General features: G+C 37.0%; 8 protein-coding genes and 1 non-coding gene across 12 annotated transcripts; 4 read left to right on the top strand and 5 right to left on the bottom strand.

Moving 5' to 3' along the window:
* Positions 1–4,717: 4,717 nt before the first annotated feature.
* LOC579689 (importin subunit alpha-7) lies at positions 4,718–25,858 on the bottom strand. The gene is given in 15 exon segments (XM_030995134.1): positions 4,718–7,353; positions 8,163–8,338; positions 11,423–11,550; positions 11,945–12,070; positions 12,530–12,608; positions 13,232–13,395; positions 13,707–13,729; positions 13,732–13,805; positions 14,642–14,730; positions 15,578–15,709; positions 15,962–16,053; positions 17,534–17,630; positions 19,775–19,855; positions 23,971–24,115; positions 25,737–25,858. Coding segments are annotated over 14 exon segments (1,569 nt in total). The 5' UTR covers positions 24,094–24,115; positions 25,737–25,858; the 3' UTR covers positions 4,718–7,168.
* Positions 25,859–28,750: 2,892 nt separating this feature from the next.
* Positions 28,751–39,149, top strand: LOC585627 (centrosomal protein of 57 kDa). The gene is made up of 9 exons (XM_030995133.1): positions 28,751–28,910; positions 31,481–31,712; positions 32,043–32,234; positions 33,039–33,280; positions 33,805–33,882; positions 34,578–34,745; positions 35,231–35,448; positions 37,706–37,850; positions 38,440–39,149. The coding sequence occupies exons 1-9, from the start codon at positions 28,884–28,886 to the stop codon at positions 38,695–38,697; spliced, it is 1,560 nt and encodes a 519-aa protein (XP_030850993.1). The 5' UTR covers positions 28,751–28,883; the 3' UTR covers positions 38,698–39,149.
* Positions 36,192–36,345, bottom strand: LOC115928359. Its single transcript, XR_004066033.1, has one exon. It is a non-coding gene; the product is annotated as a U12 minor spliceosomal RNA (small nuclear RNA).
* Positions 39,150–41,107: 1,958 nt separating the features above from the next.
* LOC585850 (U3 small nucleolar RNA-associated protein 14 homolog A) lies at positions 41,108–55,609 on the bottom strand. The gene is made up of 13 exons (XM_030995132.1): positions 55,323–55,609; positions 54,453–54,531; positions 53,357–53,427; positions 51,284–51,351; positions 50,281–50,423; positions 49,341–49,496; positions 47,405–47,527; positions 46,943–47,037; positions 46,093–46,216; positions 45,583–45,660; positions 43,759–44,816; positions 43,243–43,342; positions 41,108–42,343 (listed from the first exon to the last, which is right to left on the bottom strand). Exons 1-13 carry the CDS (start codon positions 55,337–55,339, stop codon positions 42,050–42,052), a joined length of 2,406 nt encoding a protein of 801 aa, XP_030850992.1. The 5' UTR covers positions 55,340–55,609; the 3' UTR covers positions 41,108–42,049.
* A 165-nt stretch (positions 55,610–55,774) lies between these two features.
* Positions 55,775–81,875, top strand: LOC100891399 (sentrin-specific protease 6). 4 transcript variants are annotated; one of them, XM_030995127.1, is made up of 22 exons: positions 55,775–55,925; positions 58,562–58,685; positions 59,349–59,460; positions 60,558–60,700; positions 61,345–61,542; positions 62,095–62,172; positions 62,666–62,973; positions 64,093–64,181; positions 64,494–65,139; positions 67,679–67,762; positions 68,406–68,473; positions 69,007–69,217; positions 70,224–70,406; positions 71,046–71,165; positions 72,296–72,548; positions 73,591–73,710; positions 74,323–74,544; positions 75,319–75,961; positions 76,616–76,833; positions 77,572–77,640; positions 78,288–78,438; positions 79,815–81,875. In XM_030995127.1, exons 1-22 carry the CDS (start codon positions 55,889–55,891, stop codon positions 79,947–79,949), a joined length of 4,212 nt encoding a protein of 1,403 aa, XP_030850987.1. In that variant the 5' UTR covers positions 55,775–55,888; the 3' UTR covers positions 79,950–81,875. The 4 variants fall into 4 exon arrangements, with proteins under 4 accessions (XP_030850987.1, XP_030850989.1, XP_030850988.1 ...); XM_030995129.1 differs by lacking the exon at positions 61,345–61,542; XM_030995128.1 differs by lacking the exon at positions 62,095–62,172.
* A 10,496-nt stretch (positions 81,876–92,371) lies between these two features.
* On the bottom strand, positions 92,372–97,909 carry LOC575877 (tubulin polyglutamylase ttll6). Its single transcript, XM_011682202.2, has 2 exons — positions 97,798–97,909; positions 92,372–95,324 (listed from the first exon to the last, which is right to left on the bottom strand). Exon 2 carries the CDS (start codon positions 95,164–95,166, stop codon positions 92,851–92,853), a length of 2,316 nt encoding a protein of 771 aa, XP_011680504.1. The 5' UTR covers positions 95,167–95,324; positions 97,798–97,909; the 3' UTR covers positions 92,372–92,850.
* A 1,768-nt stretch (positions 97,910–99,677) lies between these two features.
* Positions 99,678–101,512, top strand: LOC115927873 (5-hydroxytryptamine receptor 7-like). Its single transcript, XM_030994172.1, has 3 exons — positions 99,678–99,775; positions 100,463–100,676; positions 101,039–101,512. The coding sequence occupies exons 1-3, from the start codon at positions 99,678–99,680 to the stop codon at positions 101,510–101,512; spliced, it is 786 nt and encodes a 261-aa protein (XP_030850032.1).
* Positions 101,513–102,387: 875 nt separating this feature from the next.
* On the top strand, positions 102,388–103,424 carry LOC105445972 (5-hydroxytryptamine receptor 1B-like). Its single transcript, XM_011682203.2, has 2 exons — positions 102,388–102,572; positions 103,015–103,424. The coding sequence occupies exons 1-2, from the start codon at positions 102,401–102,403 to the stop codon at positions 103,248–103,250; spliced, it is 408 nt and encodes a 135-aa protein (XP_011680505.2). The 5' UTR covers positions 102,388–102,400; the 3' UTR covers positions 103,251–103,424.
* An 8,436-nt stretch (positions 103,425–111,860) lies between these two features.
* Positions 111,861–115,875, bottom strand: LOC100891536. Its single transcript, XM_011682204.2, has 2 exons — positions 115,576–115,875; positions 111,861–114,159 (listed from the first exon to the last, which is right to left on the bottom strand). The coding sequence occupies exon 2, from the start codon at positions 113,510–113,512 to the stop codon at positions 112,070–112,072; it is 1,443 nt and encodes a 480-aa protein (XP_011680506.2). The 5' UTR covers positions 113,513–114,159; positions 115,576–115,875; the 3' UTR covers positions 111,861–112,069.
* Between the last annotated feature and the right edge of the window lie 4,770 nt (positions 115,876–120,645).

The raw sequence follows: 120,645 nt of genomic DNA, 5'->3' as shown, positions 1-120,645 counted from the left end.
TCCTTGAAAATAAAAGATAAACATTAATTGAACTTTTAACAAAATAAAACTGGCAAAATTGATTACTTCCAAATCTGACCTCTTAGAGCAAAAGTTTTTTTTTTTTGTAGACCTACACGTACAAAGCAAAAGAGATGGATGTAAGAGGCAAGGGCTCCCTCTTGTGCTTTATTCCATTAGCAAAGTGATCCTCAGATATATTGTGATTTAATACCTTGGTCTGAAACCCTAAATATTCATTGATAGCCTCATTTATTTAAATACATACACTGATGCATTAAACACTGAACACCTAATCCCACCTTGAATTTTCAACACAGCAATCAAGAGTGAAAAGAAATGCCATTTTCATTTTCAGTTAATGTATAAAGCATAACACAATTAATACTTCTGAATTTCACTGTACTCCCTACATGAATTTGGATTTTTTTTTTTATCGCTAGATTTTGAATTAGTAAGTGAGAGAGTATCTATTAATTCAGATGAAATGTACAATTTTGAAAGGTTGAATTCAAAAGACAACAGTCAAGTGTATAACTAGAATTGTTTAAACACAATAGTAATATCATCGTTCATTATAAGTAAATATAACATAATTGTGATTATAACACCAGAACTTAATTAAGTAAAGCAAAGATCCCTAACATGATCACCTAAAATGGTGCCCTAAACAGTTGTATAGAGAGTGTAAGATACAATTGTGAAAGGCAATTAGATAAATTGGAAGCAATTTAAAATCTCTACCGTATGTGAGACATAGAAACTGATTAGCTAGATACACATATCTTCACATACTTCTACCTTCAACATTCCTGCAGTATTAGCAGTGATGATGAAATATAGAAAAGAACATTCTTTACTAACATTCTACTTCATACAAAGAATTTTTTTAAAATAGTAATTAGTATTCACGCTGATCTGTAATATCTTTGTACCACCATGTATATAAAAAAAAATGTTTTGTTTCTTTATGACTCTGTACATAATATCATGTTCTAAATTACAATCTGTAAAATGTTTTCGCATATTCTTGTTGATATCTAAATGTTGACATTGTGTATGTTTTGTTCAAATCTATATCATATTTATCCATCATTTCATCCTTGTCATAGTGCTTTCAGTGTCACCTTGATACAAGAATGAAAAGATAGCAATGTCTTGCTGATAATCAGAGCATCATTTGGTTCCTAAAAACATACAATTTCATTACCATGCAGCAGTTATGAGGAAAAAAAGAAGAAAAGAAAGTGCGTGTCTTTTCACAACCAACACCAACCATTTCTTGTAATTCATTCAAAAAGAAACAAATGCACATTAAACATCATTCTCATCTAATTGGTAGTACTACAGTAACAACATTCCACAAAGTCCTATCTACAAATGATGCTCTGATTAGCATAATTTTTTATGTTAATGTTAACAGTCCGCCTCAGTCGTCCAACGTCATCCATTCACACACAAGGAATTCATCAATTTTGCAACATGTCATCTCACTTATTCATTTTCTCATAACTCTTTACATGTATTCCACTACACATCAACCAGATATCATTATACAAAGTAAAATTATAGTCATTATAATCATTAAAGTCTAAACTGACATTCAAACTGAGTTTTTTCAACACACATACACAGGAGTAGATTATCTTGGAGATAAAATTTGGCAATTTGAAGAAGATGGTATTGCATTATGGAGCGGTTCTCTGCAAGATCTAAACTAGAGCAAATCAAAGCTTCTGCAACACCAACTTCAATCTTAGGCATATATTATTATGATCGGAAGCTAATTGTATCTCCAACATGGGAGTTAAGTTAGAAATGGTTGATTTTATTCCACTGTCAACCTCAGCATTTCCCGCCCCCCCCCCCCCCCAAAAAAAAAAAAAAAAAAAAAAAAAAATCACTGAAAGTTGTCTATATATTTTTAACATTTTTTTTTTAAAGCCTTTCATTACTTTTAGCAAAGAGTAATAAACTAAATTTTGTAATAAAAAAGTAAGAACCAATTTTTACATATCACTGTGTCTTACAATTTGATTCTAGTATGCTTCTTTGTGCATTGCTTGTACATTTTCATACCATGTGTATTTGAAGCAGTGTTGATGCTGGACACAAATGCAATTATGCTGATGAAAGCAGAAGGAAAAAAAATAACCTAGGAAAAAAAAAGACCACTTGGGCGACAACAAAATTTACATGTTTTCAAAAATATTCAAGAACGACATTCATAGGCTTATTCCACAAGATATTGCTCAGAGGTTTCATTACAAATTCATCTTTCAAAGACAAAACATCATTAAAGTATCAAAACATCCATGAGTACACACATTCACTTCAAAGCTTTCAATTTCTTTTTGGAATGATAGAAGGTAGCTACATGTAGAGCATCATAAAACAATCCCAACTAGGAAAAATTGCACTTTGTAAAAAAACACCCCTTGTTTAGTTTCTTTTTTGGTACTGGAATATTCAAGGAGGAAAACCCATTTGTTTGTTTCAATGAGGTAAAATACTTGTAAACTTTATAAATTGCATTTGTAAAAGCTCCATTCATAATAATATTATCAAAAGAGGAAGAAGAAATCGAAACGAGTCTTGTTTTCTTATTAAATGAAAACTAGAAAAGATACATTCGTCAAAAACTGGACTGCATCTTTGATGCTTGGCATTCCAAGATTTGACAAATTTAAGTTAGATCAGTACTATATAGCACCAACATGGGACTATTTCTGCTCTAAACAATTCTGGTAAAATCGATAACAGAGCCAACAGCACTGTATGAAAACACTGCTATGCTTCGACATATGACGTTGGCAGTATATCAAAGAATTCTTGGAATAACGGATACATGGCTGGAAAAAAATGTTTTCTTTTGCATAGATATTAAGGCCATTGGTGTGATTTAATCAAAAGAAAAACTCATTTTACAAAGGTCGTTTGGAGTGGTATAAAATTCACACAAAAATCATTCTCACTGTACTCCATATTTCAATAGTTAGCAAGGAAATTCATTGATTCATAAACATACATCATTATTTGTATAACACACACACACACAGGATTATTTCTCCAACCTCAATTCATACTCAAAATGGTCAAGTCAGGCCAGGTCGGGTTAGGTCAGGTCTAGTCAATCTACACGTCCAAGTCTCAACATTTTCTCAAGTCAGTCCATATATCAGTCTCTTTTGTAATGTGTTTCGTGTACTGTTTTCAATATTTCATGTGCAAAAATATAAACTTTGTAAATAAAAAAAATTCATATGTACATGTTCTGTTTGTGATGTTGTTTTAAATAAAGCTACGATAAAAGAGTTAAACATTCTTGTGCAGAACCATATTTCCAAGGAAACCTTTCTGTGAATTAAAATACCATGATGGAATCCACAAAAGCCCAAACATGAGTGGTTTTAATTAACAAGAGGACAAACCATGTTAGCACCCTTTTTATTCTTCAAGATTACACAAAACTGGTGACAAAAGTGATGGTAATGGAGCAAAATGAATTAAATCCACTATAGTTAGTTGTTCACCAATACAAAACTACACAAATAACCTTCCACAATGTGCAGATAAACCCATCCTCTCATGTCCCTTTTTTATCATATATAACAAAAAAATCAAGTTATTGCTCTTCTTAGGGAATAATAAGTCCAAGTTTCCTTTGGAGATATATCTATTGCTAATATATTCATAAATTAAACAACAAAAATGCATGAATCAATCTCTCAAAGGACTTCAAGTTCATATGGTTCTGCACAAGCACATGCACGAAAATGGGAATTTCGTCCCCCCCCCCCCCCCCCCTTCAATAATGCATGAATCTACAATACATTAATGTGACCTTGATTTTGTTTGACACAGATTGGCAAAAAAGAACATTATGTAGATCCAAGATTCTGTTCAGTGATATTGTACATTAACAAGCTGAAATAGATTATTGAAAGTCATTGGCCATACGCATCATCATTCAAAAATTTGCTGTGCGATGCAGAATTCAACAAATTAAAACAAGAGGTGAATTCTGCCTCCCCCCTCCCACAGCCTTATGGAGTAATACATTAAGTTCCTTAACTTTTAATATAATTGCAAGAAAAGACCTAAAAATATTTATATCAATATATCACCCATATATTGCTTGTGACTACAGTGTCTTCTTTTGGCCCAGGCTCAGAAAAGATGGATCTCTAAAACTTTTTGGAGTTTCCTCAATTAAAGTAAGAATACCTGTCTCAAAAAGTTCTAACAAAGAGAGACGATTTCAAAGGAGACTCAATTCCCATTTCCTTTTCTAAATAATATGTATGATGTACTGATGTATTAGTGTTGGAGGTAGAAGAAAAATGTAAATATGTTGTCTAAACCTGTTAATGTCTTTAAGTACATGTACGCATGTTTAATAAAAAGTGTCACATATATTCTTTTAAAGTCTTGTACAAATATTTCATGTTACATGTAAATAATAAACTTGTCAATATAGTCTTTTCGTTATATTTTGTACATAGTTTTGTATGTATTGCACTTGTATATATTCATGTTCAAGATAATAATGTTTATATATTTTCTCTCACTTTTTGTGAAAAGTGGAAATTTCAGCCTCTCCAAAAGCCTAAATTACAGATAATATATCCCTGCTGTCCACTGCTTCTCCAGTAAAATTCTCAATAATTTCATTATCAATATACATTACAAACAAAAACATTATTTCATATGGAAATGGTTGAAAAATTGCAATTACAAACATTTTTCTTAAACAGCATTATTAAGTCAAATGATAGCATTGTACCTGTGGAGAGGCTGAAAATGTACATGTTAATGTCAATATTTCTTCAATAAAATACACAATAATAAAAAAGGCTTGTTTATGTTGATGTTTTTTGCATCATGTCCTCGATGTTTCGCTTGTATGTTTGCTAATGTGCAAGGACTTTCGTCCATAATGTATGGTTCATGTCAAAATAATTTTGTCTCCATATCACGCACTTATTGTTAACATACACGGTGGATAATTCACAGGGAAATTCCATTAAAAATCATCCTACATTGATCTACTACTAAGTACTAACCAACTACATTATAATCTTCTTTTTTAATAAGAAGTTTTTTAAATCTACAAGTATGGGCTAAAGCTAGTTTCTCGAGAAACAAATTCAACTCGATGAATCAACAAACAGAGTGGAGAAGAGACGTGAAAAATTCGTTGCCGGAATTACCACCAATATTCAGGGTAACGATGCTAAATAATTCCCATCATACTTGAAACATGTAAAACATGCAAGAAGTAGCTGTATTATATAATGCTTATACTCTCTTATCATGATTTCATTCTTCAGAAGAATAATACGTTGAATAAGATTTTAACATTCTCCTACAATTTTTTTTCATTTTCCTGTATTTTTCTTTTTTTTTCTCTTTTTTTTTTGTACACTGTGTATATGTAACATTATCATCCGACTGATTCCCACAGCAGGATTACATAAATCGTCATAATAAGGCAGAGAATCTATTCTTTTTTTTCTTCTTCAAATAAGATCTAGAGGTAAACACACGTGTGAATCTTTGGGAAGCTAACAGGATCTTCCACAAGCCGCCAAGCTTTGTGAAAGTTGAACCATAACCCTGCGAAACAGTCTTAAATAGCACTTGAGAAATATACCTCTGGATTTGCAGCACTTTTCTGACAGAGAATAAGATAATTTTTATATTTTTTCTCTTTTTTTGTTTGTCCCATACCTTATGCATGATATTTACAATGCAGACTGGGAGTAGAGTAAGAGCTACAAACGGAATGACATGCAATGTCAGAAACTGAATCACACATGCTGCAAACAATCATTGTACACAGTGTTGTTTTTTAAAAACAGATTTGCCTCAAACTTGATGTGAAGCGAAATTTAAACACCTTAGATAGACATATTGCTTATAAACTCACTTCTCTTTCAAAGCACAAGGCTTTATATGATATGCAATGGAAGGAAATATGATAAGGAAAGAGAAAGAGGTGACGGACCGAAAGAGAATATTTTCACAAGTTAGTATTGTCTTTCAAATGTCGCTCTCACATCAAACGATTAGATTTAAGATTCCAGCATTTTGAACGGGATTCACTACGCTTCAGAAGCAAGAATCCCTGATATACATTAGACTTTGAAGAGAGGGAAAAGAGAAGAGGGAGAAACTAAAATGGCAATCCCCATGACCGTATATATACACTCATAATCTACAATACACAACAGAGTATGATGAATTTACAAATGACTCTATCATATATTTACAGATGCACATCCTCTATCTTCCTCTTTTTTTTACATTTTCCATGATTTCCATTTTTGTCATCCCACATTCATCAATTTAAATGATCATCTGTAGAAGGTTACACCCTAGCGGGAATTTATGGATAAAAGCATCAGGCTTTTTGTGTCACAAGATTTCATTTTTACATACATGTGTATTGCAATTTTGAATCCTGATGGTCTGGTTATTATCTTGCCTGTTCGATTCTCACTGGTCATGAACAATTGAGATCATCCTTATTAAATGATTGAAGTGACGCCATTTAAAAAGCACAGTATTTCTCAAGAAAGGTGCATCTCCTTCCCCCTTTTCTGACAAAGTACAGACACATTGAAATCTATACTTTTTCGCTGCATTGATCAGGGTGAATTCTATCGCAAATTCAACCCTTCATAGTAATTGCAATTTTTAAATGCAAATTTAAAGCTATATCCAAAAGGGAACGAATTGAATTGAATTGAATCTCTTGTCGAAACAGGAGTTGCACTCATTAATCATGAACTAGCATTAGTTGGTTATAGTGACATCAGGTATTTTAAAAGTCTATTTTCTCACTTCTGACAAATTTGTTTTTGGCTACTCATGAGTTGAAGTTCATACCTTGCTCATCGAAGGAACCATGTTAACTTAGTTTGTATGACAATTGCTATATATCGATTACACAAACTCATACTACAAATGAGTAACAGTAGTGTTATGGCTAACCCCATCACCCACCAACGAGAAGGCTACAATCAGTGCCTCTCTATCGAATAATACAACATCACCCCCAGCTTGTTATAATCTGTATACACCTTAGATTCTATTAGTTAACTCACTGCACCTTCAAAGGTGGATAAAACTTCACCCCCGGATAGGTATTATGACCGTCGGTCTAGAACTCAAAGCCTTGGACGTTGTCCTGGGGGTTAAAGTTGAACTGCTGGGCATCTGCGTTGACCCCTGGGGCCAGCTTCTCATCCTCCTCGTCAGCGCTGAAGTAGTGCTCGATGATCTCGAAGGCTCGTTGGTAAATCTCCTGGTTTTCGTGGCTCTGGAGAAACTCAATTTTGTCGAGACCTAAGACAAGCATTAAAGCAGAGTGTGCATGTTAATAGCACAATTCTAAGACATACAGATTCAAGTTCAGAGATCCTTAAAAAACATTTAGTACACCTTGATGAAAGTGCAGGGTCCTCATCAGTACTACAAGTACTACCAAGGATGAATTCTCCCCAATATGGAATCAATGATAATAATAGATAATGATAATAATAGACAATGATAATAATGATAATGATAATAGATAATGATAATAATGATAATGGTAATAGATGCAGGTATTGTCCTCCTAAACCGATTCTAAAGCACAGGCTCCAGCAACAATTGTTCCAAGGTCAATTTCTAACACTGTACACATTCCTATCTTCAAACCTAGACCTAAAACTACCGTACTTAATGGCAATCTGATCCCTAGCCCTTTTTTTTTGGACAATAGTAACCCTATAGCAAACATTGCCAGAGCATGTGTTAGATCACCAATCATTCCATCTATCTATTGCAAGGCAAATTATCTACATTTACACCTGGAACTTAACTATGGCAAGCCATTCATACCACTGGTTGCTCTCACCACTGTTCCCTCAATTATGATCTTTAGATAATATTTTTTCCTTCAATAATAAACTATCAACAAATGTAAATTTTGTAGATTTGTGACCAGGAATGGTACATCCCTTGAGAACCAATGCCAGGAATTTTTTAGAGGAACTAGTGGCATGAACAGCTTGCCATGGTTAAGTCAAACTTCAAGTCGATCTTAGTCTTTGTGAAACACCCCCCAGGCATGAATAAATTTCTGCAGAGAATCCTGGCCAGGCATATCTTACCTCCGCACTCCTCCACCATGAGGGCATATCTGTTGGGTGTCCCTGAGGCCTTGGCATCGGTCTGACCTAGCTTGAGGACGTTGTCCAGTCCATTGAGGGCCACCTGGACGATCTTGTTGTCCATCACGGTCAGGAGGTCACACAAAGGCTTGATGCAACCCTGGTCAACAATGAAACTGGGGAAGAAAAAAAATTAGTTATTTGGCTTTGATGCATTTTTCTTACATATTCAGTGATGGCAGAGCTGCCAACCTCTAGAACAGAAAATCAGTAATCACAAGGCTCAAAATCAGTAATTTCCTATTTCCTATTTTTTTTTTTTTTGTAATCCGTACTTTTAGACAACATTCCTTACTGCCATAATGATCATTAATTCTGTACCAAATACAAGAAACCTGTACTAGTTAGCATCTATGTGATAGCAGTTACCCTTCCAAGGACATTACTGGGCATCTTGTGAGTACATAATGCTTGTGATTGATACCACAAGTGAGAATTGATAAAGGAGATACACCAAAGGCAAGTCTCCCTTAGGAAGCATTACTACTTTATCAAGAATGCACTTCATCTTAAATACTGCTTCTATAGTCTTCCCAAACTACTGCTCTCCTCCAACTACTAAGCTCCGAGTTCAATTTCCTAAAAGGACAAAAATAAGGGAATCAAATGGAAATATCGGAGGGGTCGATATTTTGTCTTATATACCTCACTTAAGAAATCCAGCCATCTGATTGGTCGAATTGCATTCATAAACTTCAACTGTTCCTGTAAAATTCTCGGTAACCATGCATAAAACATTTCACTATTTTTAATAACCATGGTTATTAAAAAAATAGTTCAGTCTCCATGGTTACCCCATAGGTTTACATGTTAAAAAATGGTTTGAGCGATGGAGGATACCATATGTGTGCGAAGAAATGGTCGCTACATTTGACCAATTTTGTAATACAACTAGCAGCTAACTCGCCCCACGAGACATCTCGCCCCAGCATCAAAGACTGGGTCGAAATGTTCCGACACGATTCATCGATCGAGAGATACCAATGTGTATATGTTTGTGCTCATTGTACATTTTAGACGATATGGCTGATATTTGTTCACATTCTTTCGTCCTGGCCGTTAATTAGCAGACTACTGGTATCTCTCGATCGATAAATCATGTCGGGATATCTCGCTGGGGCGAGATGTCCCGTGGGGCGAGTTAGCCCGACTCCCTTGTGAATTTGTAGCATTGTTGTGCCAGTGATCGTGATCGAGTGCAGCGCAGACGACCGACTGTACTACTAGGCCAAAATGGCGGAATTAATAGAAACGCTCCCAAGATTTCAGCTTCTTGATGATGATCAAATGAGAGACTTGATTGATTCTGCTGACAGCAAGAACACGAAAAATTCCGTTAAATGCTCCATGAAAATATTCGAAGACTTCCTGCAAGTTATCAAGACAGACCTCGATAGCGTAAACAAGCTTTCAAATTCGGAGCTGGACAATGTACTGCAAAAGTTTTACGCTGGTGCCAGACGGAAGAACGGAAGTTATTACATGAAGAAGTCAATGTTAGCTATTAGATTCGGACTTCAGCGTCATTTCCTCAACTGTAATAAGATAGATATCATCAAGCATGAAGATTTTTCCAACTCGACGAGAGTTTTTAAGTGTTTTTCAGCAATGCTTAAACAGGAAGGAAAGGGAGTTGTAACTCACAAACCAGCTATCTCAGCAGAAGACATGGACAAAATCCAAGGTTCTCTTGATTTGGATGATCCTGTGGGTCTTCAGGACAAGGTATTTATGGATGTAATGTTGTACTTTTGCAATCGGGGTAGAGAGAATTTGCGTGAAATGACACTTGACAGCTTTGACATTTGTGATGAAGGGGGAAAATGCTCCATAACTCTGAAAGATACACTCACAAAAAACAACAGGGCAGATAAACTAGAGAAAAGCCAAGGTGGTGTCATGATTCCAACTAATGGTCCACGATGTCCTGTTGCCTCCTTCTTACGCTACAAAGATAAATTGAATCCACAATGTAAGAGTTTTTGGCAGAGACCGGCAAATGCACGTGCACAGGCCAAGCGTGAGTTCAAATCCAATCCATCTTCTTTTGATCAATGGTACTGTAATGCACCCCTAGGGAAAAACAGCATCGGAGACAAGATGAAAACAATTTCATCTCGTGCAGGTACCAAGGCTTACACCAACCATTGCCTAAGGGCAACCAGCATCAGTACCCTACAAAATGCTGGGTTCAGAGACAGAGAAATAATGAGTGTCTCCGGACACAAGGCGGAGACCAGTCTGAAACACTATGCTATGACCAGCAGTACAGCCAAAGAAAACATGAGTCATGCTATCGCGGCAGCCGTTGATCCGAAATCAGTACCATCCTCATCAAACATAGACCTAGGTCATGGTATCGCGGCAGCTGTTGATCCGAAATCAGTACCATCGTCATCAACATCTACTGGTGGTCAGCGTAGTGAAAGCCAGGAACTGCGGGAACTAAATGACATTTTCAATGAGATCACAAATAACCCAGAGAACTTCCCACGCACATGCAACATCACCACAAGTAGCCATGTAGCCACTAGTCAGCAGGTGCAAGCCCCCACGTATAATTTTCACAATTGTACGGTAAACATTTTGAACAAATAGAGTTATTTTCTACGGTTGAGTTATTTTCTACGGTTCTACGGTTGAGTTATTTTCTACGGTTCTACGGTTGAGTTATTTTCTACGGTTCTACGGTTGAGTTATTTTCTACGGTTCTACGGTTGAGTTATTTTCTACGGTTCTACAGTTGAGTTATTTCTACGGAGTTCTGAGTTCCTGTTCTGAGTACCTGTTCTACCAGTTGATTGGTAAGTTGACTCTTCAGTATATAAAAGTATTAATGACTGCTTTGATATTCGAGAAATAGTTGTTTTTTATACGCTCTCGGGAAGGTTACAATTGTGCTATTGCCCTCGGCACGCCTCGGGCAATAGCACAATTGTAACCTTCCCTTGAGCGTATAAAAACAACTATTTCTCTCAAAGCAGTCATTAATACTATAATATTGATGAGACTATTTCCTGTTTTGACTTCGAAATAACATCAAATATCATCACTAAAATTATTCATGAATGAAACCCACTTTGAAATTATTGTTTGCAAGAATGAATACATATCACATAGCTAATGCAGAAGAGATGTATCCTTTTGCAATGTCTGCTCAGAATTCTAATGTCGGTGCTCCGACAGACAATGATCATTACCTGATTTGTTCGGGGCGACCGCCTGAAGTAGCATTGGTGATGGCCCAGGCGGCTTCCTTCCTAGTCTTGAATTCAGCCTTACCCAAGATGTCTATCAACGTTGGGATGATGTTAGCATCAATCACAGCCTGTTTAATAGGAGGATACAAAAATTAATGTCCATTAGTCTTGTGATGACACTAATAAAGAGATGAAGAGAATCTAATAAAGGGAGATTGACTTGGTCTAGCAACATGTTCACTTGGACAGCTCTCGGCCTTCCCCTACAAACTGGCTCAAGCGACCGTGGTTCAAAGGTTGAAGCTAAAAATTTGGTTCGAACGCAAAATGAGAAAAAGAGAGAAGCTGAAAATTGAAAGCTGAAGGAGAATGCAATACAGGATAGGAAAATTGTTACGTTTGAACAGTGAAATCAATTTTTTTTTTTTTTTAAATAGAAAAATAAATAAACATAGAGAAACATGATTATTGTCAAAACAAACTAATTCTTAGCTATGTGGTACATCCTTCACATTCACTTACTTGTATCTGGGCACGGTTGCCGGCGGTGATGTTGGATATCGTCCAGCAGGCCTCCTTTCGGATGGATTCCTTGGAGCTACTTAGCAGGCTTAGAAGGCAGGGAAGGGCTGAACAATTTAAGACAACCTGCAGCAAATATAATCCACAATAATAGTTTCATTTACAGAGCATATTGGTTAACTCTGCATAAGTTAAATCTGTTGGGAACAAAAAAATACTTATGCAAAGTTCGACTTAGGAAGTGTAAATCACATGTCTTGCTTAATTTGGTCCAAAAAGTAGATTTGACTGAGAGAAAATTTGACTTGTGCGACCTTAAGTTATACAGAGTCTAATAACAGAATCATCCATTTTGTGATTTAATAAACGTGTCATGTTTATACAAATTTTGCCTTTACATATTTCACACGGATTTGGAATGTTGTAATATGTGCTACTTCTGCTCTAAGATTATGATAAAGGTGATGTTTTCTTTTTCTTTAATATAACTTTCAATTCTATTAATCCATTGCCAACGTGAACCAGGTAGCTCCTGTATTGAGTCTAAGTGAATAAGAAAATTCAGTAGTCAACGGGTTAACTGACCTGTGTTTGGACATCGTCACCAGTGACAATGTTACCTACAGCTCTCAGGGCAGCTGATACCACACTATTGGAAGAATGCCTGCAAGAGGATTGAATGAGATCATATGTATTATTCACTTGGTATTTCACTCTGCATATTAAATACAGAGGCTTGTAAACTACTCAATTTAAACCCGATGCTGGGATTAATCTTTGTTCAAATTTGTGTTTTCCAAAGAGACTTTAAAGGTCTGAGGTCTTAGGTTTCTTTTCATTAATGCAATCTTAGACCCAGCATCGAGTTTAACTGAATTAGTAGAATACTGACCTCACTGTCTCATTTACATTAAAAACATACAGGGATTTGAGTAAATAAACTTCAAACAAAATACAATTGGATGAACTGTGGCTGGTTGCACATTGCTATCAAAAATGTTTGTTTACATACTTCAAGAAATATGTGAAGGCTAGAGACAGAGACTGCAATATCAAAAAAGAGCCGGGTCTGGAATAAATTATTGATTAACAAAATGTACACTAAACTTTCAAGTAAAAACCCTAGGTCAAAAGGCTAGTAAACCTAAGTCTTTGACAATTTTTTATGAGGCAAAGCATGCAGAAAGAAAATTCAGTATGTAAGAACTCTTCAGAAATTAACTCACTTTTAATGCATTGTACAAAATTGTAGCAAAGCTAGTGACCCTAGCATTTAGTCCAACTTACATGAGTAGTTCTACGAGTCTGCGGCAGACACCACTGTCAATGACAGCCTGGATCTTTTCATTAGGTCCATCCGATAGATAGGACAGTGCCCAGCAGGCGTCGGCTAGAACATCTTGATCGCTACTGAACAGGAGACGGGATAACACTGGTAGACAAGGAGACACCTGAAGGACAGATGGTCAAGAAAGGTTTCATAAGAAAGAGCCCAGCTGGCATGAGTTACAATGTCTTGATTGCTACTGGACAGGGGACGGTACAACACTGGTAAACAAGAACATGAAGTCTCCTTGATAATAGAAAATATGAATGATTTGAATCAACATTTTATGCCTTTTGAAATAACTTTTACAAAACATCTTCAAAGATGCTAGAGGCTATCCATAATTGTTAAGTCCAATTTAGAGATAAGTTCAACTTTAAGATCTTTGTGAAACACCCCTCCCCCCTGATATGGTAATGCCTTCGATGAACTTACTTGCTTGAAATCTGGAGGGGGCTCTTTCCTCTGCACAGATTGGACAGGGCCCAGACAGCATTCCTAGTCATTGAAAGCCTATTGGATTTTGAAAGTACCCTGCAGGGAAAGAAGTAAATTTAATTGGACGAATGACAATATTATTCCCCCAAAAGACCATACATGTACACCCTTTTACGGTTAAGGTTGCCATTTTAATTTGTGAGTAAACATTGCGTCATCAATGTTTTCAGATGCGCATATATTGTTTCGTCCCTGCCTGCACTGTGCCTAGCTCACATCATATTGACATGGGCGCCACTTTAAATTACAAGTAAACAACTTTGTTTACTCGTAATTTAATGTCAGCACATGCGCACTCTTTTAACCGTGAAAGGGTGTATTCTTTTTACAAGCATGGTGAAAATTAATACTGATCACCTCCCCCTCCCGCTCAAAAGAAAAGGAAGAAGAAAAAAAAAGAAGTGTTCTTGATTTCTAATCGCCTCTTGCCCCCAAATTCTGGTATGTCACTGGTATAGACCAACTCACGATTACCACATGTCCCAAATTACCCCGAAAATCCACAGATCTTCAAAACAAAAGGAGATCCCACTTTGACACTTTGAAATAATCACTCCTACAGCGATGGAGGTGCTACATAAATAGCCTTTGTTTCCCCTTTTCAAAGAATACTTCCACCTGTGTATCATGGAGTGCACTGCTTGTGAATAAATGAATAATGATTAACGTACATGTAACTTTAATGAGCACATCCAGTATTTCGTCTCCGTGTATTTCACAATTTGGTCTGCAATGACCTTTATCTACTCATGCTCAGACTGCACTATGAACTGGCTTATAAGGGACAATGTAAATATTTGATTATATAAAGCTTAACAAAGCTGTCATCTGAGTCTTAGGAAGGATCATAGCCCATAAACTATAAGACTTACGCTAGTAGATGGACGAGGATACCGCAGTTCAGGACACGATCCCTGCATTCTGCACTGTCTCCTGCAATGTTACCTAGAGCCCATACAGCCTAGAAAGACAAAGACAGAGACGGGGAATTAAATTGCATGATAATAATATTAATAATAATCATTTAAAATCCACTCCAAATTTTATTAAATTAAACCGAAAATTGAAATTCTTTTTGCCCCCTTGATCGTGAGCCCGGCAGCCACTGAGCAGCACCAGATCGACAAAGTGACACCCAGTATTTCTATTAAAATATTTGTATATCAAGACCACTACACGATACAGCAAAGAGTAGAGCAGGTCATTATATGCCTGTTCTGTCAAACTGATTTCAAGAACTAATAAGCAAGGAAAACCGAAATTGCAGATATTATAAACAGGTGGTCGCTAAAGCAGGTTCTTGCTAAATCAGATTCTGGTTTATACTGTTCCTGTGTTAGAACTTTTATAAATAGCTCTCACCCTTATAAACTCATTTTGTAAAAGGTTCCCTCCAGTATATTTTTTCCAAACAATATACCTAAATGTCAGCACCAAATGTGAACATAGAAATAATTTTAGAATTTATAAAATTTAAATGTTCTAATCAATTGAATTAATCTAGGAATACAATACTACGGAATGCAGAATGAAGTAAATGTTGATTAAGATTATTGTTAAAGCCTGTCTGTACTAGTTTGGCCAGGGGGATTAGACCTCCCTGCAAGGTCACTGGCAGGTGGTTATCTCATCAAATCAGCTCTAAATTAACTTAATAAAAAGGTCATCATGGGGGACCAACGGTCACCGCTTAGGCATTGTTTGCTATATAGTAGCTTTAGTAGTGCAGTGGGGCTTAAAGGTTAGGAAATCAATGTACCTACTGAAGTATAGGGATGTGAGCTGGAATGTAATCATAAGTATCTCACCTGTTCTTGGACATCGTCGTATGGGGATTGAAGCAGTTGTATAAAGATTGGGACAGCACCTGCATCTATGACAGTTCCAGTCTGGGCGGTGGTACCGGATGCAATGTTTGTGAGGACCCAGGCAGCTTCAAACTACGATGAGAAAAAGATTGACAAAGTGTAATGCATACTGCATTGAAAATGTAAGTAAAAAGTGTGGGAGTAAGATGAACAATCTAAGAAACTACTCCTAGAAAAGCAATTAAGAGAGAGGAAAAGCCATGTGCAACATAGGGACAAAAAGGAAGGAAGAGAGAGAGAGAGAGAGAGAAAGAGAGAGAGAGAGAGAAAGAGACAGAGACAGAGACAGAAACACAGAAAAAATAGTTAATTTGTTACTCTTACCTGGAGGACACTGTTAGTTTCAGCCTGAAGGAACTGCACAAACCTCGGAACCACGCCCATCTGAATCACCTCATCGATGGGTGGGTTAGGCTCTGTACAAGGGTGAAAGGTCATTGTGACGTCAATATACATGTATCAAGATTGGTTTCCTCAGATTGGATCTTTACTGATTTAGCTATTATATCTATTTCAATTCTCATGCCAAAGGGGACACATTGAAACAAGGCCTTATTGAAACCGATTGAAAATACAGAGTAAGTTTATAAAAATTAAGGTAGCACAAATGGCTTTAGCTTTAATAAACTCAATATATCATATAAGAACAATAGTTTTGTCAATTTTAACTTCAAAACCTTTCATCGCTTTCCTGTTTTAACAATAAAACATGACTGGTTCAATCTTTTACTGTATACCAAGTATGATAAAATAAAATAAAACCCATTTAACCAAAATTTGAATGTCTCTGACTTCATTCATTCTACCGGTAAGCAAAATTTTTGGAACATTCTAACTTGTTATTCTTCATTAATGATTAATTCAAATACATGTTGCTTTGCTAATTTTCTAAGGGGAAATATTGCAATATGACACTACAACATGTATGCACATTATCTGCCTGTACAAGGTATCCCATTGTCTTTCAGTTTCATCCCACATGTAGATGTACATGTATGTAAGACATAACATGTATACTATAATATAATCTAACAAATAAGATTTTATCCCATAAATATGCATGTTCCCAAATGCTGTTGGTTCATGAATCGTTTAACATTTGGCGCTCCTTCTACGAATAATCCCTTTTCGGGAGAGGAGCATTTATGCAAGGAGGATATGAAAACCATTGTATAACAATGCAAGGATATCCTCTTAGTTTTATAACAGGACAGAATGAAGACACATATATTTTTTTCTGTACACTTTCTATTGAGAAAGGTACATGCAGAAAAGCAACAAATTAAAAAAAGAAAACAATCAAAAACTTAATAAGAGCTACTTGAATTCTTGTGGTTTAGGATGGCTATCACTATCACATGCAGTTTGATACAAAAAACATTTCAACTGACATACATTCTTTGAATTACTCAGACTGATTTTATGTGCTCATTTATAAATTGTGGGCAAATCATAATATTGACCCAAGTTTGTTTCTTTCACTGTTGCTGGAGAAAATTAGTTTAAAAATTGTAGCAAATTGTCTATTTCTGGATTTTTCTTTTATCATTTCAAGCTAATTACCCCTAGAGGCGGGACTGGCAAAAGACTTAATTGATCAGTATCAATCTTCTTGAAAGAGGCTGCTTCGATATTAATTGGGCCTTGAGGACTTGAATGGAATCCAATTAGCACTAAATATAAACTTTTGCAATTCATGCAATGATTTGCCAACTCTGGGCATCAAAGGCAATATGCAACATTAAATCCATTATGATACATAGCAAAAGACAGTGAGTAGCAAACCCATTTGGTGCTTTAAGTAATGAAACAAAGCAAGGTTGGAAACTTTAATGTTTTTTCTTTGTAAACAAATAATACACAATTGCAAAGCATAGATCTGTACATTTTCTTTACCTTTTGATAGCAATTTCCTAAACCTCTGTGTAGCGTTGAGTTGCATTTCTGGGTCATCTGACATTACTCTTTCGACCATGTCCTGTGTGACAGAACTCTGGGAAAAAATTAGAGAAAACCAGAAGAACAAAGAAGATTAAGAATAAATTACCATAAAGAAGGCCTACGTGTACGCTATTGTGATGGGTCTTGATGTTATTTACATGTATCTGTGGGTTATTTCATCAGTTACAAAATAATCTTAAACCTCCCTTTCTACCTTTCTCATTCTCTCTTTCTTTATACATGTATTTCTATCTCTTGCTCTCCTTCTCTCTCCTCTTATTTGTTTCGCTGTCTCTTTGCTCATCAGTCTCCAAAGATCTCAGATTTTAATTACATGTAATACCTCTCCTCTATCTTCTTTGTATTTTTCTTTCTTTTCTTGACCCCCCCCCCCCTCCCCCTCCCCACCCCTCTCCTTCTCTCTCTCTTTCTGTGTCTCTTCCCCTCCCAGCTTCCCCTTCTATCTATCTCCCTCCCTCCCTGATTCTCTCTCACTCTCCCTCCCTTATTCTTTCACTTTCTCTCTTTCTCTCTCTCTCTCTCCCCCACTCCCTCTCTCTCCCCCTCTCTCTCTCTCTCCATCTCTTCCTCTCACCCCCACATACCATCATAACATGAATACTATTAAATGCACTTTCCCTGAGGTTCAAAACCAGAAAGAGAACACTTCCTCCCAGCACCGACTAATGCTGACAAATTATAAACATGGAAGTCGTGTGGGCGGATTTGCCTCCCTGTTCACCCAATATACATTACACAATGACGTTAGATGATTCAGTGCTTCCAGCCACACATGTACACAATAAAGAAAAGAGAACCTGAATTACGTGTATTACGTACATGTAAGTAATGAATGCGCGTTAAGAGGTAATAGGAACTGTAAAATCATTTTCTCTTCCTAGTAATAGTAATACATGTACAGGGGTGTACATGTATTAAAAAACCTTTTGTTGAATTCTATTGAGCTATATGACATGAACATGAATGTCCACATGGTATGCAATAAATTGTACAAGCAGAAAAAGCCTAAGAAGAAGAAGAACAGAGGGGAAAAATTAACATGATCATTGTTATGTACATCTCAAGATTAAATTAAGTTAATTAACCTGCTTTTATCAATTATTGTGCCACGTCTAGAGGACATATATTCTTGAATTTTTCCAAGTCTTAATTGACTGCCCCTCGGGTACAAATATAAATGTACATGTATAACCAGGTTTATTATGGGTCACATGATGCTGCCATACTCTATTTCTTGAAGGTGTTTATCAGTTAGAGATTCCTATTTCCTTGGCATGCAATTAAGGTTATTCCTTGAGGAAAGGGGTACAATTTCTACACCGATTGCACATTCTTCTATTTTAAACTAACTGGTCTCTTTCTTTAAAAGAAGGTTGTGTGTGTTGATGCATTTGAGCCTAATCTTTAATAGAAGTGTAAATGTTTGAATGTACATGTAAATGATTAAATCATGAATGTACATGTATGTACATGTACATGTACACTGTAAATGAGAACCAATAATATAAGTATCTTATCAAATTTACATCTACATGTACGCGGCAATAACCGTATATAATATCAGCATGAACTTGAAACCAAACATAACAACTGACAACCAACTGAATCAAGGTTCACAATACCTTCCTAAATATTACTTTAGCAGGAAAGGTATGACAGGAACTGGAAGTGTATTTCCACTAACTCATCATGGACATGGAAACAAATTTAAACTAAAGTTGGAACAAAAGTAAGTATTTGGAATGAATGAAAAATGACATTTATGCACACTGGAGTGTGGAGAAAGAAATGCAAGGAAAACTACTCCACTTCCAAGAAGGTACACTAATACTGGACATGAACCTGGAGTTTACATTACCTATCCGGGTGAGTCAACAGTATTTGGTTTCATATGCATGTATACATCCTCTCCCACAGTATCCCAAGAATACAAACAAGAAAATTAATACACATTACGCTGAAAACAAAATTGTCTATTATTTGGTCTGATTCAGGACTTGGTATTAAGGCTGTCATTTTTATAGAATCATTCAATTTGTTTGATTATCGCAGCCTCAGTTGAATTACATGACAATTTACAATCAGATTAAAAATAACATCACATTTTAGATATGTCCATAATTATTAGGGCAGAATAATGATGTACAAGTGTTTGTGCCTACACGTATTACATACCTGTGATGAGGAGATGTAGTTCTCCTGGACTGTGATATCTGGTGGTTCTAGGACAACATCTACGTTTCTCCTCTTGAAAAGCTGCATCAGAAATGAAAAGAAAAGAGCAAACATTTGCTTTGTTATTGAAAGACAATGAAATCTAATATGATTTTCTACTATAAAATGTATACATTGGACTGACTGAATAAAAAAAGAAAGAAAACAGTACAATTGGACTTTTTTTTCTTCTTTTCAGTACCTACATTTGTACTACAGTAAAGTAGAATCATGGAAGACAAAACAAAAAAAAAAAAAACACACACAAATAAAGTGGAGGTCATGTTGCTTATGCTTTATCTATCATATTACTTGTTAAATATTTATGGAAACATAGGAAGAGAGAAAAATTATAGGAAAGCATTCATGATTCATGGTGTGTTGCATCAAAATAATAAATCACCAAAGTTTGGGACAAGAGGAAGTGAAAAAGGGAAAGAATGAATAAACATGTTAGTTTTTAAAGGGATGTGAAGGTGTATACATGTAGGTAAAAAGAAAATTTAGAAAGAAAAATATAGAAAGAGAAATGGAAAGAGGGAGGAAGAAGAGATAGTAAGAGAAAAATGGAGGGAAATGTAATATAGAGAAAAGGAGTTGTAGAGTGAAAGAGAAAGCACATGCAGCGATATAAAATATTATACTTTTTTATCGTCATACAGAGAGAGAGAGAGAGAGAGAGAGAGAGATTAAGAACGACAGAAACAGAAACAGAAAGTGAGAAAGAGAGGCTGGGGGACTTTTTATCTATTAGACAAAATATTTCTCATTCAATATTATATGTTCCACTCCTTAAAATTTCTCCCCCAAGAGACGACATTCTTCACCTTACTCATAGGACTGGATGACGTCAAGACGTGGTCAATCACGCACGGTTCACTGATCCCTTGCTTGTACACAAATACACAGTCCTGATCAATCTTGAGTCATTGGATAATCTATAGGACATCCCCTCTTGCAACGTCCTTATGGCACTAGCAAGAGTACAAGTTCAAAACCCACCTCTGAATTTATGACTAATTACCATGTCATACTTGTCAATGCCATCATCATATAGTGGTAAAAATGTGACCTTTAAAAGCAAGCAGACTTGAACAGCGTACCCTATTGAATAAGAGTAAAGTACACAGAGCTTTCACTCTGGAGAGGTGGAAGAAAGCAAATACTATGTATGCACAGATGGGAAGACCTCCCCATGACCTCACTCTATCCTTAATAAGATGCACTAAGTGATTGAACACAATATTCTTTGCTTCATCATATTCAAAGAAATATGCATACATAATTGATGCACTATATATTCAAGTTTCAAAAGTAGATCTACTATTATAGAAAACAGCGCAGCTCGAAAAAGAGCTTCCATAATTCCCTTGCTTTTTAGCGATTTTTTGTTGTTTTTCTTCCCACACATGGATACCCTATTCACCTTCTTCTTTTTTTCCCCCTTCTCCTAGACTTTTCCTAATAAAAAATAACAAAATCCATCATAAATCTTAGAATTAAATGAATTATTCATGGATTACATGTAAAGGAGTTCATGAACTGCATGAGTTAAAGAGCTTAAAGCTGCTTCTAAGATCTATCTTCAATTTACTTAATGTATATTTCAAATTGCATTCCAGAGTATAGGCCTACATGTACATGTACAATGTACATGTACATGAGCAATTTATTTACTTGTGAAAGAGTAATTGCATCGCATCAGCCTTCCTGTTCCATTCAAGCATACTGCGTTCTTTCAACTTGTTAGAACTGGCTGAATACATGCTGAGCTGGTGTTTGCAGATGAAACACTCATTTTACAAGGATAAGGTTAGTCTCTATTCTCTCTCTCTCTCTCTCTCTCTCTCTCTCTCTCTCTCTCTCTCTCTCTCATTACACACAAACACACACACACTTTTCTCTAAATCTTGCTGTAGCTCTCTGCTCTGCTCTCTACATCCCACCTCTCTCTATCCCTCTCCTCCTTTTCTCTACTACCATCTTCCTCCATCTCTCTTTCTCTTTCCCCCTCTCTCTCTATCGACTACTCCTTTCACATGCACTGTACCTGTATTACAGTGCTTGCTCATTACTTAGTCAGAGCCACTGCACTGTGAAGGCATGTGTAATTCTATACAAGCCCGTTTTCAAGTGCAGACTGAAGCAGCTAGAGTATAAGATTTTGATGATGGATGCTCAGCCATTAGTAAGCATATCTCTCATCCCCCCCCCCCCCCACACACACACACAAACCATCCACCATCCCCCCTCTCTCTCTCTCTCTCTCTCTCTCTCATACTCATTCATACAGAAGTAATGTAGGTCTCTCCATGACCCCAGTCATCCTCCTCCTCCTTCCCTCTCTTTCCTCATGGCACCCAAAAGTACATGCACATGTACACAATTCCCTAATCATGTAATGAGTTAAATACATGATTAAAATTAAATTATTCTCAATTTGTCTCCCCCTCCCCTTTTATTTCCTCTCTATACTCTACCCATTTCCTGTCCTTTTCTTCTCCTTTTTTCCTTTTTTGATGGAATATCTACCTTACCTCTCTCCAACTACATGTATATTAATAAAAAATAATATAAATGTACATGTATATTAAATGTTCTGTTTTGCATTTACATGTATCTTCCTTTTTTTTTATAAATCAATAATTCTTCCTGAGTTGTCATAAATAAACATGTAATGCAACAGTACATGTAATGTACATTAACAATTCATTTCATTTTGTGTACGTGTTCATGACGCAACTTGAAAACAAATTGTGAGCAGTGTGAGCAGCTACATGTAGTAAAAAATACATGGACATGCAGCCCTTTAATACAACACCAAAATAATTTTTGAATTAGAAATATCCTACAAAGAGCTCTTCTAAAGGAACAACAAACACTTTAGGCTCATTTTTATTTTCCAGAGAAACTTATTTCCCCATGAACCCAAAGACCCACTAAATGTTCATGCAGGCAACATGTACATGTTGTCCTTGTTTTCACGAAGTGACGGTAGCGAGGAAAATCGTAATGCAAAGTGAATGCAATTTTTTTTCACTACCGTCACTTTGTGAAAACAGCGACGATGTAATGATCATTGTACAATGTTTAGCATTATTATGCTATGAGGAAGCATCATTTCCAACAACTCCAATTTTGGGTGACATTTTCTGCTCCAGTGCAACCATTCTATTACACTTGTATTTCTTGGCTTTGTGCGATCGACCCTTTTGACACCAGGGGAAAAAACTAAAGAAGTAGGGAACAGCATACTTCCTCTTTCACTGAATTACAGAACAAATAATAAGCGTTATACCAGTACTCAGTGCTCATAGCGCAAACAATTTCAAATTCTATTAAAAATCAAATACAATGGCAGGTAAGTAGGTCAAAGAACAGAAACGATAACAAATAGTAATTAATGGGTGTAAAACCGTGTAATAGGGGGAAATCTTTGAAGTTGAATCTCAAGAGCCTTTGATACACTGTAGAAAGGAAGTATGATCATTTAATCATCTAACTTATATTATGCAAAATGCATTTTTAGTTCAGTATCTGACTTCATATACATGTGAATAGGAATAAATGCAATTATGCAAATATGCCAATTCATTTTTTTTTGGGAAGAATTATCTTAACTCTGTGTTAGTGTTCTGTGTACATGTAGCCTCTTCGCTTATGTAAATTTGACACTATTTCACCATATCTACAAAAATGATTATCTGTATATTCATTTTCTGGAATCATTCTATTTCTTCATTCCATTCAAATAAATAATAATCACTGAACGATTTACAGCATATAACTATTACCACCATCATCATTAACATCATCATAATCATCATCATTATCACCACCACTGTCATCATCATCATCATCATCATCACCACCACAGTCGTCGTCATCATCATCGTCATCATCATCATCATCATCATCACCACCATCATCATCATCATCATCACCACCATCATCATGAACATCATTATCATCATCATCATCACCATCATCATGAACATCATTATCATCATCATCATCATCAAGAAAGCTAGAGGGAACAGCAAAAAAAATGTTAAATGTTGTTTCATTAACAATACATACAGTACCCTCTTTGCTGACATTAATTATAATCATGTGCATGTATTCCAAAAGTTTCAAAAAATTGATGACCATCTTACCTGTTCCTCTCTCTTTTGTTTTCTGAGCTGAATTCCAACTTCTTCTCTTCTCCTCCTCAGCTCTTCTGAGTCAAGTGCCTTGTTTTTGAATAACCTGAAGTGTTCTTTGTTGGACGAAGCCATGGTTCTGATGTATCGTCAAGTTCTGGAAATAGGAGATTAAATAAAGATAAAATTTCTTGATTAGAAATAACTAAATAAACAAACATTTCAGTAAGCTCAGTATACAAAGAAAAGATTAATGTTTGATTAAAATGTGGAGATAAAGATGACTCATAACATGACATGTTTCAACAGCCTGCCATGAAATAATGAATGTATATTTGGAAGACAAAACAGCATTTCTTTAAGATCATTATCTTTTAAAGTCAAATGTATGTAAATTGCATTTTCTGATTATGTGACCATGCAAGTCTGTACAAAATATAAATTTCCCTTATTGTACCTTACCTTGTCTTCAAAGTTCAACAGCAATGTAAAACAATGACTAATGGATAATGCTGAATACAAATAGAATGTTCACAAACAAACATTTTATTTCATACCTGAACATTTTAGACTTAAGGTAACATTCTTTGTATTCCTTTTACATAGATGCTACATTTTATTAGGGCTGTGCACAACAGTGTAATGAGGTACCCAAGTACACTCCCAGGCTCACAAGCGAATACTTGAATATTCGGACGCCATGTTTTTTTATAATTTTTTTTGAATTTTTTTGAATTTTTTTGATTTTTTAAAATTTTGTTTGAATTTTTTGATTTTTTGAATTTTTTTGATTTTTTGTTCTTTTTGCCACTACCATACCACTCGGCAGTTTCCCAGGTCCCTTGACGAAAACGGATGCAATTTTACTTTGAGTTGCAGTTGAAGGTGCCGATTTAATAAGAATAATAACAGTAAACAATGCTGTTTTAAAAACCAAAGATGGCAGAATAATCCATTTTCCTCCAAGTCCAAACAGAAATCTGGACATTTGGTCCCAGTTTCTGAAAGGTGAGTTTGACAGTGCTTGAGTTGGGAAACATTTTTACCGACGGTACCATGCCAGCGGCTGCCGCTCTCCCTGGCACGGGTGAGCGTGGGCCTGGACATTTTTTTTTAATTTTTTTTCTTTCTTTTGCGGCCGAATATCCGTCGCAGCCTTACATTTTATATTTCATTTTATTTAATATTGATCATGCCTCATGGTACGCATGATAATATTGAATTTAATCGACGTTCTCCTGTCCCCCCCCCCCCCCTCCTCTTGTTTTTTTTCCTCTTTACATTTCTACAATTTTTTTCTTCTTCATGTTCTTTCTGTAAAATTCAGTGACAAACAAAACACTACAAAAAATAGTACAAGTGTTACTGTTACTTTACCCAGTTACCAGAACCACATCTTACATTTCAATTAAATGTAAATATCTTTTAATAGACCCTTTCTATGCTCCCCGTCACTTTCGACATCAAACACTCATTCTGTTGTCCACGCATACAGTCAGAAACAAAGTGCCCATGCCATGATCATGCCATGCATGTAATTTATGGCATACACATTCATTCATTCACGTCCTACCTACCTACCCGGCATCGAATCACGCATCTCTCATTCACAATCCCATGCATTCAATACAGGTCTACGTCGACAGGCCGAGACGACGCATCACATCAAACATCACAAACAAAAACATGCAAAACTCAAGTTGTACTACATGAAACTCATATGATCGATTTCTAGAATAATCAAATATTATCAAATCAATAATGAAATGTATACTCACGGTGGGAAAACGGGATATTAGAGGAGATAAAGTTGTGAATTCGTCGCCACAAGATGACGAGTTAGCACTGCGCAATTTGCGTATTGCTCCTTAAATAGGTTTCAAACCACTCTCTTTGTTGGATTGTTCGTTTTGTTAAGTTGTACAGATCAGCGATATAACATACAAACTCCTGGTTTGAAAACCTAATAACCGGCAACTATCCTCCCACACTGTGCTTCACAAGGAAAAAGAAGAGGGGCACCTTTTCTTTGAAAAGATGTATTTTTTTTTGCACTAGCTGACACTAGCTGCATGCCCGAAAATATACAATTTGTAGACATTGTGATTGTATTATCAGAGAAGATTTTAATGTTTGTTTCTCTCTTTACATGGTCTAAGATACATGTGGGTGTATTAGTAGCTGAATATTTATTTAATTGCGAGAGAAAAGCGTGCGTGCAATTGGATTCGATCCTGATGGGGTTTTATTTTTAACGGGGGTTTTAAGCACAATCTAAACATGAAAGACTGAAAATATCTTTAATAAAAAAGCATAATTATATCAACTTAAAATACGGGCGACCTTAATGCATGGGTGAAATCAAAGAAAACTGAGTTGCTCTTATAAGGCATATAGGAACACATTTTGTGGGGAAAGGAAAAGATGGCACATATCAAAGGGAACAGAAAGAGCAAATGTCAAAGTTAAAAGGGGCACTCACCAGAGATGGAAAAAAAAACACTAGTAGCAACAGAAAAGGAGCACTTACAACCTGTAAAGGGCAATTATCAGAGGAAAAATAATACTAATAAAAAAGGATATGGGGCACGTGTCAATTAACTATAAAAGGGGCACTTATAGTGAAAAGGGGCACCTTTCAAATTTGAATAAGGGCACTCATATAAGAATGAAAAGAGGGCGAACAAACTGGAAAGATCGAGACACTTGTCACAATATAAGCCGGACACCTGATTTGAAAAGAGGTAATTAAAAGGTGAGGCATTTATTGTACCTAAAAAGGAGCATTCACCTCAGATGAATAGGCGGACACTTTATGAGAGAAGTGAAAGGGGCGCTTTTTACAAAGGAAAACTGGCACTTGTTGAAGGAAAAGGGGCACGATTTTCATAGCGGCACGTACTGTATCAAAGGTGTCAGAAGCGGGGCGTTATACAAAAGGAGGAAAGTTATTAAAATTGTTTATCAGAAGGAAAAAGGGCACTTATTAGAAATAAAAATGGGGCGCGTGTCAACATAAAAAGGGCACTTATCACTCAGGAGAAGGGCGGCTTATCACAACAGAAGAGGGCACTTGTTAAAGTAAAATGGGTAGGCTCTCAGATCATCATAGGGGCAATTATCATAGGTAAAGGGGGCACTTATCAGAGGTGATAAGAGGCACTTATATTGTAGAAAAGACACCTATTAAAAAGAAGGGGCACTTTTCCTAGGTAAAAAGGGGCACTTTAGTGGTACATTGTACCTGAAATTAAGCCGGTGCACTGTGCCCCACTGCCTACCCCTACCTTCGGCTCCACTGCTTGAAGACCCTATAATTATAGTCATCAAGAATGCAATACTTTTAACATCCTTAAAATGTACAGGAGTTGAGCACTGATTTAATTTAATTTCATATTTAATCTTTATTTTATTTAACATCAATCGGCGTCGATCGGCCCCTAACTGAGTGCCACTGAATGTAATGAGCCAATAATGAGCCATTAATAACGCATTCTATGGGCAATCTATAGTGATACTGATATATTTGTTGTAATTTTTGATTTTGTTTGTTTTGTTTTGTTTTGTTTTTTGCAATCTGAAACTGTTAGCTAACGTGGATGCCTCTTTAATTAATTTAATCAATCGGCGTATAATTGATTTCGCGGATGAAGTGCATGGAACACTTTCATTATTTAACTCAAATGTACATTATGCATTTAGTTTGTGTAAATCCTACAGACCTACACCCGTTGTTTACATGTAAGCGGCACAATGTAAATATTATGAAGAATGAGAGTTCCGTGCGAGAAGTTTGTTAATGAAATTTAGGGCAAAATGAACTTTAAAAAATAAATGGTCATGCTAGTGAGTTCATCCAAGATCTTTACAACGGGTAATCGAGTAGATCAAGTTTACCAGCAACTTGCACGGTCTCCTGTTCTTAAGTATACATTTCATATCAAAGTATTTAGTTTGGGAAAATTACCTATAAAAAAAATGGTTATTTAAGCAATTCAAGATTTAGTTATCAATAATTATTATTATTATTATCATTAAATAAAATAGAGTTTTGTTCACTGCTCCCTGACTGCATGTATGTACCAATGTTTCAGTTGACCCAACTTAGAGGAAAATAAATCACAACCCTCAATCTATTTCAGTGAGTGGGATAAAATCAGAACAAGAAGAAAAAAAAGGGAGAAAGAGTAAAGGAAAAGTTGATATTCAAAGAAAATCACAAATATGGCAAATTATAATGAAAAACCGGGAAGCATGTATAGAAGGCCATGATATTTGTTGGATATCATAATATGGAAATCCCTCTAAAAACACATTATTTTTTAGAAACACCTCTCAGATTCAAAAATGGGATATGGAGATGGAAAAGGAGAAGAAGAAGAAGACAGGGAAGGAGACGGGTGGAAGGAGTTGGAAGAATCAAGAAAGAGATAGAGAAGGGGAAAGAGAGGAGTAGGTTGTTGTTGTTGTTGTTGGTAAATGTTTAGTGGCGTTCATTCAGTAATGAATATAGACTATACGCCATAAATATCTTCAATTTTATAAGAAAATCAGTTATAGTCTTCATAAGAAAACTGAGAATAAAGATTTGTAATGAAATAATTAATTAATAAGTAACGCAATTTATTCAGAGTCTCTGGATGGTTTGCAACTTCGTGTTTCTGCTTTAGAGTAGGAGAAGGAGGAGAAGAAGAAGGGGGAGGAGTAGGAGGAAGAGATAGAGAAGAAGAAATATCGTGACCGAACACTGCATGCACACACTGCGCATATTTTGCTCTAGCGCCATCTGCAGCCGAGTCATTCAAATTGTTTGTGCGCGGTGGATCTGGATGGCGGATTTTTTGTGCTGATTTTCTCAATTAAAGTCTACTCTGCACTTTAATGCAAGATATAGTGACCTGGAAATTTCACTTGCAAAGGATTCTATGGATAAATATTCACCATATGCATCGGTAATATTGCATTTTATGCCTGTCTTTAGAATGATGTCTTAGTGTAGTCCGGGATGTGCTATTTTGTGTTTGTTGTTGCTTGAGCAAGGTTTTTAACTTCAATTCATGTTTTTAGCTTTTTTGTGAATTCTTATCTCATCTTATTTTCTTATACATTGATAAAAGTATGTCACAGAGATTTATATCTAACTAGACCCCTATTGTTATACAAACCGGTGGCTTCCTAGTTCCTACACTGTCACTGGTCAGAATAAAATGATGTGACATTCAAATCTTCAAAATTCAAAAATTTAATTCTGCACAAAGAACTTTGTGCATTGAGCGCCGCGCTGTACAGTGAGTAAGTTCACGTGCTCTCATCGGCCGATCCGCTCGAGTTGCTTCAAATTTAAGTGAGAGGGGACCTACTTAACTTCAGGGGAAAAGTCAAAACGTAATTATTATGTCACACCACAGAGATTTCGACACGTCCTGATCTAGACCGAAAGCTTCAGTCTCTATACCGTCGGTTGTTCCACTGAGACTACGTCTGGCTCCACTAGACCTCCGGTTATAGAGACTGAACGATCGCCTATGCCAGCCTATGTTGAAGATACCACGGCTAGATTTTAGCCGTTAGGCCCCTCCCACAAACATGAACAAACTTGCCACGGCCGTATTTGTTATGCCCCCAAAATCCCCCAAAATGTCATTTTACCTCGTGCATATCCAATTTTACATTTTTAGGCCTAGGCTATAATACATCGGTTCCACTTACTAACTTGATTGAAATAATCCGTTTAATGGTCCCTTTTAAGGAAATTATGGGTCAAAATCGACATCCATGTTGAAAATCTTGCAAGCCGTGTTAAACTCTCGCTGCCATCAATCTCATCCCTTCTAGTCTACGCCGAAGGCAAAAATGATTATGAAGGAAAAACTGTGATAACGCCATTACGAACTTGTAGATGGCGCACAGTTTTTCCTTCATAATCATTTTGCCTTCGGCGTAGACTAGAAGGGATGAGATTGACGGCAACGAGAGTTTAACACGGCTTGCAAGATTTTCAACATGGATGTCGATTTTGACCCATAATTTCCTTAAAAGGGACCATTAAACGGATTATTTCAATCAAGTTAGTAAGTGGAACCGATGTATTATAGCCTAGGCCTAATGTAAAATTGGATATGCACGAGGTAAAATGACATTTTGGGGGATTTTGGGGGCATAACAATACGGCCGTGGCAAGTTTGTTCATGTTTGTGGGAGGGGCCTAACGGCTAAAATCTAGCCGTGATATCTTCAACATAGGCTGGCATAGGCGATCGTTCTGTCTCTATAACCGGAGGTCTAGTGGAGCCAGACGTAGTCTCAGTGGAACAACCGACGGTATAGAGACTGAAGCTTTCGGTCTAGTCCTGATCCTGCTTTAATTTAAACAGGTGTCGCACTTTACACATAACTGATGCACACACGGCATTGCAAACACATAAAATAGAAAAATAAACAAACATCTCAGAATAAATTTCCAGTTTGTACCTTAAATATGACGAAAATAAGAATTGTTCAAACTTTAAAAATAGTTAAGTCAAACTTAAACTTAAGTGAAATAGAGGTCTACTTAAATGAAAAAATCATAACAAATAGAAAGTTTGACTGAAACATCATAATTTTGGTATCGAAAAAAACGGAAAATTGCAAGCTTGCTCCTCGCACAAATATCATATATAATAGCATTGAGTGAATGGAGAACAGCGATAGCCAATCTGAAGGGCCCATGTCGGCTAGGCTAGGCGCCAACTTACGAAAATGAGGCTGAGATCGGATGAACAATATGCGCCTTTTTGTAATTGTAAGCTAAAGTTCTACGTGTGCACTGTGCAGTGTTGCTGACAATGTCATGAACAGTGATGACTGTGATCAGTTCTGTAGAAGAGGGCCCATTTGCTTGGCATCTTATTTCGGATAAGCAAGTGATGTCTGACCATTATGGGAGACTATTTCCTAGGCATTTGACACTGTTACTTATAAATATGTTGGACTGTTTTTAATATTGTTTCAGAAAAATGAAAATGGCAAAGAAGAAGTTTTTTTCTTTTTCTGTTCTTTAAACATATTTCCAGTCAAATTCAAGCTTAAAATCATGTTTAAAAATAGAAACCATTGCATGCTTATTTCCCTCTGTTGTGTCCTGTTTTGCTCGCTTTCACTACCGGTAATCGTCTAGATTTAGCTAACTACATGTAACTCAACCGAACAATCCCCCCCCTAAAACTTGGTCCCTACTCCCTACCATCTGCAAAAATGTTACAGATTTTCAACTTATGCGCAACATGGTAAGGTATGGAATCTATGGATCATTTTTTTTAAGTCTGATTTTTTTTGTGTACATTGAGTTTACTACATGTAGATTGCCGATTTTGAGAGTTAGTATTTCAACATCCCATTGCACGTGTGTATCATGACCAATGTTTCAATAAGATGTACATGTAGTCAAAGTGGCAAACTTGTACTTTTTTGTAGTTTTGTGAGGAAAAACTAGGAATCGTATTCACTTGGTCTAAACAGGTTTAATATCTCTTTACACCAGACATCAACCCGGAGGCCTGATGGAGTAGGTGGTCTAGCCTCGCCGTATAGAAGGACCACAGGTACACCGGGAGGGATGGATGGAAGGATGCCGGGAGGCGATTTATCCTTCAATGTGGAGTCTGTTTCCTCCTACCAGGATTACCCGACAGCCAGGCCGCTGCTGGGGGATCAGATCGCTAGGAGGAAGTACCCAGAACAGGTCCGAGCAGTCCCGGAGAGCAATAGTAGAGGTGAGACTGAGAGACAGACTTGCATTTCTCTATCAATTACAGGACACTTTTGATACAGTGTCTAAAATTTTGGCAACCCCCCCCCCCCCTACATTGTTCAAATGCAAACAGCACCTGCTTGCTACAAGCATGGTTGAAATATGATTTCTATTAAAACCAGCCAATTATCTTATTAAGCAGCCAATTATTGTAGCATAGGACAAAAAACTGGAGCTAGAACATACCCAGGCCGAGACATAACTTTAAGTTATTGTGCAAGATGATCAGTGTAAACAAGATGAGCATGTTTCATTCAATGATATTCGTTTATTTTATGATCCATCTTAACAGCTGTGGTCTCAGCCTTGAGAGGTTTGCAGGAGAAGATCCGTAAGCTGGAGCTAGAGAGAGCCCATGCAGAGAACAACCTCAAATCACTCTCCAAGGAGACCAGTCAGTACAGGCAGTCCCTGCAGGAGCACACCACCACCACCACCAAGAAGAAGACTCAGCGGGAGACACAGACAGCTCGGGACGTACAAGGTTTGACACATACCAGGGAAAAAATACAGAGGGGCTTGAGGCGACTTTGTCCCTGAAATGGCATAAAGAGCCCCCAAAAGGTCATAAAAGAGCTCCCCAAAATTTGCATAGAGTTCAATGCAAAACAAATTAAAGCATGTTATTTTCATAAGAGCAAGCTTGAAAAGTAGCCCCCCCCCCCAATATTTTTTTCCCTGACACATACTGTATGATATTCATAGACAAAGGATTGTGCACTAGGCAGAAGGGTGCAAAAGTACAGTGTATGCGCAGGCAAAGGATGCACATTTAAAGACAAACACATTCTAAACTTGTGATTGTTCTTTGCCTGCATCAACACGGCATATTTCAGTCTACACATTGTACGAAGTGATGTTATTACCCCAGCAATCGATGCTAAACAGTTCAGGAATTTGACTTAAAAATGATCATGTTTTCACCCTTCTGTCATGCGCAGAACAAAATAGCGGATACTCTTAAAATTAGTAGTTTATCAAATGGGGCTAAGCTATGCTACTTACATCCATTATTTGTTGGGAAGTGTAAGAATGACTGTCATCATGTATCAATACCAACCCTCAAAATATATTTCTGTCTCGATTTTCAATCATGAAGAAATAATTTTTGGCATTGTGTGAATACGTTTTGATGAATACTTACTACCCCCAAAAATGTCAGTGTTTGATTTAAATGAACGAATACCCTCTCTGAATCATTATGAATAATGATGATGATATTCAGGGTACTCACTCTTCCCAACCATTCACCACTTTTTCATGACATTCCCTGCATTTGTATTCACAGAGGTCCAGAGTCAACTGTCCGGTGCTGACCAGCGCATTCCACTGCTTGAGAAGCAGTTGGAGTACATGCGGCATATGGTGCAGAGCGCTGAGAGCGACAGGCAGGCGGCGCTCAGGATGGCTGAGGCTCGGAGGACGCAGGACACCCTCACCCAACGAGAGGAGATGCAGAGCCAAGAAGAGAAGCTGCGGAGGCTGGAGAGGGAGTATAGCCGTCTTATGGCTGGCCAGACAGTTTCTCATGTAAATACAAAAGACTAATGGGGCGTGGCAAGAAAGTTGAGTTGCAATCAAATGCAAATTGGCAATTAATTGTAAGACTTACGCTTGATTTTAGGGATTTGCAATCAATCGCAACTTTCTTGCAACGCCCCATGAGAGTCCTTGGGTATTATTTTGAAAAACATTTATCGTTAATTCTTCAAGGGATGTTTTATTGCAATTTAACCAAGTTTAGTTACACATTTTTATTAAATTGTGCTGATGTATTTAGGAAAGGTAAACGTACAATTTGAAGAGCGTAAATAGGTGTGTTTCATACATCATGTTTTTCAAGTTACATATACACAGTACATAGGGTAGGAGTATCTATCATGACAAAGAAGAAGTCAATTCTATTGCTGTTTAGTTATGGAATCTGCATCCCTTTGATTTTTCATAGAATTCATTTCAGTCACAAGTATTTTATGGGTGACAGGGCATCAAATTCATTCTTATCTTCCTCAAGCATCTAAAGTAGCTCCGCTCTATTTGATTTTATTCTACAGAGTAAAATCAAGGATTTAGAAAGCAGACTCAAAGAAGAGAGACGGCAAAGGAAGATGCTCTTAGATCGTGAAGCAGAGGTATGCTAAATCTTCTCTTAATTTATGTGACTTACGGTAATATGTTTTAGCCTTTCTGATGCAGGGTTTTTCCCCCATTCACAATGCACTGTAATTCATGGTCAACCTATGCAAAATGGATAAGATGTAATGTGGCATATTTTATTTCTTTTGAAATTCTTTAGTAATTTACTTTATCATAATTGTGGTATCTGCTTTTTCTTCTCCTTTTTGTACAGGAAATAAAAAATGATCAATGTTAATCAGCATTGGCTTGCTTTACTTTTTAAAGGAAGAAATGTAGTAAAGGAATTACTGTTTGGTGATATTCACCATAATGTAGAAACAACTAATTTCTTTTGCATAAAAAAATACAAGCCTAAACTCATTCATTATTCAAATTGATTGTTACTCAATAAAATTGAAGTTGAGATATGTTTGTGAGTAATGTTTACCTGTCATGTAACTATTTACATACAAATTAATAGCTGATTAAGAAATATATTATGTATCCTCCTTAACCTGCCCTCATTTTTAGTAGTAACAATAGATTCCAAGGAATTTTTACTAGGTCAATTTGCAGAATAGTTTGACACATGTTTATATGATAGTAATTTTTAACGGTCATGCACAATTTACGTTCAAAACAATAACAGATTACTGCATTTGTGTCCTTAATCTAGCAATACTGTTCATCTTGCTTTTGTAACCTTCAGTTGAGAACTCTGGCAGAGACCAACCGCATCCTGCTTGCCACAGAAGAAGCCACGGAGGAACGCAGACCTAGGAAAGTCAAGAAGAAAAGGAAAAAGGTTCCGCAACAACCACAACACACTTCGCCTGGTCGCCATTGCATGGGACAGATCCCATTTTGTGTAGGAAAGGTGAGCGTATACGTGAGGAGTGGGATTTCAATAGATCTGCATTTACAAAATAATACCACCATTACCAAACAATTTTTATGAATTGTTAATGACAGCCATTTTCACAAATACAAATAAATTGTTTGCCTATTACACAAATTTCAGTTGGTTTCACTTGTGATTCAATTATTGTGCAACATGAAACTTTTGCATGTTTTTTACCACTTCACTACGAGGGGTCACCGTCAGTGACACAAAGACGTAACTCCATTTTGGCCATTTTGAGAAAAAGTGGTTTATGTGTCACTGAGCATTTGGGCCTTAGGAGTTAAGTCTATGTTTCACTAGCCATTGACTTCAATGGGGTGTTGGGTGGAGTTAAGTCTTTGTGTTTCCTAGAAAGCCCACATTTTTTGTAATATTTTGATATCAAATACTAATTTTGGCAAAATATGGAGTTAAGTCTTTGTGTAACTGAACCCTCAATTTTATCTCCTGTTCCACAGTCAACAACTCCCAGTCATTCAGTGAATGCCAATCTTCAGAATGTCCTTGCCGTGCTGAAGACACACAACACGGCGTGGTGTGGAAATGGACCCCTAGCACCTCATCGACGACCTCAGAGTGCAAAGGTCAGGAGGTCAACATCGGTGTCGTCATCTGCTGGCAGTGACCTCTCTGATCTTGTGCTTGGACTCCAGGAAGAGTTTGCCCTCATGGGACTGTAAGTTTTTGTTTAAAGCCCCACTGTACTTCTTATAGCTACTTGCGCCCTCTATATAGAAACAATGCCTAGTCGGTGCCTGATGGTCCCTATGATCCCCTTTTTCTTATGTTAATTGAGAGGTGATTTAATGAGATAACCACCTGTCAGTGACCTTGCAGGGAGGTCTAATCCCCCTGGCCAAACTAGTGCAGACGGGCTTTAATTTTTTTCAAGGGGGGGGGGGGGGGGGGACAAGGGACGGAAATACATTTTGGGTCTAGGTAACCTAACTGCTAGCTAATTGAGATTAATGTGCTAATATATGGGAATTGATAGTCTGACTTAGTTTCAAATTCTGGAATTCTCAGCTCTATTCATTGTTTCTTCGGGCTGAAAAAAGTGTTTTCAAAATTTCATATACAATTACAACATCCATTAGTTATTTACTGTATGACTTCTGTCCTTCTTGTATATATTGTATATGAAAATTATAGAAAGGAAAAACAAAATTGAAAAATTTGTCCCCATTGCCTACGATTATGAAAAATCGCACTTGTTGATATTGTGTATTTGTAAATATGCCCACATATTACATTGTACATGAATTTGGAAATATGGCTGTGGTTATGCTGTACCAGAATAAATAGTAGAAGCAAACTGATTTTGCTGGTACAGGCACAAAGATGGTAAGATCACATGAATTTGTTGCGCCATGCATGACCACTTCTCTTTTTTCTGTCTTTGGTTGTATTTTGGGGACGAGGGAAGATCACCAGTCATGGGCATCCCACCAAAGTAAGGTGGGGCACACCAAGGGCAACCTGTCCCCTTAGAGAAATTCCTCACAGACTAATAAGCTGTGGAACCTAGGGCTACCTAGGCTCGTTATTTTCCTTACTCATTAGTTTAAGGCATGAAAGATATAGGGTCGCTCAATGTTACTAGACTTTTCATGCAATTTTTGGTAACGGTTAGTGATATCAAAATTTATTATTGTGGCAAGATTTAATCGAAATACCACTAAAATCATCTCCATTTTGTGTGATAGTAATCTCCCAAATAATGTTGGAGAATTTTAATGCAGTTTGTGCGTTTAAAATGCATGATTTTCAGAGAAAAACAAATTTTGCATATTTAATGACATATGCAAATTAGCTCATGAATATTCAGGATGTGTGTAGTTCAAGCACACAAAACCGGTAGCATATAGCAAAACTTTTTTTTTTGGAGGGGGGAGGGGGTGGGAATCTTGTTAGATGTTAGCTATGGTAATACTTCAAACATTCTGTTTAGGACTCCAGGGGATTATTGTTATTTGTTTAAAGAATGTAGCCCATTTGATTGAGAAGACTTGATAGAGATGGTTCGTATGATGACATGTAGGATGCAGGCAATGCTCTATGGTAGTCTGTGATTATGAAGGCTACACTGACAAAACATTTATTTACAATAACTTATGTGCATTTCATTCAACTGTTTGCATAGCTCTATATCTTGGCCCACTGTTTCTCTCAACAACCACCCAAACTTGCCTGAGGTTTCATGACATAGCAGCAAAAAACACACTTATATTGTTACTGGACGACGGCTTCAGATAGTGGGAAGTTGTGTAGAAGAGTTATAATGTATTCAGATTTTGTACATGTTTCTGAAACAAAAGTTGTCTATGACAGACAATCTGAGAGCTTGCCAGAGGCTTCTCCAACATAGCAAAAAGTTATCTACGGTCATAAAGGTTCTTACGAACGAAAATTTCGTACGAATCTCCGTTTTTCCATTGTCTGAAAATCGTTCGTACGGCGTTCGTAGCATTTCGTAATAGCATTTGTGACTGAGGCTTTAGTTATGCATGGCGAGTAAGATCTTCATAAGGGGTCCTTGAAGAAATAGCCATGAATTTGATTACACAGTCTGTACATAAACCTGTTTGTATTGAACAATTTTTGAAGATCTACTCTTTTCTCTTTTCTTTCCTTCTCTTATTTTCTCCTCCTATGTTCTATTCCCATCTCTTGCTTCGCTCCACTCACTTGCCTATTCTTCCTGTTTTTCTCTCTTTCTCTCTCCATCTTCCCCCCCCCTCTCTCTCCCCACTCTTTCTCTCTCTCCCCCTCTCTCCCCACTCTCTTTCTCTCTCTCTCCTTCTCTCTCCCCCTCTCTCTCTCTTTCTCTCTCCCCCTCTCTCTCTCTCTCTCTCTCCCCCCCTCTCTCTCTCTCTCCATCTCTCTCTCCCTCTCCCAATCTCTCTACCACCCTTTCTCAACTTTTTCCACAGGGAGCATCAAGACCTTGCCAAGCAGATCCGTGAGACGGAAGACTCTAACATCAGGGAGGATCTGGAGAGGGAGCTGGATCACCTGGTCTTCAAGATGGAGGCTAAAGGAGACCAGATTGCTAAACTCAAGAAGCATAAAGAGCAGGTAGGTTAGATTGTATTCACCTCTTATGGAGACACTTGTATGACATTTAACTTTTGTTAATTGTAATTGATTACCTTTTTCTTTCTCAAGATGAGCAAATTTCTGTAGTAAGTGTTGTAGTTGAAACGTGAATAAAATTGTAATTTATCTGAGTGGTGGTCGGTTGTATGTGCAACTTTGATATTGTTTGAATCGCTAATGTTGATGGTTGGTCATTTACTTATTTACTATTTTGCTAATGCTAAATATATTACTCATTGCGGATGTAGTGATCTTTTAGATTCCTTATTGACCACATTGCGAGACAAACGAATATCACTAGTGATATTATTTTCGATACTATTTTGCTGTTTTTAAATTAGCTGTGCTATTTGATTCTCCACCATTTTCATATTAATGATTGTAGTTGCCTGCTAAAATAAACTCTGTTTATATCATGTGAAATGATTAGTCCTTTCTATTATTGATAGCTATTTGTCCTCTAAATTCATGATAACTGTTATAATACAATGAACCCCAATCCCCTTACATCAAACTTTACAAAGACTTAGTTTAACAAAACCAATTTTTTGTGTGCATATTTATTCAGCTCTCTGGCAAGGCAAAGAAGACAAAAACTTCAAAAGCACAAAAGACCCAGCCAAGACCAGCTCGAACAAGACAAGGATCCGCCCCTTCCACTTCAACCGGAGCCGAAGTCCAGGTCATCACCACGGTGAAGACCAAAGGTCGAGGGGCGGGGCCTATCCATGTATCTAGTGGCGATTCAAAACGCAATCTACAGATGCTACGGGACATGCAGGTGCTGCAGACGTCATTACGAAAAGATGATGTTAGTTGGGATTGAATATAGAATAGGATGGTAATAATAATAATAATAATAATAATAAAAACGGTACTTATAAAGCGCTTACCACCCAAGTCTCTAGCCCCCTGTTGGATGTGAACAGGTTTATTATGACTGGGAACCATCAAGCTTTTATTGATTAATGATTAAGAATAATAATGGATATCATAGATTAAATCCTACATGAAATAAGTCTTGAATGGGGTCTTTAGTGTCATGTATATATGCTATTTTGGAAATAGTGTACAGTTTCAAGATGATGTAACTTGGTATCATGGTTGAGTTATTAAATCATGAATATCTGAGGGGTGTAAATATTGATGTGCCTACAATACACAGAGGAAGGTCTATTCACATCTCAAATTATGAACTGAATTATTTAGATAATTCAATAGAAAGGGAAATTTGTCCAGACAGGATATCTGCTCCATTGCAAGGCTCTGGAGTATTCAAGAAACCAGTCACCAATTTTGACAGTAAACTGTCGTTTGTTGCCAGTCCGTGATATTTACATACACATGTGCGTATGTAATGTATCTGCGGCTGTTATTATTGACATCAAGTTTTATGAAACAGGGTCATGGTGTAAAAAGAAAATTGAAATAAAGAAACAGAAAGGAAAAAAAAAGAAGAAAGGAACGAACGAAAGAAATTCACTCCTACGCAAACTACATAGCATTAGAAATTGCCCAAAATTAAAATTTCTATCAATAAAGTACCATCAGTACTTCCATAACAGCTGCACATTCCATGTACAGTACATGTCATTTCAATTGATTTTAGATGTCAATGAATACTGAAATAATATTGATGATGTACGATGTACTGTAGATCAGTACGCATGTGTGGGTGCTGTGCAAATAATCAGGTTATGTCTTAATGTACTCTAAAAAAGAAATATTTTCTAAATGTTAACTTATCAGAATTTTGAATCTGATTCATCCAAATCTTTAAACCAGCAAAAAGTACACCGTCGTTGGAAGCCAAATCAGATTTGATTTTCTTGCAATCACAAAGTGATGCGAGTGTGTCAAGGCACCTTCAAGGACTCACAATTTCCTAATTTTTGTAATTTTACTTGTAATATCGCAAAGCAAAACCACATGTGAAGTGAAGCCGATAGTTTACATACAAAATACCAGCACTCAACCTCAAATGTCAACCGTAAACAATGTTTTGGTCCTTTTACTGGAAATATTTGTAACTTTGCTTGCTCCCAGCACCAAACTTTCTCTTTGAGCCCTCAAAATGCAAGATTCATGTATAGTTTCTGAATTTTCAACACAGTCGAGTATTCCAATGTCTTGTGTGCTTGAATGTTGCAAGATTTTATCTAAAATATTGAAATATTTATTGATGCACGAAATAGGAGGCTGCAAGTATTTTTGTATATATAGTTTTCCATATATTGTTTTCCATGTTTATAGCTTCATTATAATCTACACTTATCTTCCCATCGACAAGGGTTTTATTCTACCGAATGTATCACTAGTATACTTTACAATGAAGGGTGCCAAAACTGTCTGTACATATATAGAAATTGAAGAGAATGGGTAAAGAAGACATTTTCGTATTTGTTATTAGTATTTATCTATTAGCTTACTCAGTATTCAATGAAAAAGCCAAAATGAAGATGGTGTACAGAGTGTATACTCTCCCTCACAATGACTGAAATTTGTTATTGAATAATTTTTATCATATATTATGTACGTGGTATAATTGCGTCTGTGTTTGGTCTTAAATGTTGGGAAAAGTATTTTATGTATTTCAAAATTGTTGAAATACATGGAGCATGTTGAAAGCTCTGTGCCATAATCACAGTTCTTGAACTATCATATGAATGTTTGTGAACAATTTTCAATCTTGCTATATTTAAGTACTAGTACATGTACTGAAAGTTAGAGTTTTTACATTTTCATAAATAAAGGCCATCACACACCCAATGACATGACTTTGACTGTATTTGGAAACGAATTGCAATAGAATTAGATAAGGAAGTACAGAAAAACAAATGAACAGCATATTTGAGGTACTGAATGATATTTTGATGTTAATATACAAATATCGCACTTGCAAGGTATTTTCATTCATTCCAGACACTGAAAAAGCAAAAGCTGCTACCAGTTAGTGGTTAGAATTAAATTAATTTTTAAATGCAGTCAAAGTTGGGTGGTAAGGTGTGCGATGAACTTTAGTTGACCCACCGACACAGTTCATGTCTGAAGGATTAAGTGCTGTATTAATGGTCTCTATTTTTCATCTGTAATATGCTTCAAAACAATACCAGATTCAGAGATTTTCACAAATAATATGTGTTGCATGTATCAATGTATAATTACAAACATTAAAAAGAAGGAAAAAAAATCCTTTAGGTAGAAGTTTATGGTGCACAAATAGAACAAATGCAAAATAGTCAGTATGATACCTTGTAAATAAAGTATATTTATTTTCATTTAATCAATCATTATACAATGAATGGGGTAAATAAAAGTTGTTTCCAGTACTCATTTAACTAGTGAGTAACAAAGTCACTTTGTTTGATTATGATATACTGTTGGGTTTGAGAGAGTAGCTTAATGTGTACCAATCACGTGAAAAATTATTTGTGTAAAGCTAGTAGGTATAAAATCAACCCTTAAAAAAGCTTCATCCATCATTCTAATGGCTAACAGATAAGGAGTATGAATAAAATAACATGTGGAACTACATACACATGCATCTTTTGGGGTGACCGTGGCTGGTACAGTGTGTAAAAAAACAGAGGTGGAGACAAAGAATGGAAGAGAAAGTGAGGAAGGAGAGGAGAGAGAGAGAGGAAGAGATTAGTCATAACACTTACCAATTCCTCACTTCCACCCTGGACATAACCAACACTAACCCTAAAATGCAACAATTGCAACCCTATCCCTATATTTATGGACAAAAAATATAGCGAGGAGCAAACATTGTCAGATCATGTCTTGGATCTCATTTTCCCACATCCTGATTTCCTAGCTTGTCTCTAACCCCCAACAGCTACTACCTAGTCTACTGTTCAGACATGGCTCAAGATATTTAAAGATAAATCTCACTTAATTGGTTTTCCTCTTGAATCTTGCCATCGAGTACACTTAGAATCAATTTCTCGACGGAGCATGAAATGATAATAGATAATCAACATACAATGATTCAAATTTTGCTCATTTGTTCCTCTTCAAATGTGTACGACATAAAATATCTAGAATTTGCTCTATTCACTCTTGAACCTGCTGCCTCTGATTGAATCATTGTGTAACAAAATTGCACGCCTTTGTTTGTCCACATTCGACGGCGCAGTACTAAATTTGCTGCAAGAATGATCCGAGTCGGTAGATCATTTTGCCTTGCCTCTCCTCTTCTTCTTTTCATTCCCCTCGTCAAACACAATATCCGGTTTCTGTCCTTTCCTCTTCTTCCTCATCTCCTCCATCTTCTTGCGTTTCCTGTTCTTCTCCCTGAAGGCCTCCTCCGCCTGGATGGGTTGGATGATGGTTCCCATCTTGGTGCTGACTTTGGGCGTGGTCAGGGCCTTGACCGCAGAGGGGGTGTTCCAGGTGCTGCCGACAGGGGCGCGGATGCTCCTCTCGAACTGATCCGTGTTGGAGAAGGGGAAAGGGAGCGAATTCACCTGTGCAGGGAAGATGGGGGGAAAAGATTTAGACATTCATATACCAGAATTCTGTTTGGGTCACTGAACCTGTCATACTGACAGATCACTATTGAAGATGATACCAGCAGATATGGGAACTACAGTATATCATCATTCTCATCATCATCATCATCATCATCCTGTCATCACATTCCTCACTATCAACATCATCACCTTCTTGTCTGCACATTTTTCAGTATTTAGACATTTAACAAAATTCAATTTGATTTATTCATTCATTTGTGGGAGGTACATATGATATGGAAAGCTGCTCTTTCCAAACACGAACAAGTTGAAAATCAGTGATTGAGAAAAGAAAGATTATTAACAAAGTCCACTTCATTATTACCTACATGTACCTACATGTGTGTAGCCTATAATCTAGGCGGAGTGCCGAGATTTTTTCTTTGCTGCTAGACTAACCTTAAGCAGAACGTCTGATACAGCGAGACTACAAACCGTGAGCCGCGCACCGCCTATAATCACTGGTCTAGCTTTAGTCGTTGTTTTTTTATTATCGACCATGAATCCGTGGCAGTTTTTCGTACGAAAACTGCCGCGGATTCATGGTCGATAATAAAAAAAAAAACGACTAAAGCTAGACCAGTGATTATAGGCGGTGAGCCGCTTCGCGACTCACGGTTCGTAGTCTCGCCGTATCAGACGTTCTGCTTAGGGTTAGTCTAGCAGCAAAGAAAAAAGCTCGGCACTCCGCCTAGATTATAGGCTAACATGTGTGTTGACAGGCCCAAATACACGTTACTTCATGTAGAGTACCAATACCTATCTATTCTTCTCATACATGTATGTGTGAACCCCAAATTGCACAATGTTATTACTCTTGTTCATCATCTATTTCTTTTTTTCTTCTTTCTTACCTGATGGATGGCGATCTTCTTGTCTCTATTCTCATTGATGATGACATGAGCTAACCTGGCATCCTGTCTTGGAGCTTGAGGTTTTGCTTTCATGGTGAATCTGAAAATTAAAGACAAACAAACAGTTAAAATGGAGGTGCTATGGAACATACGATTTCCCTACAGGTGTTCTGAGCCTCGGAGCTTCAATAATGTTAAACACAGATTCTCATATTTGTCTTTGTAGACAGTAAATAATCAAAGCAAACTTGGACATACAAAGCAAAATTGTCTTGTAGATTTGTAAATATCGGAGAGAAAAAAATTGGATATATGAGGATAATTTCTGTTTGAATACACAACAAAATACTGATCTTATTTCACTTCTATAGTTTTTTAGCATTTGCAACAGATTTCCCCACAATCCAACTACCTTAATTTTCACTTGATAATTTTAAATTATTAGGTATCTTCAAAGGATTGGGGAAAATTAGGTGCATTATTCTTTTGTATTAGTCATATAGTGAGAAAATTTACCTTTTCTTTTTCTTTTTAGAAGCTTGCACCCCTGTTCCTCCCCAGTCACCCCACCCTGGAAGGGTAAGGTCGATGTCCTTTGGTTTGTCTTTCTCAATTCTTGCTTTCTTTTCTTCCTTGAACTCTTCCACCACATCGTCATCTGCAAACGCCTGCTGGATATTCATGCGGTGTACCATCCTCTCGTTGTCTCCATCGACTTCGTCTCCCTGGTCGACCAGCACCGGCATCGCCGACTTCAGCATCTCCTTGGGTTTCACGATAAAGACTTTGCTCGGGTCGACCATTCCTGAGGATTTCTTCTTTGATTCTTTCTCCTTCTGGATGTTACTGTCGGTATGGATGGCATCGTTAGATTGTAACTGTGGCGACTGCTTGCCTTCCTCTTCCAGTCTGTGTAGCCAGTCTTGGTCCTCCAGAGAGGAGTGTGTCTGACGTCTCTCAGTTCCTTCCTCAAGGAGGGACTCCCCTGCACCATCACCTTCCTTATCATCCTCATCATTCACTTCAATGACCTTGACTTTCTTTCGCTTGCTCTTTTTGTCCACTTTGGTTGACTTAGTCCTTTCTTGCTTTGTAAACCCTTTGCTCATCTTTTCTCTCTTCCCTACTTCTACTTCTCCACCCTGGTCATCATTGCCCTCCTCCTCCTCCTCCTCCTCCTCATTCTCATCACTACCATCCTTCCATTTCCTCCTCTCCTCCTGTATCTCCTTCAACATCCTGTGGTCCTTCTCGATCTCGTCCTCCTCCTCATCTTCAGCTTCATTCTCCTCTCCATCTGATCCGTCACTATCTCTCCTCACCTGTACTGCTTCCAGAGCCACATACTCTTCCCCTCTGTTCTTCTCTTCCTCCTCCTCCCCTCTCTCTTTATCCTTCCCAACCATACTGCCGGTGAACCAGGGATTGTTGATATCGCTAAGTGATGGCTGAGCAGTATTCTCCTCTTCCTCCTCCTCTTCATTCTTCTCTCCATTGTTGTCTTCGTTCACCTCTGCAATCTTCTCAGTCAGTTCATGGCTTTTATGAAGCTGCTGAGCAAGCTCTTTTCTTGCCTGTACAAAAAAAAACACACCAGAGAGGATACTTTAATTAAAGAAAATCATTCACCTACCGTATATCATTTATTTCATGCAGAATTAGTTTTGCAAAACATCTTTAGAAGGGTTGCTTCACCGTGTTGGAATGGGTTTTCCTTGAATATTCTCCTTTCTCTATTAACAAATAATCCTAAAATCAATCATTTTCCCTTCCAGTGAGCATTTCCACATTTATGTAGAGGTGTCGTGGTCTAGTAGATGAGGCACCGGACTGTGGATCAAATGGTTTGTGATTCAAGTCCCGCCATGGCACTAATGTTCTTTGCAAGACATATATGTACATTTTCCACACTCGATCCAGGTGAGGTAAATGGGTACCAGGTAGGAATTAATTCCTTAAAATGCTAGAGCGCCATAATGGAAGCCAGGCTAAAGCCTCTGTATCAATTGTGGAGTGCCAGGAGTGTCAAGTTTGACAGACATGAGTGCTATACAGGAACCCATTATTACAATTATTATTATTATCATCCCACTCCCCTCCAAGGATCCAAAATTTGAAAAATGGCAGTCTTTTTCAATATAAAGTGTATCATGGTGTTCACTTACACACCACAGAGTGGTACACATACAGAGTCATTCTCGAGCACAGACAGTATTGGTAAATAAAAAAAAGAAGAAAAGACAGTAGGGACGACACAAAGAGAGGTAGGGAGAGAGGGAGGGGGAGAGGAAGAGAGAGAGAGAGAGAGAGAGAGAGAGAGAGAGATAAAAAGTTACTTACCGATATATTGTGCTTCCCATATCTCATCAAAGTCTTAGCCCACTTTCCAGTGTTCCTATGCTTCAGACTCATTCTTTCCTGTGTGTATGAGAAGTGATTGAGAAACAGTCATAGATAATCTTCATGACAAAGTAGGATTATAAATGTTGCAGACATTACTTTGATATAGCTTTTCAAGCATCGGAAATTCAATTCCAAAATTTCATAACATTAAATGGCAACATTCCACAGCCTGAAAAAACAACTGAAAACAACTTTAACAAAAATGTTCTCTCGTCATACATTACCAGAATTATTGTTCATAAATATCTTAAAGTGATAAATGAAAATTCCACTACTGCATATCTTGAAGGTATATTTACCAAACTTCATGATGTTCCAGTCTTTACAAGAAAATAACCTGACCCCTTTGAATGAAGGTACTGTTACTTGTATGCAGCAGCATTATCACTTTCAGCATGTTTTCAAATATATCTTTAAGGGGAAGACGATAGGAATCTTCAGACATACCGTTGCCCTTGCTTTTTCTAGTTTGTCCATAGTTTCTTTGGCACCTTCAGGGTCATCTTCCATGAGTTCTTCCATCTTCTTAGAGTCCTGTTTTTCCCTGCTCTTCCTCTGGATACGATGGTACCTGCATCACAAGACAAAATATCTTTTAGCAGGCTGTAATCTAAAAGTTCATATTATCAGGTTCAAGAGTTCCGGTGTAGAGAACCAGAGTGCATTCTAATAACAGGTTCTACTTATTACGAGATGAATTCTTCGACCGTCTTTGAATCCTGTGTTGCTTTGCTCTTTCACTGCATCAAAAGAAAAAATATCTACTAGATGGCTGAAATGTAAAGGTTCATATTATCAGGTTCACAAGTAACGGCGTAGAGAACCAGAGTGTTTTCTACTTTTCACAAGATGAATTCTTTGATCTTCTTTGACTCCTGTCTTGCTTCGCTCTTTCGCTGTATACCTTAATACCTGCATCACGAGTGCATCAGATGATAAAATCTATTAGTGGACTGAAATATCACATTTATGGAAAACTCTTCGCTTAGATCGAGATGAGTTCTTCCATCATCTTGGACTCCCGTCTTGCCTTGTTTCTCGATGGTATCACCGTCAGCTCTCGACCTCCATCTCATCAACTGTGTCATTATTTTCTTTTTATATTTTCTTTTTCCTGACTAGTATTTACTTTTTCTTTTTCATTTTTCCTACAGCCCGTAGAGATGTTAACAAATGTATTATGCGCTTTATAAGAACTGTACTATTATTATTATTATTATAAACATGCATTTAGTGAAATCATAAGATCAGATGTTAAAATTTTCAGTATTTCACTCAGAAGAGTATAATTGCTTACTTTTTGCTCTTGATCTTTTTCTGTCTTCTGCACTTGGCTTCGTAGAAGGACATGAGAGCTCTGTGCTTTTGGAGCTCTGCTCTCCTGTCTCGAGCCTGATGATGAAAATACAAAGAGGGAACAGAACAGAATGATTAACAGCTCAATGGGGATGTTGATCATGAACAAACATGTATATACTTGATGTTTTTTAAAAGAGAGTGAAATAAATTATTGAAATGTTCTTCTGACTACAAACAATGCTAACCAGTAATGGCATGTCAAAACAGTGGGGTTTTTCCGCACAAAAATATCCCGTGCAAGAGTTGTAACAGGAAACATTCTCATTCTTGATAAAAGATCAACACCCTGAATGGGATTAAAAAACATTCAAGTGTATGTCAATTAGAGTAGAGGTCTACAAAGTGCCAATTTGTTCTCTTTTATTTTAATTTTACAATGAAACAGAAATGTGTGTCATACCTCTGACAGGCTCATGGCTTTGATAGCCTCTTCTTCAGCCTGAGAGAGTTGTTTGTTGGGCCGCTCAGCAAACTTACTGCCATGCAGAATCTTGTAGACTTCTTGCTCCAATGGAGTGCTTGGCTGGAAGGAAGACAGATGAGAACAGTGTATTGTCAAAGTTGGAAGACAATGGATGGATGCTTATAGACCATTGTAAATATAAAATTTCCCCATCCATTCCCTTGACTAACCCTGTGTATTGCCTGAAAAAAAACTACTGTCTAACATATTACAAAGGAGTGTCTTCCAGTTTTTCTCCACTCCAATAACAGTTAAAGATAAAGATCAGTTCTGGTCATGCGATTGCATTGTGAAAGAAACATTGTGGAATCGATCAGAAAAGGTTGATCATCTAGCATATAAGTATTGGTGTGTACTGCAAGGTTCTGGAATCATCAAAATGATAAGAAATTAGGCCCAGTCTTGGTAAAGTTACAAGGACCGAACACAGAAAGATGTATATGGGACCACGCACAAGTGCATTTTATCTATCACATAACAATAGATACACTAATTTACCCAATATATATCAATTAGTAGGCGGTTTCTCGGCAAAATTTTTATCATTGTATATTAGTCAAAACATATTCTTTCACATGATTGGTAATAAGAGCTTCCATTTCATTTGTTTGAAATTGGGGCATTTCCAATACTGGTCTTTGCCTTTAAGCGCAAGAATTTAAACAACAACATATTAATTGTACATACAAATTTAAAGGTGAAATTCAAAGAAAATTACAAATATGTCAACTAATGTATCACTAGAAACTGGTAAGCTAACAGATGGCCATCGTACAAGTTTGAGGTCAGCTACATATCGGGAGATTTATAAAAATAAAAATACAACCACCTCCATAGCAGCTGGGATATACAAGAGATTCGCCAGAAAATAACGATGTTTTAATGACGTCACAACAGGGAACAATACTGCCCAAGCAGACGACATCCCGTAAAGAATGAACATAATTGCAAAGCTATTATTTGTCAAATTATAATGAGTTTAGTGTATATAAATGTACTGGCACGTCAAACCGATCAAAAGGGGACATGACCCGATTCTGATAACTAAAATCTTATGCTTGTAAATACACAGGATAGGGGTTAATTAACAATCAAAGAAACCAGCCTTTCAAATTGAAAAGCCCCCGGATTGATATTAAGGACGGCATTTGTTCCCTCTTAAAACGCCGAACATACCGCGGTGTCTGCAGCTGAATATACAATGGCGTCTTATTTTGTTTACAAGCGACAGATTCCTTTATTTTTGTATCGCTGCATTTGTCATCAAAATAAAACCATGCGCGGGGTTTAGAGTGAGGCAATAGATTATACATTTAGCCTGGCGGTAGTGAAGTAAGAGAAAGAACTCAAGAGAAGATGAAAATACAGGCACTGAAAATGTGTGAGATGTCATGGTACATCGTCTGCTTGTGCAAATCATGTCCCTGCTGTGATCTCACACATCTCAGCAGCGTTCGGAGAGCTATATTCAGGTGCTATGCCGGGGCTGTATTTAAGCGTTTTGTAATTTATAATAATCATTACTTCGAATGTTTCCAAGCATTGAATTTTGATAACCTTGTCGAATCAAAGTTTCAACTTTGCAATAATGAAAATAAAGCTAGATTTAAAATCAATGAATATCTACTTTAACATAGTCTTCAAGTGGTCAATATGCCTTACTGGCTGTACATGCTCTAAAGACAATCACTCTGCAGTCAATCTCTTTATAGACTGACCAAATTCCTAGATTCAAACCTGGATAAAACCCATTCCTAATCTAACCTAAAACAAACCTAAAAAACGATGGAAACGTAAAGCATAACCCTATATCTTTGACGAGTTACAGCCCTGCGCAAATGTTACTGCAGCAAATGTCGGGCTATCGCCTCACCTTAAACTTCTTGACAAACTGGTCTGTGGTCTGAAGTCCAACGACATCTTGATTGAGAGGAAAGGACAGGTGCTCAGCCTTACGGTTGGTCTGGACTACCTGGTCCCACTTGGAAACCTCCTTGCTCACGCCCTCGTAGGCCATCGTCCGCTGGATCTGCTCAGGTCAAAGGTTACATCGCAAGCAGTATGACATTTAAAATTAAAAATACATCATGAATAAATGAATACTTTTAATGGGAAATGTTCATAGTTTTATACATTCTATTGCATAACATGCACTAATGTTTAAAATCTATATATCCAATTTGGCATTTGGGGGGGGGGGGGGGGGGGTACAGGAATTTGTGTCCTGTTCAGGTGTGTATACATTTCCTACAATCTAGATGATGTACATTCAAACATAGTAGAGAGCAAACCATCTACTGTAAACATGGAAATATTCGCAGTACATTAATTTTTGCGGATTTCGCGCTAAAATCGGTGTCCACAAATTTTAGAACCTGCGATAATATAAACATGACTTCTTATGCGTGTTCTTTACGGGCTGAATTTGGTGCAATGCCAAATTAAGAACCTGCGAATATCTTTTGGGGTTGCTTAGCGCGAAAATAACAGCGTTTACAGTATTATATAAAATGCCTAATCAGTATGTTAGAAGAGGTTGAACAAATTCAAAAGGAAGATACAGCAAACATGAATCTTACTGCCAAACTAGGACATATTCACAGTATCATACTACAGTGATACCTGTACATAAAGACCGCCCAAAGGACAGATGAAAGGTGGTCTTTATGTACAGGATCCTATAGTACAGGTTTCAATGATAAACTTTTTACAAGGAAAACAAAAATTGTGGTCTTTATAGACAGGTGGTTGCTAAAGCAGGTTTGACTTTACAAGTCTTCTGTTTAATAATCATTATCAATCTCTGCACATACCTTCTCTGCTTCATGCTTGTGTAGGGGAGTGGGCAGAGTCTTGCGTTTCTGGACATTGTTCATCTGTTTCTTCAGTGCAGAGTGTGATGGGGTGTTCTTCAGAGACCCCATGAGATCGTGGATCCAGACTCCTTTTCCCTGGACTGCATGGTGGAACCAACAACATAGCGATATACTTTCACTATGAACATGACTGACAATGAGAGCGGACAAAATATACAGTTCCTCAGGTAGACAAAGGAACATCCCTTACTGCTATTATGTAAAAATGTGTAGAACAGGTGTCACATGCATATTCACCTTTTTACATAATAGCTGTGAAGGGATGTTCCTTTGTCTACCTGAGGAACTGTATATTTTGTCCCCTCTCATTGTCAGTCATGTTCATAGTGTTTAGTAAGGTAAAATACATATACCCAGAGGTGTGTCTGGACAGGTTGAGTATTCGATGAGCGAGAGTTGATGTAAAACAGTGATTTGAAGAAGTTTACAAGCAGTACTTTATAAATATTCTTAGACTATGTTGGACAATATTTTAAAGGACAAATATTCATGATGGTTAGTGAAATTGTATCCATACATTTTGTTCAATCTGAATAACAAAAGAGAAGGATTTATGTTTTAAGTGTCCAGACACCTATTAAACTCCCTATCATACTTCCCTCAAATCATCAAACAGACAACACACTGTCTATTTGGAAGGTTGTTAACTCTGTGTTGATGAATATGGTCTAATACCCCTGTAGCTCCTAACAGGCAAAGAAAGGATTTAGGCTGGCATTTAAAAATAATGTACATACATTGCAGCTTTGTAGTACATTTAATTCATTCTCTTTACAATGTCACCATTTCAATGCAAGCAATGTTAAGTTTCTAACTTCTAGATGACAAAAACTTGAAAGTGTATGGAATATAGATGCTCTCCCACCCAGCTTTGTCATTGAGAAAGAACGGTCTTAATGAAAGGAGAAAAGCGTGTGTTGCATGAATGCAACTTACTTACCATCCTTGGTATTCAGCTGGTATTCTGAAACTACTGCACTGGCTTCTGACCTCTGTTTGACCTTTGACCTGCAAATTACGCAAACAAGAGAGGCACAACATCAATATAAAGTAGGGTGGCATTCCTGTTTAATACTCAGGAGAGATGTTTTGACTTCCAAGGAAGTGTTAAAAAATGAAGAAAATCAAAGGAATACCAGTATTCAATATTCAAATTCACATTTATTCGGCAAAAGATAAAAACATCAAAATGAAATCATTACAAATGAAATCATTATAAATACCGGGATTGCTAAAATAAGTTAAAAACTTGAAAACAAGCAACCCCAAACATAAAAAACATACAGATACTATACAATACAATACAATGAAATACGATACAATAGAATAGAACACAATAATAATTATGTAACATGCTGACAAAATATATGAATCAATTATGTATCTCAATAAATCAATAAGTGGCAAGTATTGTTCTTTTCAGTTTAAGTTTAAATGCGTTGTGGTTCTTAATACCCTTTAAATAACTTGACATGGAGTTCCATTTGTGAGGACCTTGATATCTAATTGATTTATTTTGCAAAAATGAGTTAGAGAATTTTGGTAGATGGAAGTCATTTTTTTTCTCTTGTATTAAAGGAGTGGACATCCGAGTTCAAATGAAAACTGTCATAAAACGTTACTGGAAGCAAATCATTTTGGAGTTTGTACATAAATAATAAAGTCTGTTGAGAAAGAATATCTGGAAGTTTGAGTAAATTTAAGGATTTAAATAACGAAGAGGTGTGCGCCCTGAAGGAAGCGTTGCAGCACACAACCGAACAGCCTGCTTTTGAAGTATGATAAGGGGCTTTAATAAATTATTAGACGTTCTCGCCCACACTAAATTACAGTACGTTAGGTAAGGATATATGAGGGTATAGTATAGAGAAAGCATGGTAGAGGATGGTAGAAAACTTTTGAGCTTATTCATTACACTGACTTTGGACCGAATCTTCCTGGAAATTAATTCAATGTGTTTTGCCTATGTAAGTTTGTTGTCAATGGCAACTCCTAAAAAATGTGCAAATTGTACCTGGTCAATACAGTTACCATCTATTGTCAGATTAACATTTTCAATTAAAGTATCATTTTTTTTGCCAAAGTTAAAAATCATGAACTTTGTTTTGGTCTGATTAATTTTTAGTTTATTTGCTGAAAACCAGCTAGCAACCTTTTGAAGTTCAACACTGGCTTCGAAAATTAAGTCTTTCAAATTTTTACCAGAATAGAAGATGTTTGTGTCATCAGCATACAGTACATAATGTAATATTCTTGAAGACTCAACAATGTCATTTATGAAGAGCAAAAATAATAACGGCCCAAGATACTACCTTGAGGAACACCTTGCTTCATTAATAGCAATTCAGAGTCAGATTCATTATATTTTACAAATTGTGTTCTATTAGACAGATAACTTTGGAACCATTCCAATAGAATGCCTCTAATTCCATAAAAACTTAATTTTCTTAATAAGATTTTGTGATCCAAACAATCGAATGCCTTGCTAAGGTCTACATACACTCCTAAAGCTATCTCTTTCTTTTCATAAAATTTGTACAAAAGTTTGGATGCAAAAAGTAAGGCTGACTCTGTTGAATACCATTTTCGGAATGATATCATCAGTAAATCTTGATTTGTTTAATTTGAAAATGCAAATATTACACAATGAAGAATAATGGTAAGGAGAGAACTGTACTTCATGACAATGAACTAGAAGTGAGAGACATCGAGAGAGAGAGAGAGAGAGAGAGAGAGAGAGAGAGAGAGAGGGGGGGGGGGAGAGGAGAGATACATGTAGTAAGAGAATGGGATAGGAGCAGAGAGAGAGAAAGAGAAAGTAGAAGAGAAAGAGAGAAGTTGACTTCAAATACAAACTGTGGAGCATGTGCAAGGAGCAAGTCTACTGGCACAAGGAAAAGAATGCAATCATTACATTTTCTAGCAAAATGTAGAATCCATCTTGACATTTTGTATATTTTGGATGGACATAAATACCTGTAGTACAAAATATCTTGAAACACATCATGCTTACCTCCTTTTTGTTTCCATGCCGCCAATGGCTTCCAAGAGTTTAGAATGTCTTGAGTCGTCCTCCAAGTCATCCTGTTTATTGAGATAAGATGAAAGCAGACTGTCAGTCAGACTCGGTTTCCTTTTTTAAATTCCAAAATACTTTTAAAGAGGTGCTCATTATTCAAATAGGTTGAACCTTTAAGAATCCTGGGCCCCGTCTTATAAAGAGCTGATATCAATCGCAACTATGTGAATAAGAGATAGGAGACTGGCAGACTGCAAACTTGCGTTTGATTGGAGGATTTATAAGACGTAAAGGCGGGCCGAGTTAATTCTGCTGCCCAAAATTTAAGTTTCAGCCTTTGCTGTACTTTTTATTTTCTTTAAATACCTTTAGTCAATATAATCTGTGAGAATGCTGAAATTGAAACGTTTGAAAAAGGAAATAAAAAAAGGGATTACTGGCATTAATTCCCAACTAAAAATTGAAAATAAACAATAACAAAACTACTTCAAAGTGGTTTACCACTGATCATAAATGTAGCTATTCACCCTGTTGTCTACTGAAGATAGCATCTTTCATAGTATAGTAATACAGTAAAAACAACTCATAAACTAAATGCTTTAAAAAAAAGAAGAAACTTTCATCACAATACTGGGTTTGGAAAACAAATCTGAAATTGTTTTCAGCATCAGTGTACAGAAGTGAGAGGTGATCCTGTTAAAACTTCCAGTCCTTAAAAAGTTTTAAAGATATTTAAAAATGGAAAAAATGCAAGATTCTTTTTTTCTTGTCTACTGAAGACAGCATTCATTTTAAAATGAATGACCAAAATAATACGATGAGTTGGTTCCATATGAAAAATCACCCTTTCGTCTGTCTATTTTGATTAAAAAATTCACCTTACTTTTTGTTATGATCCACACACAATACCAATAGGTTCCTGAACTCAGAGAAGGCAAAATTTGGCTGGGAAAAAGTGCATGGTTGTTGGTGTTGTTTCTTTTGCACTTTTAAAAGTTAAATCTTCAGTATGGGAGACAGTTTCTCAGTCTCAAGTAGGAGAGATCTCCCAAATCGGTTTGTATGCCACTAGCCTGGAGTATTGCTTTACCTCATCTTCACTCGCACTGATGTCAGGGTGAGAGCCATCATCGTCATCATCGCCCCTTCCAACATCGGAAGCCTGAAGGCTGGAGGAAGAAAAAAGATACAATTTGCTTCACATAAAATAATTCCTAAATGGCTTTGACAATGTCATTTATAAAAAAAAAACCAAGGAAAACAAATCAATCATATTTCTCTGCCTGTCGCACCTTTCAGGCAACATAATCATGACATATAAGCAGTGATAAGACTTGTTTGACCAATAGTCAAGACCAAGCCAGATAGAACGAGACAAGAGGGATGAGTGCACCTGTACCCAGACCTGTGACATACAAAGTGCGATGGACATTGTGCCATCCTTTTGAGTTTTACCATTTTTGAATATTTTTGAAATTAGATTTTTGATGAACTCTTACTTTTAGTTTTAGTAGTTCTTTCTTGGCAAGGTATGGTTTCACATTACCCACCTGGAATATGCTGGACGACATGACATCGACTTGGGTTTAATTTATGATTAATTGCAGGTACCGAACAAAAGTCCCAAGTTAAACATACAGAAAGTCAGAATGAGTCTCAGTTAGTGCAATTACGTACTGAATTTGCATTAATTAGGGCCTATTTTGTCTTTGAAATACAAATGGTAGACAAAGCCTTTCCATAGAGGGTCTCATTTTCATGTTAATCAGTTTATCATTATCAGCCAGTGTTTATAAGTCATGACATGAGCTTAAATGATGATCCTCGATCAGGATGAATGAATTTTTTTGAGAAAGACGAGATTTTAAACTCTTTCATATCCCGTTATTTATTCATCGGCATATTATTACCACACTCAACACAACCATAACCTGATAAATAATTTAAAGGTGATATTTACCTTAGCAAGACGTCCATTGTCAATGTTCCTGTCCAAATACGTTGTCTGAAAAGGCCCAAATGCTCTCACTTCGACCTCCGGAAAACTTCTTTGATCCAGCCGTCCGCTAGCTCAGCTCGAATTATCTAGCTGCGTGTTCTAAACAAAACCCAGGCCGCTACTGTACCGTCAACATTCGCCCCCAAAGTGCTCTTACTCCCCACTATAGTACTACGTGAAAGGTGCCGGGTGGTAGGCGCACGTGTGTGAATACAAAGTGGAAGACGATCGTTCTCGGCTGAAAGTAATGCAATTTATTTTAATTAAATAAATTATTGTACCAACCTATTTGGGTTTAATATCATTAATATGTTTATAAGAATATTATTTCGAGATTTAAAAATATTAGCAAGAGTAAATGAGGCTTTTGAGGGTCAGGCGAAGTGACCTCAAGTTGACCTTTCTCAGGAAGATCCAGTAAAAAGATTGTCAACGAAGTTGCTTTGACACAACTCGTATGAACTGAAATCCTGATATGAGAAGAAGTCTATAATCCTGAACATGTATACTGGTTTTTATTTTGAAATATGAGTTCCAAGACACATTCCAATTCATTATTGGCAGGTATGATACTTTATGACTTTCTAAATATTAAGACTTTTTAAGTTCACTTTCCGTTGTGCATGGCATTGGCTTTGGCTCTTCAGTGTTTCTCATTTGTCTTGTGTGTTTTTGTGCTGAGCTGAGCTGTGGCGAGTATTAGGTCTATGGCTGTGCTGTGTGATGTGTTGTGCGACTTCATTGACTCTCTGACTCTGAGCTGACTCTGCCAGTCTGAGCTGAGCTGAGCTGAGCTGAGCTGAGGCTGAAGGCCTGAACACGTAGAGCTTAAGCTGTTAAGTGAGCTATCATTATCTAATATGAAATGGCACAAGTGTGACGGATGAAGCATGCCAGTCAGGAACACGAAGAAGAATGTTTCTGGAGGTGTGATTTGTGAATTAGAAATCTAGAAGAACTGAATTAAACATGTTGTGTTCAATTTTAGATCATCAATCCTGTCAGTAGATCGAGGCACTGGTCTGAGAATAAGGATCATCCACACAAATACGGATCGTCTTCCTAAATGCGGACAGACTCGTCCGCAAAATTAAGGATTGTCCACATTTTTGCTGACGATTCTGATTTCCGATCCGCGCATTGGATTCTGCAATGATTTTCTTGATGCATTTTAGTTGACTTTGTAGTATTGTACAGAGCCTTTCACGTTCGCGATAAATCCTTGGGGAGACGGCCCATAAAATTAAAAGTAGACTGAACTGGTGGTAATTTATAACGCGGAATCAATTTTTAGCATCGCCAGCGCGCAGAAGTACAAGAACCCGAAACGAACTGCAGAGCGCTGAAGAAAAAAAAACGTACCCAAAAATGTTCACGGACGATTCTTATTTTTAGGATACATGTTGTCCGGGTAGAAGAAGAAATCCTTGTTTATGCGGACAATCCTCATTCTCTGTCCAGCGCCCCTACTGATCATGCTAGATTTTTTGACCTCATTAAGATGACCTGCAAAAATTATATACATGTAGATCGACTGAGAAAATATGAGATATTTTGAATGAGTACAGGGCCTAATACACAATTCAACTATGAGCAGATGAGTATGACAATAGACCAGTGAGGCTGTATGTGTCAACATCTACATTGTACGTGTTTAAGTTATTAGCCATGCTTCGTGCACCAAATTGCTGAGGTTTTTTGCTGGAAAACACTAGTCTATGCCTCTATGGCAAGAGGGGTAGTTTTAAAAGCATAGTATAACTCTCAGAGAGATGAAAATGAAAGATTTGCATTAATTAATTTACATTTTACCTTGATTTACCTTGATGTTGGGCTTCATGTATAATTACTTATATGCCCCTCTGCAGCAGGATTAGTGTCTGTATGTACTGGGGATTGGGCCTACGTCGGAGCTTCGGACAATGCAATAGCAAGGAAACATTTCTTTAGGGTTGTACTAGACCGAATTTTCCGTCTCTTTCGTTCGTTAGCCTCTTATTTGGGTAGGGTCGGCCGGCTCTCTCTTTAGAGACGGAAACCGTCTATACACATTCCCTTGATAACGCCACGGCCATTTCAGGTCGTAGCGTTTTGCCCCCAAAATCCCCAAAATGTCATTTTACCTCGTGCATGTTATATTGTAAATTAGGCCTAGGCTATAATAAATCAGTTCCACTTACCAACTTGACTGAAATAATCAGTTTAATAGTCCCTTTTTAGGAATTTATGGGTCAAAATCGAAATCCATGTTGAAAAAGATTTTCAAAATGGATTTCGATTTTGACCCATAATTTCCTAAAAAGGGACTATTAAACTGATTATTTCAGTCAAGTTGTTAAGTGGAACCGATGTATTATAGCCTAGGCCTAATTTACATGTGGATATGCACGAGGTAAAATGACATTTGGGGGGATTTTGGGGGCAAAACGCTACGACCTGAAATGGCCGTGGCGTTATCAAGGGAATGTGTATAGACGGTTTCCGTCTCTAAAGAGAGAGCCGACCCTACCCCAATAAGAGGCTAACGAACGAAAGAGACGGAAAATTCGGTCTAGGGCTGTACATGTCATATTCAGCCCTCCATGCTTTTTGTACAGTATGTGCATTGTGCAAGTACATGATCATCCCAGTATACATGTATAGTTGAGGACCTGTTAAATTGGTTGAACAGAATTTTACTTACAAACTTACATATGAACACGTATTGTACAAGGGTAGATATGAACTTGACTGTCAAAACTTCTTCTTCAGAATGTATGTGAGATCAGTTAAAAGCCTGTCTCTACTAGTTTGGCCAGGAGGGATTAGATCACCCAGCTTGGTGACTGACGGGTCACAGGTGGCTATCTATCTCATCAACTCAGCTCTCGATTAACATAAGAAAAAGAGGTTCATGGGGTACCAACGGGCACCACTTAGGCATTGTTTTCTATAAAGAGGGAGCAAGAACTGTAGCTACAATTAGTGCAGCGGGCTTTAAGTTTGACTTGTAAGTTGTAGCTGACCTAGATTTTCGTTCAGGTTTTTTAAATTTCACTTTGTTTTTATTTTTGTACATATGATGGTTTCTTGTTATTTTAATTGATCCCTGGTCAATCTACCCACTTAATAAACTTACACCTTCTTACCCACTTGTATTTGCTGCCCATGTTTGATTTTATTGCCTCCCTTTAATCTGTCCGTGTTTGATTGTATTGCAGCCCTTACAGAAGTAGATCTGAGAAACCCATCGTTGGGGTTCTCGCAGAGTTTCACTGTTTTCAACCAACAGTCCTCTTCACCGGCAGTGAGCAATAGTTCAACAAGAGCTTCTTCATCAACAGAGTAAGAACCGAGACAATTTGAAAAATATAAATTAAAGGCCTTCTGTACTAGTTTGGCTAGGAGAGATTAGACCACCCAGGGTGGTCACTGACAGGTGGCTATCTCATCAACTCAGCTCTCAATTCACATAAGAAAAAGAGGATCATGGGGGACCAATGGTCACGATTAGGCATTGTTTTTATATCTATAGAGGGAGCAAGTAGCTACAAGTAGTACAGTGGGGCTTTAGTAAAAAAATCAGATTTGAAAGACAGTTTCAAGTACTATAAGGAACAAAAAGTTTCCTATGTTGCTACATGTACAGTACATGTATGATTTTTAATAACGTAAAATATGTGGAATTACAGGTCTTTGCATTAATGTTGTATATAAAACACATACATAAAACTTGGTAATAGTTTTTGTCCATATCATCTTCCATTCATCTTTTATTTGTTCCCTCTTGTGATGTGGAACCAGAATGAATAATATGTTACAGGTGTCATTTTAAATGATATTGTGGGGTGCTTTTTGGTGTTTTAAACATTTACATGTACACATCTGTAAGCAAAGAAAGATTTCCATACAACCATTAAATTAATCAATAAAATTGATCATGTGGCTGTCATTGACCACATTCACATTAACTTTACTTCTCGTTTCTCAATTCTCTTTTTCTTTTAGTGGATCTAGTAGTGAAGAAGTTCAAGTGATCAGCTCCAATACATCAGATTCTTCAACCTCATCAGCACCACAACTACACTTAGTCCTGTCACCTCAACATCGTGATCCTCAGGTATTAAAAGAAAATCTTTAACAGGGGGGTGTTTCACAAAGACTAAGATCAACTTTAAGTTGAACTTAACTATGGCAGGCCTTTCATGCCACTAGTTCCTCTAACCATTCCTGGCATTGGTTTCCCAAGGGACGTACAAATCGTGGTCACAAATCTACAGACTTTACCTTTTTTGACAGTTCATTATTGAAGGAAAAAATAATTATCTAAAGATCATAATTGGGAGACCAATGGTAACTAGTGGCATGAACAGCCTGCCATAATTAAGTCCAACTTAAAGTCGATCTTAGTTTTTGTGAAACACCCTCCTGGTAGCTGTCATGCCTCTCTTTCCTGCTCATTCTGATAAACGCTCATTATATCCCGCAAGTTGTAGAGGTAATTTGGTCATGTGGTTTAAAGATTCCTTTGGACATGTGAATGTTATAGGCTCAAGTCCCAGCATAGTGCTAATATGAATGTGCTTTGGTATGACATTTTCTACATTTTCCTCACTTGACTTTAGTGTAGTACATGGTACGGTACATGTCATGATGGACTCATTCCTCTCAAGCAGGGAAAAAAATATTAAACAATTTGGGGGCTACTTTTCAAGCTTGCTTGCATGGAAATAAGTGAATAAGGCTCTTTTGTGACTTTCAAAGGCTCTTTTTGGCATTTGGATGGCAAATCGAGCCCCCATGTATTTTCCCCTGTTCCTCTGCACAATGGCAGTAGAAGCTAGGGCCACAGCAATGAGTTACAAAAGTGTACAGAGAGGTTTTAAAGTGGTTGCTACATGAAGAGTGTACACAGAGACTGTTATGTAATTAAACAGTTCATTATTATACATTATTACTTGTTTTGTATATATATTTTAGGAAAGACATACCAAATTATGAGGACACTCTCAAACTTCCTCACTCTGAACAGAGGATTTCGAAAAGTAAATTATTCTTGAACTCGGTTTTCTGTCTTTAAATGATCTCAACTCAAATTTATTCAGTTCTTGATGTTTATTGACTTAAGAAAGTTTACATTATAATATAAACTAATAGATTAATATAATTTCATTTGTTCCAGTGTGCTTTCTTCATGTTCTTTTTTTGTTATTCCAGACATATGACAGGAAAGATACCAAAGCAATTCCAAAGAAAGGTGCGTCACCAGGCAATCAGAGTGCTCCAGGTTTCAGTCAGAATCCTTGGAACGTGAAGAAACATGAAGTCAAGCTCAGCATTTTAAAGGCGGGAGGTGACAGGTTGGTCAATTTTCATTTGTCTTCTTGAAATTTCTAGAGCAAATTGTTTAGATTGTGCAAAGCTATTTCATTCATCTTGTCAATAGAGTATCGAAGTGCTAATGACATATTTGCTCGTCGTCCAGGTTAAAAATTCAGTGATAGTGCGCTTGTGTGAACTCTACACCATAGATTAGCACAAAATTGTTAAGAACCAGCAACCTTGACAACTTAGCCAGTATAATGTCACAGTTCAGTATTCTATTGATAGCTGGTAGATCATATTGTACAAACAATTTCCATTTTGGTCCAGTTTATTTCCCTTGCTTTGAAAAGCTCTTAAAGACATTTCTTGCTAATACAGTGTATTGAAAGCATTCTTTGGTGTTTTTGAATTGTGCGATACAAAGAGATATGTTCAATTGAATTAGAAAGTTTGAAGTGTAGATAGTTTGTAATGTCAGATGGAGACAATTAGAAATATTTTCAAGAAAAAAAAAATATTGTAGGGATCGTCACCTGTAAGTAAGGATGGATGTGGGTTTTAAATGTTTCCAGCTCCGATGATACATGTATGTTCGAACCTTGTATAGAATGGCAACCATTGATTAGTTATCACAATTAGTATGCTTAACTGAGATCAAGAAATCCTGTTGTCATTCTAGCAACGTCCCTGCTGCAATACTTGAGAAGACCGGTCGGTGCATAACTGCAATGAATAGCTCCTCCCCGCAGAGTGGGGGTCGCGGAAGGGGGAGAGGCAGAGGCAGAGGCAGAGGGAGGGGCAGAGGGGACCATGACAACCAAAGCAGTGGAAGGGGGCGGGGCCTTAGAGGCAATGCAACAGGCTTGAATATGGCAGGGTAAGACATTGTGTAAGACATGATGAAAGCATGGATTTATTTTCTTCAAAAAAAGAACATTTGTAACCTAGTAAAATCAAAAACATGCATGCAATGTCTACAAATGGATTTTCTGTACAAATTCCCCCACTTGCTGTTTACTTTGATGGGGCATGTTGCCTCTAGACTTTATTCTGATATGTGTTATTAAAAGCAAGTGGGCACCTGGCTGGAATGCTCCCCAGGGAGTGGAGAATGTGCATACATTGTGTGCGGGTAAGCCTGAATCCAATGACTGGGGTAATAATATGATTGCAGAGCCCTCAGGGAGAACAGTTTGAATACTGATGAGTCTACCCTGGGAAAACAAGACATATTATTATTATTATTATTAAAAGAAAAAAGAAGTTGATTGAGAGAGAGAAAAAATAATATACTCATACTGTCAACCAAAGAGGTTGTTCTTAATGTTGAATAATGAATGAAAGTTTTTTTGATTCACTGAGAAGATTTGTTCTTACATGAAGAATAAACTTAATGTGATTACCTATCTTTGTATGCTTGGTATTCTAGGAGACAGCAACAGACAACTCCTGTTACAACAGGGCAAGCTCCTCAAGTACTCTCTAGGAATTGGCGCTTTGCCGACAGGTCAGATTCAGCTTAGACCAATAAATAGAGGCAGCATATGCCTCACATCAAAAAGAATAACATGTTGTACGCGTTTGCATGTGTTTAGAAGAAGAACAGATTAGAATTTTTTTTCTCATAGAAATGGCGGTCCCTTGTTTTCTGTGTATTTTCAAGTTCATGGGATCACTAGAAGTTCTTGTGTACATTGGATAAAAACTGCCTATTTTCGATGCAGAAATCGTTAGTGACATTTAATAGTTATGCAGAGAATAAAATTTGTGGACATGAAGTTAGATGTAACAGCTCAAAGGTGCTAGATTGAGATCATACTGGGATTTTTTTTGTTTTCCTAACATACAGTTGATTGAGTTGAGATTCCTACTACATTGTATTTGTAAGGGATGTAGATACTGTATGCCCTTTTTAGACATGAACAAGTCGCAGTGGGAGTTATCATGGATTTTAATGTTAGATTATAAATCCTTTTTCTCTCTTTCTCTCGCTTGCACAGAATATCAAGTAGCAATTCAAGTGCCCAGTTGCCTGTCCAGGAGCATACCATCTCTATGGTAACCGTACCACACACCACCCCTATGGTCACGGTACCACACACCACAGCTGGCACCGCCAATGCCACCAGCAACGTTGCAACCCACCTATCCCAGAGTTGCAGCAACACGGCAAGCAGCTGTTCCACTGCCATTCAAATTGGCAATAACTCTGCCGTATCTTCCACCAAGTCAATGGTAGCACAATCCTCAGGCCTCGAAGACACTACACAGAGGATGGAGGTTGGAGCGACGGAAAGCACAAAAGAAGGTGTGTTGCAAGTACATGTAGGAGGGTTTTGCAAGTGAAGTTTTAAAGGCATCCTTTAACAATGTTAAATCTGAGATGCACAGCCCTACGTGTTATCAGTGTCTGTGATATGGTGTCATATTGAAGCCCTAAAAATAATTGCGCTTCAAAATGATCAAGAATTGCCTCAAAGAAGTAAAAAATCTTTGAGTGACCGGTTTTACCATATTCGTTTTCCTGAATAGACTGTAGTGTTATGAAAACCGTTTTGCAAAATTTGGTTTCGATTTCCAGTCATAAATATCTTGATAATCACACAGGAGATCTGCTTGTAAAAATCATGGGATTCCTGAAGGGCCTATCTCACTGAGCAGCGAATGCTTGCGAACGTTGCGAATTTGGATTCGCCAACTTTTCTGACGAATGTTGGCGAAAATCAGCGACATTAAGTGACGTTTAGCGACAATTAGCAACATTTGAGCGAATGTCTCCGAAAGTGTTTGCGAAAGGCAGTTGGCGACTATTAGCGACTGTAAACAAATGTTAGCGACAACTTTTGCGAAGATTAGCAACTATTTGCCAATCCTTTGCCACTATTTGTGAACGTTTGAGACCTTTTGCTTACGACTGTTTTGCAAACGCTAACGACTGTTTTGCAAACGCCTGCAACTGTTTGCGGAAAAATAAATTCGCAAAGAAAACTGTTTGCGATCTTTCTTGCAACCTTTTACAACATTTTACAAACTCTGGCGAAACCCCAAATTCGCTACGTTCGCAAGCATTCGCCGCTCAGTGAGATAGGCCCTTGATTGACCTAAAGGTTTTTAATAATCATTGCAGCATGAGCTAAATCCAGGATTTTCTTTCAGAATCTGAGACAAAGTTTCTGATTCCCTTTAAGGTGTATCATGGCGATGTCTTGTAGGTAACCTCCTTCAGTCCTGGTATTCTATGAGAGGAGTGAGAATATAAAGCCTGTAACACTTGTTGAGGGGGTAAATATCAGAGCACTAGAGATGCAACACTCATTCTGGAGAACTGTGATCTATTTTCTCTCTGTGAACCTCAAGCATGGTCTGGGATTGATTGAAACAAAAAATGATTTGATATAAAGAATGATTTTATGATTTGTCATTTCAGAGAATTTAAATGCTGCAAAACCAGAGAAAGAAGAGTCTTCCGAAACGAATGATTCTAGTGAACCTTCTAGTCCTCCCAAAGAACCCATGGTAAGTTTTATTTCCTTCAAAAGAATTTCTTGTTAAAATCAATGTCATATAAGATTCCTTAGCTGAAATTATGTTATTCTTCAAATCTTTTATTTTTTTCTTACCTTGAAATGTCTATCAAACAAGCACTAGAATAGCGCGATTGCTCATGTTTTGATCACAATGGCTAAGTAACTGTTGGCCAGTTATTAAAAAACAATGAATCTCCTTGTCATTAATTGCTAGTACGTTTCAGAATTTAGCAAATTATGCTACCAAGCTTATTTCATGAATGCACAACTACCATTCTTGTTTTCTTTTCCTCTTCCGTAGGAAGCTTTGTGCTCAAACTGTGGGGCATGGTCTGGGACTGATCAATACTGTTCATTTTGTAATGTTGATTTTGCATCCAACAAGCCAAAGAAAACTCGCCCAAGAACTACTCAATTTTTCCCTACTCCAAGACCAACCTACCGTAAAGAGGATGCAAAGGGATACAGAAAATCAATTAGGTTACCGGAACCTGCCAAAGATTTATTGTCAAAACTGAATGCTGCAACAGGAACGACTTCACACGGGACAAGCACGGTATCAAATACTAGTACAGGAAACACACAGAGTGGAAATGCACAATCAGATCTAATAAGAGTAAAGTCACTGGCACAACCTGGAATCTGTTTGAAACCACATCCTACAAATAAACAGAGATTCATCGTTGTGAACAGTGTACCAACTACAACAAATGCCCCCTCGACGACAACCACAGGACACTCGATTGATGCAAAGACATTCTATGTGAATAGGATTGCAGCGGTCAGCTCAGCACCTGCTGCCAGTATGGGAGGCATTACTAAAATGGTTGCCTTGACAAAGGATGCTAAGGACAATAGTATCCCGAAAAGTAGGAAGAGAAATTTGAAGTCAGGAGGAGGAAGGAAAACTCCTGCAAAGCGAGTCCCACCGAAGCGAAAGGAACCAGGTGAGTACTGTAGAAAAATAATGAAGACAAGGATACATCTTGTGTGTGTGTGCGTAGGTAAACGCCAGCAACCGCGGACCACTCCATAGAAAACTACCTCAAACCGCGTACGTACCTGCAATGGGGGACTGTCCACGGTTGCGATACCGGTTCCGCCGTATCAAATTTACGACGTAGGGGGCGTTTGAATATTATATGTCACAGCGTGTAGGCAACATCGACTGGATCAATCCTAAGGGGATCGCGAAATGTCACAGCGCCCCCTTCGATGACTGCGCGGGAGAGGCGCTCGCTACCTGATCATCCCATAGCAGGTACGTCCGCGGTTTGATGTAGTTTTCTATGGAGTGGTCCGCGGTGGTGGGTGATTACCTACGCACACACACACAAGTACTAAACTTGGTCCACGGTTTGCACCATAATTGTGTAGTGGTGTGTGTGTGTATTGGGTTTTTACAGACGTGTATCAATCAGATATGATTATTTACGTCTTGGGACCAACCTTTAAACATCACCATCCGAAAGACGGGGCTTAGTTTCGAACTTGTGTCCTCTGCTGAATCAGTTTGTAACTTCCATTGTTAGCTGGATTACAGGCGCACGCCACAACGCCCAAATAGCTATTGTTAGATTAAAGACGAACTATTTACTTGAAAAAATAATTATGTACAGTTGGTATATATAAAATCCACCTAAGAAAATCTTTACCCCATATTCTATGGGTTAACAGTCAATGAATATGAAGAAAACAAAGATCGTTCAAATGGGAAGGCCGCTTGAAAGCAAAATCTGCTATGTTATCATCAAGTTCTTTTAAGCCTTCAAAATAGAGAACCTGGTGGATGTTTCATCCACAGACTTCATGACCGATGTTCTTGGTTTCATAATAATAATTTCTCTAATCTCTATGCACTTTGTATGATTTCTCTTCCTTGATATCTATTTGTCATTTTGAACTGTGATATCATGTCTTGATGTCAAATTTTCTTTGAAAAGTGCAAGTAGATGTGATGAAATCTAATTTCTTACATTTCTTGCGTTTGTGAACAGACACTATAACTGGGTGTAAACTGCTTGTGGTAGTGGTAGTTATTTTACCTGACTGCTAAGAAAACATAAATGCTTATTAGTAAGCAACCAGAGGACCGACGGCTTAAGCATACCTGCCATCATCCCGATTTAGGCGGAGTTCCTCCGCATTTTTCATACCAACTCCGAATTCCGAGTGCATGCCTCAAAACTCTGATTTTTTTTAATTTTAAAATATTTTTAAAACAAACGACTGTTGCATAAGACTAAAGCATAACACAGCACTGATAACCAGATCACGCCGACATCTGCGCTCACGCTCATAGAAGATATACACAGCGCAGCCCGAACGTGATCGTTAGTTCCGTGTACTGCAGTCATTATCCATGTACTGCATGTACTAGTACATGGAAGCATGTGCGCAAGCTATATCGATAAAGTGTGTGCGGACGTTGTACTAATACATACACTACATGCAGCGTTGTTGCATAGTAACTGCATGCGTATAGCCCACGTGTATTTATATTACATGTGCAGTTGATACACCGTGCATAAACACTGTATACATTGGCGTGTTTTCTTCAATGCTTGTGTGATGACTGCGATCGTGGAAGCTTGTTATTTACTGGACTTCCTCGGATTTATTTTGGATTACTACTACTATATACCTTTGCAAAATAGGGCTCCTAACTGAGGTGGGTAGTGAAACATGTAGTTTTGTGAGTGTTCACATTTTGATATTTCAAAAATTGTTTATGTGTGGGGCGAAAAGGTTGAAGGAAAAGGCCCATTTGCACCATTAAAATGGAGAGAAAAAAAAATAGACCCTAAAGTCCTGTGTACCCCCCCCCCCCCAATCTACGGGCTACTACCCCAATCCTTCGGTGGTTCGCGACCTCGTAGTCCATCCAGAAAAATTTACTCCTAATTTCTCTTGTCTCAGGTTGGCAGGTATGCTTTAGGTCCTTTCCGAAAGACCTGGTAATGAGGATTAATGCCTTACCAAAGGGCACTAGCACATTGCCTTGATTTCGAACCCGGGTCACCGGATTACGAGACCACTGCTCTACCGACTGAGCTAAGAGTCTTGAGATGATTTTATATAAATTATTCTTTAGTAGTTTTCTTCATGCAGATATGTTATAATAATAATATTAATAGTTTGTTCTTTTATAGCGCATTTCAGGACCGAAGGTCCTCTCAAAGCGCTTTACAATGTACAATGTACGATTACATAATAATTACTCAAAGCATTCATCAAAGAGGTGAGTTTTCAGCATCCTCTTAAAAACTTCAACATCAGTCATGGAGCGTAGCGACACTGGGAGAGCATTCCAAAGTTTTGGGTGTAAATTACTGTTTATAAAATTTCTTGACATGATTTTATATAAATTATCCTCTATTAGTATTCTCCAATTGCAGATATGTTATAACTGGGTGTAAACTACTGTTGATGATTCTTGACATGATTTTATATGAATTATCCTCTGATGCTTTTCTTCACCTGCAGAAATTGTTCTAATATCAGATAGTGAAGATGAGGAGGAAGAAAGTGCCAAACAAAAGTCTACCGATGCAGCTGCTACAGAAGATGGTAAATACATGTATATACCTTTTACAATTGAAATAGGCTATAAGCTTGTGGGATCGTCAAAATTGGATGTACAAATTGAAACGTTGAGTGGCCAAATGTGGATTTAGATGTAATAATAGGTCATCTTTCACCAAAAAAATTGGAATCTTTTGGACACCCAGACACCCTCCTGGCTAAGAACCTGCTTCACAATTGTATTTACAATTACAATTGTGTAGATTAGTATTCGCAATGATGATGATAGCAATGCTGACAAATATAAAACTTTGATTTTAATAGTTAACAAGGTTGGTACCTTGATCATATTTTCTTTAGCATATTAGCTACTACAATCACATGCATGCTGGAATAAGGACTGGGTCAGAAATTGTTTCTTTGCCTGCTTTATATGTTGTTTTGTAGGTAATATTTTTACGAACATGTACGATTTTCTGTATATTTTATTATACACGTAGTCCATAACAGGGACTATTACAAATGCATGTAAATTGAGACAACAATTATGTTTTTTTTTTGTACTCCCCCATTCCCCCTTTTTTCTCTCTGTCGGCATCTTCCTTTCTTGCTCTGTATGTGTGTGTCTCTGTCTGTCTGTCTGTTTGTCTCTTTCTCTTTATCTGTATTTCTCTCTCTTCTTTTGTAGCCACAGAAGCAGATGAGGAGGAGTTAGCCAGGTCTTTCATGACAGTGAAAGCCAAGATGAGAGATCAGGTAAGAGGGAAAGCTTCAAACTACCTTTGCATCAAACATTCAATTTATAACACAGATAATTTTGAGACCACAGATGCAATTAAATGAAAAATGTAAAGTCTGAGTGCATTATGCCAGATTTATGCATTAATTGCTTAACTATAGACATTGTCTATGTTAACTTTGTGGTGAGAGTTACAAGAGAAGTGGAGACGATATATACAATAACAATGGAGTTTATTGAGAAGAAGTTTGGGCGATTTTTTGCTGGGGGGGGGGGGGGTGGAGAAGGAGATGGGATTGATAATGAAGAACAAAGATGTTGATAGTTGTATGCTGATAAGATGGTTATGTGAGATATATTACATTTAGGACACTTTCTAATTTATGCATATATACTACATTTCGGACAATTTCTAATGTTATGCATACTGTATATATTACATTTAGGACACTTTCTAATATTTACATTTACATGAATTGAACAAAACCATCCTGCACTTCTCGCTGATCAACTTGTTGACCCACAATCTGCTAATGTTTATTAAATACAGAAAGGAAACTTAATGGGAAGACCGGACACGCACGGTGGAAACGACTCTACCGATGGTCACCATCCTCAGCAGAGTGATCCTAACTGTCTAAGGGTAGCCTTCAACGTCTCGATCCTAAGGTTTGGGTCCTGGCCTATGCATACCATAGGAACCAGGTTAAAACTGCCTGCCGTATCGATGACACCTGACGGCTTTCATTTTCACTTTCAGCGTAAGTTCACCACCCTCAGACCTGTCAACCAGTACAATTTTTCATCAATAAAAAACAAAAAAATGCATGTTCGCGGTGAGAAATCAAAATCAAAATCAAATCAAAAATAGGATTTTTATTTTTAAAATAGGATTTTGGGGAAAAGAATAGGATTTTTGTTCGGTTGCTGTTGGCAGCTCTGTCAAAGGCATTGATCCGCATATCAGTCCCTGTTTTGTTGTTGTAAAATACAAATTTTGGGATTAAAGAATACAGCTTTTGAATTCCAGAGGTTAGCAGGTCTGCACCCTACTGTTCTCTTCATTTGGTAGAATGCCTAATGATGATAATGATAATGATAATTACATATGAGATTTGTAAGGACCCAAGTTCAATTGAAATCATGTTATTTAAGTCTTGCATACAATGATAGTAATAATTTTCATGAGATGCTGTTCAACATTTTGGGATTAGGGCGAAATAGCCTTCCAAGGGTCTGGAACGGAAAGATAAAGAAGGATAACAAATACTTTATAATTAACCATACATTTTTTTCAGAAGAATTTAAACATGTTGCTTAATAAGTCAATTTCTACTCCAGTGCATTTTATAAAGAAATACGAAAGGGATATTTCCTTTTTTGTTCTCCAAAATATAAGCGATGGGCTTCAAATTGTGTGCTTACTATTATGGTGCAGTTACCAGTAGCATTATGCTCTATTACAAATACTTTCATTTCAGACATCCCCTGGGCTTTGCAGCCTCACAAAGTGTGTTATGGACTCTCAAGAACCTGGAATGTATTAATTTCAGGTTCCTGCAAACCGGAAACTTTCACATACAAAATAACATTCATGAATTTTGCAAGTGTGTATGATTTGCAAAAGTTTCATGCCATGATATATATTTATCATAAATGCCATTAGACACTATATAAATATAGTTTTGCTTATTGTAAATGTTTCCTGACACAAAAATTTCTAGTTGAACAGTAATCAAACAATTTATTTTCCTTTTTTTTCCATAGAATTAACCCACAAATGTGGTAAGATTGAGCTTCTAATTAAGGACATAGAGAAATGTGATCATTATCTCAGTGACAATGGCTACCCAACGTTCTTCATCACGACCACGCCTCGCTTCGCCGGGGAAGTACGATCCTGGCTCGCTATGAACCGCAAGGAAGCGCACTTTGATCCCGGAAGTAAAGGTCAGTGTTTTAGAATCTTGGGATGGAAAATCTTATTGATTATTTATTTTTATGCCTCCACTACAAAGTAGCCGGAGGCATTATTTCTGAAAGTGTTTTCTTCACCAGCTAACGTAATTAGGTGGGCATAGAAACAAAAAATGGTTTAGTTGTTAACAATTCAATTCAAATTAAAATGTTATTGTCCAATTATTGGAAATTTGTTTCGTTTGCATGTCAATACAAAATTTACAGATTATAAACATCAATAAGATTCAAATGGATACAGAATAGTTCATTTGACTTGAACATAGGAGACTGAAATTTGATTCATAATTCAGACTACGTATTTCAATTCAATTTATAATTCAGATTAAACTCGATTCACAATTCAGATTAAATTCAATTCATAATTCAGACCAAATTCAATTCATAATTCAGATCAAATATAATTCATAATTCAGACTGAATTCAATTACTGTAACTGTACCCATAGCTGTATTATAATGTAGAATATATGTAAAGTATTATCTGTATGTATAAAATGCATTTCATAGTTACGTGTTATTACTGCGTCTAATGTAAAGCGCAGTGAATGTATTATTTAATGTGCTATACAAATGTAGCATGTTACTATCGTTTTCTGTATCTTTTTGGCAGAGGAGTATGAGAAAATGGTTGTGATTCGTTCTGCGGATGAGCGTAACCTCCATTCCTACAAGGAGCAAGTCCAAAAGGTGCTGGCTGCCATGGCTGAGAAGAGTAACAACTCGGGTAGTGGTAAGTGTCTTATCTCGTGTCTGAATTCATGGTGTTTCCTCACAGTTTAAAAAGAAACCTTTTTCTTTTGTTGTTGTTCAGTGTGTGTGTGTGTGTGTATTTGCATCTAGTTGGTCTAAAACCAACTATTTTGGGTCATCTTTGAACACTAAAACAAACAGTAGGTTGACTTTTGTAATCTGTGTGGCCATGAATGTGTTTCCCTACTTGTGGATACATCTGTTAAATATCACAAATGAGGTATTACATGATTAGGTAATCGTTATGGAGAGACAAATAAACCAATGCCAAACTTGTGATTTCTGGAAAATGCAAGCATTCAAAGGAAAAAATATTAGTCATCATGTTCTCTACCCTTGTATATTTTGTGTACATATATATATACATATAAAGTGGTAACAAAATGTTATTCCTTCAACTTTTACTGACAATACATAACTTTCTAGCAGTAGTTATACATTATGTGATTTAGTTGCAATTGTTATTGTGGTAGTCTAAGAATTAATCAAGATCAATATCTTCAATTCAATTGCAATTGCAATTTCAATTTATTGATAAATATTGGAAATTTGTTTTGCTCACATTTTTACAAACGTACAAAGAATCAAGATATATTTACATACATAATATATATCATATACTTTGACATAGAAATCCTTCAGAATATTGCTATACAGAAGTTTCTTATGTTATTATAAACAGAAAAATTCTTGAAAATAAAGAAGTGCATAAGAAATAAAGATTTGAATAGTCCTTTCCATCTACTTCCCCGGTAAAAACTTGTCAAACAGCCCAGTCTGAATAGGGAGGGTTAAATGATCATCTGTACCTGTTGGTGATTGATTAAAGGGATCCGGTAACTTTGTCTCAGATTCTGAAACAATATCTTGGATTTAGCTCATGCTGCAATGATAATTATAAACCTTTAGGTCAGTCTGGAACCCTATGACTTTTACAAAACCGGTCACTCAAAGATTTTTACTTTTTTGAGGCACTTCTTGATAATTTTAAAGCACAATTTTTTTAGGGCTTCAATATTACATCATATCAGAGACACTGATAACACGTAGGGCCGTGCATCTCAGATTTAACATTGTTAAACCTTGCCCTTAATCTCCGTTTTCTCTCAGGTTTGAAGTTTGAGCCCATAGACAACACAAGGACCGGCGCCCTTCTTGACTCCTCCACGAGACCAGAAATGAAAGGTGCCGTCTTCATCACCAGGCCAAACAACGGCTCCCACGCCCCCACCACCCTCAATTCCACTGACCGTCCAGTTTCCATTACCATGCAACAGCTCGCCATGCTGAAAAGTGGTCAGGGTGGGGCGGCCTTGACCAGGGACACCAAAACCAGAGCAAGCTTGGATGACCAGTCCGATAAGTGAGTGTTGGACTTCTTGACCGTTAGTGGTATTGACCTGACATTGGATATGTTTTTATTTTGGTACAACAGGCATTTTCCATAGACACCAGCCAGAATGATCACAGACCAGGTATTCAATGGGTCAGTGATATAGGGGGTATTGCACACTAATGTGTTTAACTCTTTTTATGCCACACAAATAATCTCCCTGTGCCATATTGTGTTTGATGGGAAAGATATACCAAAGGGTTCTAGATTATGTAATTGTCTCTAGTGCAAGATTAATCTATGCCGGTGTTATAGGGTCGACATAGAGCTAATCAAGATCAGATTAGGGTAATTTTTTCAAAGCCATTGTGATGCACAAAGCAAGCCATCCGTCAATTGGTGCCTATTGTTTTGTGCAGAATTACACATGTGGCAAATGAGTGAATGTGCAGAGAGGTGAAGAAATCAACTGCGCGTTAAGCTAGGTTATTCAATAAGAGTTTTTAAGGTCAGAGTAAATTCATTTCAAGAAAGTTGGAACACTCTCCTCTTTAACCATGTCATTACCTATGGTATTGTTAAAAATCCTGTATAGACCCTAATGAGTATCTATATACAATCTGTGCAATATGACATTCTTTTATCCATGCTCTTTTCATTGCAGTAAATGATACAATGTTTGTCTCTCCAGTACTTCTAGAGTTGAGTGGAATATCACTGAGACAAGAGAAGACAAGACCCCCTCCCCCTTAAATGAGTTTTTTTTTAAACCTTTAGTACAAATAAAGGGAAACTGTTTATAAAAACCACTTCGCTTTATAGATGTTTTTCTTGTTTCTTTAGTTTCAGCAGTCATGTTTTATACATGAACTGTTCCTCTGTATATTGAAGTGTGGTATTTATAGTTAAATGGCAATATACAGCATTAGTTCATTAGTTTGGAAACTCCACTTTGATGGACTGTATTACTGTTGTTCTTATAATTTTGATAGTGATTTCATTTGGTTCCATCAGAAATCCAGGCAATACCTACCTAATTTGAAATATTTCTGCTTGTTCTTTGTCTTTGCAGTAAATTATTTGTCTACCCGCCACCTCCAAAGTTTGGCGGAATCACGGTGACGACAGAAGACAGAGACTGCCTTGAAGAAGGGGAATTTCTGAATGATGTCATCATTGATTTCTATCTGAAGTAAGTTAAAAAACAAAAACATAACAAAACACAAACAAACATGAAAGTCCCAGGTTCTGTAATTGAGAATTTCAAATTGTGTCCTTGTTGCACTCATCCTGAAAGTTTAATTTGATACTTGTATAGCTTAGAAACAGAATTTCAAGAAATTTTGTCATTTTGTCATTTCCTCTTTTCTGTAATTAATACTGAAAAATACATGTATGAATATAAACTTGTGATTTATATTGTCAAATAAAATTCCCTACTCCTTTCCTTGAAATTAAATGGCACCTCATGTTCTGCAAAGAAGTCTCACATTGTGATTTGATAGTGATTCATTATTTTTTGTTTAAACGCTGTAAGAATTTGAAAAACTGTTCTAAGGGGCAACTAGATTTAGGACCCACTGTCCCGACATTGCAAGAAAGAGAGCAGAAATGTTGTGCCTTGCTTTAATGCACTCGTGTAACTGATTTAATTTTAAATCAATGACAATGATAAATAATAAAAATTGATAAGGTTTACATAGCGCTGGTATACACATACAGTTTCTAAACGCTTTACAAAACAAGAAACATGAAATGAATGCTTAATTTAAACGAAACAAACACATCACACTATTGTTATCAGGTACATTGTCATGGAGAAACTGAGCGACGTTGACCGGGAGAGGACGCACCTGTTCAGTTGCTTCTTCTACAAGCGGTTGCTGCAGAAGGACACGCCAGGCAACATCTCACCGGACCTCAACGGCCTCACCCCTAAGGAGAAGCGACATCAGAAAGTCAGGAAGTGGACTCGTCATGTCGACATCTTTGCCAAAGACTTCATCATAATTCCCATCAATGACTGGTGAGTGTGGAATTAGGATTCATAAGGGACATCTTCATTCTCCATGCTTTTAACAACTTGGAACTTTGTGATATTTACATGATATATGATCACATATATATTGACAAATACACTTTTATACAAATAGATGAATTCAATTAGAATATTGTGACATATGTATGAAGGGAAATAGTTATTGTGTTTTCAGTTTTCATGCAGAGAAACACAGAGAGAGAGAGAGAGAGAGAGAGAAGAAGGGGGGGGGGGTGGTAGTGAGGGGCAGACAGACAGGCAGGCTAACTATTTTGTTTCAGTTTGATTGTTTAACACTAGGAAAGCGACTTTGAGGAAATGTGAACAAGATACTTCAAATTAGATGAATTGAAACCAAGACAAATTTAGTAAGGATAAGCCTGTATCTTTTAATTGTGTTGATGTGCATGTACATGTTCTCTTTTCAATGTAAGTCAATCAAGGTTTCTTGAAAAGTATTGCTGGCAGTCACAGACTGAATTATTCATGTTTTTACAGTGCAAGTAAAACTACAATATATATATATATATATATATATATATATATATATATATATATATACAAATTGCAACAATAAGAAAACATGTAAAACTGAATGTTAAAGATACATACATTTGATTGCATTGATAAAATGGTATTTATAAAGCAATAGAAGACTGTTGTGTAAGTATTATAATTGTATTATTATGTTTTATCTATAAAAGTATTATAATGTGGTTTAATTTGTTCATTTTTTGTGTGTGTGTGATTTTGTAATTTCAGCGCTCATTGGTTTGTTGCAATCATCTGTTTTGCTGGAGAAGTAATCCATATGAAGAAAGGAAGTGGTAAGTCTCCATCGCAATCTCCCAGTCCGTCATCATCAAATCAGCCATCACCAGCATCCGCTGCATCGCCTGCCACGCCTTCTCCTGCCGCTCCCTCCCGAGCCACGCCCTCGCCATCAGACCAGTCAGTCAATCATAGCTCACCGGGCATACAGCCTTCAAAGTCGTCTGACCAACCAGCCAATCACAGGACGCCGGGTGTCCAATTGTCATCATCTTCACCACAACAATCCATCAATCCTCACTTGGAGGCGGAGCTCCCCTCAAAGTCACCTTCAGGACAGACCGCACAGACAATGCATGACAGTAGCGAATCGGCCAATAGAATGGCTGAGGCTGCGCATGTCTGCCAGCAACCAGCCACTCAGGGAAGCGATAGCACAAGGGAGGAAGAGGAGGAGGAGCCAATGGACACTTCAGAGAGTCCTGATGAAAGAGTGGACAAACATGAAAGTGAAAGGACAGCACAAGAGCTGAAAAACACTGAAAACAATCCTTCAAACAATCCACTTAACAAGTCCTTAGGAAACAGTACAGAAACACTTAGTGCTTCAAACAATACAGCAGCTTCAGAAAAGGTAATTAATCATATTTGTTTGAATAAAAGCTGATTGTGAAAGTAACAGTCACATGGCAAACACTTCAATTGATAAAAGACAATTTTCATCTCATGCAAGAAGAGCATTACTTGAAACACAATCCATCCTTTGACATTTTATTTTGTTTCACCATTTCAAAGCATTTATACGGGGCTATGACTAAAAACTTTTACAATTAATTTCTTTCAGATATATATTAGAATTAATTTTTATCTCATAAGAATTATGTTATTTGCATTGCCTTGATGAACTTCCCCTTTATGAAAAACACCCCAAAACGCAGTTCATCATATATTCACAATTTGTAACTAAGAATTCTAACTAAGGGGTCTTTTCATGTCTGCTCACGTCTTTAGTTTACTATTCAGACATATGATTCTATTAATGTTGATACTATAAACATATGCAGGACAAAAAAATGTGGAAATTTAAGATTTAGGGGTAAATCACAGTGGTGTTGTTCAAATTTTCTTCATCACATGAAACAGATAACTTTCGCAAGTGTTGAGTATGAATTCTAATAAAACAGCTTTGCGAAGCTTTAAACTTCCTTGTGAAATGCCCTTTTTTGTAGACTAGAGTGTAATTCCTGTGTCATCATATGTACAACATATTCCCTTTTTTTCTGACTAGGTTATACCAGAAAGTGCAATATCATCAAGCCAAGCTGACCCAAGGTCACTCTCTTCCCCTGCGACCATCCAGTCACACCCTTCCCCTGCAACCGTCCAGTCACACCCTTCCCCTCTGACCGTCCAGTCACCTGCGGTCAATGGCGGGGCATCCGGGGGAAGGCTCCTAGACTTTGATTATCAGCAATATCATGTCGGAGAACACAAGCACTTCAAGCAGTAAGTTATTGCGACTCTGAGCTCTGAGCAGTGAGCTGGAGAACAAAGACACTTTGACTTGGGGATGGGTGGGGGGATGGGTGGGGGGATGGGTTAAATAAAGAATACAAATACATAATGGAACGAAAAAATCCTTATATTTTTACATTTGATAATTAATTCAGATTATAATAAGAAAGGCATTGAAAGAAGAATAAGAATGAGAAAAATAAAAATGGCGTAAATATTCACAACAAAAAGGAAGAAAGAAAGACATTAAAAAAACTTTGGTGATGTGGAAGGAGGGTGGGGGTGTTGTGAATGCATTACAAGATTGGCCTAACAGCTCTCCAACCCCATACCTCCACCTTTTTTTCTTCTTAAGAAAAACCAATCACCTAAAAAAATAATTTGTGTACAGCTAGAATGTGTACAATCAACCTCAAAATACTTCATCCGGCATTCTATGGGGTAACTGATAGGGAGTATGAAGGAAATAAAGAATAACATACAACTGGTTACACCGTGTGGGCCCTCCTTTAAGAAAGCGCTTACAGGTGCATGATGTAGTCTACACACAAGTCACTTTTATGTTTTTTTTTAGAGTGTATTTAAAATTGCAAAACATCATTACAGAATCGATTTTAAAAACTTATAATGTGAATGTAGTATTGAGACATGGAACTACTGACATAACAGAACAAAATATCATTTAATGATTGGTACACTTTAACTATGGGTATTTTGCTTCTATTATAGACCATGCATCCTGGTGTTTGACTCATTAGCCGGTCCACCAAGGAGAAACGTCATCGCCAAGCTGAGAGAGTGAGTACAGTTCTTCATGTTTATTCTAACATATATTGGTGTATGCAAATTATAAATAAACTGCATTCCTGTCTTTTTTCCTCTCTCTTATATTATTGTTGTTTCTAAGATATTTGTCTGTTTGCTGATGTATCTCTTTGCAGATGCATCTCTTTGTATATGCATCTCTTTGCATATTAGTCAAATTTATTAGCTTCTGCCGCTCTTGTGACATCTTAATTTCATTCCCCCAACTCAACTCGAAGATAAGATTGATGGGCTAGAATACAATAAAACTATCAGAATAACTTAAGTTATTTCCTTGGGTGAGGTTTTCTCTAATATTATAAGGCTGTATGCAGTTTCAAAACTGAGTAGCTACTGAGTCAATGGAGAGCAAATTGTGAAATTGCTTATAATATCAATGTATGTATGAGAGTATTTCTTGAGAGCCCTGTCTTATGATAATAAAGAGTTGATATTAATCATAACTTATTTGCAATTCATACATGTATCAATCGGAACTATGTAAATAAGAGATAGGAGAATGCAAACTTGCGATTGATTAAAGGACTTGCGATTGATTTGGATCACTCGTAACTCTTTATCAGATGGGGCCCTGATGAAAACGAAAAGAATACATTTTTAATTATTTTCTTTTGATACAGCTACTTGACGATAGAGTGGGAGAAGAGGAAAGAAGGGAAATGTGAGTTCACTACTGCCAACATGAAAGGCATGAATCCGAAGATACCTCAACAAAACAACTTCAGTGACTGTGGGCTTTACGTCTGCCAATATGTAGAAACATTCTTTGAGGTAAGAATGAAGATTGCTATAATTATAATAATACATTTAAAGAGCGCAAAAACTATCCAACATTAAGTACATACTGCACTACAAGAGCTCCTGGTGCGGTATTCTGAACCCTGTGTTATCTCTAATATTGTTGTATCTTTGAAGATAAGATAAAGTTGGTATTCTGAACACTGTTGTAACTTTTGTGTTATCTTTTGTTGTATCTTTTCTCTCATCTCATTGGCCGCGCCTGTGCTCATAGTTTGGTGCGCTTGTAATTGTGCATATTATTAATAAAGTGGCGTTTAATCCTCATTTGCATATGCGCACGAGAGATAATATGTCGAGATAATTGGTATTCTGAAAGTTGTTGTATCTTTTATCTTATCTTATCTAGCATGGTATTTACAACAGGTAGGGGATTGTTGTGTCTTTCGTTGTGATATAATGGCGGCAATATTTCTTGCCCAGAACCAACTTCGTGCCAATAGACGAGTTAGAAGAAGATTGTGTGTTGACCGGAAACATCACAGATGAGAAGTTTCTAAGAAATTACATGCTAGGATATGACGATTTTAATGCTCTCACCTTAACCAATATGGTGAAAGCGTGATTTGTCTTCATGATCCACATTCAACAGCGCATAATGATGACTCGCGTAATAAGCGCTCAAATTACTAATTACGCTCAAGATTAGTATGCGCTAGGCGCATCTTTAGATATGGCCTAAATTATTCCTATTGGTTGACCTACTTATAATGCTTATATAAAACAGATTTTGATTTGTAGGGTCCATACAAATGGGCGTGTCAATAGTGGTCAAAGATAGGATAGAGGCGGTCCTTCGAGAGATAACACGGGGATAAAATGATGTTCAGAATACCAACTTACAACAATGTTAGCGCTGTGTTATCTCTGGAAGATACAACAAAAGATAACACAAAACCTACAACAATGTTCAGAATACCACCCCTGATATGCTTAGATGAATTAAATGATATATCTTGATAACATTAAATAACATTAAATTGCATTAGCATTAAATTGCTTGAAAAAATTGATTCCCTGTAGATCATTGAAAGTTGTCTCTTCATGATAATCTTGAGAAGATTTCTTGATTAGCTCATTCAGTATTTTCAGTTTGTAATACACATTTTGAAACGTATATTTCATTATCTTATCATGTCCTAGTGAGCATGTCCAATTTTGCATTGTAACAATATCATGAAACATCATTAATGATATGTTCTAACACTGTAGTGCATCCCTTCCTTAAAATGCTGTGAGCGTCGAAATCGGCAGCCTAGCTAAGCTGGGTAATGTTGGAGCGCCTTGAGGACCTTGCAAGGTCGATACGTGCGCTATATAAGAATCCAATATTATTATTATTATCACAGAAGCCTATAAGGAACTACCACTCACCGATGAGAGGGCTACAGAGCTGGTTCCGGGCGGAAGTTGTCGCCAAGAAGCGTCAGGAGACCCGTGACGCCATCCAGCAGCTGCATGAGGCTTACAAAGCCCGGAGGTGACATGACTCCAATGTTTCCTTGGCCTTTCGGGAACCAGGGAAAGTCGCCCCTACATTACCAAAAAATGGGGAACAAAACCATTCGTAACAAAGCTGTCAGGCTTTTGTTCATTGTTGAACACCTGTTACGCCATCCAGGAGCTTCATGATGCATACAAGCAAGGAGTGAGACATGACTCTCAGATACACGTCCTTTCAGGAACGAGAGAGAGTCGCCCCTTCATTACCAAGAACCACTGGAAGTAACCCCTTGACGACCCCTTGAGAAATAGCGAAACAAACCCCGTCAAAACCAAGAACCAGGTAAAGTAACCCCTCGAGAACTGGAGAACACCTAGAGAACCAAAGATATTTTCCTTTTGCAATATTTCTGCTTTGGGTACTGATAGAGATTCAGTGAATGTGTTCTATACTATTTGTTTTCTATGCGCAACTAGAGAGGTTTTGTCCGATGAACACAATTGGATAATCTGAGTTCCAATTGTCAGATGGAAATCATTATAGGCTGATAGAATGTTGCATAACGTATTGAAGCTAAAACCTAAACACTTTGCGTTGGGGTTAGAATAATTTTTAGCCCTTTGCTCAATTGACCTGTAAATCTGACCACCCCTCCTTCATATTTGACCCAATGTTGACCCATTGCCTATAGTATAGTATATCAAGCCACAGTGTGAAAAGAAAAATCATTTGAGAAAAAGATGGAAAATGTAAGTAAGGTTGAATACTATTACATTTCACATGATCTCTGATTTCCAATGTTGACCGGGACTGGTTTGCTAAGTCCATAAAAAATCATTGTACTCAGTGACTCTGATTTGTATCATTTGCATTTCCTGATATTGATTAAAGGTACTTTGTAACATTTTAAAATGTATGGTTATGAATTTATTTGAATTGTAGATTTCTGGGCTTACAGGTAAGAACCAAAATAGTTAAGAGACAATTGATCCACACTTAGCTTAGCATCATAAAAACCTGTGTTCATTTTCATGTTCATTATGACATATAATTACGATGACTTTCATGCAGTATACAGTATAAATACAAACTGAATCATACCTTTTTAATATTCCAAAATCGAATAATTAGGAAAAGTGTGCTTCAAGTTACAATCTTTTTGTTCCTCTCTCTCTTAGAGGTCTATTGAGATGGGAAACACTTGATTTGTGTTCCATAAAGACTCCAGATTCACAATCATATATGTTCATATGGTCTGATTTTTTCTTTTATTCACACTAGTGAGAATAAGAGGTCTTTTTTTTTCAAATAGAAAAGCTACTAGTGATGCTTAGAGATGTGCAGTATTAGCTACATGTACAGTACGTCCAGCATGCATATATCATTTACAGGGTTAACATATGAAGGCTACGGGTAGAGAATTTCGTGAAAGTATAGGGAATCTACGGGTGCTCTTTCAAGGCCCAAAATGTTGATGAAAAGATGAGCATTGCCTTGTTAAGTTGAGGAATCACAAGTGTGGATAGTACAGTGGAGACTTGTTATAAAGAGCTCAAGATAACTGATAAAACAAGGTATTTTTAATGGTCTTGATGTCCTTGTTATAATGAGTTTCCATTGTAATAGGTTGCTGATGGAGTTCAGTGAGGGTCAGGAGGTCATTGAAGGTCATGGAAAGGTCATAAGAATCATCGCAATGTATTCCTTAATTGCTGAATTTAGTGTTTGTTGTGATTAAGTTTTATAAACCACATATAGGTGTAATAATTATTAAAAAAGGAATATTTCTTAAAAATTAATTTGATGAGTTATAATATATTGAGATTACTTGGATGTTCCCCTTGTAACATGGCATCGATGTCATTCTATTAAGACAAATGTATTCAGATGTTAAAATTCCTTGAATTTGTTGCGTTCTACCTTTATGAGGAAAAGTACATGTAAACATGATAATCTTAATTTTGATGGGATGGAGTTTGGTGGTGAGCAGAGCAGCCTAATTTCTTATTAATTTTTTGATATTGAATCTAGAGTGTCTCCATGCAATGAAGTTCATTACTAACAAACTTTTTTTTTTTCTTTGTTTTGTCAAAATCTAGGTTTCTACTTCTTTAGAAATCCATTTGTAGCTTTGAATACACACATACCATGCATTTTTATTTTGGCACATACGTTGAACAATAGACATCAGTAAAAACCTTGTTTAGGAAACAGATGATTTCCTTTGTTTCAAGCACTAAATATTAGATATATTACATTTATTCTGTTCAAATTAAAGTATTTAATTGCGATTCAATTTCAACTACAGGTATACCTGAGACATTATTTTATTTTACATGAAACACATGTACAAATGTAAAGATTATTTATTGAAGTATTAGGCAGGGTTCCCTGTTTGTAAACCAGCATGGTTGCCCAGTTTGCAGAGGAGGAACATATATATATATATATATATATATATATATATATATGCAAAATTAATTCCCAAAGTTTATTGGAGGAATTCTTAATATGGTAAAAGCATACCATGTACTTTTCTCTTTTGCTAGGCTGAATGATTATGCCATCGTCATTTGAAAATTCAAACAGTGCTATGGTGGCCCAAACAAATACGAAGGAGCTATCTCTATTTTGGCACAGTCAAAATGACTATAGGCAAATTTATATTTACATCTTAATAATTTTGCTAAAATTACCTTTTGGACTATTGATGGCACACCAAGTGTAATTTTTGCAAATTAATGTATGATGGAAGTTAAAAAAAGGGGGAAATGAAGGTCAGCACATAATGTACTGGTACCGTTGTTTTTTAATGATTTGCTGAGGTATATGTTATCTTTCTCATAATGTCCTTGTTTGTGTATTTAAGTTTGTATGCCCTCTTTACCCGTATGTCACTTGAAAACTTGGATAAGTCTTGGAATACTCAGTATTGTCCCAAACTTTAGAACTAGTCACATGTGTAGTAGTAGAATATTGCTGAAATTGTGAATAATCTACATGTGTATGATTTTAATATTTTAGTTCATCTTTCAAATTTTTCTTAACAAATAAACTGAAAGTGCACATTATGTTATTAAGAAATGATAGACAAATTGCACATGTGTATATTTATTTTTCAAAAATTCTTCTTCTATGTGTAAGAATTATCACACAAGATATTGATATTTATATTTATAGTGAATATTTCATTATTTCAGGCCTGATAAAAACCCGATTTAAATCGGTTTCCCGATTTTTTTTATTTTTCCCGATTTTTTCCCGATTTTTTTTTTCTTCCCGATTAAAAAAAAAAAAAAAAAAAAAAAAATCCAGATTTTTTTTTTTTTTTTTTTTTTTTTTTTATACCAATTTTTTTTTTCTTCCCTTTTTTATCCTGATTTTCCCGATCTCCCTCTTATTTTCTCTATTCTTCACTATTTTGCCCTATTTTTTCCCAATTTTCTTACTCGAAAGGGGGGAATGTTGTTAGATAGCATTTTTTCCCCGCGAATCCTCTTTTTTTTTTTTTTTTTACTCAAGGGGGGCGTGGTTGAGGCGAAAAGAAAAAACCTATTTTTTTTTTAGTGCTCACTATCACCCCTGTTATTTAAAGGCTCAAAGCAAATTCAAATGGATTAGAAATGTTACAATCCTTTCAAAAGAGTTGGAACATCCTCCCATGTGTCAGAGAGCATATTAATGACCTTTTTTTTGGGGGGGGGGGGGGAGTGTTTGAAACGACCACTATTGAAAATATATGCAATTATTTACGATTTAAATCAGTACCTTTTTGCAAACATGTATGGCAAAGAGCAAGTGGTAGTGTTGCAGCTGTGCATTTTGCAAGGAAAAGTAGATTGTCAGATAAATTTCTTTATATGATACTTTTGAGAGATGATTACTGCCAAAAGCACCTTCATGCAGTTTAAATACTATATTGGAAAATGCAGTATACATGAATGTTAAAAAGAAAGTTTTATCAAAAGTTCGGAATCAAGTTTATTGTATGGACACAATATGGCGACTACTGCTTTGTTGAATTGGGCAAGCACAAAACAAGAATTACAACATGTTGTGACCCAGTGAAACCAAGTTGGCCAAACTCTGTATATAGATGGCTCCGACATACCTCATTGAAGAGCTGTTTATCAAGGAACATCTATAATTGAGCTCCTGGATATGTGACTTCCCTCATTGAGCGGTGCCCTCTTTGTCTTGGCTTGTGGTCATCAGGTCTCGCTCTCTCACCCTAACACATCTCACAGGATATGGAGACTTTGCCTTCTCATCTGTTACACTTCGTTTTGTGGAACTCATTCCCTACCTCTCTTAGTGAGAATGACAGTCGAGAACACTTCAAATTATGCCTCAAAATGAACTTATTTGTGTAATTGTGAAATGGAAATTACTGACTTCCTTTAAGGTACCTGCACCTTCATTTTTTGTTTAATAAACAGAAATACATGTAAGCTCCCTATTAATGCTGTGAATCATCATCATCACTATCATCATCACAATTGCTCCAAGAGTAAAAATGTAGAGCAGGCTAATTTCTTGTTTTTGTTAAAAAGTTTCCCAAGTTATTATTGTGAAAGAATGTTGATCCTTAATGTAAGTTAAATTTACATTGTGTAATTATTCTAGGCAAATATGTGCCATCTTATAAGTAACTTGTTTCTTCCTCATTCCCAGGTTTCTAAGAAATATGTTCAAACAATCACAGATAGCATACTCAGTGTATATGATCACCTCTCCAACTATTTGCCAATTCTGCCTCATATACTATGACAATCTAATCATTTAGTATTAAAGATGATTTTGTATCACTTGTACATGTAGATCCAAAATGAAATTGGCTAGCCCAATTCAGTTATTTATTTAACTCCAAAGGCTCGTTCAGATATGACTCCCCAAAACCACAGCGTTTTTTTCCTCCATGATAACGTTGAGTTGAGTGTAATGCGCTTCCTATTCCTGAACCTTATATCACAAAGCTTGGTGAATACACGCAAAGTCCTTTTGTTGCAGCAGTTACCCTTCTAGCTCAGTCGGTAGAGCAGTGGTCTCGGAATCCGGTGACCCAGGTTCGAAACCAAGATGATGCACTAGTGCCCTTTGGTAAGGCATTAATCCTCATTACCAGGTCCCTCGGAGAGGACCTAAAGCAGTGGGCCCTCTGGTTGCTTACTTACAAGCATTTATGCTTTCTTAGCAGTCGGGTAAAATAACCACCACCATTCATTCATTCCTTCATTCCTTTACATGTAAAAAAAAAACCAAGGAAGGACAGCATTTTTCCAGTGGTTTTCCTTGCCATATCTGAACAAGCCTTAAGGGTACGTTCTGTCAATCTACGGGCAAACGCACAAGGAACGTTGTGTTTGGGGTGAGTGAGGAAGTGTATTGAATCAGATACTTTGTGAAGTTGAGATTGTATGTGATGTTATTGTATTTGTATATATTCTACATATTGTAAAATAAAACACTTCAGAGAAGATTACACACAAAAATGAGACGAAGCAGAAAATGCAATAAAGACAAGTTTTTGGAAAGAATAGTAAAGGACTGTACTTGTGTTATTCATGTTCACTTTGTTTTTATTAGGCCTACTTGCATTAAAAAAGTAAATTATATAACATTACATACCATGCTTTCTGCAAGAGGGCTTTACTAACGTTCTGTTATTACCCAGAATTTGTTTCCTGCATAACTCTTGTTCTGGATCTTTCATTTGTACTCGATTTACTATACTAGTGCAGCTTTCTCATGCCATGCTTTGTACTCACTGCCCCCCCCCCCCCCCCCCTCTTTCTAATCTTGCCGTATCTACCCTTTATGGCCTACATTTATCAGGCCTGATAAAAACCAGATTTAAATCGGTTTTCCGATTTTTTTTTAATTTTTCCCCGATTTTTTCCTGATTTTTTTCTTCTTCCCGATTAAAAAAAAAAATAATAATAATTTTGCCCTGTTTAGCCTCCTATTTTCTTAATCGAAAGGGGGGAATGTTGTTAGATGCCATTTTTTCCCGCGAATCCTCTTCTTCTTTTTTTTACTCGAGGGGGGCGTGGTTGAGGGGAAAACAAAAAACCTATTTTTTTTTTAGTGCTCACTATCACCCCTGATTTATAAGTTTTAATTTTAAAGTCTCATGGTATAGTGTAAATTCTTTAATTCAGAGTACTACCTCTTTTTACATGTACATATCCTTGTGTGCAATGAACATTATTCAAGATATGCTTCTATACACTTACACATATTTCAACCATGGTGAACACTGGTTGGAATTTAAAATCTGGCATGTACATGTGTATGTATGTTTATATGTGTGTTTGTAATTTCCTAGTCTTGGACATTTTTTGTTGTCAATCTATGCATCTCTCTTCTCCCTCCAGTTTTGATCTTTACATCCTCTTTTCATGTCTGCATGTACTGTATTCACGATCTCTCTTCTGGGCGATTCCATGCAATTTGTCCCATACAAGTTTTTTTCCACTTGAAGTATGTGATCCAAATGAAAATTATCTTGCTATATGACCAATAATAATGTTAGTGATGAAGAGATTATTATTATTTTTTAAATTAAAAGCTGGATAACTGTCATATGATGTAGGGGGACACATTGCATTGAATTGCCCTTCCTCCAATCTCCTCTTGTGTTTGCTTTTTCTCTCTCTCTCTTGGACCTTTTCATTTTTAATCTCTGAAGAAAAAAATCCCCCTTGTTCGTTTTGTATTTTTCTAAAGTTTTCTCTTGCATTGCTCTCATTTTTCTGTTTCCACTCTAGTCAAATCTATATGAAGGTTGAATTCCACATTTTGACAACTTGCGATATGTGTTAAGGGCATAAATAAAGATCCAACAAAATATGTAGCACTTATATCCTTCAACTATTTTTTATTAAGACCAGAACAACACTGGTTTTTCTCTTCACCTGTATTGAGAAGTAACACGGCAAGCACATGCAAAACTAGCAAAAGACCATGCATACTAATATATACATATACAAACTCATGCAATTAATCAATTAAACAAATTGCAGCATTAAAATGACCAGTACATAACATTATTAACCCTGTACTTCTCTATCACTTCATGTAATGGAGCTTTCCCCATTTATTGGATTGGCCAATGATTTACCAGACTTCAAAACAAATTATAGACGTTCTTCTTTGAAATCTTGTCTTTTTTCTCGATGAATAATTTATGTCTTTTAAAGGTACTGTTTAATATTACGACCTGCATGCAGTTGTGAAGCTGTTGAGTCGTTCACTGAACTTCCATTGATTAGAACATTGCTTAGTTTTCTGCAGTAAAGGACAAATAACTTTTTAAGCATACTTTATATTTGTACTATGATAGAAGTCGAAAAGCATACACCATCTGAGCAGTACTTTCCAGTTCCATATTGTAAATGCACTTTTGCTTCCTATTACTTTTAGGACAAAGTTACTTTCAACTTGCATGTAGCAAGGATTTAAAAGGGGAATCTAAGAAACCTGATCACCAAGATCATGTCTTATAAAGAGTTGTAATTTAGTGCTCCAAATCGATAACGACTTAACTTGAAATAAGTACTAATAGCAAATTCCAACGTTGCAATTGATGGCAGGATGTGTAATTAATTAGGATCGATTAATATTATTCATAAGACAATACCAACAAATGCACCCATTGATAAACCAAGATATAAACACAATTCAAATACTATATAACTTAATTAGCAGACAAAGGAACACTTATCTCTTGAACATATTCAACATATGGATCATTATCTTTCACTGTCAGCATCAAAATATGAATATCTACAATTAGCTTCTAGCCAATATGTTTTTCATGGTAACTATTGTCCACTAGGGACAATTATGAAATATTCCTTTAAGGCTACAGGATACATTAAATGATTTTATCATTCATTCACTTTATAATAAGAATCAATAGGCAAGAAGAATAAATCTTTGAATTTCTTTAGAACTATTTTAAAGTTATATATCTTTCAAATTGACTAACAAAAATGCTTTACAAGTATACATGTAGATAAGGAAAAAAATAAATGTAAATGGTAACGGCATTAGAGAAGCTAAAATGACATGACTCTTGTATAGACCACTACCACAATGTTATGTGAAAAGCCACATAAATCATTCATGTTTCCATATTTAAAACAATATAAAATACAAGATATCATTCTGGTATTCAAGATAACATTTGAAAAGCCTGCTTGTCTGAATTAGGGGAATTTGATCACCCGCTTTTGGAAATTAATGAATGTATGCCTATTGTATGAAGTGATGAATGGTACCCTGTTCTTTTGATAAAATATAGATGTGACAAAAATCAATTGCCGCAGTTGAGGGAAAAAAAAATCTGGAACTGATTAATAAATAGCAATAATCACTTTATCTTGATCAATCAGATTATGGGTTCTCTGTACACAGAAGCACAGGGATAATTTAACAGGCACCGTGAACATAGGCTGTATTCTGAAGAAGAAAACAATTCTTTTATTTTCATGAGAGGTACATGCACAAGAAATGGACTTAATTAAAATAAACTGATAAAAGTCACAGGTCACCCCCGGCCACCTGCATAGAAAACAGGTCACCACCTGCATGTATACACTGTACATGTATGCATGTGGCTGCATACAATATCATCAAAACAGTACATCCAGCCTTTCCATATTATACATACATACATACATACATACATATTGGTATTTATTGAGCGCCTTTACATGAACATGCTAAAGGCGCTTTACATTTTAAAATACAAACATAATAGTTATATACTCTCCAAGTGCATGACAATTACAAAGAAAACAAATAATAATAATAACTAGAAATTTAATTCGTCATGGGGACGAATTAGGTGGTCTGTCTTCAAGTCTTATGATGTATTATAATATTTACTATATTGAGAAAGGGAGAAGTTTATATAGACATGTAAACAATGATGATCATGATGATGATGATGATCTTGATAGTAATGGGGATGACGATGATGATGATGATGATCATGATGATGTTGATGATTATCATCAACAGACCACGATGACATCAGACTGAAAAAAATGAGAGAACATTTAGATAGTATATAGTCTCAGCTACAACATACTCAAAAATCAACAAAAATCAAGCCGAAATAACGGCGATATTGCGCGCAAAAGACAAGAATGTAGAATCCAGATTTGAGAAAAAGTCATCTCCCATAAGGATTACACGCAAAAAGTAATGGATCTAGTGATAATAGGGTAATAATAAAGTAAATATGGTTGTTTATTACATTATTTGCGATTGTACGTGTTTTAATATTCAAAGGAGATGGTAGAGTGAATGGTCAAAAAGAAAAAAAAGTGAAGAAAAAAAAATTGTTGGAGACGCCCGGACTCGAACCAGGGACCTCGAGGTCGGAAGTCAAGTGCGTTACCGATATACCAAAACATTTCCCATAGAGATTACACGTAAACGGAAAATGGAATGCACAAATCCCACTTTGTAATTGAAATATGAGCATGATCCCGGCATCTGATCGAAAAATAAAGGGCACACTTGTGATAGCTTATTGTCTCAGCTACAACATACTCAAAGTTCAGCGTAAACAAAGCTAAAACGACGGAGATATTGCTCGCAAAAGACAGGATGTAGAATCCAGTTTTGAGAAAAAGTCATGTCCCATAGAGAATACACGCAAAATGTGAAAAATTGACATGCCTCCTTTAATCGCAAAAATACGCCATGATGCCTTTGTCAAAATGAAAAATCGTGGTGACTGCATTTGTAGACAATTGTCTCGGCTAGATCATATCAAAATTTGAAAGAAAATTGATCAATATTGACAGAGATACAGTCTATTTTCCAGAAATCTGCTGACGTCATAATATGCAAATTGAAATTTTGAGTTCGGAGGCCATTATGATGACGTCATGAGTTAATTGAGGATCAAATGAGACATGAATTCATATCTCCAACTCATGCTTTTTCCAACCATGATATAAAAATTGGGGGTCAATGGACTATCTGAAGAGCTATTTTGATTTTTAAAATGGCATGTTTTTGATCAAATTTGCATTATATTGCCCATAGCAGCACGCGCGGATTTTGAACTTTGACGCGCGCTCACGGCCTTATGAAAGGTCAAGAGTGACTGAAATTAATGTAAATTGTCATTTACGGTAAGAGGAATCTAAATCATGTAAAAAAAATTAAATTTGACTTTTTACGCGCGCTGTGAGCGCGCGCAACGCGCGCGGGGACACTTACGGACGGAAAATTTTGAAATGCTTAAAATGACCTGAAACGTGTGCAAACAAAATTTGGGACGAATTGGAGCATTTTAAAAATTTTAAGCGGGCGTACGTGCGCGTCGAGGTGCGCGCACGGATTTTGTTGACATTTTTAGTTGACCTTTGACCGGAAGTTGATGTATACTAAATATGGTTTATTTTTGATTACTCGTTATTGAGATATGATAATGACCTGATTTTTACAAAATGGCGCCTGGATGACGTCACGATGACCCCATGAACTTGAAAAAGGTTTCGGGAACTTCATATCATAGGGCCTGATGACTAGCAGAAATTTGAAGGAAATTGACCAGGTCGAGTTCGAGTAAACGTATACACAAAAAAAGTGTACGGAATAAATAAAAATAAATAAAGAAAGAATAAAGAATAAAGAATAAAGAATAAAGAAAGAAAATTCTAACGAAATCAATAGGTGATCTGTCATCGACAGACCACCTAATAATAATGTTAGTACCCCACACAACTTGGGTATGAATTCAAAAGACCTCTAGGTGACATAAAAGCTTCAAGAAATATCCATTGTCTTCACTTATTGTTCAATGCACATTCAGTATACATACTCAAGAAAAAAATGAGTTGTCTGTTTCAGTATAACACTATTGGTACATGTATATCATAGGCTACATTTATTTCCACTTGAAGATCACTGATACTTTACATTAATTGATTGTCAAATAATTGTCCATAGCGACCAATTGCAAAATAGCAACCACTTTGTAACTGCATTGTTGTTGCCTTATATGAGGCCCAGAGGCATGATTAATTTGCACATGTGGGGGTCCAAGTATCTTCACTGCAGAGTATATGTACACAAAAGACCCTGAGATGATAGTGGCTTCATTTCACATTTCTGCAAACATTCCCCAAAGAGGTAAATGTACTGTGGATTATCATTGAACATGAACAAATGGAATAAAAACAGATTGGTAATGACGGCTTTTTTCTTTCTTCTTTTCGGGGGGGTTGGTGGGATGCCCTTTTTTTAGTGCACCAGTTTCTTTGAGCTAATTAAAAGGTAATCCTATACTATTTGAAATTGTGTGCTGCTATTTTAAATTTATTGTACTAGATTTACAAAATCTAGGTGCATGCACAATTCAAGAATAAGTAAAGGTAGAAATGCAACTATGACTAACAATTTCCTGAGTTTCCATGCATTCCTGGAATCCCATATTTCAACTTCTTTATTCTACATGCACATCTCTCTAACTATCCCCTTGCACTTGAATTTCTCTGACATGCACTTCTGATTAGCCCCCCCCCCCCCCCCCCACACACACCAAAAAAATAACACATAACAAAAAACAAACCAAGACATGAATAAGACATATGATGTAAGACTAGGCAAATATGTACTTCAATGTGTACATGGATACATAGCTTTGGTTTAAAATGGATACATGTACGTGGAAATATTAGGTCCATTCGTAGTGTAGTACTACTAAAGGTCACCATAAAACACTTTGGGAAACCAGTGAAAATGGAAAATGATTTTATGGTCTCATATGTCCAGCAGGTTTATTCTACACAGATCGTGATCAATACCACTCCTGACAAAACAGATGTGTGCACATAAATATTACCCAATACATCACATCCACTTGTACAGAAAAAAATGTCTGCAGACTACAGTACATTCACGGACATCTAACACTTCACAGAAGTGAATAGAATTATACAGTGTACATGTACATGTAGTACTGCCTTTAAATCCAGTAATCGTGATCAAGTAAAATATTTTCGAATTCATTCTTGAATACATGAAAAGGCTTTAGAAACCTTGGTATCGTTTCACGAAACCATCATAAGTACAACTTCACCAACATCCCATTGTAAGGTACCGGTATGTTACATTTAATACACGTTTCAATGGGTTGTTGGCAAACTTGTAGTTTCGTGAAACGGTTTCCATATGAATTACAGAGCAAGGCGCATATATTTCAAGATTTTAACATTCACAATTTCAGATCAAAGATGAATCATATTTCAATTACAGGAAGACAACAATTAAATATAAATTCTTACACTTCTAATTTCCATTCGGCGATGGTATTTATAGCAAACTCATAAAAATGTGATGAATACAAGAGTACATACAGTGTAAGTACATAAGTTATTGCTAGATACAGTGTTTTTCTCTTCAACCTTTGTTAGATATAATTTGGAAAATTTGGAAGAGTTTGTGCTTGATATATTAATAAGGTCTTTTTCTTCTAAAATGAAAAATACTTGACAAGTACGGCAAAAATGAAGGAAGATCATGAAGAGTATTGCTGTATTACAAGTATCATATTCTTCACTATATAATTTCAGAGAGGTAAATATAAGAATGGAAGATTTCTGATTCTATTCTGCATAGATAACAATTTTGAATTCAAATACATTTACGTGATAGAAATACAACCACATGTCATTTTTCTTGACTATAATAAGAAAATGGCAGTAATTCTTTGTGGAAAAGAGGTATTTTCTGCACGTTCATTGTGATCAATCAGTCTACAGTACTGAGCTTGTGGCTGGAAGATATTCTACAGTGAGTGGCTTCTTGCTTTTACGGTGTCATTCAGTTGAGAATTTAGGAAGAATCTTTGAGAAAATATGCAGAGACATTTTGGCAGCATTGCTACAACACAATAGATCTCAAAGTTTCTATCAACCTTCACCACTTGTAACAGGTTGTGATATCAGAGGGGCCCATTGCACAATGACTTCTCTATCTTGTCTTAGGGTTCCACCAGGGACCTCCTGCTTTTCCCGTAACAAGTCTTGCGTCAACCGCTTTGTGGACTGTGCCCTGCATATGGACCTTCGAAGCATTTTCTGGGTCTCCTTGATGATGGTCCGGATATCAAGAGCAGGAGCACTGGCACGGCGTGTCGTCTGGTTAAAAGGAAAAGTCAGCACAAAGTCTCCGACCCGTTGAGGCGGTGACGGGGAGGACTTGCTCTTTGTAGCAAAGGAAGTGTCCTTCCCGTTGGAGCCCTGCATTCCCTGTTCATTTCTCATGATAGATGGTAGACCATCTCTAACCCCCATCTTTAAACCGGTTCTGGTAGTCGAGGGCTTTGTCACAGAGGAAGTTTTCTTCAAACGTGCATCTGAATCTGAAGTCGATCCCTGCGAGTTGCCTGATGAAGGAACAGGTCCTCTCCTTGAGGTTCCTCTATTTGCATATTGAGTGGTCTGCAAAGTTTCTGTGTTGCCTGACCCTCGGGAAGGTGGTGGCATCTGAGACTGAGATTTACTGTAAGACATGCTGGATATTGCGTCCCCTCTGTCAGCAATGAGGTCAGAGGACGAGGGATTTCTCAGAGAGTTGATGGAAGGTCTCGGAAGAGGTGAAGAAATAGGAGTATGCTTTCGCTCAAGTCTGCTACGTATCAGCTCCCTCCTGCTGTCGAGTTGCTTCCGGGTATCTTCCAGACTAGGCAAAATGTGACGTGCATGTAAGGCACTGCCTGGCTTACTGGACTGAGAGTTTTCAGGTTTATTGCCAGACTGCTCTCCTTGAGAGGCCTTTGACTCCTTCATGCTTACTTCACTGGATGTTCGCTTGCAAGCAGCCACTATCTCACCATCATAATCATCCTCTAAGTTGTTAGCCATCTGTTTCTGGGATGCAGGGTTTAAGGTAACTTTTTGAGTACTTTCCTTGTTGATAGGGGTCAGCTTATCACTGCTTGACACTCTACTCCTTGAAGAAACTTTGGATAGAGAGGATTTAGGTCCAGCTTTGTTGATTCTCCCTGAAGATGCAACAGAACCAAGATTAGATTTATCTCTTGTTCTGGATTTGGGCAGAACTACTCTTTTGTTTGGAACACTCCCAGCAAAGTTTTGTCTATTTGAGTTGTACACCTGCTTCTGTTTCAGCTTCACAAACTTCTCTCCTCCACGGTTCTCATCCCCTTCTCCAAAATTCATGAGGTCAAGAATATCATTGATGAGTGCTCTCTTGATGTTATGGTCCACAGTGCAGTCCAAACCTAGCGCAGGACTGAAGTTTACCTCAAGAAGCCATGCCTTAAGATTATCGTCGATCAGAATGTCGTAGCCAAACAGTTCCACACATCCAGGAGTCTCAGGGACAGTAGGGGCTTGAGCCAGCATTGTCAATGTTACAATGCTGCATATCTTCTGCCAGATGACTTCATCATTGATTCCCTGTTGACGGAAGTAGTTCCTTAGCATAGTGAGACTCCACTTGCACCCAGGCCCTACACCTTCCTTGTGAGCAGTGTAAGAAGGACCTAACTTGTTGATGCTCGTATTTGTCAGGTGGCAAAACATGTTTCCTAAGGAAGTCAGATCAAACTTCTCTGTACTGAACCGAACGATTCCTTCCTGGTACATGTAGATCTGCAGAGGGTTGAAGCTGGTCACCAAGACATAAATGCGTAAGTCAAACTTGTAACCCCCGATGAGGAGGGGATTGGTGATGTACCTTTGAGCGACAGCACTGCAGTCGTACGTCAGGTCAGATAGGTCTTTGAAGATGAAGATACCACGCCCCCTGGACAAATCAGCAGGTTTGCATATCCACAAAGTCTTCTTGCCTGATTCCTTATCTGCTTGCTGCCTTTTGGAGTACTCTGCGACAAACTTGGTGTAGTCGTTGGGCAGGTTGAACCCATTTGGAGTAAAGTTGAATATTGCTGACCCATAGACGCCCTTCATCCGCCTCATGTTCCTTGCCAAAGTGTCCTTCTTGGTTATAGCAATGGTCTTGGGAAAGTGATTCAAGCGCTGCCATGGCATGAGGTCGGCATAATCGCAGAGGCGAAAGCGGTTGCTGCGCCACCACAGGTTCCAGTCGAATTCTTCCATCTCTCCCTCCACAAACTCCTCCCATCCCCTGTCGAGGAGGACGTCTCGCAGCACCTCGGGTCCCACGCCATTCTCATTGAGTCTGAAGATCAGGGGCTTCGTGTTGCTGGGAGACGAGCACCCATGATTGTCGGACAACATTACTGTCTTTTTCTCACCTGGTCTCCATCATGCTGTTGGCCCGATGGATGAGCAACTTGATTACATGGAACTGCTGAATACAATCATGAAACAGCTAGTAATTTTCATTGGTAGCTGAGGAGAGCAGTTTCAACTTCAAGGAACCAAGGTGTTACCATCTGTACATGGAAAGATAAAGATAGAAAAGAGGTTGATTAATAGAAAGAAAAAATAAATAATGAATCTCTCCCTTTAATTAAAAACAGAACTGATGTTCAGATTTGGACAACGGATCTTTATACAAATCATAGATGACTTTAATACAGTGTATATTTTTCTATTCTCAGAATATGGAGGATGGAAGAGATAGCAAATCAGAACTTTACGTTAACATTAATCTTGTCATAATGAAGAAAAGCAATTTGAAATGAAAATTCCAAGCGAGGGGCATAATTAAAATCACGTTCCTCAGTGAGGGCATGTACTGCACTAAATAAAACATCAATGTTAAAGTGATATACTGTACATGTAACCATATACCATCATCCATAAAATTGATATCATTTGTTGATGTTGTAAAAACCTACATTAAGTATACCATTCTTTTGTGTAAAAAGTACACAATAAATGGTCTGTATACATAAGCTTTGAATGGATAAAAAAGTAAAATAAATGGATATAAATACAGTCAAACCTGTTTTAGGGACCAATTCTCTAAAGTGGCAATGTATTTTGCCTCCCTGGAGAGAGAAATGTATGTTTAATAGTAGAACCTGTCTAGAAAGACCACCTGTCTACATTTTTATAGTGGCCTCTTTTTCTTCAAATTCCCCTGGCCTTGGGTGGCCTCAATAAGCAGGTTTGACTGTACATATTGCAAACTGTCTTCACTTAGGTAAAGCATGATACAAGACTATAACAAAATAAAAGAGGAAGGAAGTTTAACAAAAGCAATATGTCTATCAGTTAAAACCCTACAACAACGTGAATTGAACTGTACTCTGCACACAGTAAATTTGCTTTAGAGCTTTACCAGAGAGGTCTCTAATCAATGTTTGCACACTGAAATGGCTACTTGATGGAGAGGCTAAAAGACTACAAAAGAAACAACCGAGTATCAAATACACTGTGCAAATAATGACATCTGACTGAATGAAAAACACTCATGTTGCTACACGAATATAGCCAAAAGGCAAATAGAAGTTGTACCGGTACATATGAAGTTATTATTGGAGGTTTTTAGACCCACACTGCCAAATCAGAACAGCTGCAGCAGAACCACCACCCTAGTCAAAATAAAAAACCTGAAGTCTTAAATTAGTAAAAGAAACTATTAAAAAAATCTAGATCTAGGCATAGACTCTAGAGATCTACACTGAGTATTTTCAATTCTGACTAGATTCTAGGCCTAGATCTACAGTTTTCATCTAGACTCTAGAGGGGTCTAGATCTATATGTTCCAAATCCTAAGCCTGAAAATAATTTGTGGGTGTCTATTTTCTATTTTCCATAAGAAAAAAAAAAAAAAAAAAAAAAAGTAGACCTAGTCTAGTCTATTTTTTTAGGAAATAGACCTAGGACTAGGCCTACCTAAACATTGAATAGAAAATAGTCATTCATTGCGAGAGGCCAAAACAAGCAACCAACATCCAGTGATCCACTCTAGATCTAGTCAGTCACAGTATGAGCTGTTTGTTTCTGCAATGTAAAAACCGACACAATCAAATTTTTGTTGTTAAATTGACAATTTCCTGGTTGAATTTTGATGGGATCTTTGGCATTCTGACTTAACTTGTTAGGATATCGAGGGTAATACAGTATGTGTGTCTGGTTACACGAGCGTACTATTAGAATCTAGTCATTGTCAACTGGTTTTCTTTTTGTGACGAACAAACATAGATTCTATGTTTGTTCTAAACTTCTATGTTTGTTTGTAGATCTATGAGCGCGTTTATCTAGGCTTGCCACTAGATATGTACATATCGTACCCCACTATCGAACCCCACTATCGTACCCCACTATACGATCGTGATTTGCGAGATGTCGCGTTTATCGACCCTTCACGATTCAAAATAAATTTATTTTTCTGGGCAGACACAAGGCCTTAAGGCCTTGTGTCTGCCCAGCTGTTTTGACCCGGGAAGCAGACAGTTTCTCGGAGGTCAACTTCACACGTATGCTTGTACACAACACCTGGGTGATCATATTTGTATGTGAGGTTCAAAACAGCTTTGCGTTTATCGATCTCTCAGAAACGCGATTCTGGCTGTATGTCACATTCAAAACGCACCTTTTTGCGTCTTTAGATATGCCCATATCTAAAGACGTTTGAAAAAGGCTTTGCGTTTATCTACTTCTAAATTTGCCTGAAAGACGTTTGAGAAACCTGATTCTAGCCAAAAATTTGCTAGATAAACGCAACCTAACTAAGTTTGTTCTATGTTCTAGATCTATGTTTGTTAGGGTCTTCAAAACTCCTCAAAATCTACACCAAACTTCAAGTTAGTTAATCCTGCACGAACATGCTAATGCTTGCTTTGAAATAACGTTGCAATTTAAATGAATAAAAAAGACCCCCAAAACAACAGAAAAACAAATCATGAAAACTGTCAACAATCACTGTCAATGTCAATGAGTTACCTACATCATTACATGTAGATTAGAAGCCATTCAAATTCTTTCGTTTCTGTCACAATCCAAATGCATAAAATGCCCGCTGTGCCGGTGATCTAAAACAGTAACATTCCAGCGTCATCTCTTCAACATATCAAAGTCCATGACAGAGTAAAAATGTCTCTAGATCTAGGCCTAGACCAGTTTAAATAGGTCCGCCCGACTCGTCTCCTCGACCTCGCTGCTGTTTGTTTGCCAAGTACAACGACCCAGCTCACCGCTAGCGCGGCGGAGCGGGTTCGGCCGGGTACAGGTAGGGTATAACGGGTGACCGGTGCAGGAAGCTAGCTTACCAGCGCTTGAGATTTGATTCGGCGCTGGCAAACACACCTGTCGCACAGCTTTTCGTTGGTACGTAACTTAGTTACCCATATCAACTAGAGAGGGCGCTCTAGAAATCAGGCGGCGCGTCCCTCGTTCACGACTTATAAACCATGGGTATTGTAAACTAACATTTTCTTTTAAAACATATCACGATAAATATTGTTATACTTACGATTGGGGCCCGGTGGGGTCACTCAATGTGACTTCCGGACCGCATGACCGTTACCAAAATCGCGGAAAAAGGGGTCAATTTCAAGCAATGTCCGCGGACAAAATATTCCTCGAAATTAAGAAAATAGGGGGGCACATGTGTCCCCGAAATTGATAAATAGGGGTCAGGAAAAGGGAAAAGAGAAAACCGGGAAGGGAAAAGAGAACACGGGGAAGAAAAATTCTCGGAGCCGAGTCTTGTCCTTGAAATATGGTAAAATAGGGGTAAATTTGCGAAAGTGTCCTTACAATCTTATAAATAGGGGTATTCCAAAGTACGATTTTGTCCTTGTTTTGACGTAAAAAAGGGGGTTAAATTTCACAAAATGTCCTTGAAATTGACCGCAAAAGGGGGTTATATGCATTGGTGGTAACGGTCATACGTGTCACTCTTTGCAGGGGAGTGACCCCACCGGGGATTGGGGACGGTGATTGTCGGTCCTAAAGAAAACAAAATGAAATTAAATGAAACAAACAAATAAATAAAGACAACAACAATTTTTTTTAACCGAAATACATCAAGCCGCACGTGACAAATTGATGAGAGAGAAAAGCGGGGCCCGGTGTGGCAGGGTGGGGATGTCGTTCTTGCAAATCATAGGGGCATCTCACCATCATGCCGTATTCTACATAAAGCAACACTCTCTCGTTATACCAAGACTTCTACCCATGTTATTTCAGTCTTGCTTGATATTCTGTTGTTTGTATTTTGCTTCGTTACGTTTTATTATCTTTTTTTGGGGGAGGGGGGAGGGGGTGTGTTTAGGTGTTAAAGATACCAAGCTTAAATCTTCGAGTTTGTTTCGTGCGAAACCGTTCTGAACTAATCATAATTTCTTACTCTAAACTAACTGAGATAATTTAGTGAGATTAATTACTTTATTATAAAACCTACATTAACTTGAGGAGTCAGATACTCAAATACTTTTTAAGTTCCTAATTCATTTTCGATGTCATGGCAATTGTTTTGAAAGCCCATCAAAAGCTTTAAAATATACACTTGGACTTAATTATTAGCATGGAAATTGTGATTAATCTATAAGTCCAAGTGTATATTTTAAAGGTTTTTATAAGACATTTATCATCTTGCATGCTTTTGAACATCTATAAGGCTATCAATGTCAAATTCAGAGTAGAGAAGCAATCAGTCCCTAGAGTAGGCCTACACACGAACATTTTGGCTATGTCCTGTCTCCTTATACTTAAAGTTGTGTTATCATTCAATTGCTGTAATAATTCAAGTTGTATGACGATTAAAAAGCTCCGGTTCGCATCCATTAGACTCCTAAACTTACAGCCATCGTCGTTATTTTCTTTCTACAACGATGTCTATTTTGCTAAGTACACCTTCTTTCCAGACATCGGGTGGAGTGATCCACAACCCCGAGGATAGTGCAATAACAAAAGCTTTGGAATCGTCAACGTGAGTATTTCAACTATATCATTAGTAAAGGGAGAAGAAGATGGATCCATCTTTAGAGGGGAGGAAAAGAGGGAAGGAAAAGAGGGAAGGAAAAGATAGAGAAGAGAAGTAAACAGAATGAATAATTGAGAAGATGATCCAAATAAGGGTTGTTAAGAAAAGGAAGGAGGAATGGTGTAAAGGTAAGTAATAATCTGAAAAGGGGAAAGAAAATGAAAAGAAGATACACAAAAGGGGGAAAAGAAGAACAATACAATTTGAAATACAACAGAGAGAAGGAGAAGAAAATATCAAGGTGGAAAAGGGAAAGAGCAGAATTATTAGATACTCCTACAAAACTGTCTAATTGTGTGTTTTGAACTAATGATAAGGTCGAAGACAAATAAAGAATTCATACAACTTCGCCTTAGCCAAACATTAATACAAAATATTGAGATCTAAAATTATTCTGTGCTTGCGCTTTTAACAATTTCTTTTTCTAATGTCTTCTACTGGAGGCGCGATGGCTTAGTGGGATAGCAGTGGTCTCGAAGCGCTGAGGTCGCGGGTTCGAAACCAGTTAGGCATAAGTCAGTGCGCTCGTGTGCCTTTCGTCAAATTCGTCAACCATATGTCTTTTTTTATTTAAAAAAATTTACACGTTGTTAAAGTCATATTTTCTCTCCATTCCCACGATCACCACATCAGCCTCATCATGATCATGCTGGCATCGACGTGCCTCAACTCGGTAACCATGTTTGTGATTCTGCGCACGCGCAGTTTGCGACAGACCGGCCACGCCCTTCTGATTTTGAACCTCTGTCTGGCAGACTTGGGCGTGGTATTTTTGGGCATGTCTTTCTCTCTCCTCTCGGTGTTTGACGGAGGACGATTTGTGATGTCGCATCCAATGATTTGTAAGGTAAACTATCTATATTTATTGACCTCAAGGGCATTTCTAAATGGAGGGGGAGGGGAGGGGTGGGGTGGGGTGGAAACTGCGCATTAAAAAAATGGTTAAGCATCCATGATGCTGTCTTTCTTGTCCTCCATATGGCCTCATCACAAAAGCAGAACTTCACCTTTAGATGATTGTGTACGCAGAAATTTGTAGAAATTGAGAATATTAGTTTTGTACATTTTCTACAATTTAAGCTCAACAATTTTTGTAAAATTCTTCTTGATAATCTATTTATTTACACCTATAATTTGTTCCAAGATTTATTCATACGTGTACATAAACATAGACATATTAATTACAATATCCTATTTACTTATCATTAGTATCTGAACGGGTTTTTGACGCTGACTTTTTCTGTCACCGGCTTCGTGTTGATATCCTGCATTGCTGTTGATCGTCTGCTTCTCATAGTTTTCGCTCTGCGTTTCCCGCCAACACGCAGACGCATATACGTCATGGTCGCCGTATCTTGGCTCACCGGACTGTCAATTACAACGATAAGGCTTCTTGGAACGGGGAGAGGTTTCGGGTATTTGCCTTCAACTGAGAACTGTGCTGGGCCCTATGGGGATATCATCGGGACAAAGAGATACTTGATCATCGCCGGAGCCGTTCTTATGTCAATGTTCATCGTAGTTTATGGCACTATCACATTCTATCTTTGGAAAGGAGACCAGCGTCTTCTTCGGCACACCTTGGCCAGGCCAAAGCCGGTTGTGAAACCGAAGCCACCAGTGGGTGAGAATGGGCCTAATGAAATTCGGATGGACTCCCAGGTAAGGTTCAAGGTAGCTTAGGAAATAAAAAGTCTTGGGACACCATCAACAATAATATTGAATGATTTGTAGAAATGAATGTATGGTTCATCACCTTTTATTAGCGTGCCATAGAGTAGTTACCAATGATGTTAACTCCAATATTATTGTCTTAACTCTGGTAGTTACTATCATATTAACTCAAAGGTCTTATGCAACGGGGCCCAAATTGTCTGGTCAAAGAGGAATTTGTCTAAAGGGGAGGGGGGGGGGGGGCACAATGCCGAAAAAACAAAGTCCCCAAAAGAAAGCTGATGACGTTTTCAAGGTCTAAAATTTGAAACCATCATCATTCTCCTCCTCCTCCTCATCAATTGCCAGGTATGTTACAGACATAAGAGAATAAGGGGTGCAAATGTTTCGTGTATTCAAAGTAAACAAATGCGCGATTGTGTTATTGTTATTATTTTTAGCATTTAAATAAGGGGGGGACTGGTTATTGTTCCTTGCAACAATTATAATCGTAATAATGTCCACCTTCATACCAACCTCAAAACAAGACCATTTGCGAAAAGATTTGAATGAGGACTACTCAGTACTCACTTATGCATTATGGAATCACTATGCACAGTGGAATAACATTTCTCTTTGGAGTATGATATGCATAAAATACACACGCTAATGTGAGAAAAGTTAGTCGTGTAATGCAAACCTAGGTTACTTTTGTAATAAGGATTTTTTTTCTCTGAACGATCCCAGATGATTTCTCTGGCGTACATTAGTTTGAGGCCTATGCTATCTTTGGGGTTAAGGAGCTAATGTCGTGTGACAGAAATCAACCAAACAAACAAATGAAAGACATTTTTTCCTCACTTTTGTTCTTCACGCAAGGCTTCTGAATTCCCACAGGGCTCACCTAGAGCTGTCAACATGGAGACATCAGCTCCTGTTGTCATGGAAACGCTTTCATCAGACCCGTTAGGGAAGTCAGATGATGATGAAGACGGTCGGAGCACCGACGACGTAGCGACGTCCGGAACGAAAGTTACGGTTAAGCGTAAAAAACAAATTCATCTTAAACACAGACGGGTAACGAAAATGAGTAAGCCGTGACAAATCCTTTGCTTTTCTGAAACTGTTTCAAAACATGTTTGAAACCTCTTTTGTCATCGACTAAAAAATATAAGAGCAAACCATGAATAATTAGGATTGACAGGTTATATCTAATTTGACATCATGTTTGTCATGCATGATTAAAACAATTTGTGTAGCTTATCGTTCTATGTATAGATGGCAAGAACCAATATCCAAATATTGTTATGATTAAATCCGAAAAATATCTTGCCTTGAACTTCGTCAGCCCACATTGTGGTAGTTTATTGTCGAAAGATATATTTCATTCTGTGTTAGCAAATGAATAAGGCATTTGTCATAGAAGAAAAAGGAACCATCTAAAATTGTGTTACTCTTGAACTTATACCGTTATTGTTTGATATGTTTCTTTGACAGTGATGTTATTTCCATTTTGTTTTCATTTTCATAAGCTGCCCTGATGATATCTGCTTCTTGCATTTGCTGGACACCGAGCCTCCTGTACCATGCAGACCTCACCTGGGTCACTGATGCCCACTGGTTCGGTGTCTTCGCCATGTGGCTGGCTTACTGTCACACATTGGCTGATACACTCATCTACGCCATAATGAACAGACGAGTCAGAGCCGAGATGGCCCGAATGGCGCGTAACGCCAAATCGCAAGTTGTCGGCATGTGCCGGCGTTAGATCGGTTTCATCAACGACGGTCAATCAAATAACTACTAATCTGAAAGGAACGAAGAAATTTAGAGCGGAAAGTTATCATTACTTATACCCTGAAAGATGAAAAAACTTTGTTAAAAAGACCCAACACTGTCCTCCTTGTTTGGATTTGAATCTTTTTACCGAGGTTCTGATAAGCCTTTTACAGTACACGCCGAAAATCTCCGCAAAACGATTACACGATTTATTTTTAGGATTACACGGTTTACACGATTCACCTGAATCGTGTAACTGTGTAATCGTGTAAATTTACACGATTGAAGAATGTCGCTCTGAATCGTGTAATCGTGTAAATAGTTAAGTGCATTGGTGAGATGATTCGACCAGATGTAACAATCGTGTAACTGTGTAATCGTGTAAATTTACACGATTGAAGAATGTCGCTCTGAATCGTGTAATCGTGTAAATAGTTATTAGGGTTATCAGGGCATTGGTAGAACGATGCGACAAGCTGCAACAATCGTTAAATCTTATCCTGCTTACACCAATTGCTTTATACACAACTTCCCAACTTACTGTAAGTCATCGAAATGTAGTGTGGTTTCCCCTTAACTGAACTTTGTAGTCAACACTTCAGGGGCGGATCTAGCTTTTTGCTAAGGGGGGGGTTGACCAAAATAATGACGATGCGGAGCATCGTCCACGAGCCGATTTTTTGGGGGGTGTTTATTTGAACCCCGTAAGTGATGTTTTCCTGGCATCTATTAACACAATGGAGACCATAAAAAGCAGTGCATGATAACGTCTTTTTAAATCAAGTAACAGTTTAATACATAGTTATATCCAGAGTTATCATGTGTTTGGTTAAGTTACCAGATGAGTTGAATATCTTCTCACAATATTTGCACTTGAAAGGGTTTCTCTCCAGCGTGCGTTCTTTTTTCTTTCTTTTTTTCTTTCTTTTTTTCTTTTTTTTCCCTTTTTTTCTTTTTTTTGTTTTTTGGGCCGCCCAAGGGGGGGTTGCAACCCCCCAAACCCCCCCCCCTGGATCCGCCACTGCACTTATTATGCTTATTTTAGCAATCTCATTTCAAGTCAATTAATAAATACGTGACAAGACGGCTAATATCGATTTGACAATTTTATTATCCAATGTAGGCCAATGCACCTTAGTCTTAGACTAGATATTGATATATAACTTGTGCATTGATTGAAAACGACTTAATGAATCAAAACCATATTTTGCATGTGATTTTACATAAGCAACACAATCAAACGCCATCAAACAAGTGTATTTTGACAATTAACGTGTCTTTATAGAATTTGCCAACCAATAAAATACGAATATTAAAAAAGAAACATCCATTTGACTGTGTTTATTTCCAATTATTAATATTTGTTTTGTCTTGTGCTTCCGGGGGGGGGGGGATATCCACTCATATTACTGGAAAAACTTATATTTCTATTTTGACACCTACCGTGAGCCTTCCCGAAGCAAGGTATACGCCTTTTATCAAAATCGATACGATAATGTATTGGATTGATATCAGTTCACTTCAAAGTAACATTTTTTTTTTTTTAATTTTTTTTTTTACTTATATCAACACTAGAGTAATTAATCATGTTGAAGAGCATGGTGACGCATTGGATAAGCTGTTATATAATTTATAATGCAATCAATTGCTTTAATTGTCAGCCTTAGATTAATAACCTAAGGTAATTGTTATTCCCAAGTTCCCAATCAATTTTGACGCCATGACTGTTGCTTTTGAAAACTGTCAGAGAAAGACAGTAAGGCTTTCTTAACTTTTTGCCTTGATTAAAATATCACTGACTCATCCAGTAAATATGATTAATTTATTTTTTATAAGCATCGAGAAACCACATGCATGACCGTGTAATAGGGGCAATTTTGAAGCAACTGTGCCTAAGAAGAGATGCAAAGCATAATAATTTCATGCATCGTAATACTTTGTAAAATTATAATCCGATATGAATTGAGAATAGGAAAGAGGGGGGGGGGGGGGGGGGGTGAATAGTAATAGGAATTAGGAATAGGGCATATAGGAACTGGAATTAGGAATAGGACTGGAAAATATGAATATGAATAGCAAAACGAATGGAAAAGGAATCGGAATAATATTAGTAGTATGATGAATATGAATAGGAATAGCAATATGAACAGTGCAGAATATGAATAGCCTATGAACAGGTAAAGGAAAAGGATCAGAAATATGAATGCGAATAGGAGCAGGAATAAAAAATGTATTTGATCAGTATGCTCCAGAGACTGTAGACTGTAGATTATATCATACATGTTAACTGTTAGACGGTGACGGTCAACTGGCTAACCTAGGCCATGCAGTAAAGATTTAAACCACCATTTTCCATAGATTACCTCTGCTTCCTCCTCATCAGCATCTAATAATGCATCAACTTCAAAAACAGTGCTTAAATAGCATTTACAAATTATGGAATTGTATTGAATTGGATTGATTTGGTTTATTGAAAAATCACATCAATCAAGCAGCTCGCAGGGTGAAAATGTTCAATTTACAAACAAGTAAAAAATATAAAGAGATATAAACATATACAAAACTAAAATACATATAATATGTCAACTTTTGCAGATATTATTTAGCATTGTTAAGATGAAATCGAAATTGCAAAACAAAGTTATAAGATTAATGTAATAATACACTTTCATGTTGAAAGACCAAGACGGTGGAAAGGAGAAAATGGAGAAGAAAAAATGGAAGTTGTTTGAGCGAAAGAGTTGAGAAAGTATTTAAAAATTGCTATACAAACATTTCTATTACAAAAATTGAAATTAAGCATTACAAAATACGTATTGGATGAGATGAAATTAAACCGTAAAAATCAAAATGACAGTCTCTATTCCGTTTTCCCTTTAATATAAATGTAATGACAACATTCATCTAGATCGAGAAAACCCATAGTTTTAACTATGTCAATTAAGCTACTCATTTAGCAGGCAAGTAGTTTTTTCCTATTTCTTGATCATTTTTTTTATTACACCTGTGATGCATACATTTTATTATCATTCTTAACTATGTTCAGGCAATTTAAGGTTTATTTGATATTTCTTGTATGAAAATGTGTACCGTTTGTTATGTTACTGAGCAAAATGTATTAAATAAATAAAGATGAAACCTTTCATTAGGCTGCCTACGTACTTAGTTTGTTGTTGATAAAAACTTATTTTTTAAGAAATTGATGTCATATTGCGATATTGAAGATTCTTCCACATTCTATTTGTTTTCGTTTCTTATCCTACTTTAAAATTTGAAAGCAGCATTTCATTGTTTTAATTCCACATTTTGAAAAAGAACCAAATCTCCATATATAGCTACGTGTTTTGCCGCTGAGCATGCTAACCTTATGCTATCAAATGGTGAATCCATAAGAATATAACGTGCAATAATGTACATTGGAATGAATATGAAAATGCAGCATGAATATACAAATCTGGTGGATGGCACGATTGCGAGCCTTTAAGTTTTTCTGGATGTTCGTGCGTAACGATCGTGACAATGGGTCGGAGGTCAAGATTGATCACCTTGTTACCGGGTTTCTCCTAGGCCCATTCTCTTTAAAATTTATCATGTTTCGAAAGTTCGAAGACATGTCATATAATTTATTCCGCGTACATTATTCTGAAACGACCATTAAACAAATCCCATTCTAAAGTATCTGTCGTACTGTGCCTTATAAGAATGGTTGTACTCTCCCATGCACATGCAGTCATAAACATCATGAACGTGTTGAAAGTTTTAATGAACCTAGATCAAATTCTTTGAAGTTCAACGATGACCATGATGCCAATAACACAGTCATCATTGGTGATGGTGTGTTGGGTCTACAGAGACAGCATCCTTTCAAAATCTTTGGAGTCGTCAACGTAAGTATAAATCTTGATATCAGATTACCCATCAGCAGATGGGAAATTGGTGGGAGGAATGGAAGGACTATAAACCGTAGTGATTGTATATTCCTCTGTACGAGTGCATCATTTTTCTGTAAATCAGTATTCGACGACCAAAATAATACTCTTATAACTGATTGTGTTGTACCATGTATATAGCTTATCATCTGTAACACAAAATAGGACCTATATTGTAATAATATTTCCCCCTGAATGGGACCATGGTCTAGGTATCTATGTATGACAAGTTATTTTAAAATGAAAACTTGATGAAACAACTACGAAGAATGGAAATAAGAATGAGAGAAGAAGAGGAGCAAATTAAAATAAGAAACTAGAACTAAAAAGGATAAAATACGACAGCGAAGAATGAGAGAGAAATAGAACAAGAAGAAAGAGGTTGAGCAAAAGGAGGTACAATATAACTCTAACGAAACACATAAAGCACAACAATTAGTATAAAAGCTTAAGAAAAAACAGGTGAGAATAATTGTTATTTTTGTTGCATTATTCTTTCTTCAATCCATTATAAAGTATTAAGAGGTTTTCTTCCTTACATAAAACTGCGTTATACATTTCATCTGAAGAAGGCTTTTATGCAAGTTGCCTTTTAACCCGATGTGATTTATTAATATTAATCATAACGCCATTATTTATGTGTGACGTTATTTAGTTGAATTAAAAAAACACATAATAATTGTTTTCCCAGTGTTATACAATAACATTCTTCCCTCTATTATTACTCAAAAAATTGAACCACACAGCCTTATCATGATCAAACTGGCATCGATATGCCTTAACTCTGCAACTATCTTCGTCATCCTGCGCACGCGCAGTCTGCGGCAGACTGGCCACACTATTTTGATCCTGAATCTATGCGTGGCTGACCTGGGTGTGGTCTTTTCAGGAATGTCTTTCTCTCTCCTCTCCGTTTTTGATGGAGGAAACTTCCTGATCTCGCATCCAATGATTTGTAAGGTAATAAATTCGCCACCATAAACAAAGCACTATCCAAAAAGATTCCTTGTCGACGGCTTAATCATCATTTTATTTACCACCAAACATATTACGTCCTCATTATTGAGTAATTACCAATGTCGAATACGATAGCGATTCTGTTTTTTCATCGACTTGGCCACATGATTTTTAAAACTCTTTGATAACTTTCTACAAATATTATATAAAAAGAGTTATCCAATTGATTTCAATATCTCATTAATCTGTTACAGTATCTCAACGGATATTTGACAATCGCCTTTTCCATCACGAACTTCGCGTTGATATTCTGCATCGCCATTGATCGTCTGTTTCTCGTGGTTTTCGCCAAGCGCTTCCCGCCAAAACGCAGGCGAATTTACATCATGGTTGCCCTATCCTGGCTATTTGGGCTGTCAATCACCTCTATCAGAGCTTCTGGAGTGGTCAGCGGTTTCGACTTCAAGCCATCAAGAAAGAGCTGTGTAGCTCCTCTGGCAGGGAATGCCTTTTCGATAGTCAGCGCAGGTGTTCTGATACCAATATTCGTCATGATTATTATATTTTATGCGTCTATGACGTTCTACATTTGGAGAAGCGATCAACGTCTACGAAGACACACATTGGTAAAGTCGAAGTGGGCTTCGAAGTCGATGGCATCGATGGATAAGGACGCATCCAAAGCAATGCGGCTCGACGTCCAGGTTAGCTAATTTAACGTAGTATATGAATGGGTTCGGGGTCGTATGCTCCATAACACCACCAACACACGCACTTCACACACACTGGCAGCATCTTCACACACACAAACAATAGGAACGTGTTTTCAACCTATACTCAAAGAGCAACATACATGATATTAATTTGAAAAAGCGAGTCGGGAGAAATTACAATGCTCCATTTTATGGAACAGCCAAAATGTATAGCTCTTTGCTACTTTTATCCTTCAAATCCGTGTAGGCCACCTCCATTGCATGATGTGATCTATACTTTCCCGAAGAACCTGGAACCCCACCGACAAGTACTGCTTTCATGAGTTCCCACACCCATTATCACTTTCACTCGTACGTTTGTGTAACTTGCTAATGCTATTGATTATACTAACTAGACGTAAAATACATCATTCATAAACTATATTAGGCCTATGCAGACAAATTTAACTGGTTAAGGAGCTGTTGACTGACAATTTTCCGAAGCTTATAATTTGTTTTCCTGTGCTGCTAACTGTGAAGAAACCCCCAATCGTGCCCCCTCACCCCAATCGATATTTTCAGGTGTGAAATACACCTGGCATTGCATTTTGTTAAAGAAAATACTTACAAACAATACAATGGGGTCCCAAAGTGTACAATCATGACCTAATAATTTTAGATATGTACAAAGTAGGAAACAAAGGTCCCAATTTGTGTCTTTTCTTGTCACAAAAGGGTTCTGCTCCCCAAACGAGTTCACCTGTACCACCAGAGTCAGAGAGAAACGAGGAGACATTATCTCCCGTCGTCCTGGAAACGGTTTTCTCAGATCAGTTAGAGAAGCCTGATGACGATGAGGGCGATACTAAAGGCAGTTTGCCGAATGGAGGAACATCGGACACGAAATACATGTCGATAGGTCGAACGCACATTCATCAGGCGCACAGGCGGGTCGCTAAAATGGGTAGGCCAAGACAAAGTAATGTAATCAATCGATCCAAATCAATGTAGGCCATAATTATAGTCTATCACTTATATTGAGTCTAACGAGTTTCTCAATCTTTAATTTGTGTGTGTTTGTTTGGAATAACGTACCTTCAGTGACGATGATGTTTTGATAAGTAAGTTCATTTTATTCATTGACCTTAAAATGTTTATTTATAGACATGTTGCACAAATATTTTTGTTCATATTGGACAGGAATGATGCTGATAATTGTGTTGGAGCAAATAAGTTACATTTCTTTAGTCCTATATGAAATTTTCGGCACAATGATTTTATGGCGATGTAATGAGCTACGTGAGTTTTTCCTTAATGCTAATGAGGGGTTTGCTTTTGTTTTAATCTCTTTTCGTAAGGTGTAATCCTTATCTCAGCCTCTACCTTATGTTGGACTCCGTACTTCATCTACCACGCAGACTGGTCATGGGTTCCCAAAGCCCACTGGTTCCGCGTCTTCGCAATGTGGCTGGCTTACTGTCACACTCTTACCGATCCACTCGTTTATGCCTTCATGAACAGACGAGTCAGAGCCGAGATGACACGAATGGTGAAACGAGCAAAAAGACAGCTTCTCAGCAAGTGCAGGCACTACTACTGTTTCCATGGCTAGCTGCAATGATTTTTTTTTTTTTGGGGGGGGGGGGGGGAGGGCGGAAGGGGTCTGGGGGGGGGGGGTGGGATGATATGTTTTTCTCATATTTTCCTGAAAGTTAAACCGGATGCCGAGTTTTAAAGCTCGGTCGAAACCATGAAACATGGACTTCTAAACATGTCTCTGGTCGAAAAGTGAGTTAAGAAAATATATCAGCGGATGGCTTGTAGCCCGTCCTACACCAGGTTTAAATGAAATAATGGAATACGGAACTTTAGACGCAAACCTATTTCAAATGGTGATTATATATTGACCTTTAGTCATATCTTAAGCCTACACTTTACACGTTACTGTTGTCTCCTAGTTTGAAAACTTTTAAAAGCTTGACAACGCTTTTAACTATCAAAATATAGATACAGATTAGGAGTATATATGTATATCATTTGTTTGTTTGTATACACCAAGCGTGTTGCTAAATTGTATTCTCACACCTTTTAAATGCTGATGCAGTGAAAAAGGGCATAGCTTTCATCTTACGAGAAGAAAAAAAAAATCAGCGATTCATTTTTCTTTAAACCTGTTTAATATTGGAAAAAATATCTTTAGTTATCCATTTAGGGATGCGATGCCGGATGTTTAAACAATTCGTATAGACACTGTTTCAAGTGACAGTCGAATTTTTAAAAGTCCCAGTGGGTCTCAAGTTCAGCATAACTAGATAATGATCAATCAGTAAATAAGGATCAATGAGCGTGATCTTTAAGAACAAACATGTTAATAATCAACGAAATTTAATATGTTATCTTTTTATTTACTAATTATCTATCAAACGATTGCTGAGGTACGTGTGGCAAACGGTATAGGCATAATGAGTCATTATAATCAAAGTTGACCTCCCTCCATTTCCACACACGTTATTGAATATAATCATGAGGCAAGTTTTTTTTATACGTTTTAGTTTATTCGGGAATTTACATTGATTCGATATTCATTTTGAATAATCGGTACTCGGTTGTTCAAAATATTACAATGAGTTTTTATTTCATAGTTAATATAGACAGTGGTAAAAAATTATGATACAAACAAATTTAGTAATGGAAATAACGATTCTAGGAATAGATAAGGTTTTTGGAGTTTGCATGAACATTCTATTCTAACATACTAATATAAATACACTATATCAATGTTTTTTGTTGGCTTAGATACATACTGTATATCTGAGCCAACAAAAATATTTAAAGAAAATATCCTTAAATCACCTTAATCTGTTTTTGAAAAGATTGTCATATATGCAGTGTGTTACACTTCTGATTGATTGATTGATTGATTTTATTTCATTTCATATAACAATTGTTTGCACAATAAATAAAATAGTTGACAAAGTAAGATTGTTATATGTCTTTTCTCTCTTATTTATGTACCAGACGTATTGCCATAGTTTTTTAATTTCATCATAATGTTTTTTACTTTGTATAATCACTGCGAAAGATTTTTTTTAAGTGCATAAACTGTTTGAAATAAATTACACGTTTCACGCATACAGCGCCAGCACTCTACGCTAATGCACGAGTTGAATTCAATTTTAAAGGTTAATAAATAAGACTTCGTGACCATATATTTCATTAATGGTGACTAATCATGTTTTATATAAATGTTCTCTATACCCATACATGACTACTCTGTCTTTTGTGAAAAGGACCCATCTATTTATGGATTTCCACAGATTTACCATGCTATTGTCTGGAATAAACTTGTGAATACGAAAGTTTCTGTGGCGGGGATTCTCACTTCTATAATGCACAAGACGTATTTCAGTCTGTGGATCCAAGGTGACGCTGTCCCCACCGAGTTTCATGGCGTGGATCTTAAAGTAATGCACCCACTGCGGGCGGATGAAACACTTTTCGCGACCACGCCCCTCTCTAGTCGGTTCAGGGCTGCGCCAGGGGTTTCTCTCGATGACCGATTTCCCCGACATGATCTCCTTGCTGACGTTCGATGACGGGCGCGAAAAGAACCAGTTTCGAACGCGGACGATGCCGATGGATGGTGGTAACGTTTGCTCAAACTCGTGCAGGAAATCGACCAGTCTTGTCTCGGTCTCGAACATCGGCTGCATGAATTCATCGACGTCGATTTTCAGAATCCAATCTGTGTCGTGACGATGTCGCCAAAGGCAGTCGTTTTCGTGAGCGATTTGAACCTCAAGGTAGGTTTTGGTCGGCGTGAAGGTATGCGACCAGGGGATGACGGTAACGAAACCGAGACTGATAAAGCGATCGAGAACACCGATTATTGTCCCATCTTTAGAATTATCGTAAACGTACACGTGGTCGATCCCCATATAGCGGTAGTACAACAACCAATCATCAAAGTACTCATCGACGTTATTCACCATGGTACAGATGGCAAGGTAGTGGACTTTATTCCAACCAGCCTTACAGAGCGGAACGTCGCGGTAGCTTTGAAATAGAGTTGAATTTTCCAAGAGGTTCACGTGAAGCCTATCTGGAAGGTTATGAGGTAAGAAGGAGGTAAAATAAATATCAGGGATTGGGCAAGTCATGACGAAAACATACTGAGGTTGTGTACCCATGCTGCGATCATCGATAACCACTGGATCTACCAACGATACATTACTGTCTGGAAATTCGCAAATAAATGTCTCGTTGATCCAGGACTCATTCTGGAAAAGAGTGCCGATGAAAACCACATTTCTGTCGACGACGTCGAAGAAAGCGGAATTGATTGTCGGCATGCCCTCGCATTGAATTCTATCTTTGAAGAAGCATCCATCTCCAAGAGTCCGATGGGTGACCACCTCAATGTTCGCTTTGCAGGACGACGGCGGTTGGTCTTTCACTCTTGGCAGAGTCCGGCCAACCAATTGCTCCAGCTGCTCATCAGAATTATGAACGAATCCAAGACTCGACAGAGACTTGTCTTGTATCATGAATGACAAGGATGCTATTAAATAGATGATGGTTATCACTACAGCGAGGACGGGCCAAAACCTCCTTTTACATGACAAGATTCTTCCAATGCGGAGTGCACCTGAACGGGCTGCTCTAGAGAGCATTGTTTATCTTTTTGCATATGATGCTGCTGTGTCCTAGAAAGAAAATGTAACGTTGGTCCCCTTAGCCTTCGGTGAAATTTCCAGAGTGCATATTTCAACATGCATTCTAATAGGCTCAGCAGCACGAGATAATACCGGGCGTGCCATTTACTTTTTCATGTTTATCTATCTTTTAACAATCTTTGATATCCTGAGGCAATGCCGCTTGAAGCACTTTCTATTTCCTTTACATATTTGAAAGCAGTCAAGACATACGAATAGCTATTTCTTTTCTCCCGGGTTCCTCCTTTCAGGATTCTTTTAGTAAACGTTGTCAGAACTTTTTCACAATATCTCCTTATATAAAGCCATGATATGAAGTAAAATTATGTTGTTGGGACGATGGCACTGTCACCTCATGAATTACTTCAAGGACATGTGAAGAAAACCAATCTGCTGACAAAATGTATTTTGTTCCACGTGTCTAAGAATATTCTTCAAGTATATTCCCGAATCTCTTTGAAGTTTTAGTGTCTTTGAGAAGGCCGAATCCACGTCAATAGGGTGTTCTTTGGCAGGAATGGTTTTCATCTCAGTCTTGCACCATGCATGGAAGAAATCTCTCCATTCTCGCTTGGTTCAAGTTCCCCCGAATCTCGTTACGTGTCCTGGTGCGGATAAAAAGAGTGGGGAAAGTTATAACCAGTGAGAATTGATGATAGTATTAACATGACAATGTTTGAAATGAAGGAACATGCAAAGAATTCTATAAATAGCCATAATTAAGCGTTAGTTTGCCTCCCGTCGTTGCGAGTTTTGATAAAACGTGGAGAGCGTTATTACAAATGAAAATCATTATTAATCATTGATTAATGACAACACGATTATCCATATAATTAATTTATCATATTTTACACGATTGAAATGGAATAAGCAAACCAGGATGCGCTTGATAGTTCATAACGAGCATGATAGTCAATGCATCATTTCTAATATGCATGCATATTAAAAAAAAAAAAAATCATCTATAGTCCACAAAAGGATATGTAATGTTGCTAAGTTTCCTTCTAATATTATTCACAACTGTTTAAAACATTTGATGTATAAGCCCAGGGAGGTGAGACTTTAACTCACATGCCCTGATAAGCCTAACAATACTAGGAGCATTCTCTGTGACAGAGTACAAATATTTATTCGCCGATAACATTAACACGTATTTTCCAGCTATTATTCAAGTAGAGACTGAGAACAATGGCAAAATCGATAACATACCGGCATCACCCTGATTATAATTTGCATGCAGTTTGATGAACGAAACCTCTGAAAACAGAAGCCTACATACAGACTACATCTATCATCTAAAAGTTGTATATTTATGAATGGAACATCACATAAGTGTGTATGAGAATAGTTCGTAGTTAGAAAATTGTATGAAACCACAGAACTTTGGGCACTATATTTCTTGTAAAAATTAGGTCATTGATCATCTAAATGATAGATGACTGTGCAATCAAACATTATTCCTTCTCTTATGGGTAAATGTGTTTTTTTCTTCTAAAATTACATCATATATTTCGCCAGAATATTACCAGAAATGAGTGAGTTCTTCCATGTATAATTTAGCTCCAGGGGGATTTGGTCTACTAAGTATTGGAAAATTGGCGTATATAGTGCAAGAATGATGCTTTATATGATTTAAAATATGTAGCAAATAAGATTTTAAGGAAAGTCTCCTTTTCTATTTCGATACATGCGGGAGATGGTCAATATATAGACAAATTCTTCTATATGTCCGACTTGAAAAGACCAAAAAGTTATCTAACATAACATTGAATTTTTTATTCTATTTTAACTAGTACAGAAGAGAGTTGTCCCACATAGTTGGTCCCACATGACCACAGTCCTACATAGGTTTGGAGCCATTGTAATCAGAGCATGTGTCTCGTGTCATGATGAAGGACATCTTCTCCTCGAAAATATCTAGAAGAGGTTAAGGTGTCCAAGGAAAACTAAGTAATGACACAATACACGTGATACATGCACTTACATTAAAAGTTCTTCTGTAAAATGTAGTTGATAATTACCTTGTTTGTCTGAACAGTCGCCTACGCATTTTCGATCTTGCCGCGTTTACATTACGAAAGTGAAACCCCTCTTCATCAATCAGGCCAGTCTGACACTTTGAGGAAAGAGTTGCAATACTTTGTATAGCCTCCAATGGCGGACATTTATCAGCAACTACCTGACACGTTCGACGTATACTTCGGTCTGCGACAACGCTGCAGAGATGTATAATAATACTCACGATTTTCAGACGAGAATGAGTGTTTATTTGCTCGGGTGTACTTTAAGCGACCTTTAGCACAATTGGGCAATGTGCATATACTCATACCAGGAACAAGGAACAAAAGAGACCGTCGTCTAAATAGGTTCTTTGGCGCTTAGTCTTACGTAATACCAAAAGGGATTTGGAGGCGAACAATACAAGATTCTAATAGCTCAAACGCAGACACTCTCGATGGCATTAAATAATTTGTTAAAAGCTTGTCCCATTTCTTCTGTGAACACTTAGCGCGAGAATTTATGTTCAATAACATTAAAAGAAAATATTCCGGCTATCCCGAGCTCAGGATCCTTAACCCTATTGCTATTTTTGTTGATCTTTATAGAAATGTTACAGTACAAAACAAAAAAACTCTAAAAGGATCCAAGATTTTTAACCCGAGGGTATTAAACATCTGCTTTTCTCAGTATGCGCAAACCGTCCACATGCATAGCTTTTTCGTCAATATAAACTTTCTCTGCCATGGGCGTGATAGAGGGCAGGGGGGAGGGGGGGGGGGGGGGGGGGGGGGGGTCGGCTGCGAAAAAATAACAACATTTGACAATTTGAAAAAAAGAGCTTAGTAATAGTAGTATTAAGATCTTTCCTGAATATGCATGCGATTGGAACACTAATACCCGGCCGAAAAAAACGAAATAATAAGCTAATTCAAAGAAATGATCCCGCTATGGTTGTATGGTAAACCATTTCTACTACCTATGTATTTCATGATACTTGGGATCAATTGGATTACATTGAAGTATAGATAAGCGAATTAGAAATAGTGATTTGAACAAGCGACTTCTATTCATAATTTTCGTAAAAAATAGTGAACAATCCTGGGAAGAGTATAATTAATATTCCTGTTTTACTGAAACTACTTTCAACTTTATATGCATAAAACAATTAATTTCGAAGCACCTAATTAACATCGCCATGATGATATTAGACAGGCATACACTCTCATCATTCCACAAATTGCATCATCACATATTCGAGATTCACAATCATATCAAATGGTTTGACATCTTAGACCGACAATTCTTGAGTTTTTGAAAATTTGAATTTTCTCCCCATAACAAAAATGTTATATCGAGACATTAATGTTTTGAATGAAGTGAGAATAAGAGTACCCGAGCAAACAATGGCCTAGCTCACATACATTTTCAGATTTGTTCATGCCTTTATCACATTCTTCTGAAGACCCTGTATCATCCGACATAGCAACAACTTTTACAAGATTAATATGCAACGCACTACATTGTCGCACCGGGTCTGGCGGTAAAAACTTTTATAGATTGGAATAAATTAGTGAGCCGTAAAGTTAACAATTTTGAAACGATGTAAGCTCTGCCTTTTTCATTCTTTGTTTGCATTTACATGTATATAATTATCAACTTCTCAAGCATTCAAAAAGCCTAAAAATGTATTTGTTCGTAGTTGCCTTCAATTGATTATATTCTCTCTCTTTCCGACTATATCTCTGCACTCAGTAATATGTATGTGACATATTCTCTGTTTATAGATCTATTTCCCCTTTGTCATGTTTGTTCACATGTGCGCTTTGAGCATTTTATCTTTAAATGGATTTGATGCCCTATTAGTCTTATATTTCTACATAATTATATTTAAAAGTGTTATAGGATTAATTTTTCGATAAATGTACAAAATATTAAGAATTTTATAGTTGCAGTTTTATTTGAGTTACATAGGCCTATCTTCTAAAGAGGAAGTATATTTTAAAAGATAATATATCATCCTTTTATATTTCGAAACTAGAACATAATCCCAACACTAAAAATCATCATTATAAATCATCCCACATATATCACACTCAACGACTCACATATCCTTCATTGTTTTTCTGTTTTTGTGGTCATGGACGTTCTATGAAAAATAAAGACTTAGTGAAAGTGGAATAGAAACTAGAGTATGATTAAATTAAAGGAGAGTGGTTGACAAGTGGCTTGGTTGCGAAACGTGACTCTTTATTAATGATTGATTGGTTTTGTTACATTCTTTATAGTGAAGATTAAACATAGCAATTCAACATTACAATTCATTCAAAATGCATTATCATAAGTTACTCAAATTAAGCATGTTATACAATAATATAAAGAGTTAGGAAAAAGGGAAATTATGAAAATGCAATGATAAAAAGCTTGAATTAGCCAGTCCAAGTAATTTCATTCGTTCTCTCGACATAAAGAAAATACAAACCAAAAATATATTTGGAAATAACCATGTCTCACTTTAAAAAATGCCTTCACACCACAAACCGGAGTATTATTTGTTGTAAATATTAACAATACAAATTATCATCATAAGCGACACATGTTATTGAGCTCATTATGTGATGTAAAATGATACATGTCTCAATAGAAATATAATCTATACAGATTAAATACCAGCAAATATATTCTAGTCGAACACGAGTATAATAACCTTTATGTTGCTAAGCTAACGTGAAATACATGCAAGCAGTGACGAGTAGAGCATAATTTTATTCCAGATATACAAATTCAAGAGCTACTGTTTCTTTAAACCAGAAAGTGATAATGTTTTTTTTTCTGATATTTTGAGAAATTCTCAATATTTAAATGAAATGGAAGGATTAACAACACTTTTTGTTTACATACGTTTATAACCATCATGTTAGAACTGTGCATATAATACTCGAATCAAGCAATACGATAATATACATTGTTTCAATATTAATTTGATCAAGAACAAATGAATTGATTTAGTATATATATATGAACATGATAGAAAATAAGAGAAAAGATTTGAAAGAAACTTTGTTTACATCTGCCTCAAACATAATGCATCATTCAACCATAAATTTCCTCAAAAGCTTTATCATTCTAATCACATTAATTCACCGACATTATGCCTACGTAAAAATGTTTCATTTGTAACATGGATATACTTTTATGGTGCATTTCATTTAAACATAATCTCTTCTCCTACAGTTAATTTAATGACCTGCTATTTTTATTTGTTATGATATCAATTAAAATGTCTAAGCATAATATAATATGCTATTATTCCAAAGGAAATATAAATGATACAGGTATGATTTTCTGTGTTGGTTTAAATAAATGAAAGACTTAAAAGTAGTTTTAAAGATGTACTAAAGGTTATATTATAGATAGGTGGTTAAGTGTATTTAACATTTACTTGAAATTGTGCAAATCTGATCCTTATGATTTTTTTCATGAACTTTTTAAATGAATGAATTAATACCTTATAAATCATGAAAATTCTTAATCATTTCAAAGGTTTTAACGAAAATTGAAAGAAGAATTACATGGTCATGAAGAACGGGAACAAGTGCATCGTTACAAATATGTTTCTTTCAATTTACAGTGTATAAATATCATTTTCTTCTAGTCATTACATTCTTAGGTTAAGTCTATGAGATTAGTAGGTTATCATTGATTATCATTGATCAATATTAAGTGTAGATCTACTATTATTAACGCTCTACATTCATGAACTATTCCATTTCATTATAGAGAAAGATTATTGGAACAAACATAAATATTATTGAAAAAGATAGACAAATATACTTATCATATTTACAATATATACTGAGAATATACACAGATTATCTTATGTTATACAGCACAATACGTTATGTATTCTTCGTGGGTATATATGTGACAGTTTCAAAATGGAGCAAAGATGATACATAACTACACATATACATATGTACAGGCTTGTGAAAACACGTTTTTAACAGATTCCTATTTTTGCATTATTATATACACGGATTCTTCTCTTAGATTCATAAACTTTCATTTCTTACACGATCATTTAATCACGTTTCCTTACATCATATTCGTCGGCATTTCTGTACGAAAACACGAATGCTATAATGCTAACACCATGGGCTATCGTTGATAAGGCTAGCACAGTTAAGAGCATCGTTTCCATGGAAATGGTTTTCATTTGAGAGACTACATCAGTCGCATTCGTCTCTTCATTCACGACGCAATTTGACGAGGGGTCATTTTCTTGAGTCACAGAATCGTCAGTTGGCGATGTCGGCTCAGTCTTTGTGATATTCACAATGAGGGTTTTGCATCGTAGTTCGTCCGTCGAATCGTTTGGTTGTTTCAGATCGCTATCAGGTACGGAAAGGAATGACACGCGATATTGGTGGTCTGGTAAATTCAATTGTCCAATGCTATGCACTATTATATTTGAGGAATCATCCTCTTCACCGCAAAGGAAAACGATGTTCCCCAAAGTCATGGTATAAGATTCTGTATAATTGACAGGTTGCAAATCGCAACTGTTATTATACCACCACGTTAAGGAAAAAGTCTCGTTTGTGGCGCAACAATTAAATAGTACATGTTGACTTTGGAGTACATCATCTTGAATCGTATGTTGTTTTACGGGAGGAAAAGAACACGTTTTATTGCGACGTTGCCTCGTGTGCGTAACCAAACATTCGGCCGGCATAATTCTCTCGTCAAAAATAAATTCGGGATCGACGTAAACACTGAATTTGTTGGTTAATGTAAAATAACTAGCAATATTCATCTCAGGAGCATAATATTCGTACAGCACCTGATTTCCTGCTATAAGTTGGGCTTGATCCCCAACGTTCACCTGCAGCCATTGGCAAGACATCTGTAATTTTCCGCGCCCTCTGTCAAGGATCGTTGAACAGGTGGGAGGTATAACCTCGATGGTTAAATTCAAAATTAACACCGTGCAAATGAAACGTGCACCCTCGGTTATTTTAACGATGTGTGTGCCGGAATCGTTCTCTTCAACAAACGCGATACTCAACTCGAACTCGGTGTCAGAGGATAGT

This window comes from Strongylocentrotus purpuratus, unplaced genomic scaffold, assembly GCF_000002235.5.
Source record: "Strongylocentrotus purpuratus isolate Spur 01 unplaced genomic scaffold, Spur_5.0 spur5_scaffold_21, whole genome shotgun sequence".
Lineage (NCBI taxonomy): Eukaryota > Metazoa > Echinodermata > Echinoidea > Camarodonta > Strongylocentrotidae > Strongylocentrotus > Strongylocentrotus purpuratus.
This window is presented reverse-complemented; position numbering and strand designations above follow the sequence as displayed.

Coding starts and splice junctions, on each gene's coding strand:
- LOC585627 (XM_030995133.1), top strand. CDS start 28,884: ATGGATAAATATTCACCATATGCATCG. Junction 33,883..34,577: donor TCTTAGATCGTGAAGCAGAG/GTATGCTAAATC, acceptor TGTAACCTTCAG/TTGAGAACTCTGGCAGAGAC. Junction 34,746..35,230: donor TCCCATTTTGTGTAGGAAAG/GTGAGCGTATAC, acceptor CCTGTTCCACAG/TCAACAACTCCCAGTCATTC.
- LOC100891399 (XM_030995127.1), top strand. CDS start 55,889: ATGAGTTCCAAGACACATTCCAATTCATTATTGGCAG. Junction 62,974..64,092: donor GACGGAAAGCACAAAAGAAG/GTGTGTTGCAAG, acceptor TTGTCATTTCAG/AGAATTTAAATGCTGCAAAA. Junction 73,711..74,322: donor ATCATTGATTTCTATCTGAA/GTAAGTTAAAAA, acceptor TATTGTTATCAG/GTACATTGTCATGGAGAAAC.
- LOC575877 (XM_011682202.2), bottom strand. CDS start 95,166: ATGTTGTCCGACAATCATGGGTGCTCGTCTCCCAGCAACACGAAGCCC.
- LOC105445972 (XM_011682203.2), top strand. CDS start 102,401: ATGGAGACATCAGCTCCTGTTGTCATGGAAACGCTTTCATCAGACCCG. Junction 102,573..103,014: donor CAGACGGGTAACGAAAATGA/GTAAGCCGTGAC, acceptor CATTTTCATAAG/CTGCCCTGATGATATCTGCT.
- LOC115927873 (XM_030994172.1), top strand. CDS start 99,678: ATGTCTATTTTGCTAAGTACACCTTCTTTCCAGACATCGGGTGGAGTG. Junction 99,776..100,462: donor AAAGCTTTGGAATCGTCAAC/GTGAGTATTTCA, acceptor TCACCACATCAG/CCTCATCATGATCATGCTGG. Junction 100,677..101,038: donor CGCATCCAATGATTTGTAAG/GTAAACTATCTA, acceptor ACTTATCATTAG/TATCTGAACGGGTTTTTGAC.
- LOC100891536 (XM_011682204.2), bottom strand. CDS start 113,512: ATGCTCTCTAGAGCAGCCCGTTCAGGTGCACTCCGCATTGGAAGAATC.
- LOC585850 (XM_030995132.1), bottom strand. Junction 50,424..51,283: donor CCAGCTGAATACCAAGGATG/GTAAGTAAGTTG, acceptor TCCACCATGCAG/TCCAGGGAAAAGGAGTCTGG. Junction 45,661..46,092: donor TAGAAAAAGCAAGGGCAACG/GTATGTCTGAAG, acceptor TCATACACACAG/GAAAGAATGAGTCTGAAGCA.